The 144,179-nt window shown below is 35.7% G+C and overlaps 6 protein-coding genes across 7 annotated transcripts in view; 4 read left to right on the forward strand and 2 right to left on the reverse strand.

Annotated features, from left to right (window-relative positions):
• The window catches only part of cotl1 (coactosin-like F-actin binding protein 1), a 5,105-nt gene extending 3,229 nt beyond the window's left edge, over positions 1 to 1,876 (forward strand). The window contains exons 3-4 of the mRNA XM_026230748.1: positions 654 to 811; positions 991 to 1,876. Of these exons, the coding sequence (XP_026086533.1) occupies positions 654 to 811; positions 991 to 1,101 (269 nt within the window). The 3' untranslated portion in view covers positions 1,102 to 1,876. The remainder of the gene's footprint in view (positions 1 to 653; positions 812 to 990) is intronic.
• An 8,047-nt stretch (positions 1,877 to 9,923) lies between these two features.
• Positions 9,924 to 13,915, forward strand: meak7 (MTOR associated protein, eak-7 homolog). Of its 2 annotated transcripts, XM_026230749.1 has the most exons (8): positions 9,924 to 9,966; positions 10,152 to 10,314; positions 10,940 to 11,170; positions 11,498 to 11,642; positions 11,784 to 12,182; positions 12,256 to 12,374; positions 12,970 to 13,155; positions 13,241 to 13,915. In XM_026230749.1, the coding sequence occupies exons 2-8, from the start codon at positions 10,156 to 10,158 to the stop codon at positions 13,355 to 13,357; spliced, it is 1,356 nt and encodes a 451-aa protein (XP_026086534.1). In that variant the 5' UTR covers positions 9,924 to 9,966; positions 10,152 to 10,155; the 3' UTR covers positions 13,358 to 13,915. The 2 variants fall into 2 exon arrangements, with proteins under 2 accessions (XP_026086534.1, XP_026086535.1); XM_026230750.1 differs by lacking the exon at positions 9,924 to 9,966 and having other exon boundaries at positions 10,000 to 10,314.
• Positions 13,916 to 14,397: 482 nt separating this feature from the next.
• Positions 14,398 to 35,385, forward strand: LOC113061559 (1-phosphatidylinositol 4,5-bisphosphate phosphodiesterase gamma-2-like). Its single transcript, XM_026230752.1, has 32 exons — positions 14,398 to 15,171; positions 16,416 to 16,618; positions 19,663 to 19,815; positions 20,170 to 20,263; positions 20,376 to 20,423; positions 20,513 to 20,597; positions 20,773 to 20,856; positions 21,331 to 21,374; positions 21,487 to 21,547; positions 21,677 to 21,778; positions 21,857 to 21,975; positions 22,079 to 22,164; positions 24,508 to 24,625; positions 25,361 to 25,529; positions 25,615 to 25,710; positions 25,812 to 25,895; positions 25,984 to 26,165; positions 27,365 to 27,565; positions 27,716 to 27,835; positions 28,572 to 28,752; positions 29,458 to 29,526; positions 29,858 to 29,967; positions 30,773 to 30,863; positions 30,989 to 31,055; positions 31,144 to 31,304; positions 31,540 to 31,642; positions 32,145 to 32,348; positions 32,799 to 32,938; positions 33,602 to 33,713; positions 34,119 to 34,298; positions 34,393 to 34,481; positions 34,624 to 35,385. The coding sequence occupies exons 2-32, from the start codon at positions 16,435 to 16,437 to the stop codon at positions 34,735 to 34,737; spliced, it is 3,651 nt and encodes a 1,216-aa protein (XP_026086537.1). The 5' UTR covers positions 14,398 to 15,171; positions 16,416 to 16,434; the 3' UTR covers positions 34,738 to 35,385.
• A 1,639-nt stretch (positions 35,386 to 37,024) lies between these two features.
• Positions 37,025 to 50,216, forward strand: LOC113061561 (1-phosphatidylinositol 4,5-bisphosphate phosphodiesterase gamma-2). Its single transcript, XM_026230754.1, has 32 exons — positions 37,025 to 37,147; positions 37,254 to 37,445; positions 37,678 to 37,869; positions 39,751 to 39,844; positions 39,967 to 40,011; positions 40,175 to 40,262; positions 40,410 to 40,493; positions 40,679 to 40,719; positions 40,827 to 40,903; positions 41,242 to 41,339; positions 41,422 to 41,540; positions 41,639 to 41,724; positions 41,828 to 41,945; positions 42,043 to 42,211; positions 42,413 to 42,448; positions 43,438 to 43,518; positions 43,681 to 43,752; positions 43,838 to 43,918; positions 44,018 to 44,190; positions 44,392 to 44,598; positions 44,728 to 44,847; positions 44,945 to 45,125; positions 45,239 to 45,277; positions 45,910 to 45,976; positions 46,178 to 46,335; positions 46,506 to 46,596; positions 46,807 to 47,028; positions 47,732 to 47,856; positions 48,152 to 48,272; positions 48,349 to 48,519; positions 49,615 to 49,706; positions 49,809 to 50,216. Exons 2-32 carry the CDS (start codon positions 37,262 to 37,264, stop codon positions 49,812 to 49,814), a joined length of 3,438 nt encoding a protein of 1,145 aa, XP_026086539.1. The 5' UTR covers positions 37,025 to 37,147; positions 37,254 to 37,261; the 3' UTR covers positions 49,815 to 50,216.
• A 296-nt stretch (positions 50,217 to 50,512) lies between these two features.
• On the reverse strand, positions 50,513 to 79,764 carry cmip (c-Maf inducing protein). The gene is made up of 21 exons (XM_026230753.1): positions 78,939 to 79,764; positions 69,342 to 69,467; positions 69,205 to 69,255; positions 67,848 to 68,009; positions 66,431 to 66,472; positions 65,919 to 65,981; positions 64,963 to 65,043; positions 64,770 to 64,873; positions 64,329 to 64,433; positions 62,985 to 63,356; positions 61,245 to 61,310; positions 59,897 to 59,923; positions 58,524 to 58,572; positions 58,267 to 58,374; positions 58,048 to 58,164; positions 55,341 to 55,481; positions 55,024 to 55,071; positions 54,761 to 54,907; positions 54,464 to 54,569; positions 53,698 to 53,768; positions 50,513 to 52,854 (listed from the first exon to the last, which is right to left on the reverse strand). Exons 1-21 carry the CDS (start codon positions 79,266 to 79,268, stop codon positions 52,801 to 52,803), a joined length of 2,370 nt encoding a protein of 789 aa, XP_026086538.1. The 5' UTR covers positions 79,269 to 79,764; the 3' UTR covers positions 50,513 to 52,800.
• A 7,585-nt stretch (positions 79,765 to 87,349) lies between these two features.
• LOC113061221 (gigaxonin) lies at positions 87,350 to 92,865 on the reverse strand. Its single transcript, XM_074559869.1, is given in 8 exon segments — positions 87,350 to 88,018; positions 88,994 to 89,103; positions 89,179 to 89,313; positions 91,228 to 91,325; positions 91,327 to 91,365; positions 91,463 to 91,615; positions 91,883 to 91,995; positions 92,811 to 92,865. Coding segments are annotated over 8 exon segments (882 nt in total). The 3' UTR covers positions 87,350 to 87,839.
• Between the last annotated feature and the right edge of the window lie 51,314 nt (positions 92,866 to 144,179).

Here is a 144,179-nt window from a genome sequence, read left to right on the forward strand (position 1 = left end):
CGCTTACCAGGCACCATTGCTCCACCCCTCACTTTTCACTTCATTTTCTAGTTAATTATCCTGTTTCAATAGTAAAGGTCAGATTACGAAAGTGAAATAAGTTGTTGACTTAAAAAAAAAATGTATAAACCATTTTATTTTTATTTAATAAAGCGGATGACAGTATTTGTGACTATAGGTCAGTGATAGGATTATGTTCAATGATTCGGAAGCTAGGCAAACAATACTGACTTGATATTTTTTAAATGTATGTTATTATTGTCATTTATTTAAAATGCATTCATTTTTTAAACGATCTCTGTTTTTGTTTTGTTTTTTGGGGATTTTATTAATTGAGGAAGTAATCTTGTGGAATTTTAATTTGTGGCAAATAGGTCCCATTGTACACTTGTTATTCAGTGTAGAAAAATGCAATACGTGCGTAAATAAAAAATAATGACTTCTAAAAAGCCACTTTTCAGAATGTATCTTCAATTATTTTTTTGTCTGCCAGATTGAAGTCTGATTTATCAGCAAATGTTTTGCATAATTAATGATCTTAATCACACATCTAGCATTTAACATTTTTAATCAATTCACAGTGCTAAAAGAATCAAGCTACTATCCAGAAAATGGCACAACTTGTTAAAGAATTCTTTCTCTTTGACTCTCAGATGACAACCGTCTCTTCGGTTTTGTAAGGATCACGACGGGCGACGCCATGAGCAAGCGTGCCAAGTTCACCCTCATCACCTGGATCGGCGAAAACGTCAGCGGACTGCAAAGAGCCAAGATTAGCACTGACAAGACATTGGTAAAGGACATTGTGCAGGTGAGTTTTGCGTTCTCTAATTTCATTGCTATAACATATGCAAACTCTCCGACTTACTTCGACACACCCAGATAAGCAGATTTCGAGATCTTTTTCACTGTAAACAAATTGGTGCTTTCATGCAAACTTGCCTTTCCTTCCATCACTCATAGTGTGTTTTCCCTCATTCTATCATGCAGAACTTTGCCAAGGAGTTTATGATCAGTGATCCCAGAGAACTGGAGGAAGAATATCTCCGCAACGAGCTGAAAAAGGCCGGCGGGGCTAACTACGACGCCCAGGCTGAATAGAACTTGGGGGCGGGTGTCCATAGTGTTGGGGGAGAAGGAAGAGGAAATGTCATCTCATACACACACGCGCACACACACACACACACACACACGGACAAACATACATATACATACCTCCCCCCTCTTGCCAATTTGGCCATGGTTGATTTATCTATCTACTGTACTGTGCATCATCTCAAAGACATCTCTACTAGTGCTATGAGGTTATCTTTTTCTTCAGGGGCATTTTTGTTTCTGATGATGCTCCTTTGGTTTGGAGTTGTCATCACTGTGATGCGCTTCCATAATCAATAGAGAGCATGTAGGTCCAGCATTGTTTTCCAAGGGGTTTATTATGAGTCCATCTCCCCGCTGAATACAGACCACTGTGTTTACTGTCTCAATCTCCCATGGAGAGGAAGACATCATGGAATGTGTGCTTTTGTGTGTGTGTTAGTGTGTGTGTGTGTGTGTGTGTTTGCAGACACTGCACTGTGACTGGCTAACTTGCATGCAGGGGGTGGAGTCTTAAAGGATCTCGTAGCTCTGATTGGCTGTTTCGCTCTCTCCACCCAACCAAGAAACAGCCATTTTTCTAGCGTAGCCTATATTTTGATTTAAATTAAAATACCCAAGAATGTCATTTTCTTCTTCTTCTTTTTTAAAGAAAGTAGGTTTTATTTGCTTTAAAAATGCAATCTGTGATTCTTTGAAATAAAAATGCCTCCGAAGCCAAGACAAGAAACAAGATGGTCACAAAAGCAATCCTGTCAGAATAAAATTGTTTTTTTCAAGACGTTTTGTCCTTGTGTATTATATTTTGCTTTGTTTTTATACTCTTGATCTGGAAGCCTGTTTCTGGCACAGACAACAACAAAAAAACAATTGCAATTTTTATATTATTATAATTCTGACTTTTCTCTGAATTCTGAGTATGTATCACAGATCTGATTTTTTTTTCTGCAATGGAATAAAGCGCAACTTATACTCACAATTCTGAATTTAGATTCAAAATTTCAAGTTAACATGACACAATTCCAATTTCTGAAGACTACAAGTCAAATATGTGAGATATAAACTCAGAATTGTAGAAAAAAAAGGAAAAAGAAAGAAGTCCGAATTATTAGATAAAATGTCACAATTAGCCTACCTAATTATGTTTTCATCCTGTGGTGGAATCAACTTCCATACTTTGATACTCAATAAGTCGACTTCTCCATTGCTTAGGTAGTGCAAGCTGCTTGGTACAACACTCTTCTGCACGAATGCTAACAATCCCATTTGGCTAATGGGGGAGTCCCAGGGGTTGTCTGTTGTCAGGCTGCCTCATACCAAACTGCTCTGCTCCGAAGCCTTTCAATAAAGGCCCCCAAAAACCTTTCTCACCATCCTTTCCCCTATGTTGTAACCTCTTTTTTTTCCTCCCCCATCTCTCTTCCTTCTCTCCCTGCCTTGTGTTTAGTCCAACAGATTTGTGTCCAACTGTATAATTGCTTAATCCATAATCTATAAGCTTCTTTCAGTCTGCTTTTATGACGCTGAGTTTTGGTAGCACAAGAGAGACTTGAAGCAGAAATGTAGACACTGAAATTTTTGCCTGTGGAAGATCTTCGTGTATGTGTTTACTTAATAGTTGGTAAAATTGGATCAGTGGAGCTTAACCTTACTAGAATTAAACTTTGGCATGTACTGTAACTTGTTCTGCAGAGTTCATGCTATATACAACAGAGGAGATGGGTTTTTACTTTTTTTTAAATTATATATTTTTAATATATTTAGTCTTCTATTTGTAATTATACATGCTCATTTTCTCCTATTTTTCCATTGCACTGCTTTATACTTTTATTATGCAGACACATTAAATTGATCGAAAGTGGCAGTAAAGACATTTATAATGCTACAAGTGTTAAAAATCGTAGACATTCATTTTAAATTGTTACAAAAATAAATGCTTTTCGTTTGAACTTTCTTTTAATAATAATAATAATAAAAACGTGAATATCACAGGTACCACAAAAAGATTAAGCAGCACAATTGTTATCAACATTGATAATAATAATTAATAAAAATAACAAGAAATAAATAATATGAAAGACATCACAAAAATAAAGTATATTTTAAAATGGCTATTTCAAATTCAACTAATAATTCACAATATTAGTTTTTACTGTATTTTTGATTTAAAAAATGCAGCTTTGTAAGCATAAGAGACTTCTTGTAATGTATAAAATTTTATAATTAAAAACATAAATGAATAACACTGTTAAATGTAATCTTTATGAAATTTAATATCCATTTTTATACATACATCATAACGTTGTGGTGCCTACATTTATTTTTCACATTTAAAACGCTTATTTTAGTTTTTAGTGTATTATATTTAATGAATTTAGACAAAATAGTATAAATTTTAATGTGCTAGAATTGTCATGTCAGTGCATCCTTGCTTTTTTGAGTTTGGCCAGTAATTAACCACCCATCAAACACTTTAGCAACATGCTAAAAAACAGCATTTTAATCATGCTAGCAGCAGCACTGCGCCGGATAACTGTGTGTTTGTAACATCTTAGCAGGAATAGCTTAAGTAGCAGGTTTTTCTGAGTGACACTGGGGACTACTTTAATGAGATAAATTACATGTGAACGTTAATTAGTCTCTCCTCACACAGAGGGATGGCCTTTGTATTGATCTTGTCATCAAGAAAGTTTTGTTTAAGCCACGTAAACACACAGTCAGACAGATAGGCTGGTTCTTATCTTTATCTCCTTGCCCATTTATGAGGCTTTGAGAGGTGTACATGTTCTGACAACTGGCTTGATTGCTTTTCTACAATTCGCCGTCATACAGAATGTGTGTTTTAGAGCAAGAATGTTGTGCGTGTGTGTGTGGACATGTTTCTGAAGATTCTTTGGCGTCTAGTTCCCAAGGAAGTCACTGCCAGCTATTCTGCTCGGATCCTTCCTGCATTCCAAAGGCCTCCCAGTTCAAGCGTATTTCATACCACACACACATTACTGAAGTCATGTGGTGATTGTTTTGGAATAAATATTACAAAACAGAAATGTACACTAGCGTTTAAATGTTAAGGGTTGATAAAAGATGTCTCCATACACACCAAGACTGCATTTGTAAATCACCATTAAAACAGTAATATTGTGAAATAGTTACAATTTAAAATAACTTAAATTTACAAATACAATGCAGATTCCTAGTAAAGCTTAATTTTCAGCACCAATACACCAGTCTTCAGAGTCACATGATCCTTCAGAGATCATTTTAACATACTGTTATTTGCTGCTCAAGAAACATTTCTTATTATTATCAAAGTTGTGCTGCTTAACATTTTTGTGGTTGCTAGTAGCAAATATAACAGTAATGCATATTTATTCTAGAATAAACAGAACGTTCAAAAGAACAAGATTTATTTGAAATGGAAATCTTTTTTTTAAATAGTGTAAAAGTCTTTACTGTTTTTTAGGTAGGCTTTTTTTCTACCTAAAAAACAACAACCCTAAATTCAATATTTTATAAAAGCATTTTGTACACATAAGCATATAAGTGTATGTGTTAACAAATACTTTTGAGCCGTTAAGCTACTAAAGAAAGTGACATTTTCATAAAAAAAGTCTTATTTTCTTGACTCCAGATGACTCCAAGTAAGATTTGTACACATCTTTGCTCACCAGTCAGTTAAATCAAGTCAGTAGTGTAGGAGGAGTCTGACAAGAACAAACACTTAACCTTTCATGGCTTCCTCTTGGAAGAACCCAAGTGGAGGGCAGGGTTTACACAATGATTTGCAGTTTTGCCTTATTACAGAGTTTTCCAGTGTTTCAGAGGTGTTGGCCAAGGGAAATTTGTTTAAATACAAACATCTTAATTTACATCAGGGCTCAAGAGTACATGAAATTTAGCAAAATGACATGAAGGACAGCTGGTTAGTTTAGATAAGTCTGGCTTTGGAGGAAGAGGAAGATGGGATTTAACCGGAACAAGTAAGGGGCACCCATTGAGAGTGAGTGAATGGGTCACGTTGCAATGTTCCTGTGAACCATTCATGCTCTGGTACAGTGCTGCCATTGTCATGAGCTAACGAGAGGCACTCCAAACAGCCAAACCTGGCTCAGTTCTCCAACTGTCACTAACCTGCTGGTCAAGTTCCCATCACCAACCGTGCTCCCAGCAATCAAACCTGCTATGTTCTCATATGTTGTTGACCACAGATGTTGAAAGTTCTGGAGCTATTTAAAAACACATTTATAAAATAATATGATACACCCTTCTTTACAATAAGAGCCTCCCATCATTCACCGTCCATATGTTCAGATGTAGGTTGGAACCAGGCCCCTCTTGAATGTTCCAGAACTTAATGAAGGTTTTGCAAAAGTAGTTGGTCTGGAAAATACCTCAAATTCAGGTTAGAAATTAAAATGCCCAAAAAAAAAAAAAAAAATTCTGATGTGTTTACCAGCCAATTATGATTTTGTTTTTTTTATAGTGTCAGAAAATACTGTTTCATTAAATGTTAAGTCTTCTGTGGAATAATATAATATAATATAATATAATATAATATAATATAATATAATATAATATAATATAATATAATATAATATAATATAATATAATATGTACAGTTTAATTGAACTGATCTGAATTCACAAAACAATGAATCACACTTCTGTTCAAAAGTTTAGGGTCAGGTAGGATATTTTAAAAGGCTCACAAATGGTGTGTGTAGGCTGCCAGTCTTTGAGTTCAAAAGAAAAGAATTTACTTGAAATTTTTATTGTTTTTGAGGTTTGTGTTTGGATTATTGTACAGCTGGATGTAAACTCTTTGAATGAGAAGGTGTGTCCAAGCTCCAAACTTTTGGTCTGTATTGTATATATATATATATATATATATATATGTGTGTGTGTGTGTGTGTGTGTGTGTGTGTGTGTGTGTGTGTGTGTGTGTGTGCGTGTGTGTGTGTGTGTGTGTGTGTGTGTGCTCATGTTTGTGTGACATATCAGCAGAGGGTGACTTATGAGGACATAACCCATGTCCCCATTTTTCAAATTTTGCTTATAAATCATACAGAATGAGTTTTTTTGAGAAAGTAAAAATGCAGAAAGTTTTCTGTGAGGGTTAGGGTTAGGGTTGGTGTAGGGCCATTGAATATACAGTTTGTAGAGTATAAAAACCAATACGCCTATGGGATGTCCCCACTTTTCACAAAAACAAACGTGTGTGCGTGTGTGTGTGTGTGTGTGTGTGTGTATGTGTAACAATGTAAAATTCCTACCTGTCACTTCTTAAATTATTTCATGCTTGCTTTGGAAAATAATTTTTATAAAATTTTTGGAGCAGTAATGATCAAGGAAGGTATGTTATTGCAGCACATATAAACATTAACCAGGAACCAAGAGAATGTTTCAGTAATGAAATAGGAAGCACCCTAACCAGAAAATCTGGCTGTATCTGGCTCAAATTTCATTATTCTAAACAAATCCATCAATCTCCCTGAAGTCTTAGCCCACTAGAAATGTCTATTTAATTGGGCTATAGCTCTTTAGTATATGGGTCAATGAGCTGGATAACAAAGTTAATTTATTGATCAGGTCCAATTCTTATAATCCAATGCAGAGACAAACACAATGCAATGAAAGGTCAAGCTAAAAGATCAAAAGAAAAGGTCAGCTTTTATAGTCCCAAATATATTCAGCTGTTTTATTATGACTGTCTAATTAGAAATCTCAAGTACACCTTGTATAATAAAAACATCAGTTAAATCATTTGACCTCATATTTCATGAAGGGGTTCATTTAAATTTTAAGATAGTGTATCATAAAATATATACTGGAAAATAACTGTCAATATATTTTATACAGTATTGTACAGCTATACAAAGAAGAGAACAAAAATTAGTGTTCAAGAGTTAGAGCTTTTTTTTTTTTTTTTTTTTTTTAATACAGAGCCCTTAATATTTTTATCTAGATAAAGGTGCCAAAAGTAAGTCACACTTGAAGGCACTCTGAGAAATGGAAACACTTTTGACATAATTTGATATGCATGTGATCATATGCATAAAGGCAGGATGTATAGAAAAATAAAAGATAGGAAGAAATAAGCAAAGAGTATTTTTTATGAGTAAATTGTTAGTTTCTTATCAAATAATGTGTTCCATTGATAACAGTAGTATAGTTAAGTATAAACACAAATGAGCACCACAGAACATAGCGTGTTTGCATGAGCGTGGGGGCTAAGGTTTTCACCATTTCCTGTATACTGAGTGTGCTACAGACTGTTACCATATAGGGTTGTGACAGACAGTGGCAGATAAAGGAAGGAGAAAGAAGAAGCATTCGAAAAGAAAGAGAGAAACCTCATGCCTCAACTTGCAAACTGGAGCTGCCAAAAAAGTGACTTCGGTTACTGGCAGTGAAAGCTTTCGATTTAAAATGGTAACATTTCTCTCAGGTTGATTCTGTGCTTGTTAGAAACAAGTTTAACGAAGATACAGAGCTACAGAACATGCAAATAGTTGGGTTATGCAACATTTGGTAACGTTTAGAATATAATCATGCATCCAAAATGATTATAGGTTTAATACAATATATGAATTACAAGTAAGTACATATACAATATAATAAGCATTTTTTACATTACAAGATAAAGATTAGGCTATGGGGAATAAATGTGAAGAGATAAACAATTTTATGATAATATAAAAAAGACATATAATATGGATATACATCGGGATATGCGACCAGCCGCAGGTTAAATCACTCATACTAAAGCTAGAAAGAAGGCAAGACTGTTATAGAAATCGTGACAGGCAAGCTAGAAAAACCCACTGATACAGACAGCCGCATCATATTCAAATATTGCAGTCTATAAATAGCTCAGTACATCAACGGCACATTAGTTATGCTTCATTAAATCAATTACAATTTTTACTTCTCTCCACATGCTGTCACATTTGATTCTACTTGTTCAGTTTGCACCAAACTTCCACAGGAACAAAAACACTGAAAAAGGCCAGGCCTATGTATGTACAAACCATAAGCAGGTTGGTTTGCAACACAGTAGGTGCATTGTTGTGGTTTACACCCGCTCATTAGATACTGCACTGCACACACTGACAATTAGGCTCTAAAAACCTGTAAACTTCACATAGTCCACATGCTCTGTGAACTTTACACAATAGGCTACACATATGTAATATCGTTGATTGAGATTTCACCATGTAGCTACAACATGTCCCTGGATTTTAGGAATACATTATATGTAGGGTTAGGTTTAGGGGTAGGGATTGGGTTAAGTTTATATTTTTGGACAATAATGTTGATCCAGGATCATCAAAAGATGTTGATCCAGGAACATGTCTTACCTGCAAAATCACGGCGATCATGTAATATCAACACATTGTCTTTTTCACGATTCTCATGAAGTAAAGATTTCACCAATTAGTGGCCCTCATTAATATATTGCTTCTATGTTAATTTTGACATGATTTTAAAAATTTTCTATATGGGGGTCAGTTCCGGCTTTCAAAGAACAGCAAAAACATAATCTAAAACTTCATCGTCTACACTGTGGGGAGCAGTCATAAAAAACAAATGTTGTTTAAATGATATAAGTTAAGAAAGGTTTTGTGAGGGTTAGATTTAGAGAAGGGAAAGGAGATTGAAAACAATTATAGCTCAGTATAAAGACATAGTTAACAGAACTCTTTATGCATGATAATAAAACCAACGTGTGTATATGCATTTTACAGTTAATGATCAGCTTCCACTGACTTGAGAGAAGTAAGGAATCCTCACAGCAGGAGACAATCTCAGCCCTGAACACTAGTACCTCTTTTACTGTCTATGACTGGTACAGAGCTCAACAAGCCTCCATGCTGTGATGCGCATGCGCACTGCCCAGTGCATTCATTTGCGTTGGCGTGCGATTCATTCATTATAGTATGTATTTCTGTCTCCGATGTACCGAAGTGAATGCTATCCCTCCCAAATTATTTGACTGTTTTCTTTTCATTTTTTTTTACTATCACATTCAGTTTAAGGAAATGTCCTTAAACGGCTTCTTTTAAAACTTCTGGTTAAGACTGCTGAACGTCAGCAAGCATCACGCCCAGATCTCACATGAATCTCATGCCCTTAAAAGGCGCTTTTCATCGCCTGCTGAGAAAAAGCTTTAAAGCCCCACGGAACAGACAAAGCTGATGGTTCAAATAGCTGTGTTAGTCTGCCCTCTTCTGGACAACAAAAGGCACTATATTACACCCAGTGACTTAAAAATATCATAAAAATTCAAGCGAATTATAATATGTATTATAATCATATAATATTCATAATCGTATAAATATATAATGAATATACATATCAATGTTTTTCTTAAAAAAATAATTTAACAGTAGTGTATGCTTTGTGCTCTCTTCAAACCTCGAATGCAGATACTTTTCTATATAATCAGACACCATTTGCCATAAACAGAAAGTATTACAAAAAATACTTTCATTACCTTATTATAAATAATAATAATACATTATAATATTAATGTAAAATTAAGACTATAAAGTAGTGTCCGTAAAAAAAGTAGCTAAATTGAGATCTAACCATATGGCGTTTTTTAAATACTGGTAATTGTAGTAATAGCATCCTTCGTTTTTTATTTTTTGTAATACAATTTCCAACTAATTTGCTTCAAGGAAAACCACTCCTCTGTTGACGCAATTCTGATCCAGCCAATCACAGCGCGTTTGGAAGTTTCTGTCCATTCATTGGTCCTCTGCGCGTGATGTTGTGCAGAACTAGGAAATAGTTTTATATGTGTGTGTGTGTGTGTGTGTGTTTTTTTTTTTTTACAAGTTGACATGTCCAAGTGAAACGCTGACAGGTGTGGAAAATCTCACTTCAGTCTTTCATAATTCAAGAGTGCACTGTATTTAAAAATTTCCCATGAGCACTTTTGGTTTCAGTCAGCAGCTGAAAACAGGCATATATGTATTATGTTGTGTCATTGACACTGAATTCTATTATTTAGTTAATTGATTTATTTCATTCAGTTGTTTTTACCCCTAGGGTGATGGGGAACTCAGACAGTGTTGTAGCTCAGAAACGACTGGCTCGTTTTCGTCCGGATGAGAGACCAGTTATAAAGGGGATATTTGACAGGCTTCATGAACCTCGATCCTCTGTTTCATCTGGAAAACCGACCAAGGTTTTATCTCTAGACATGCTGAAGGTGAGCAGCCGTGACATCACAATATTGTGAACTAGATTCGTTATACTTAAAATTGTTGCAGTCTGTGTTAGCAGTTATGTTAGCAGGTTTGTTAATTACTGTCATTGTTAGAGAGAAGAATGCACCATTCTTAACGATTTTGTGACATAATTTTGAACCAGGGTTTATTATAGTTAAACAAAAAAATCTATAGACTTTAAAAAAGTTATAAACATGAAAAAACAAAAAAAATATTTAAAATCAAAATAAATTCAGAAATTCAATATTTATAAAAACTATAATAATATTTAATGATACAAAAATAGCAGTGTCTCTAACTGAATGTTTTAAAAACCACATGTATTTTTAGAAAATGCCCAATTATTTCCACATACAGTGATTACTTCCTCATCAAAGGAACAACTATAATTTTAGTTATTATAATAATTGAGTATTTTTATTGGATAAACATAAATGTTATCTGATGTTATTTGTAAAAAGGCAGAAGAGTATTACAGATTGTCTAATAACAAACATAAATGTACATGTTATGACTGGTGAACTTATAGTTTTTGGAATGCATGTATGTGCCCTCACTTAACATACATGGGTATGGCTTTCTCAGTTTTCTTTTGAATTGTTTCAGATGACAATGGGAAAGATGGCCTCAGAATCAATGATAAAGAGAGTATTCCAGGGCATGCACAGCATTGATCCAGGAGTGCCACTGGCCCGTGGTGATGGGATAATTCAGGAGCAGCTGGTGATTTTCCTGGCAGATATTCTTAGAGGAACTGCAGAGGAACGTGCACCTTTGGTCTTGGCAATGGCAGAGGGTGCAAAGGCTACTGCTACCACAACTGAGCAAATCAGAGATGTAAGAAGCAACAAAATCTAATTATAAAAAGTATTTCAGTATCAGTGTTAAGTATTATATATTATTATATTATTATATTTTTTTTTTCAGTTTTCATTTTATTTTTTGTTTGAGTAATTTTGTCATTTTTATATAGTTTTAATATATACATTTGATTTTTATTTGATTTTCACCATATTTGATTTTTATCAGATAAACCACTTGACTCATGATGCTCATTTAAACCCAGAAAACGATATTAAACAATGAAGCATCTCAGTACAATTTCTAAATCATTCTTGCTGCTATGATATCGTAATATGGATTAATAATAATAATGATTATTAGTTTATGGAAGACCTGGTTTCAGCTGCAGTGCAGACTCTAGCCCACAGGGGGCATCTGCGAGCTTGGCAACCAGATCGCATGGGTGATGGGCCTCAAGGTGTTAAGCTTCTGGCAGAACAGTTGACCTCAGAATTAAAATCTTCAGGTTTGTAACAGTAACAGAAATTAATAGTATGAATTAAAAGTTAAGTCTAAAATAAAGGGTATTTTTAAACAATGTAAAAAAACTGATTTAGTGCACCCCAAAAAGTCTATTAAATATAATTAATCCTTGTTGCTTCTATAGATCAGAATATGTGTGACATTCCTTGTCTGGAAGACTGGCTGTTCCGGATCCCAGCAATGGCCATGTTTTTGGAACTCCTGATTGGTGAGGGTCTAGGAGTTGGGTTGCCCTCCTGTCCTCCCCCAACTCTGTTGCCCCTGTGTCGGTATGCTCCCTGGAGTGACCTCTCTTGTCTCTTGAATATACCTCTTCTGATGTTCCTGTCACCTCAGATGCCAGCTGGACACAGTGCCCCCTGGAGGCTGCTGTTCTCCACAAGCATACACGGGGAAAGCTTCACCCGACTGGTGTGCAACTGCAAAAGTAAAGGTCCCACTGTCTTGTTGGTAAAGGACACTAAAGGGCATATCTTCGGTGGCTTTGTGTCTCAAAGCTTGGAGGTCAAACCTCAGTATCAGGGTGAGTTTAGAAAGAAGAAACTATAAACAGTGTTATGCATTACAATTAATGTTTCTTCTTCTTTTTGCACTAGGTGATTCCAGGTGCTTCCTCTTCTCAGTTTTTCCCTACATGAGAGTGTACACCTGCACAGGCTATAACAATCATTACATGTACTTGAACCAGGGCCAGCAGACTTTGCCGAATGGCTTGGTGAGATACATTTTAAAAGAGTAGTACACCCAATAACAAAATTTTGCTGAAAATGTACTCACCCTTAGGCCATCAAGTTGGTTTCTATTTTGGAAAAGACTTGGAGAAACTGCGCATTTGATCACTTGCTCAACAGTGGATCCTCTGCAGTGAATGGGTGCCGTCAGAATGAGAGTTCAGAGATCTGATAAGGGCTTGTAAGCATTGCTGGATCCGTTCATATTTCTCTTCCTGATTCAGATGATTTGACTTTTTCACTGGAGGAAGCTATATCACAGATAGAGCCCTAGTATTTTACCTGAATACAATGGATTGATATTTAAAAAGATCTCAGTGCGTTTTATTTTTCTAACACGCAGCTTTCCTCTTCATAAGAAAGAAAATTGATGGACTGGAGTTGTGTAAATTATTTGTGATGTTCTTATCAGCTGTTTGGACTCTCATTCTTGTGGCACCCATTCAGCGATGAAATGCTAAATTTTTCCAAATCTTTTCCAGTGAAGAAACTAAACTCTTTTTTTGTCTTTAAACAATGTTTAAGGTTTTACAACACTATGGAGCAAAGCAAAAATGTCATAGTTAACTGTCTTTTTAGGGTATGGGTGGTCAGCATGGCTATTTCGGTTTGTGGTTGGACTCCAATTTTGGACACGGCCACAGTAAGGCTCGACCGCTCTGCACCACATATGGCAGTCCTCAGCTCTCAGGAGACGAGGACTTCATACTGGACACTGTGGAGGTGTGGGGCGTTGGGCAGCCACCCGAAGAACAGGAGGAGCAGGTCTGTGGCAGTAGTGTTACTACAGTGTATTTAGTATTATTGGGTTTAGCATTATGATTCCAAAAATGTTTGTTTTGACATTCAGGATGAGAAGAAGAAAAGCATACTAGATGCAGATCCTGAAATAAAGGCCATGATGGAATTGACAGGGAAGACCCTGCACAGCCAAGGGCTCCGAGAACCTGAGGAGGATGAGCGATAGTGAGAAGAAAAAAAAATTTGAAGACAGTGTGTAGATCAATTTCAGTGTTTTTTCAGTGTTTGTTTTTTTTTTTACACTAGAATAGATACAGAAGAAACCACACTGTTCTAATGCACTTTTTGAGATGTTCATACAGTGTATTTTTTATGTTAATATGCAAAATCCAGGAGCTGGTTTCCTGCTTTCTGTGAAATATTAAAATGTGCACACAAATATATTCTGTCAAATACTGTTAAACACTGTGTATTGACATTGTGTGACTGAAGACTATATTTCTCCGGTATCTGGATGTTATATGGTTGCACTCTGTCTTGACTGATATATTTACTGTCTGTAAACTGGAAGATTCATTAATCAAATGGAAAATTAAAACATACTTGTTTGTTTATGAATCGCACCCCCCTCCCAACCTACAAAAAGCATGTGCCAAATCCATAAAAGTATTAACTTCTCATACTGAAAATGTAAAAGAAAGGTCAAAATTCAATCAGCTGTCTTAAAAAGATTCATCATGTTAATTTTACAAAACCATAATAAATAATATTGTTATTAAAAGGATAGTTTTGTGTTTTGTTTCTATCTGTTTGATTTATCAAAATAATTTCTGACATTTCTATTCAAGTTTGTGTTTTCAGAGTTAAGTCATTTTTGTTAAATTCAGAGTGGTAGGATCTTGTGTAATGAACTGTAACTCTGATCAATGCTGGAGGCCTTCGTGAGTTCCCAGCATGCATCCCAGTATCAATCAAATATGCAGATTACTGTGTTTTGTTTGCTGCTTAGGGTGTTTTAAATATTCTTATTTGAGTATTATTAATATCATGTAACCATTAACAATCACTATATCAGTCTGCTCTAAAACATTAGCAAGAGGATCGTTAATGAAACCACTTTGGTAAATAACAATTCAGCTTTTACATCAGAAAGATATATATTTTTACAGTAAGTTACCATGGTAATATTTACATGTAACCCAACTGCCTTTTCTCGTCTGTGAACTTTTCATGCTTTGATGAGTGCAAATGCACAATGCAATGCAAGTGGAAAGGTAGCGCTGGGTAACGATAGCACGGGATTTAAATACGAAATTTATTTTATAGTCTGCGGAAGCCTTTTCTTGTTCACGCGTTTAAAGACATTAACTTTTGGGGACTCGAATCATTAAAATAATTTCGGACGATCAGATTTCCTCTGCCAGCCAGCGCCCAGCTGCCAAGAACAGGTGCTTTCGTTTTCATTTCACCTCAAAACTTGATTTAAAGTATGCTTTTATTTTTAGAGTTAAAACTGCTTTTGGCTATCCAGTTTGCATTTAGAGTCAAACTACTCTGACGGAGTCATTAAAAGGTTTTGTAACAAAATCCAAAACCCTAGAGAAAAAGACGTGATGTCGTGACGACGTCGACGATGTCAACATGCGACTTTCATCAACCCTGAACCCCCGTCATTGAAATAAACGCTTTTTCTGCATCAAGATGTCGCGTTTTTGGAACATTTCACATTTGCACAAGGGTAACTACAAAAGTTTGACAGAGTAGTAGTGCACATGCGCCCTCTCTTCCCTGGGGATTTTGCATAGATAATTTTGCTTCCGGATTTTTTTTTTATTCTTATAACGTTCTCTTCACTTCCTTGTGTTTAGCGAATAGAGGAACTGACCACATTGTGACTAGACTGATCATAGATTTAATTTAATACAATTTTTTTAGATACTGCATTTGGCTATTTTTCATTGTAATTTTTTAAAATGAGAATTAGTTTAGATACAGGAATTGGTTTTCGACGTGGTCATTGATTTTCTTCTCTAAACTTGGGTAAGTGTTTTTAATTTTTGGGATGTTTACATTACGGGGTGTTACAGTAGTTTTTTATGTAGGCTATGCATACAATTGATTTAAGAGTTTACGGTTTTTTTTTTTTTATAAAAAATACAGTGATCAATTTTAAGGACTTTTATTAAACTATAGGAGTAAGTTTCCTTTTATTCATCCTTAGTGGGAAAACTGTTACATCAAAGTTACATTTGCAAAATGTTGAACAATAAATAATGTTTTAAATTGTAGTTTCATTGGACTACAAAAAAGTACATTCTGCAGTAGCAGGTGTTCCACCACAGCCTCTTGTTGTTAATGAAAACAATTACGTATTGTACTTGCAGTTAAGACAACTCGGATGTGGTAGATTTATTTTCTTATGCTGCAGAGCAACATACCTTTGCTTGTTCTTACTCGTGTTTATTTATCTCAACCTACTGACTTTTTGGTTTGTTATTGAGAGTTTATCTTGGTGCTTGTTTAAATGCCAGGAAAGAGAGTGATTTCTCTGTCTCTATCATACAGAAAGCTCAAAATGGAAGAATGTAGGGTGTGGGGGGATATACAAAGGTTTCTAAATGGAAATCACATTGAGTTTACTGGGTTACTTCCACCGTAGCCTTCTCAGCTACTCATTTGCAATGTAAATATTGGCTTATATGGGGAACCAGACATGAAACATCTATTTTGCTTGCCATGGTTCAACAGTTTGGAAAACTGACACTAAAAGGTGCAGTGTTTAGTCACAGATAACTGCTTGTCATATTCCTCTTTAGGTGGTGATCATTTCTATTATCAGAGCTGGCATGTCACATGCATGGTGGGGAAATTACAGCATTGATGTTGCCTTTTTCACAAAATAGTTTTTTTTTTTTAAACTCAAACCTTATGTAAAGAGAGAACTGATGATTCAGGCCAATTCTGATGTTCCGATTGGAACTTAAAAGGCTTCAGTAAATGCCTTTGTTGTCTTTGTTACAGTTACTGTATAATCATTAAAATAACTTCCATGCAAGGTTTGCTAGAAATGTAAATTCTGTTTTTAATTACTTAGCCTCATGTCATTCCAAACTTGTGTGACATTCATCTGTAGAACACAAAAATAAGTAATGAAAATCACTGTGGTCCAAAACATTGAATGGACAATAAAAACACAAATATAAAGTCATACATGTTTTAAAAACCGTAAGAAGATGAGTAAATAATGACTGAATTTTCATGTCTGGGTGAACTGTATTTGCCAGTGTGCGGCCAAAGGCAGCGATGGCAGGTCGCATACAGCAGGGAGACCTGACCGAATACAAGAAGAGTCTCATTAAGCGGGACTTGGAGATGGGGATAGTGATGACCGTCTACAGACAGAGGATGGAGAGGCTTACTGTGCAGGTCATCATGGAGACACGACAGGTGGCCTGGACGCGCACTGCCAACAAGACAGAAGGAGTGTGTGAGTGTCTTCCCTCGAGCTAATTTCTCACATTTACTCTTAAATGCGCATTTAAGGTGTTTGTTTTCATCTGTATGATGACCTTGGGGTTTCTAGTGTCATGCTTTAGCATTTAAGCTACATGGAGGTTAGGATTTAAGTTAACTGGGATATTAAAGACAGTGCTTTATTATTTAAAAGTGATTGTTCACTTTGGATGTTACAAATATGTAACTCAATTGGTAGAGCATTGCGTTATCAAGCGCAAGGTTGGGGGTTTGATTCCCCGGGAATACATGATAGGTAAAAAATTGATAGCCTGAGTTCACTGTAGGTCGCTTTGAATAAAAGCGTCTGCTAAATGCATACATTTACATTTAAATATGTGGCCATGCAAAGTGGCTTTGCATTATATGAAACCAAGTGGCTTTTGCATTAACATATTAATTTAGCGGGTTATTTATTCAAAGCAATAAATGAGGATCATCACAAAATTTACATTTATGCATTTAGCAGACGCTTATATCCAAAGCAACTTACAGTGCATTCAGGATATATTGTTTTTTTTTTTTTTTTACCAGTATGTGTGTTACCTGGGAATTGAACCCCTGACCTTTTGCGCTGCTAATTCAATGCTCTACCACTGAGCCACAGGAACACAAGAAAATTTCAGGTGGACTGCCATAACAATGCAAAATATTTACTGCAGGCTTCAACATGGCTGTGTTCAGATTAGAAATGTCAACAACAACAAATCGCACAGACGATTCTAGCCCGAATCTGTATCTGTATGCATGAGACTGTCTGAATACCGTCAGAATTCACATTTCTGTTGTAAAAAGAGAAACTTTGTGCAGAACTATTATTTGCTGTTATGCGTGTGTGTCCGAAGCTGCAGTTGCTGTGTGACGCGTGTTCCCAAAAAAAAAACCAAAAAAAAACAAAAACACTGGACGCAGTGACCGCGAACATTTTGTTTACTGCAGCCACAGCCATCATTACCAAGCGCGAACCGTTGACTCTGACATTGAATGAGAGTGTGAGAGATGAACCGAACGCACTGGCCACAGTGTGACATCCGTGTAAACATAGATGATGTCACGGTTTTTTTTTTAAAGACAGAACGTAGCCTTAGTTTGTATGTAGGCCTAGGCAATTTATATATTTACAATACTTACTAAAATATAATTCATATTATTTTATTGCTTTTATATTAGTTGTTTGAAGAGTAAAAAAAAATACATTTACAACCGGCAAGTCGGTCTGACTAAAAGCAAAAAAAATAAATACATTTAAGTCGGTCCTAAATTGACAGGTTTGGTCGGGTTACGGCAAACAATAATATTTTTAAGTATGGCCTTACATATAAAAGGGATAGTGAGATGAACTGACAATCAAATTTGAATTTTCAACTTGATCTGTGCAATACCAGAGAGCTTATTTCAGACAGTAGTTGTGGGCTGTCTCAAATTCAAGTGAGCTACTTTGCCGTCTTAATGTTTCCATGGGCAGCAACAATTCTAACACATAATGTACCATGATCTTGCAGGAGAACACTTCTTGGGTGTGACTGTTTAATGGTTGCCAGTAATTATGGTAGTGCAGTGCCATCACACTTATCACAACATTTTTCTCACTTTCTAAAGTGCTGCTGACAGAGTTTTTCTTTTATTTCCAACATACTTTCAAAGCAGCTTTTCTATTCTTCTCCATATAATCTTTCCAGTTTCTTTCAAACATGACTGGTGCATTTTAAATAAAATAAATACATTTATGCATTTAGCAGACGCTTTTATCCAAAGCGACTTACAGTGCATTCAGGCTATCAATTTTTACCTATCATGTGTTCCCGGGGAATCGAACCCCCAACCTTGCGCTTCATATGTGATGTGGGTTACTCGGAGATGAACAGTTCTGCTTTGTCTTTATCTTCTGGTTGGCAAAATTGAGCAAAACAGACAACATTGTGTCCAAAATAACACAATATTAACTTCTTAATGAACTCTTATATAAGATGAGTATCACATTTGCACTAGTGTGATATTGCACTTAGCCTACTTCTCGTGTGATATTTCTTAACTATGTGATGTAAATATGAGACTCAATCTCAAACAGGCGTTTTGCCCCAAATCTTGAATTTTAGGGACATTTTCTAGGCTCCATCAAGCAGAAAGTTGTTCCACCTGCCTTATATTACTCCTGTTTCATACAAACTCCTTCTGGAGTGCATATGCAGTCCGCGTGCGTTTCGTATGTGGTGCAGAAGCAGCACGGACTGGTTTCACACAGGACGCGTTTGCAGTCCGCTACTGATCCGCGGCTGTTTAGGCCACAAACACAACATTTGTTAATTATTTTGATTTCAAATCATGTAAAAAAAAAAAAAGAGAGGGAGAAAAAAAAAAAGCTTTTTCAGCATTGTGATACTCTTTTATCACAGTATAGTAACAATCTTTCATAGACATTAGTTTAAACTCAAATATAAACAACGTATTATTCATGCGCTTGACTTCTAGGTTTGTATAATAAGTTGTTCAAGCAAGCGGCAACGCTTTTAAACATAACATTTTACGTTAAAGCCTAATTTTCTTGTTAGGCTATCACAAACATTTAAAATGAAAACTCACCACTGACAGAAACAGTAGACTCTCATGCCTTTTGCACATAAATCTTTATTACAAGCAATCCCACGGGAACTTAGTTTTTCTGCCTCCATAAAAGTGCATATAGGTAGCCTATTATGTTGCCTTAATTACCTAAAGGTGCTCTCCTTCTTGATTTAAAAAAAGATCTTATATACTATTATGGTATTTATTAATGTTATGAATGAGCTATTTTCAGTTTTCATTTTAAATATAGTTGAAGTTAATCATTTTGTTAATCTTTTTTTCATATTTCAGTTCAGTTACACTTTAGTTTCAGTAATTTTAGTGCCTCAAATGGTTTTGTTGAAGCACCAAAATTATATTACTATTTTATGTCAATTAGTTGCCACTTAATTTTTTTTTTTTACTTTTTCCTCTATTTCTAATTTGTCTTTATATGTTATGCTCTAATTTTTGCAGTGGACCTTTTTGAGATCCGAGAAGTACGACCGGGAAAAAACTCCAAAGACTTTGATCGATTCAAGGACAGCAAGGATAAAAATACAGACCCGAACTCGTGCTTTACTATATTCTATGGCTCTCAGTTTGTTCTCAACACTCTCAGTCTGGGGGGTATGTGTGTCTTTTTATGCATATTACATGTTCTAACTCTAATTTAATCACTTTATTGTCATTTCCCCATATTCCCAAGTTGTAATATGCAAATATCAATATGAACAATGTAAAGAATAAACAATATATATACATTTTGTAGCCACAGGTGGCATAGCGTTCATTATGAGATATGAATATATACAATGTGTGATGTGCTTGATAGATAATTATACTGTAGCATGTGACTACTGTAAGTTAAAGACTATTCAAGAAGGCATTTCCTCTCTTTCAGTATATCTTTTAGATTAATTTGATATGAAGATACATTTTGCAGCATTGTTTTTAGCACTGATAGCATTTGCTGTTCCACAGCTGATTCAGTGGAGGATGCAGAGAAATGGCTGACAGGACTGGAGTTACTCAGACAAGAAACACTGGTGGCTCACACACCAGAGATTGTAGAGAGGTACACACACACACACACACAGACACACAACACACATAGTGTACCTTTTGTCTCCATAAACCGTAACACAAATCATTTGTTTATTTCATTCTGTGTTTTTACTCTACTGTAGTTGGCTGAGGAAGCAGATGTACTCGGTTAATTCAACAAAGAAAAACAGGTTCTCGTCTTTCTCTTTCATCTTTTTCTCAACCAGTCTCACTTTTGTCTCTGTCTCAAATCCTTATTGCTCCTTTTTGTCTCTAACAGCATCACCATGAAAGAGCTCAAGTCTCTTTTGCCACAGATGAACTTTAAAGTACCAGGTGGCCGTTTTTTGAAGGACAGAATTGGGGTATGAATGACACATTAAACACACATTATCTTGACCGAAACTTTATGGAACATTTTCTCTCCTGATGTCTTGCCGATGATGATCTGTTTATCCATAAGTTGTACATTTTCTTGTTTTGAGACATGTGCAATTAATGTTTCTAATCGCTCTGAAAGTGTCAATTTTATCATTTAAGACAGTGGGAGCAAAGAAAGAAGTTCTGGATTTCGAGCAATTTCACAAATTCTACAATCATTTGATGTTTGAAAACCAAAAGATGGTAGGTGTGCAGTTAAGTTGAATAGCTGCATAAAGTGCACTTTATTTACACTGCCATTCAAAAGTTTGGGATCAGTTAGATTACTTTAAGATGTATAGAGTCTAGTAAAAATAGTAATATTGCAAAATATTATTACAATTGAAAGTAGCCGTTTCCATTTCAATATATTTTAAAATGTATTTTATTCCTGTGATAGCAAAACTGAATTTTCATCAGCCATTACTCTAGTCTTCAGTATCGCACAATCCTTTAGTAATCATTTGAATGCTGATTGGATGCTCAGTGTACAATTTCTTGTTATTATTAAGTTGCTTAAAAGGTTTGTGGTTGCCAGTTGCTGTTTTAACTGTAATACATGCTTTTTTCAGCATTCTTTGATGAATAGGAAGTTATAGAAAGAACAGGATTGTAAAATGTAAAAGTCTTTACTTTTCTAGAAACTTCTATAATGTATGTTGTTTGCCATTTTGTTAGATTCTAGATGAGTTTAAAAAGGAGTCATGTGCTTTCATCATGGGGTAAGAAACCGTCAAACATTATTTTAAATCAAAGCAGTTCTTTAAATGTGTGTCATGAGGTCATGCTAATGTTCTCATTCTTACTGAGTGTTTGGTATGCTCTTTTCTGCAGTATCGGCGATCAGCCTATTCAACTCTCAGATTTTCAAAGATTCCTTTTATTTCATCAAAAAGTACGACTTTCTGCTAATCCGTTCATCTGATCATATACATATGTACTGTCTACACCAGTCAAAATATATCTATTTCATTCAAATACTAACAAATTCCAAACAAACACATACTGTGAATTTATTTTATAGGAGACTTGGGCCAACAATGTGAATCAAGTCCGAGAGCTTATGACCATCTTCATCGATGACACCATGAGGATGACCAACGATCCAGCCTTCACCGTTGAAGAGGTACAGGTTATAGAGATCTGTTTACTGTATCTTTACTTTAGGTGATGTGTTTCTCGAGCCTTCTTTCTGTCTTTCTAGTTCCTCAGTTTTCTCTTCTCCAAAGAGAACTCGATTTGGGATGAGAAGTTCTCAGAGATTTGCCCTCTGGACATGAACAATCCTCTGTCCCACTACTGGATCAACTCTTCTCACAACACGTCAGTGCTGCAGTTCTTCATGCTCGTAACACACATGCAGCAGCTCCTCCTCTTCCATTATGAACTTCCTGTGCTACTTCATGTGTTTTGCTTTTTTTCACAGATATTTGACTGGAGATCAACTGCGCAGTGAGTCCTCAACGGAAGCTTATGTGCGCTGCCTGAGGCTGGGCTGCCGCTGTGTTGAGTGTCAGTGAACCACACCCTTTAATAATATTTTTTAATGCTCTTTTAAACTAATGCATGTTCTTTTCTACTTAATTTTATGCATTGATATTGCAGTGATAAAATTGTTTATACGAATCCAGTCAGAGTTATATTAAAAATGGTCTTTGATCTTTCAAGCTCTTCCATTGCTCTCAGTGGGTGTTACATTGGTTCAGTCCAAAGGAAGTTCAATTAAAAGCGCCCATCCAGACAAAAAGTGTCTCACTTGACTCCGGGGGTTGAACAAAGGCAACCTGTAGCGAATTAATGTGTTTCTGTAAGTAAAGTATACATATTTTAAACTTAATAATAACTTTAAAGGTGCCATCTGTAATGTTTGGCAAAAAAAATCAAGTCATACTCCACATTCCATACCAGATGGGGGCAGTATGCCTCAATAAAGTGAATTGGTCTACTCTAGAGTAACAAACGAGAAACGGCATAGTCTCTATGCTCCGCCCCTACTTTCACAACAACACTACAGCCATAGCCGAAACCTAACTGTGCGTTCACACCGCCGGTGTCAAGAGCGTCAAAAATCGCTCTTACCGCTCTGCTCACGACGATGCAGAAAGATTTGTGAGCGCTCAGACGCTCTAACGTAGATCGAATGCTTATTTTGTATTTAAAGTGGCCGCAAAGCAAACAAGCTTGTTGATCTCGTGTAGACTAACCACAAGGAGTTATAAGTTAACCTCATTAAATATTGTTGTGGACGAAATATTAGGATCCTTTACTTAAAATGAACAATCTCAGACACCTTGGTCCATGTATCACTTTTAATTAATTTTTTATGTCCCCGTACGCAAACAGGGACACATCATAGATTAATACAAACGCTAAACAGCAATAATCAACCTGTCCTTTATTCTGCTTGGGAAATAATGTGCCAACTCTCAAGCATTCAGCGTGAGACACACGCAATTGATCTTTTCAAACGCTTTCACGCCACACATCAATTTTTTCACGCAGAGAAAAACCATGAAGCAAAGAGGACACGGAGACCAACAGACTAGACAGAGCAGGTTAGTTATGATATAATAAAATGGGTAACGTTAAGTTATAGCTAGCTAATTATCAAACGCAGCTACGGTTAGCCATCGCTAACATTAGCACGTTTATCGAACAGCCTTCGATACATTTCTGTGTTATAACTTCCCGAAAACAAATACACAAACATATAAAACAAACTTCTAGTGAAATACTAACAGCATCTAACTTACCAATCCAAAAGAAATGTTGCAAGTTTGGAGTCGAACCTCATTTCTTTCAGGTCAATCAGTTGTCTCCAGCGATTGAAAGCAGTGCCGATGTTTACTCTGGTTCGGCTCCATTTCTTATCGGATTTGAATTGTGATTCCGAGCGCGGTGGTGGTCTCTTGCCAAGGGCTTCAGTCATCCTTTCTCTCTCTTCCCTGAACTGAAATGATGTAGTGGGCTGTACTTTCCACATGATTGACATCAGGTTCAGGCACGCCGACAAGCCGTGTGAGTTATTCGTGTATTGCAGGTTGGCTGGTGGTTATGTTGCCCGCATACCGCCTCCCATGGCCGAAACTGGTATTACGACACCTGTCGGGCCGGGGCTAGTAATGCTAATGCTAATTAAGGTTTATATTTCTGCAGCACTATAACTTGACATTTTTTTAATGACATCATCGCCCTTATTTCTTCTAATTCTTTTGATGTGTTCAGGTCATGTTATGGATATTTTTACCTCAATTTTTGCATATGGCACCTTTAATCAAGCTTGCACCAACAGTTGTACACAAAAGCAGTTCTGGGAGCATGACGTATGAGGTCAGCGTTGCGTTTGTTTACAGGATCAAAGGAAGCAAAGTTTCCTTACTTTAGCAAAGGAAAAACCAGTCTCCTTTTTTGTTATATCGAAATCCTCTGGCATTCTTCTTTACAAATCCTCATTTTGTACTTCAAATTCTTGACCATTGTTTTGTTTTTGATCTCTCCACTGCATTTTCCGCATGTCACTTCTGAGTGGCGCATGCGCAAAACTGACCTCATACGTAATTCCCCCGGAAATGCTTAATTTACAACTGTGAGTGCAAGCTAGATTCAAATGATTATTACGTTTTGAATATCTGAGACATGGATGGGCGCTTTTAATTTAACTTCCTTTGGACTGAAGCAATGCAAAACCCGCTGACAGCAATGATAGAGCTTGAAAGATCAATGACAATTCTTTATATAACTCCGACTGGTTTCGTATGAAAGAAGAAAGTCATATACACCTAGGATGTCTCGGGGGTGAGTAAAACGCAGACTATTTTATTTTGGGGTTTTAATGTTTCTTTTTTTCCAATGCAGTGGACTGCTGGAATGGTCCAGATGAACCTGTCATATACCATGGAAGGACCATGACCTCCAAGATAAAGTTTAAGGATGTGGTGAAGGCCATCAATGATCATGCTTTTGCAACGTCTGAGTTAGTCATCAACAACACATTCACACATTTATTTGTGAGGTTTTGTAAAACACATTAGTTCCCTCAGTTAGACGAAAATAATTTTACAAAACCTTTCAAGAACATAGCAGGGTCATAATCCGTCCCATATTAAAATAAAAAAGCAGTTATATTTTGCATAAAAAAGAAAATTAAACCTATTTTCGGAACACACACACACACAAAAATAATTATATATATATATATATATATATATATATATATATATATATATATATATATATATATATATATATATATATATGGGTGATGGGTGATATTTGTTTTACTACCTTTAATTAATGGTAATTTAAATTTTTTCAGATTCAATAAAGTAATCTAATGAGAATGCCATTGAGAATATTTGTAATTTGCAACAAAATCTCAAAAGTAAAACATATTATGATAATAAGAATTTTGGGTTAAAATGTGCTCATTTGTAATGAGAATACTGTCATAATGCATAACAAATCTAAATGCTCCTTTAATTAGCTTTCATTGGTTTAAGCAAAATTCCATGTATTTGATTTTGAGATTATGTTTGACCTGTACGTTTATTTATTTAATTTTTTACATTTTCTTCACTTTTCGTATACTTTTTTCACATTATAATTGCATATAATTGCAAAAGTCATTTTTTAAATAAAAATGAAATTGATGCATCTTGATATGTGTAGTATTTTTGAACTATGTTTATTAACACGTCACTTTTGGCAGGTATCCTGTGGTGCTGTCCATAGAAGAGCACTGTGACGTCAAGCAACAGAAAATGATGGCTCAGGTGTTCAAAGATGTTTTCCAAGACAAGCTCCTGACCGATCTGCTGGAACCAGAAGCAGAACAACTGCCGTCACCAACCCAACTCAAGGGCAAGATCATCATCAAGGTAGAAAAGCTTCACCAGTAAATCCTGCAATGTCTTTGATTTTACAATGCAATCCAAAGCCATGCAATCTCGCTTTTTCATACAGCACAAGAAACTGAATATTGATGAGACCTTTAGTAAAAAGGACCTACGGAAAGGAGATAAGCAGGGAGAGCTCTTCATCTGGGATCCAATCGATGAGGTGCCAGAGTCCAGTGAACATTGTCACGGCTTGTTTCATCTTATTCCAGTTGCCTTACTTGATTATGACTGTAATTTCTTTGTGACTCTCTCCATGTTCAGAGATGGTACAAGCACTACTGTGTGATTGAGAATAAGACATTGTATTATGCTGAGGAGAATGAACTAGAGGAGGACACTGGAAAGGTGAATCACTGAGACTCCATTATAGAATGAGACTCATGCCAAAAATTGATGGTTTTAACTGTAATTCAAATGCATAACCTCTCCTCAGTCATCTCAGGGAGGTACAGAGCTTCATAAGTCAGAGCCCTGGTTTCACGGGCGGATGTCAGAGGGCAGACAGACAGCCGAGAGACTGCTGCAGGAATATTGTGCAGATTCGGGTGGAGTTGACGGGACATTTCTGGTGCGGGAGAGTGACACTTTCGTCAATGATTGCACCCTCTCATTCTGGTAATGTAGGCCTGCTCTTATACTCTTCAGAGAGGGAGGAGGGATGGTTTTCCATTTCGTATTTTCTCTCTGTTTTATTTATTGTCTTTAATTAGTATTTTCAACTGGAAGAAATAAGGGTCAGTGTTTCTATACAGTACATTGCCATGTCTTGTCAAACTGTGTATACGTTTTAATTTATATTGAATAATATATAATGAATCTGGCAATTGTTGTATCCTATAAGTGACATTTCTTATTTATGCAATTAGTACTGTTACTTAGTAAAAACATTTCCACAATTGAGAAAACGTGGGGGTACATTTTAAATAATTTAACTACTTTAGTTTGAGTTGCAAAAAGTTTTTTCTTAATGACACATTTTTCTTAACCACATGAGGATTGACATAATATTTGATGGGGAAAACAAAAGCAGAAACATTAATATGTTTTAGCAATGGATTACTTAAAAAAAAGAAAAAAAAAGTCCTAATTAAAAATACAGAAATCAGTATGAGAGTATAAACATTTCAAAGATAAAGAACAAATGCATATGGATATGCAAATTTAAATACTGTAAGTCATATAATTAGTAATTTCTACTCTGTTAATTTTATTTAAGCTTTTCCCTGTGGTAAACAGTTTTTTTCTTAATTTGTGTTAAGATATTATCACACAGGAAGTGACATAATATTGGGTGGGGAACACAACAATACAAACATCATTACTTTTTAGCATTTAATTTGATTAATTCTATTTTTAAATATATAAAAAAGTATAATAATATCAAGTATGATGATCAGAATTTCAAAAATTAAAATATCACAATTAACATCTTGTAAGTAAATAGAATTTAATTGAAATTGAAATACTTATAATTTACTGTAGTTTTACTATGTAGATTTTTCTACTTTAGTTTAAACAATTCCTGGTTGTATAAATTTTGTTTTTCTTTTTTCTTTTTTTAAAAAATGACATCAAGTTATTCTCAATTCCTCATTGACCAAAATGGCTGACCTCAGCTCTTTAAGTCCATCCTTGACTTTGGTTTACTTTAAAGTCATGAATAATGCGTTTACATGCCTGAGGTTGACTAACTTATATTTCTGAAAGAAATACCATTTCATAGGTTTTAGAGACTGCTTCCTAACAAGAATGATCCATATTATTAATCCCAAATGCACAGAAATTTAAATAAGTTCCCTGTGTGGTCATTACAGGCGCGGTGGACGAGTTCAACATTGTCGAATCCGTTCCTGCTTAGAAGGAGGCCACACTGTCTATTTCCTCACAGAAAACCTGCACTTCCCCAGTGTGTACGAGCTTATCCAGTATTACAGAGAAAACCCTTTACGCTGTCAGGATTTCAACCTGCGCCTCACTGATCTTGTGCCTCGACCAGACCAGCACCTGCTAGAAGGGTAAGTCAGTACTCGCCACACAGTAACAAACTTGCTGCTTACCACATCCTGGCCAGCAGGGCTGTAGAAAACCACGTGGACAGCTTCTTTTAACGCTCACGAGCATCTGCATACAGCATAGACGTGAAACTGTGGTTTTCTTGTCTTTAGGTGGTTTTACAGTAACTTGAGTCGGGGTGAGGCGGAGGACTATCTCATGAGGATCCCTCGAGACGGAGCCTTTCTTATCAGACAGAGAGAAGATTCAGACTCTTGCGCCATCACCTTCAGGTGCCACTCATTACGCAGACAAAAGTCCGGAGTAGAAACAATTTTCACACAGAAATTCCAACCCAAATCAAAAAGAAACATCAAGTATAACACTGAATTAAATGTGAAATGTTGAAGTAGAAATCTTGTAAACATTGTTTTGTTTACTGTATCTTGTATTTACAGTGTAACTTGCTAAGATTTATTTTTAAAACATAATCTATAGTAATAAACTCAAATGATTAAGTTCTCCATCACCATCATATTTAAAATCATGTGGTTTGTTGTATAAGTCTTCTATACGTTTTTAAACCTACTGTATGGTTTTCATCTGGTAGATGAAAAAACAGATGATGATGTGTATCATGGGATGGTTCCTAAAATCATGTATTATTCGGGTAAAGAGAAAAAATTTTGTGTTTATTATATGTGCTGAACCTCAAATGTGAAAGGTAACATATTATATAAACATCAACATTTGTGAAATTTATTTTAAAAGATTTTAAAGAGTTTAATTTATATATATATATTGTAACTGCATTGCACTGTCAAGGATTTGTGTATTTAAGTTGGAAATGCAATGTGTGTGTGTGTGTGTATATATATATATATATATATATATATATATATATATGCATGTATATAAATTATTTTCAAGAAGAAAACTTGCCTGAAGACCCACAGTAGCTGTTGTTTTTGTTAATTAATGTAATAATTGTAATTCATGGAGTTTTTTTTTTTCTGGGTGCTGAAACAGAGGTGAAGGGATGGTGAAGCACTGTCGAATACACAAAGATGGATCTATGTACATTCTGGGCAACTCTAGTGAATTTGAGAGCCTGGTGGAATTGGTGGACTATTTCCGAAAGAAACCACTGTATCGAAAGACTAAATTGCGCTACCCGGTGACACCAGAACTGGTGGAACGCTTCAGTTCGGTAAGTAATAAAGCAACTTAAAAAAAAAAACTATTTCAAGGCAGCACAGACAAGATAATTCTTTTCTAGAGTTCACTTAAAATATTGTCAACTGCGGCTGTACTGAACACTGTGCAATGATTGTACAAAACTTTGTGTGCAGCATCTGTACACACTCTTCAAAGTGAACAAGGGCATGTGCTTCCTTCGCTAAGGCCACAGTTTGCATGTTACACTTGCATGCTTTCATCTCTAGCAGCTCTGTTGGTTTCTTCTCCTTTTTTTCAATCAAAGTTCAGGCCAAAGTTTCTGATTTAGCAGATCTATAATATGCACGAAAGTGCCATTGTATGATTTAAATGTTTAGTAAGACATACAATACAAAAAAAAAGGCTTTTTATTTAGAATTTCTTTCACTTCCTGAGCCTATGCTAAAGTATTTTTGCCCTCTGTGGCTAGTATCCTCCCACCACAAAGCACATTTTTTAAGCAACCGAAAAGAAGTACCTTTATTGCTTAATTGTTCGAACATGATGTCTGATTAATATATGTTTCCTATTTTTTATTTCATTTTACACCACTAATTTAAAAAGATGTATCTTGTGTGAACCACGACTGCATTTGTTAAAAAAAATACAATAGCTTTTTTCTAAATGTACAGACTGTGCTCATTTTAAGTGTAATGTGCAGGGAGACAAGTCTAAGAAATGCTTTATGTCTTTTCAGATAACCATATCTGCTTCACTGTATGAATCTAAACAGTACGTGGAGGCCAACGAGATAGAGCCGTCTCTGGTAAGCACTTTGAAAGCAAACACAGCTCCTGCGAGTTAGCGTGCGCTAGAGGTCATCTCGTGTGGGCTGGGGAGGAAGTGGTGGCGCTGGCTATCTCTTTCTCTCACGTAGGAAACTGCTCGTCTTGAAAGAGGAAATGCAGCCTGGCTAAAAAGCAACGTCATGTTTAGTGCGTATGCCATGTATGCTTCATGTTTCTAGCTCGAACGTAATTCACAAAAGACAATGTATCTTTGTCTTCACACTCTTTAAACCGCCGAATGCTTGTGGGGGTTCCCTCAGTGCTGTTGCAGATTTGTAACAAGATTGAACTCATTTTGATTTGTTGCAGCCTCATAGCACGGTGAAGGCCATCTATGACTATAGGGCCATGCGGCCGGATGAACTCTCCTTTTATAAGGGCACTTTGATCCATAATGTGACCAAGGATACAAATGGATGGTGAGATTCTTTGCAAATGTGTGGATAATAAGGAATAAATGCACTATTTACCCTCGCAAAAAAATAAATAAAAAAACACTGTGGCAGTGTCATGGTCAAATGATAATACTGAAAGATAAAGTTACCTCAATATTTACATAGCACTCCAAGGTACACTACTGATCTGGAGTTTGGGGTCAGTAAGGTACATCAATCTGATGAAAAATACAGTTAAAAAAATAGTAATGTTGTGAAAATATTGTTACAATTTAAAATAACTGTCTTATTTTAATATATTTTAAATGTAATTTATTTCGGTTGGCAAAGCTGAATTTTCAGCATCATTACTCTAGTCTTCAGTGTCACATGATCTATCCGAAATCATTCCAATGTGCTGATTATATTATTATCGATGTTGAGAACAGTTGGACTGTTCAGTATTTTTGTGGGAACTGTAATACATGTAATGCATATTTTTCCCAAGTTACTTTGATGAATATATATAGTTCAAAACACCAGCTTTTATGTGAAACCGAGATCTTACGTACACATTATAAATTTGATCAATTGAATGTGTCGTTGCTGAATAAAAGTACTAACACTAAAATCTTACTGACCCTCAACTTTTGAATAGAGGTGAACACCATCATTTTACCATGACTCATGTCCATAAAACATAAATCTGTGATACACATATTCATTAACACGTGTTTGTCTGGAAATGTCATATTACACTATCAGGTGTTTCTAAAACCACAGGCTGGTTTTAATGGCTTATATTTTGATATGCTTGATAAACCAACATGTACTGTAATTTCCCCATCAGGTGGAAAGGAGACTATGGTGGAAAACTGCAGCACTATTTCCCTTCAAATTATGTAGAAGAAGTTGCCGATGCATCTGAGGCCAATTACCAAGTAAATAACAGAACAAATATGTTTATTTGACATCACAGATATGTCATTCAGTGCTAGTTAGTACCGTACTTACGTGCTTCAATACATAACACATAAAACATAGATGACTAGATGTTCTCTTTCAGGGCGTTCAGGAAAATCCATTAGGCAACTTATGTAAGGGAATAGTGGACATCTCGAAGTGTACTGTCGGTAAGATTATTTATCCTCTGAGTCATCTGAACTCCTGTACATTACATGTTCTAATAATGGTATTTTGCACTCATTTCGCCGTTTCCAGTGCGTTCAGCCAAACACGGCAGGCCTGTGGTGGTGACGTTGCAGGATAAGGAGAATAGAGAGATGCCGTTTGATTTGGCCACTGAGACCACCGAGGAGCTGTACGAGTGGTATCAGGTGGCCTGGGACATCACACAGAGAGAGGAAAACCGAGAGATTGAGGTCTGTCTCACACGCTTAGACTTTTGACTAAATAGGGCAAACTGGGGCTAGTTGTCACAACAGGGAAGTTCTCACAAGGTTTTGAGTCACTCGTCCTGTAAATATAGTTGAAGCCAGACTTCAGTGGGTGTTAAAAAGCTACAGTAGGTGTAGACCATCAACATTTTAAGTATACAGTGAAGTATTTCAAGTATAATGTTATGGGTGGTGTTTATAAATGTTTGCAATATTGCAGATAAAAGAGCAAAAGAAGGTTGAGGAAAAAGAAGTGGTGGCCAGCGAGATGTCTGAACTGGTTGTTTACTGCCAGCCTCTCAGCAAAGAAAAAGACCGCTTTGGTATGACTAATTAAATATGAATTTATACTACCATTCAAAAAAAGAAAGGGATACTTTTATTCACCAAGGATGCATTAAACTGATCAAAAGCAACAGAAAAGACATTATTATTATTTATTTTTTTGAAGAAATACTGATCTTGTGAACTTTCTTTTCAACAAAGAATCATCAAAACACTATCACAGTTTGTTAAAAAATATTAAGCAGCACAACTGTTTTCAACATTGTTGAAAAACGATGATGAGAAAGAAGTAATTTCTGCTGAAAATTCAGCTTCGCGATCATGGGAATAAATTACATTTTTAAAATGATTTAAATATATTTAATAAATATTAAAAACAATTAATTAAAATTTTTAATAATATTTTTCTTTCTGTATTTTTGACCAAATACTTGCCTCCTTGGTGAGTATAAGACATATGTCAAAATCATAAAAAAAAAATCTAATGACATACATACAAATAAACTATAAGTTAACAATGTGATTGTCCTTCCCTGTCAGATAATTATACCTACAAACAGGTTCGATCCTTCGTAGAAAATAAGATACCCTCCAGAAGCAAATCGGCTCAATTTATATTGTATAACCGCAAGGCGCTGAGCCGCGTTTACCCTAAGGGCCAGCGAGTGGATTCCTCTAACTATGATCCCTATCCTCTGTGGATGTGCGGATGCCACATGGTGGCACTCAACTTCCAAACCGCTGGTGAGTATGAAGTTGAACATCTCTGTAGTTCATGGAGAAAGCTGTTCATTAACATCCCCACTTATCTCAGTGGTGTTTGTTTAGCTAACTTATGACTGCACTGGAAGTATGGGAAGTACTAGTTGCTTATGGGTATAATAAACTACATCACACAAATCAGCCAACCTTTGACCCAAAGTATTAAACAGGGATGAGAGGAGATTTACTCAATGAAAGTTAAGGTTTTATTGAAATACAAGTTAAATTTGTAATAATTATTTGCGTAAAGGGGTAGATTATTAGAAATGTAAAATGAAAAAAGTCTACAATGATTTCAAGACAAAAATATGTAATAAAGGAAATAACGGACTCGAACTGAGTGTAAGGAAATATTACAGAGAAAAATTAGCAATTATTAAATAGCATAGCATTTATTCCATGTCTGAAAACAGTGTTTGCGTTTCTCCTCAGATAAGTACATGCAGCTGAACAGCGCCCTCTTCAGTCTGAACGCAGGAACAGGATATGTGCTGCAACCTGAGCTGATGCGCAGTGATTCATATGACCCTTATCAGGAGAAGAGGAATATCAGATTTACTATCACCATTAGGGTAAAACATGAGCTTCCTTCAGACAGAATAATGTTTATTTAGGTAGAGTTTGAGAGCTGAAAAATATCTTTTTTAAATTTTTATTTGCTAAAATAATGGAAAAGATTGATGATGTTTTTTTAGGGCTGGTAATTTAACGTGTTAATTAAATTAATTAATTATTGAGGAAAACAACACATTTGACGCACTTGCCCCGCCCCAGAGCTATGTGGATGATATGCCATTACAGTCAATTGATGACTAATATAAGGCAGGGCAACAACTTACTGCTTACAGCCATTTGAACGAATCAAATGAATGAATAAATGACTCGATGACTTATTCATTAAGACATTTACCACGACCTGCTGCCAGTTTTGGTTATTATTTAGAGTATCATTTCATTAAAGAAATGATTTCATATTTTCATAGTAATAAAAAAATAAATTATTAAAGTTATAGTCCACCCATCCTTCACTCACATGGTCCAAAAGAGTAGGCTATATGTAATACATTTTATCAAACAAACTGAACCTACCTTTTTTGACTTGAAATGATCTTTTGGGAGTAATTTCTACAAATTTGACGTGCGATTAATTCGATTAATTAAACACCACATAAAGTAATTAATAAGATTACAAATTTTAATCACTTACCAGCCCTAGTTTTTTTTCTGACACTCAGGTGATAGGAGCACGACATCTTCCCAAACCAGGACGAAGCATTGCCAGTCCCTTCGTGGAGATCGAACTCTGTGGCCAAACAGAGGACAACAAATTCAAAACTATCGTTTGCCGTAAGACGCAGTATTATTTTAGCGTAACAGATAATATTAGGCTACAGATTTTAGTAACATTTTATTTATTTTTATGTTTTAAGTTTTACAAGCTTGTGTGTATGTGTGTTTGATTTTAGTTGTAGTTAACTTAAGTAATCCTGGTTACAAGTGGGGATAGTAGGACATTTCAGACATTAAAACCTTATTTAAAATAATTTGGATATTGTTTTTAAGAGTTTTCATATTTAGTTTTTATTTCTTATTCTTATATATATGTTATCAAATTCCAATTATAAGTCATCTAACATTTTACAAAATGCATTATTATATTTGTATTATTATCTTAGGCTTCTTAAAAACAGGGAATTCACTGAAGTATGTTCTGTAGAGATTTAGTAAGTAAATAAATAAATGTGTCCTCAGATGATAATGGACTGAACCCTATGTGGCTCGTGCCGAACGGTCAGCCTTCGGAGGCATGTACTTTCAGCGTGTATGAACCAGACCTCACCTTCCTGCGCTTTGTGGTCTTTGAGGAGGACATGTTCTCTGATCCCAACTTCCTGGCCCAGGCTACGTTCCCTGTGAGAGGTGTTCGCTCAGGTAAGTCTATCAGCTTCATTCAATTATTGTTATGGGAAACATTGTGCGAACGAAAGCAGATTGAAGTACGAATACTGAGCTGCTGCTTTCACAGGCTACAGATCAGTCCCTTTAAAGAATGGCTTTAGTGAAAACCTGGAGCTGGCGTCTCTACTGGTGCATGTTGATATACAGCAGGTGGAGGTAAGAAACAGCTCTAAAAACAGCCTTTTTGTCAACAATGTAATAATTTATTTTAAGAAAAGAATATCTCATTTTGTTGTATTGAGAATGTGATGTTAGTGTAATGGAAATCCCCTGTGATATCTGACTTGTCTTTTTTCAGAAAGCGGAGGAGGAACTTTACTCCTCCTCGAAACAGTTACAAAAGAAGCAGGCGGAGTTAAGCAACGATTTCTGTCTCTACGACTCTCACCCCAACCTGCAGCGCAAAAAATAAACAGGAAATCAACAGCAAAAACATCGACGACAGCAAAATCTACTCATGAGGAAAACTAGCAAGTCTAGTTCCCTTCCGGTCTGGTTCTAATGCTCTTATGGGTCTCTTACTCTCGGTTCTGCAGCTCTGTTACTAACAGGCCCCCAAGACAGGAAGTTGCAGCCATCTCTTGTGGCCACACAGGAATAAATCGCAGAGAGAGTTTGCGCAATACCCGCGGGTGAATTCTCTGTGGAAGGTGTAGCTACAGTCCAGAAGTTGTAACACTCTTTAAACTGAGGGCATGAAAGCTGCATGAAAGGTTTTTTTTTTTTAGGTTTTTTTTTTTACTGTGAAACTGTTCATCTGCTGTCTTCATCTGATTGTAACATTTCATTTGCGGCTGTATTAAACTTTTCCTTATCGTCTTAAAAACTCAAATAGCAAACGAGACATGTTATTTATTTGGTTTCTTTCTTGTTTTGAACATGCATAGGAAGTTTTATCAGGTTTGTTTGGATATGTAAGCGATAATGCACAGTCTGACAGTTATTATCTCAAAGTAAATTACTTGTTTGTTAGGTTTTTGGGTATAATGGCCATCTGTTTGTATATTATCTTGAATTTTACACCGCTACTTACCAAATAAATAAATATGTGGACACGAAATGTTGAATGATGTTTTTACACTTCTATTTGTATATTTTCCTAAAATATAGTAAGAAAACTGTATAATACACAATTTAGTTTTTTGCCTATTAACAAGATAAACACTGCAATAGCATTATAATAATAATAATAATAATAACTGTCATTTCATCTCTTTCTTACTATCACTTTTCAATAAAAAAAGCCAGTATAGGAATCAGTAAATATCTAGAATCAGTGGTTCATATAAAATAGAATAAAAACAGGCAGTTAAGGTGCACAGAGATGTAAGAAGCCTGTCTGACCTTGTTGATTTTAACGATGTATTTTAGCAATCATGCTGTTGTCTGCGACTTCAGACTGGGACTTCGAAAACGAAGTGCTTGGCTTATATCTTACTTCAGCTCTTGTGATGACATTTCAAAATCTCTCATGTAAGCATTTGGTTCTGCAACTGGGCAAAAGATTTGACCAAGACTCACATTAAGCAATCTCAGACAGCTTTCTGCAGTCTCTACTGGTTTTTGATAGTCTGGCCAGATCCCACTGAAATGAAGCTTCTGTTTCCCATTGAACCTGAACATTACAGTATGGAAAACAGTGATTGTCTATAGAGGATGAGGGGTTTAATGTAACATAAAAGAGAAGCTGTAACAAGATTCATCAGCAAATATCTGGAACAATTATCAAAAACCCTTGGTGACAAAGTTATGGTTATGAAACCCACTACAGTTGCCAAACTATGGAAGAGAGAAGAAAAAGAGTGGATCAAGATCACACCAGCCCAGTCTAAAAACTAGTGATGTCCTGCGGCTGCAGATGTGCTGAAGTCATTCAAAGCAAGGCCCTTTACACTTCGTACTAATTTCTGACAGCTGTAACCCTGCACATTTTTTTGTTGTAATCTTTTGTGCAACAGTGGTTATTTTTCTTATTTTGATCGCTGTGTTTTACACAAAATTATTATTTTTTTGTTGATATGCTTTGGTTATTTTGTAAAACATGTTAGTATAATCTTATACCCTTTGAGCAATAAAGATTAACAATATTTCAGAAAAAAACATGTAATAAGAATAACATTTATAAACACACACACACACACAATACATTTAATAGTATCAAAATGAAACACTATATACAGTACATATTATTTTGTGAATTTTTTAATTGCTTTTTAGGACACTATAAGGAAGATTATTAGGGTTTATAAGTTGTACCTTAAAAGATCATGTTTTATCTTCTATATGGTGCAGTGAAAATATTTAGTTTTTCAGTATGGTGATTTCAAAAGCTATAAACCAAAAAACCTAGAAAGCATATTTTGTGCCAACTGTTAATTTCAGGAAATTACACATCAGACATATCTCTCACTCGATCTTTCTCTTTCCAGTAAAATCCACTTCATTTCACAAATACTTTATGTTTTTCTCCACCCCCTTGTTTTAAAAGCAAAATATCTGTGCCACTGTTTGTCTTCTGAAATGTTCAATTTGAGCTTGAGAGCATTTTTATGGACAGAATTTGGAAGTTAGATCTTTCCAAATATTGGTTTAGAGGCCTTTGGAATTTCAGATACAGGTATTTACTGTATCAATTCACATCTAACTTTCATGAAGATGATTTGGGAAGATGATTTTATGTCCTCTCTTGGAAATGCTTGCTTTTCATCATAGGAAATAAGAAAGCTGATTATGCCACAGGATGTGAGGTTTCTCAAGACAAGGTTTTGATAATAACCAACAGACGCCATTTCTCAGTTTGCTTTGAGCACCGAATCAGGAAGGTAAGTACTTCTTAATATACATCTTTTAACTGTTAACAGTTGTTGTTTTTATAAACATAAAAGTGTGACGCAATCTGATGCAAGAATGCTCTCCCTCGTGTGTCAGATGCAGTGATGGTGGGCGGCAGTGAGTGGCATGAGCTGATAGAGGATGAGAGGAGACGGGTTACGGAGCATCTACAGATGGGGACTGAAATGATGGTGTATCAGCAGAGGGCTGAAAGACTCACTGTCCAGGTCATTATGGAGAGCATGCAGGTGGCATTGATACGCTCTGACGACAAGATAGCCAGATTGTGTAAGTTGCTTCCTTGAAAGTAGACTTAAATCAAATACTTTAATGCTTTTTAAAATAGCAGTTATATTATTTTACACTAATGTCTAAGAAAGTGGTCCTACTTTTGCACTAATTCGGGCCTTAATTTTCAGAAGATTTGCTTAGGCAAGCACTTGTATTATTCAAAGGAATACTGATGATATACTGGAGTTGATCAATTCTGTATAGAAAATCTGTGTTTATTTATTTGCAGTGGACATTTTTGAGTTCAAGGAGGTTCGCCAGTGGGAGACATTTAAAGATTTCCAGAGATTTAATGAGAGCAGGGGCAGCAAATTTCGACGAATTTTTGGCCAATCTGAAAAAGAGCTCCAGCAGGACAGCAGAACCTGTTTCACCATCTTCTATGGATCTGAGTTTATTTTAAAATCCTTAAGTCTAAAAGGTATGTGACAGGTTCCTCACACATTTTAAGTTCACAATCAGGCAACAACACGCTTTTTTAGCAGCATATACAACTGCTATAGCTAGCATTCAAAGGTTTGGGGTCTGTAAGATTCTTTATTTACAGGTGCATCTCAATAAATTAGATTGTTGTGGAAAAGTTCATTAATTTCATTAATTCAACTCAAATTGTGAAACTTGTGTTTTAAATAAATTCAATGCACACAGACTGAAGCAGTTTAAGTCTTTGGTTATTTTCATTGTGATGATTTTGGCTCACATCTAACAAAAACCCACCAATTCTCTATCTCAACAAATTAGAATACTTCATAAGTCCAATAAAAAAAACATTTTTCGTGAATTGTAGGCCTTCTGGAAAGTATGTTCATTTACTGTACATATACTAAATACTTGGTAGGGACTCCTTTTGCTTTAATTACTGCCTCAATTCAGCGTGGCATGGAGGGGATCAGTTTGTGGCACTGCTGAGGTGGTCTGGAAGCCCAGGTTTCTTTGACCGCAGCCTTCAGCTCATCTGCACTGTTTGGTCTCTTGTTTCTCATTTTCCTCTTGACAATACCCCATAGATTCTCAATGGGGTTCAGGTCTGGTGAGTTTGCTGGCCAGTCAAGCACACCAACACCATGGTCATTCAACCAACTTTTAGTGCTTTTGGCAGTGTGGGCAGGTGCCAAATCCTGCTGGAAAATGAAATCAGCATCTTCAGAAAGCTGGTCAGCAAAAGAAACCATGAAGTGCTCCAAAACTTCTTTGTAAACGGGTTCAGTGACTTTGTTTTTTGTTTTAAACACAATGGACCAACACCAGCAGATGACATTGAACCCAAAATCATCACAGACTGTGGAAACTTAACACTGGACTTCAAGCAACTTGGGCTATGAGTTTCTCCACCCTTCCTCCAGACTCTAGGACCTTGGTTTCCAAATGAAATACAAAACTTGCTCTCATCTGAAAAGAGGACTTTGGACCAATGGGCAACAGTCCAGTTCTTATTTTCCTTAGCCCAGGTAAGACACCTCTGTCATCTGTGGTTCAGCAAATTCCTTGACACGTCTGTGTGTGGTGGCTCTTGATGCCTTGACCCCAGCCTCAGTGCATTCCTTGTGAAGTTCACTCAAATTCTTGAATCAATTTTGCTTGACAATCCTCATAAGGCTGCGGTTCTCTCGGTTGGTTGTGTTTCTTTTTCTTCCACACTTTTTCCTTCCATTCAACTTTCTGTTAACATGCTTTGATACAGCACTCTGTGAACAGCCAGCTTCTTTGGCAATGCATGTTTGTGGCTTGCCCTCCTTGTGAAGGGTGTCAATGTTTGTCTACTGGACAACTGTCTGATCAGCAGCCTTCCCCATGATTGTGTAGCCTTTTCCACAACATTCTATTTTATTAAGATACACCTGAATTTATTTCAAAATAAATTTGTCAAGCATGGATGCATTAAATGGTGAGCATTAGAGACCTCTTTAAAAAAAAACATTAAACAATCTTGAAGCCCAAACTTTTGAGCCATAATAACAGTGCTGTCAAATCTAGTTTGTGCTAGTTTATGCTAGTTGGTATTACAACATATGCATATTTTCCAGCAGCAAAACTTAACTAATTAAGCTGGTCTTTTTGGTTGACCAAATAAGCCTTTCTGGTTAAGCTATAGCTATAAAGGGACAGCAGTACAGTATCATCACCAACATCTAAAATATAACGTATGCTGGTAAACAGCAATGCTAGCAATAGTACTTACCAGAATGGTCCCAATGGAGCACCCTGAGGTTTCAAGTCTCAGTTTGGTGGACAATCATGATCATCTCACCACTTAATTTTGTCAATCTGTGCTTATTCTGTAAAAGCCTTTGCTGTTCTACAGCTGATTCAGTGGAGGATGCAGAGAAATGGCTGACAGGACTGGAGTTACTCAGGCAAAAAACACTGGTGGCTCACACACCAGAGATTATAGAGTGGTAAACACACACACACACACACACACACAGACATATGGATTATGGATATGGAAACTTGTGTATCCATAAACCATAATACAATTCAACAAACATTTCATTCTCTGTTTTGCCCTCTACTGTAGTTGGCTGATGAAGCAGATGTACTCGGTCGATCAATCAAAGAAAACAGGTTCTCCTTTATCTCTTTGACCTTTTTTTCAACCAGTCTCACTTTTGGTTCTATCTCACCTCGTTATTTTCAAAGAAAAACAGGTTCTCCTTTATCTCTTTGACCTTTTTTTCAACCAGTCTCACTTTTGGTTCTATCTCACCTCGTTATTTTTTCTCTCTCAGCATCACCCTGAAAGAGCTCAAGTCTCTTTTGCCACAGATGAACTTCACTGTACCAGGTGGACGTTTTCTGGAGGACAGATTTGTGGTACAAATAATAGTGAAACTGAATTCTCCATTTACATTTATGCATTTACAGATGCTTTTATCTGAAGCGAGTTGGGATTTGGATTTTACACTTTCTAATATTTAAGTTAGCTTTTTTTAAACACATTTAACACAAGTTTATGTCCAGGAGGTGGAAGCAAAAGATTATTCCCTGGATATTCAGCAGTTTCACAAATTCTACAATTTTTTAATGTTTGAAAACCAGAAGATGGTGAGTGTACAGTTTATTTATTTTTAATTTTTTGTGTTTTCATTGCATTTCATTGTTATTTGAGTATCAGTTCCATTATTTATTAATGTTATTTGTAGTATTGAATGGAACATTTACATATTTACAATTTATAAATAAAAATATTTACAATTATTCATTAATTTCTTTTTATTATTTGTTATTAGTTGCTAGAAGAGTTTGAAAAAGGGCCTCCAGCTTTCATAAGGTAAAAAAAAAAATTAAAGAAGCCAAATCATGAGAATTTTAATTGTTTAAAAAAATATATATGTGTAATATGCAAACTTTATTTGTTTTATATGTATTTCTCTGCAGTAATACTGATAGTCCTGAATTTACTGTAGTTCTCCTCGATGATTTCCAAAACTTTCTTTTATATCGACAGAAGGTAAGACCAATCTATTGTTTTATCGTATCTTTTCTCCATCTAGCCTACTGTTTTTAAATGCATTCGAATGAAGAATCTGATGCTCACCAAAGCAAATAATATTCTGAAACTGATTACAATTTAAAATTACTGTTTTCTATTTTTATATATGTTCAAAGGTAATTTATTCCTTTTTATGGCAAAGCAGCCATTATTCCAATCTTCAGTGTGACATGATCCTTCAGAAATCATTCTAATATACTGATTTGCTATTCAAGAAACATTTATTTTTGACTATGAATGTTGAAAAGAAATATTCAATTTGAAAATGAACTGTATATTTGTTTTCTGACTGTAGGAGGCCCTGGGCCAAAGATTTAAGTCAGGTTCAGGAGTTGATGACCATTTTCATCGAAGACACCATGAGGAAGACCAGCTATCCAATGCTTACTATCGGAGAGGTACAAATTATAGAGATCTCTTTAGTTTGTGAAATGAATCTATAAAACTGAAAATCTGTACAAAATGATTCTGTCTTTCTAGTTCCTCAGTTTTCTCTTCTCCAAAGAGAACTCGATTTGGGATGAGAAGTTCTCCGAGATTTGCCCTCTGGACATGAACAATCCTCTGTCCCACTACTGGATCAACTCTTCTCACAACACGTCAGTGCTGCAGTTCTTCATGCTCGTAACACACATGCAGCAGCTCCTCCTCTTCCATTATGAACTTCCTGCTTCATGTGTTTTGCTTTTTTTCACAGATATTTGACTGGAGATCAACTGCGCAGTGAGTCCTCAACGGAAGCTTATGTGCGCAGCCTGAGGCTGGGCTGCCGCTGTGTTGAGTGTCAGTGAACAACGTACCAGTTTTGCTTGGAAAACTTTTAAATTGTATGGATATAATTCATATTGGCCCTATGTTATTATGTATTCGGTTTTGTGTAATTCAGTGGACTGCTGGAATGGTCCAGATGAACCTGTCATATACCATGGACGGACCATGACCTCCAAGATCAAGTTTAAGGATGTGGTGAAGGCCATCAATGATCATGCTTTTGCAACGTCTGAGTTAGTCATCAACAACACACACACATTGAATTATCATTATGCAAGCTAAATGCAACATTCAACAATGATTCAACTTATTTTTAATCTCTGTTGGCAGGTATCCTGTGGTGCTGTCCATAGAAGAGCACTGTGACATCAAGCAACAGAAAATAATGGCTCAGATTTTACGTGATGTTTTCCAAGACAAGCTCCTGACCGAGCCGCTGGAACCAGAAGCAGATGATCTGCCCTCACCAAACCAGCTGAAAGGCAAGATCATCATCAAGGTGGGGAAAAAAGTCCAATTTGTCATCTCATGTGGTTGAACTAAATAGAGCAGGAAAAACTGCAGAGATCCTTCAGTTGCTTGAGTCTCTAATGTAACATGACTCATGAAGATTTCAGTGTAATTGTGTAGCAGACTAAGAATATATATTTTGTTGTATCATCGTTAAAGTGCATGATTTCCTGTTTATTCTCTCCAACAGCACCAGAAAATAAATGAGAGTAATGACACCAATAAGGTATCCACAAAACACGCCTTATCTCACTCACATAACAAACAAACTCTGTTTATGTCTAATATGGAAAATTTATTATTTAGACTTTGTTTAGACTACATGCAATTCAGATTTTTTTTTTAACCCGATATATATGAACATGGTGACAACACAGTATTTTTGTGTTAACACTGAAGCACATTGCATTTGTATGTGAGTGTGAACATAAAATGACGTATCTCTTCAAATTTACTGAAAATGTACTCACTCTCTGGCCATCAAAGATGTAGATCATTTTTTTCCTCATCAGAACAGATTTGTAGAAATTAACGTTAACATCACTTGCTCACCAATGGATCCTCTGCAGTGAATGGGTGCCGTCGATATGAGAGTTCAAAAAGCTGAAAAAAAAAAACAATAATCCACAAGTAATTGTTAAGCAAAAAGCTGTTTGTATGAAACATGCATTTTAACTTTAAACCATTGCATCTGGGGTCCATAACCCACATAAAATGCTAAATCCAGAGAAAAAGTCCATATCCATGACCTCTTGTCCTTTCACATTAAAATCCATTGACATATTTGTTTAGAAACATTTTGGACTGTTTTTTTTTTTTTATTCGTAAACAGTGCTAGATCTGTGCATATTTCTCTCCTGATTCAGACAAGATGACTTTTTCACTTGAGAAAGCAGGATAGAGGTATTTTAGCCAGAAGGAATGGTTTGCAGTGGAAAAGGTCTTAATGATGAATTTGTTTATATAAATCATATGGATTCATTGTGGATTATTGTGATGTTTTTTATCAGTTGTTTGGATTCTGAAGGCACCCATTCACTACAGAGGATCAATCAATAAGCAAAAGTTCTCTAAATCTATTGCAACATCTTGACAGGTCTGAGGATGAGTAAATTTTCAGTACATTTTTGAGTGACTCATTCTTTTAACATCTGAGTTTGTATGCATTCGTTTTTTTGATGTATCATATGTTAATTTTCTATTTGCTCTTAACAGCTGGAGGAAGAAAAAGGAAACACAACTGTGAAAATAAAATTAGACAGCTTCAAGAAAATTGGAAACACTTACAGGGAGAAGGTGCACTTTTTACACATTTTTCTGTGATATATTTGTATTCTCCATGAAACTAATTTTCTCCATTAGAAAATTTAAAATCTGTTTGCCAACGGTATCACGATCTGATTGAAGTTTTAGGAGGCAGCTTTAGGTTATTTCATAATTTCTCATATTTTAAAGCAGATAAGAAAAGCTAAAGAAAACCGTGTAGTGGAGAAGGAAGGAGAGCTTTGCATCTGGGATCCAATAGATAAGGTGTTTTACATTTATTTAGTCAGTCATTCATAGTCATAATAATAATGCCTTCATAGATGATAATAATATATCTTTTTCAATCTAGAGGTTTTACAGGCATGATTGTGTGATCTCAGATAATAAGCTATACTATTCCGAAGAGAAGTTGGAGGAAGACAGTCCTGAGGTAAGTGACTCATTGTCTTTATTAAAAAGTCAGTTCAGGTCATGGGAAGACAAACCACTTTCAGAAGTTTTTTATGCACTTTCTTTCTGAAACGTTCAGGACGGCTCACAGCTGCACCTGTCAGAGCCCTGGTTTCATGGACAGTTGGCCGAAGGCAGAATAGCCGCTGAAAAACTCTTGTGTGATTTCTGCAAAGGGAGGGATGGAAAAGATGGAACCTTCCTGGTGCGAGAGAGTGAGAGGTTCATCAGAAACTACAATATTTCCCTCTGGTACTTAATCTGCCAGCCTTTCACTATTCTCTTTTTTTCCAAATTATTTCACAAAAAAGGTTTTAAGCTTGTGCCTGAATTAATTTTCATTAATTACATTGCATTGGACCAGTGTTTAGCACCAGGCTTATATTCACAAAGACAAATATAAAAAAAAAAAAGGTTGATAATAATACACATATTAATATGTGCTCTCTGTAGGACGAGCGGGAGAATTCAGCACTACAGAATTTTCTGTTCCTCAGAAAATGGTCAATGGTTCTTCTACTTGACAATCAAGCAACGTTTTCCTAGTATGTGTGCCCTGATCAAGTATTACACACAAAATCCGATCAATTATGATCGATTAAATCTGCACCTCAACGGTTTTCTGCCTCGGCTCAATTTTGTGCCTTTCCACCAAATGGGGTAAGAAGAAAAGATGAATTTCAAATTGAAGCACTTACTCATATACATACGTACACATTCCAATGCCGGATCATATTTCAGTCACTGAAACTAAAGATATCTGGACACAAACTTGTGTTGTCTATTCAGGTGGTTTTACAGTAACCTGAGTCAAGCCGAAGCAGAAGACTATCTTCTGAGGATCCCTCGAGATGGAGCCTTCCTCATCAGACAAAGAGAAGAGCCTGACAGCTTTACCCTTTCCATCAGGTTCCTCAATATTTTCCTTTTCACTTCTTTACTGTATTCCTCGAAGACACGTACTTTCCTCTCAGTACGTATTTTTATTTGTTTATGTGTTACTCAGAGTTGAAGGGGATGTCGAACATTATCTGATTTACCAACACAACAGCAAGTATGTGTTGGCAGACGCCTATGAGTTCGGTAGCCTTGAGGACCTGGTTAGCTGTTTCCGTGACAAGCTTTTCTACGGCAAGACAAAACTACGCTACCCCGTAACACCACAGTTAGTGGAGCGCTTCTGTATGGTGAGAGAAGAGAGAACAGATAAGAGAAGCAAATTAGCCACAGAAACTAAAAGAGATACAAAAATTGTGGCCATCTGCAAACTGTAGTTTTGTATCATATTGTCTTTTTGCAGGTGGATATATCCACATGTGACAGCGAACAGTACAGTGAGGTAAGTATGATGGGGCAAATATTAGTTTTACACATACAATGCCCCTAAAAGTATTGGGAGTGTAAGTTTATAATATTCTACTACAATGTTCTACAAAAACACTTAAAATATATGAGTTTCATTGTATTAGATTACAAAGTGGCATCATTTCTCAGCCATTTTTTTCTATTTGTAAAAAAGTTATAATTTTAATAGATGCATGGTCTATATCTAATATTTAAAATATTAAATGTTAATATTAATATAAAACTAATATGAAATATTAAACAAATTTCAAATTAAAGTAATTGTGTTTACTGTATGTGTAATATATATATATATATATATATATATATATATATATATATATATATATATATATATATATATATTTACACATACAATCATACAGTAAAATATTTTTTTTTTATATTAAGGACTTCTGACTTCATGCATGAACTAATTCATACAAATTTTATTAATTTATTAATAATTCATTTAAATAATTGAATTAAAGTCATTGCATATATTTAATAAAAACCATTATGTACCGAATATGAATTCATGTAATTGTATTAAATATATACTTATGTATACAAAAAAAAAAGTAGATATGTATGTATAAACTGATTTGAGCTCAAGTTTTCTTTCAGGTTGCTAAAGACAATCCTTTAGGCGACCAGTGTAAAGGTGTGGTGGACATCTCAAAGTGTACTGTTGGTAAGATTGTTTTGCCGCTTGTGTGAATATGTTTTAAGCTATGCTGTAACATGCATATAATCACAATCTCACAGCAACTGCAAGAAAGATTGTTCTCATTATTTTCAATGATCAATGCTTTATGAAAAAAGCTCTTCTCGGTTTACAAATGATAAAACTTTAATACTCTTTTCTTTGTTGATCTGAATGGGTTCTCCTCAGCATGCAAAGCCAAGCATGCCAGGCCCCTTGTGGTGACCCTTTTGAATAGGGAGAATCTGAAGCTAATTGAGTTCACATGTGAGATCGTGGAGCAGGTGGACGAATGGTACCAAGTGCTTCTGAGCATCATCCAAAATGAGCAGAGCTTGGGGAAAGCGGTTTGTTTTCTGCTTGTCTTTCTTGCCTCTACTGTAAACTCACATTCAATATCTGTTATTGTGCTTGATTATCAATAGTGTATCTTTCTCTTTATATTTCTCCATGTTTCATTACCAGTAGTTCTTGTGAATATCTATGCACTGACAATCTCCCTTACTTCTCGAAATAGAGAAGAGCAGAAATGGAGTCAAAAACCAACATAGCTGTTGAGATGTCAGACATGGTGGTATACTGCCAGTCTATCAAGAAAAAAACTTTTGGTATGTAACTTACCAAAAATTACCCAAATGAAAACAAAAAAGTGTGGAACTAACTTAAAATGAAAAGCAGCTGTACTTTATCATACACATCAGCATTAAGCAAAACAAATTCAAGGCCATGTTCAACACATTCCCGAAATGTTTTGAGGTGAGCGAACCAGACATTTCATTTCATTTATTATTCCATTCTGCACTTTTATGACCTCTCAGAAAATTACAACTACAAAGAGGTGCGTTCCGTTCCGGATAACATGGTTCCAAAAGAGGAGAATGAAACCGCTGTGGAGAAGTCGGACAGCATTCTGGAGTACAACCGCAAAGCGCTGACCCGTGTGTATCCCTGCAGTGGGCGAGTTGATTCCTCTAACTTTGACCCTTGTCCTTCATGGAAACTAGGATGCCAAATGGTGGCTCTCAACTTCCAAACTCCTGGTAAGCGAGAGAGAAGTGTTACATGCCTTTATTTGAAATAGAAATCATTTGTAACATTATGAATGTTTTTAATGTCACTTTTGGTGAATATGTGTATTTGCTGAATAATTGTATAATGAATAATAATTACATAATAAAATTAAAAATCTTACTGAGCCTTGTTGCGGTGGTAAAACCTCAGCACTCAAGGGGACGATAGAAGGCTATTTTAAAATGTTCTGTTTGGAAGGAATTTAGTTTCCATATCAGGCCTGAATAAGCAAATGCATCATTTACTCGTTTCAAGGAATAGTACACTAAAAAATACAAATTAGTAAAAAAATTCATCCAAGATCAAGAAGAGATTGAGACTGTTTTTTTTTTCTCAATAGCCTGAAAGTTAGCATGTTTTTTTTATTTTTGGTCAACTATTCCTTTAATGACCAGATACTGCAGCTATCCAATCAGAAAAAATAGAGATATCTTCAAATCCTTGTTCCATTAACCCACATCTGCTATTTTTGTTCATTATTTACGTGAGTTAGCTATAAACATCTCAACTTTGACTAACTTTCTCAGCAAGCCTCTCTTAAAACTATTGCTTCACCATGATTGTACTTGATCTTAGAAGAAGAGTTTACTCTAACGCCTGCAGTAGCGTCCCAGAACTGCTCTCAAATAAACGTGTCTATTAAATCTTAACCTCAATGTCATCTCTCTTCAGATAAATTCATGCAGCTAAACAGTGCTCTCTTCAGTCTGAATGGAGGCAAGGGTTACGTGCTTAAACCAGAGTGGATGCGAGATCCAACCAAGAAGAAGCCTGCTAAAAAAAACATCAGAATCAGAGTAAATAACTTCTTTTTGCTTGAAACTGCAGTTCTAGAAGTTCTCGAGTTCTAGAATATCAAAGTAATAGGAATTCAATGTAAATTAAAGTAAAAAGTAATTGTTTGCTCACCTTGATGTTAATCCAACCTATTGACTTGATTTTTAGACTAAATATTAAGTTGTCATTTGGATTTTCCTTTGGGTTTTACATGTTTTGAATGACATGGCAAATGATCATTTTTGGGAGAACTACTCACATTGGTGTGCTGCAGTTTTGTCAAAACTATTAGTAATTTTCTCGGGTTTCCTCCAGGTGATGGCAGCCAGGCATCTGCCCAGTCCAGACCACATCGTCAGTCCTTTTGTGCAAGTTGAGCTGTGGCCGTACACAGGAGGTCAAGCAGACGACAACAGTTTCAAGACTACTCTTTTCAGTAAGGATACGGGAAGAGAGATAGGGAGAGAGGAATTCGAATTTAGATTCCAGCAGTGATGTTGGTTTTTTTGCAGAGGACAACGGACTGAATCCAGTGTGGCTGGGCCAAACGAATCCAACCAGATACTTTAAAGTAGATGAGCCAGATCTGGCCTTCCTTCGCTTTGTGGTTTTTGAGGAGGACACATTCTCTGACGCTAAGTTTCTTGCACAGGCCACTTTTCCTGTTAGAGGTATTCGTCAAGGTAAATCCATCCAACAGATCTGAGCCCTAAAATGTATATTATGACTTGTAAATATTTAATTCTTATTTTAGTGAACTTTCTTCACTTAAATAAGGGTGGTGAGGGGGGGGGGGGGGGCTATCTTAGGCTACATTTACACGACAATGATGTAGTCAAAAATGGAAATGTTTTTCCCTTGAGTTTTTTTTTAAAGTTTCACGTGTACACAAATTCGCATCTATGGTTTTTATACAATTCAGTGAAAAACGGCCAAAAATGCTGTATTACGTATGCCAGGCCAGTAGTTGGAGCTGTCACCTTGTTCGTAAAGAATACCTGTAGGGAAGTGACGATTATATGTTGTATATGATGCAAATCCACACTTTACTGAAGAAGCGTTGGCAAACACTTGAGCAGCAAAAACAGTTTTCTACAAAGTCCCTCCTTCCAACAAGCGCAGACTGCTCTGATTGGCCAATTGACCCAGTGCATTGTGATTGGCTAAACACCACAAGCACTCATTGGAAATGTAACGCGCCTTTCCGTAATCGCGACTCGCAAGCTTCATCTTTCAAAATAAATTTGCTTTGGCCTAGATACACACAGCATCTCCCTGACATGACTGCTTCAACACTAACCACAGTTACTGAAACCTTGCCTTCTTTCTTTGCTTGAACATTTGGGTGGCATTACGCAAATATTTCCACATAGTGACGTAGACATGTGGGGGCATGTTTGAACGAGCCATTTTAGGGGAGAGTGGCAGAGTCTTAACTTTTATAAAGAATATCTCTTTGGATTTGAGACTTTAGTCTTTGCAACTTTACAGATCTTCTTCATGTACTAAGAGCTTGTAACACTCCAAAAAGAAAGGGAAAAATTGAAATTGCATCATATGACCCCTTAAGGTTAGTGAGGCTTTTATTATTTACATTTTGATTTTTATGATTTAACTTCGCTTTTCAAAACCCCAAAGCCCCTGTAGTTCCCTAACAAACCCCAGAACCGGAGATTAGTTTTTAATTGCTTTCATAATATTGTTTCAAAGAAAATCGGTTCCTCTGTATTAAAATTTAAAGGGCCTCTGAGCTGTTGCATTTCTCTTCTGGTCATTAGGGTATCGGTCCGTCCCGCTGAAGAATGGGTTTGGTGAAAACCTGGAGCTTTCATCTCTTCTGGTGCATGTGCATCAGGCGGAGGTGAGGAAGGTGAGTTTTTTTTTTTTTTTTTATTAATATACATTAACCTTGAGACCGTTGATTTTTACCGTTGAGACAGTATTTCCTCATTCCTCAAATCTTTGTTTACAGGTGTAAATTAAACAGCCATAACCAAAAGGAACTAGCAGACGTTTCAATGTGAATATGGTGAAAAGCATGTGGTTTGGTCTTGTTGTTTGGAAGATAAATTTTACATTCTGGATCAATGTGGAAAAGAAATTGTAAGGACTGCAGGGCAGTTGCCGCGAGACTGAAAGAGATCTAAATAAACTTTGTATATTTGTATTACATATAAATGTGTATATTTGTTCACATGCTGATGTTTTGGGTTCATAATAAGAGAATTTCCTTTTCTCTCTACTGTATCATTGTTATCAAAATAATATAAACAGTGTATTTCCAAATATGAAAAACCATTTTTTGAAGCAAATGACTAAACTGTGGAAAGCACGGGTAAAACACGTCAATAAAAAAGCTTTGAAAGCTTTCTATTTGAAACATATTCACAGACAGTTTATTCTGATTGAAACTGGTTCACATATTAGGCTTGTTTTCCTGTTCTCATTACAACAGCCACAGAGCAGCAGCAGCAGCAGCAGCAACTCAGCTGTAGATAGAAGCAGAAAAACACAGAAGAAATAAGGGCAGCAGTTGTATCTGCAAAAAACTCCAGGAGTCATGGGAAACGTAGTTCATTCTATATGTACACGACTGTGACCCCACCCACATCATATTAAGACTCAGTCTCAATACAACATTGAAAAAAAAGCGCTTTTCAACAAAAATAAAAAAGCTGAAAAAAATGAGGCATAATATGATGAGACACTGGAAACTCAAATAGCACAGCGAGTTCCACAGGATGTTACAAATTGATCAGGAAACAGTAAACTTAAGTATAAACTGGATTTCAACTTCAACAAATTAACCATCGTTTCTAAGAGCTGGCTTTTTTAATCATTTCTGAACAAAATGAAGGCTGGGGGAAACCCAGCCCCCTCGTATCCTTCCTTCCACAGAGAAAAATGGTCTGCTTTTAGGACTGAAGACCATTACAATGTATCAGTCACCTGACCATGGCTTGAGTTTCACCAGTGAGTACAGAATGGCACAGTTTCTAGTCCGCTCACGAACGCACCTTCAGAACACACTCCCAATATATTCCATCCGTTCACATCGGACACGCACACTAACTCTGTCCATCTTTCACTTTTAAAAAACATGTACTGATCCATATGGTAAGTGGTTGAAGGGGCCTAGTGATTTTACCCTTTATTTTGAATCTATATGAAATTGCAAACATGCAAAAAAAGAAACAAAACAGGCAACAAAAATGGATTAAACTTATCATACAGTCAAAAACACAATGACAGTGCACTTGGTCTGGAGGCAGGAAAGGGAACAAAAATAGGTGACTGTATGCACACATCTAAAAAAAAATAAAGGCAACAAAGAGTCTCCCAAAAACTTGAGAGAAAGAGAAATGGGAAATTATATACACTCATATATACATTATACAGTATGTAACTATGCAAGATGGCAGAACTCGAGTTGGTGCCATTATGGCACCTAGTTCTGAACGCCCCCCACCTCTGGACGGCATCTATATCTGTGTGAAATCAAACACACACACAACATCTGGAACTACTGAAAACTGCTACTGTCAAGACCGGCCACATGGACGGGACAGCAACTCTGTCTGGATTTAGTTCAAAGTGGGAGTAGAGGCAGACACGCTTTGTAAACAAAGAAAACTCAATTTAAGTTAAGACGGCAAATTGATCGTTTTATTTTAGACCGTCTTTTTTCCCCCCAACAAGATGCCCTACTGGTCAAGATATTTACTGTAACTAATTACAGTGGTCATGAACTATATGTCTGGAGAGACGCTGATCACAAAAGCCGGAAAAGATGAAATATAAAAAAGTTAAACTGAATAAAAAGCCTTAATAAACAGCACAAATCTTGGCTGGATTTGATATAAATATGCGGAACATTGTCAACCGTTGTGGCAGGAAAATTATGGTGGACTCCTATCGACCACTAGAGGCGAAGTTTACAGAGAATAATAAAGCCTGTTAATCGGTTTAAAAGTTCATCATGTATCTATGTACAACTTAGCTGATGTTGCTAGGTGATGCAATCTTTACAGAAAAAGTCTTAGGCACCATCTTGGTTCAGTATGCTTGACAAAAGTACTTAAGACCAGAAAGGGGGGCTCATAAATACACAGTAGTCCCAGACTACTTTCTGGACGATGTTCTCTTAAATACGGTGTGAAATAAAAATTATACTGTACAATGTGGCTAAAAAAAAAAGAATAGAGAAGAGGAAGGGAAAGAAAATGAACTTTTTTTTGTTGTTGAGGAAAGCCCCTGAAAAGTCCGCATTAAAAGGGAGATATGTTGATTTTCTTTACAAACACACACTTATATGAAAGCAGTGTATGGAAAAATATGCTTATTCAAGTTGATAAAAAAAAAAGATTTTCAGAGCGATAGAGATGAACGTGAATATTGTTAACAGACACATTTTACACCAGAAATCCCCGTGAGGATGCAAAACTGATGGACTCTGAACCGAGAGGACCAAGCACACATGTAACATAAAACGAAAACGAAAAAAAAATAACGATGTGGAAATTGGCTTTCCACAAAGGAAGTGATATCAAAACTGTACTGGAATGTGGCTCTGAATATTCAGGCCTTGAGCAGACGCTGGTAGCACAGGGGAAAATTATCCAGGTGGTCTGATGTCTTCAGGGGGACAAAAAGGGACGCCAGTTATGGATTAAGACGAGGGACACGGTTCCTCTGGGGGGGGGGGTCTGAGATAAAGGTCAGAACGAGACAGAGGAAAAAGTCCCCTGGTGATGTCTTTAGAAAGGTTCCTGTGCTGTTTGATGATGTCACGGGACATACTCTTGCATTTTGATGCCGCTGCGAAGAGCATCCTCGGATGAGACACTAGATGATTCTTGAGTGTTTATGATATTATCAGAAGGTCCTTGTCATTTGAATGATGTTCCTATAAACATAGTCCTTGCTTCTTGATTATGTTGTGTTCGGATGATGTGTCATCGTGTTCACCATGCCTCTGTGTAGCGAACGTCCACTTCCTTTAAATTGGGTAGTTTGGCCTGTGGATAGGACCAGAGAAGGACACATTTAGATAATGAAATGTTTAATGTAACAAGTTCCTGGTTTAACATCCTTTTTTGTTCCTGGAACAACATTCCTATCAGACCTATGATTCGTATTGTTTCATGGCTACGATTGATTGACTGAACCAGGAACATGTCCTAACTTGTGTAAATAACATAAAAAATGATAAGATGATACATTTTAAAGGTGAAGAGTGTAATTTCTGCACCATTAGAGTCACCAAACTGCATTGGAAAAGCAGAGACTGTATATACTGGTTTCCTGACAACTCTCTCATCTGCTATTGGCTAGTCAAACAAGATAACAACGCCCCTAAACTCAAGCCATTGGTCAAGTCACTCTGGATGTTTTGTGTTGTTTGTAATGTTTACATTCGTTTGTATGCCCCACTGAATAGCAGTATTTACATTTATGAACAACTTGTAAAACAACAACAATGTTGTGAAATACAAATACAATTTTTTAATTGTTTTCTATTTTCATATATTTCAGAAAGTAATTTAATTTTTTTTTTTTTTGTAATATCTCAGTACTCATTTATTTGTATTGTAAATGTTAAAAACAGCCATGCTGGTTAATATTGTTGTGGAAGCTGTAATAATCTTTTTCAGGATTATTTGATTAATATAAAAGTTAAAAAGAACAGCATTTAATTAATTCGATTTTTTGGTACCAATTTTAAAATTAAACAAAGAAATCTTACTGACCCCAAACTTGAGAAATAGTGTACATTTAGAAGGCTTTTGCATATTAAATTGAGATATGAGATTTAACCCTTTTTTTCCATTCATTATTTTTTAATGAGGGTCTCCTCTTACCTTCAGGTCTTCATATGTGTCCGCCGTGAGTTTAGTACTGTTCATATTCAGGCTGCACAGGCTTTTCATTGCTGCAAGGTAAAATTGCAATATTAATTACAATTATCCTACATGTTATTTAAAATAAACCATAAATGTGTCTGGACAAACACTGGAAATAAACCACTTTTTTGTTAAATGGAAAGTTAAAAACACTTAACTTTTAAAATGAAAAATTGTGCCATAATTCTATAGCCAAACAACGAGTAGATGGTTGTTTATATGGCTAATATCCAAAAAGAGCACCATTACAGGTCTGACATCACTAATGGCAAAAAACACTAGATCTTGCATGCTGCGACCGATTGTGATGTGGTAAATTTAATAACACGTTCACGAATGACATTTGAGATCTAGAGTGGAGAGAAAGATTATTTCTGCACAATGTCTATGGCTTCAAAAGACTTGGAAATAGCGCATGAGTCATATTTTATGATTTTTTTAAAAGCTTGACAGTATAAATCACCATCCACTTTTTTCACGGTATATGAAAAACAGAAGCTCTGACATTGTGTTCTCCATTTGAGCTCCACATAAGAAAGATTTTTCATTTTTGAATCAACTATCCTTTTACGAAACCTCAAGCTTCACAAATGAATTATTACTAGCTACGTTATAGGCTAGAAAACAAATCGAATCATGTTAAATTCAGAAACAGCTGTTTTTTCATTTTAACGGTTCAGAATGAATGCAGCTGGGTATATGATTTATATAAATGTGTTCTTACAGCTGAGGGAGAGCAGGCCTGCATCAGTGACTGGAGTCTCACACAAGTTCAAAACCTGCAGACAGGCCAGATGCTCCGATAGCAAACGGAGCCCAGCATCTCCAAACTAAAACACAGCGAAAACATAAATCAAGTCAATAAAACAGGTTTTTATTAAAGAAATTAAAACTTTCTATTCAGCAAGGATGCATTCAGTTGGTCAAAAGTGTACCAGCATATAGCATATGTATATCAGCACATAGTGGAGATTCTCTGTGACTATGGGACTGAGAATAGGTCGAGCAGAGGAAAACAGACCTGGGTGGACCACAGGTTGAGCTGTTTGAGGGATGGCAGCTTGATGAGCTGTTCAGCACAGGCACTGGTGACGTTGGTGAACGCCAAGCTGAGGTTCTCCAGATTGCCGAAGGAACCAGAGCTCAGCAGACGAGCCAAGTCGGCATCCTAGAGTAAAAGAAATGTGAGGAAAAGCCTTGAGGAAGGATTTTGGTAGCGTTTTACTAGGAAAACAACAGCATGGATGCAGGCAAATACATAGTAATTTATGCAAACACACTCACCGTCGATTTAGATGGCAGAGTGAGTCGAGTAGGGCCTCCTTTTCTTTGCTAAACAGAGAGAAAGGATATTACTTGTTCTGCAGTTATTGGTTTAAACAACAGGGGGCACTTGAGAGTCGGCACCGTATACGTAGGAAGCCTGTAAATGGGTCACTTCTGTCTTTTTGTGTTAATGGGAGCACTGCGTTAAACTAAAAGTCAGAGCTCAGCCTATGACGGTATGCAGCGATAACTGCATACTGACCGTATTATCAAAGCCTGCGTGTGGCAGTGAAAACGCCTCTGTGTTGATTTGTGAAATTGGTTTGTGCACTCACCAGTTCTTTAAGCTCTCTCTGTCTGTCGCACAGCTGCTCGTACATGCGCAGGCCGACCTGGGTGCTCTCCAGGGTGGAGATGATCTGTAGCTGAGTGTCCTTGTTCTCTATGATGTTGTACTCCAGCATCAAACACAGGATCTGCACGGCAGACACACAGGCATCACTGCTATATTCTGGTTTCTTGAACTCTCCACAGATAATGTAGTGAGCTGCCTTGCTGTCTATTAAAGCAGCATCCATTAAGACATGGAAAGTGAATTGAAACTGCCCAAAACAAATTGGCAAAAAAAAAAAAAAAAACTAAAAATGCTATATGCAACCATACTCATAGTTGATTCCAATAGAATTTGATATTAGCATGTTGCTAAGCTAACAAGTGGATACTATAAAGAACACAAAACCCAGTGCATACGAATATCGGATTGAATACAATCCTAAATTTAAATCAACAAAGGATACATGGATACATTGTAGTCTAGAACATTTTTTAACTTAGATTTGAAAATCAACTTAAAGTGATCAAGCTTTTATTTAGTTTTTTACGTGACCGTTAGAGGCGAGTTTAACTGAAAATGATTATAATCACCTTGATTAACTTCAAATTCAAGGACCTTTCAAGGACTTTCCAGGTCCAAGGACTTAATGTGGGGACACATTTCAAGTGAGAGTGAGGTTACATTGTGTTATCTTTTAAGATACATTGTTACAGTTTCTATGTGTCAAACACAACTATGCAAAAAAACATTTTTTAATTGATTTTTGGCCATATGACAGAGATCTGATATTCTATTTGTTGTATTTCTGTTGTGCATAAACCTGAAGAATATTCGATACATCCTACACTGTATTCTAAAATGATCTGATATTAACTTTTGCATGGATTTTATTGAAAAGAGTCTAGGCTCATGTAACCAGAAGTTTTTAGATTATTTGAATATGCTTTTAAGTTTTTCTTGCCTCATGGGTTTATATTATCTTAACAAGCAAAGCAACTCAACATAAATTTTCAGCTGTGTCTGTGAAACACAGTTGGTACCATCCTAGTAGTTTTGTGCATGCATGTAGGGTGACCCTATTTTATTTTTCCAAAAAGAGGACAGTGGGAGTTGGCAGGGGTCTGGGGTGTGATTGGTTGGTGGTTAAAGTACTGCAATGACCATATCCCAAATATCACAACTGAAAATGTCATTTCCATACCTAAAATACATATTTTACAGTCACTGTTATGTATACTGATTATAAACACAGCTAAAAAGCTTCCTACCAGTGGCCCTCCTTCACAAAACTTAACATCTATCAAAGTTTTATCATATGCAGAATACAAAATGTTTCAATACAAGCATTTTAGTCAAATGTTATTAAGCAATATTTCAAACCTTTAACCCACGGGGAAAATCAACCCATTAACAGTTTAAAAGTAGCCATAAAAAAATAAAATAAAAATAAAAAACAACAAACAAAAAATATGCGGACCTGGCAATCCTGCATTCAACACGAGCTGCAGGAGTCCGATTTGACTGTTCACGGGTTGAGGAGAGAGAGAGAGAGAGATTGAAATACTCTGCGTATTGATAGCGGATTCCTGATGCGTGAAAAATTACAAAAAAGCCGATTTCCAACATTTTGGTCGATTCCGAAATCTCGGCCAGACGCATTTTTTTTTAGGTCCAAAAAGAAGACATGTCCAGGAAAAAGAGGAAATATGGTCACTCTAACGTGATGGCAACATACAACACTAAGTACCTCATGCGAGAAACTAATGAAAAATGAATAAATCTTCTATGCATAGGCCACGAATTGTTGGCGAAATAACACATCAGCAGACTAGAGGGAAAATATGGAATTTTTTTCTCCAGAAGACTTCCTGCACAAAATAAATTCAAGCACTTCAAATTTTTTTCAGATTCACAAACTTTCAAGGATTTCAAAGACCAGTGTGAACCCCTTATAATACAACAACAGATAGCGGTGGAAAAAACTAAACAATAACAATTTCTACAGATGATTTTAAAGAAAACAGAAGCAAATTCACCAAACAACATTAAATAGGACCACACCCTAATACCTAATAGGTTGATTTCAAAATATAGGATAACATTTTAATTAAATTGTAATAATTACAATACATTCTAGGGTTGCCAGATCCACAAAGAATACAGACAGTCAGTCTATTGGTCTATCCACTTTGCAGTTTATTCTAGTCTAGAACTGCCAACTTATTGAAAGTGATCACCCACCAGTTTTTCGGTTTTGTGTGTCATTTAGGGGCAAAAGCAACACTTTCTGTGGATGGTTTTAGAGAAAATGGATAGAAATTGGCAGAAAATGTGCTTAGAATTTCTGTCTGTACAAAAATACAGAGGATTTAAAACAGAATATGCAATTATTCTTGTGGATATTTCAGTTTTCTTAGTCTAGTCGTTAGATTTTCCTCAAAAGCATTCATTAGTACCTTGTAAACACAACTTGGTTTCACTGGAAGTTGAATAATGCTTGCCAATCAGATAAAAACTGCTAATTTTCAGTCTGCTCTTAGCATTATGTGTGCATTATTCATCATACGGTCAGTGAACAGACTATGGCCGTTCTGTAGACATGCCCTCAAAGGCTGAGACTAGCAAAACTAAGACTTTTGGAAAAGGTTAAACCATCCATGATAGCTAAAAATGTTACAAAATGAAAAGCAACAGTCAGTCATATGTACCTCCACCATGGTCTGGTTCCCCCGCAGGGCCAAGAGCATGCAGGGTCCCAGTTTATTTTCAGCCAGCGACAGGAGAAATTTCTTCGTCTTGTAGCAGGAGCCCATGAGGATGTGGACCTATGAGAACAAACAACATCAGACCATAAAAGTAGATATAGTGGCAGGACAAATGACTAAACTAAATGAGACATCTCGTAGTTCATACAAATACTTTCATACCATGCTAGCAAACAGTTCTCCGTCATCGTCGCAAGCTACGCCTCCTGGACTGTAGAGCTGGAACCACCCGTCTTTTCCAGAGCGCACGCTGAGCAAACAGGAGTGGACCTGTGAGAGACACGCACATGCACATACATTTACAAAGGCTGAAGCTCAATAAAGCACTGTTTACTAAGTCTACAGTGGCAATATTAAGCAAGCACTCGATTGATACTGTAAGCCAAGCAACACCCTTTCTGCACACTTCCCTGTCTCACCTCTTGTCTGGGATCTTCAGCAAACCTCTGAATTACATACTTCAGCTCTCTGTTAGAAAAACGAAACAACAGTGACCTGTTAGATTACATGAAATATAAAAAATTCACCACCCCATTTGGTCATCATTTACTCTTTCATGTTGTTCCAACTACAGTATAATAAAAATGGGATAAAATGACTCCTGGCTTTACTTTATATCTTAAGTTATATGATAGCATTGTGTGATACCATTGGCTGAAATTTAATTCACTATTGACTGGTTATCTTAACCGAGACGGTATCGATTTCATTTGGGAATTAATAATTCAGACCATTTTTATGCACTGGATGAACTAATTCACTAAAAAGATTCATTTTATGCAGACGAAACATGATTCATTTCATGAATTAATGCCAAGGAGAGCTAGGGTGAATGTCAAAATTTTCAGTGAATAATCACAAAGTATGTTCTTCCAAAGCTATAGTATGTCTTCAAAACAGTTCTGCAAAACATGTCTGTAAAACATAAGCACCCTCAAGTTATTTCATACAAGTTTGAAAAAAACATAAGGGTGAGAAAATGATGACCGAATTTGAATTTTGTACAAACTGTCACAAAGAGTTTCACAATGACTCACAACACTTTCAAAATTTTACAACAACTCTTCATTCTGTCATCATTTATTCAACCTTATGTCGTTCCAAACCTGGAAGACTTACTTTCTTTTGTGGAACATTAAAAAATGATATTCTGAAAAATATTTTAAACAATTTTTTTTCTGTACAATGGATGTCAATGAGCTCCTGTGTTTGGTTTTTCAAAACATTGTATGTTCCACAAAAGAAAGTCAGTCATACAGATTTGGAATGATATGTAGGTCATGAAATTTTTTTTTTTATCTTGTTTAACTATACCTTTAACCTTCAACACCAGCAAATTAAATTGTTAGTAACTGATTTTTTAAAAGTTTACCGTATTTTTCGGACTATAAGTCACACCTGAGTATAAGTCGCATCAGTCCAAAATATGTCATGATGAGGAAAAAAAAAACACATAAGTCACATTGTACTATAAGTCTCATTCATTTAGAACCAAGAGAAAACATTACCGTCTACAGTCGCGAGAGGGCGCTCTATGTTTTCAGTGTAGACTACAGGAGAACTGAGCAGCATAGAGCGCCCTCTGGTGGCTGTAGACGGTAATGTTTTCTCTTGGTTCATTTCTCTTGGTTCATGTCAAATTAATTTTGATAAATAAGTCGCACCTGACTATAAGTCGCAGGACCAGCCAAACTATGAAAAAAAGTGTGACTTATAGTCTGTAAAATACGGTATTTAAAATGTCTCTTTAAATGGTTCAGTATACATTAGGGGCAAAACCGATGTCACTTACTTTGTGAATTTGGCATGTGCAAGGGCCCTAGAGAGGAGAAAGCAAACAGAAAAACACCGACTTGACTCAGGCATGCAAAAAAAGACAGTGTTGTCATTCCACATAATTACACAAGTTGCTTTCTAAGTCTCTATGTAGGCGTGCTTGCCTTGACACGCATGATGATACAATTTCAAGTCATCTAAAGTCTGGGAGGACTTCATCAAATGTTTTGCATGTGTGTCATGGGTGCTCTTGCTGTTGTTAATTTTTTTTTCTAATGAAGAGTGGAAGCTTGGCGTAGCGTACAAAGGCAGGTGAGCCCTCCACCTGTGGCAACCGCAGGGCTATGCAGAAGGCCTGTAATGATGTGCTCTGTCCTGCAGGGACAATTAAAGGAGCCACAGAGGACCCAAGATGCCTCACCCAATACCCACAATCCCGCTGCAAAGCCCTGCTGGGGCTTGCCCACGTCAGTTTTCTACCCTGTACGCAGTCCCTCGAGACCAGCCCACCACACATACTCGGAGGGCCCCTGGTATCGTTATATAGGCTGCACATCCAAAACATAAATTCATATTTCACATACCCTACCACTCAAAAGTTTAGGATAGGTGTGATTTTTTTTTTTTTTATTAAAAGTCTCTTATGCTTACCAAGGACACATTTATTTGATAAGAAAAACAGTAAAAACTACAATATTTAAATAACTACACTTTAAAATAACTAATAATATTAATTTTCTATTATATAATTTATTCCTGTAAGTGCAAAGCTGTATTTTTAGCAGCCATTACTCCAGTCTTCATTGTCACATGATCCACTAAACAAAATATTCATTCTAATATGCTGATCTGGTGCTCAAGAGGCATTTCTTTTTATTATCAATGTTGAAAACTTGTTGTCTGGAAATCGGGATACTTTTTCCTGACTATTTAATGAACAGGAAGTTCAAAATATCAGCGTTTATTCAACATAGAAATCTTTTGTAACTATATATTGAGTATAGATAGCGCTCTGTGACATCTAGTGACTATCTACCAATGATGCTTTCCACTTTTGTTCATTTTAACATCTTTGATTAAACTCAAAACAGTTATCTGTTCTGAATCATCTGGCCAAAACGGTCTCATTAGAACCAGCTGAATAATTTAAATCACATGTGCAACTGCAATTAACACACTGTAGATTGAGAACTTAACACACAATGGTAGATTAACTGATTGCTGTATCTGACACTTCACAATGGAGTTAATTGCAGCAACAGAAATCATACTATTACTAATCATAATGGATTCAATAGTTGAAACAGGTGGCAAGTACATTTTTAGAAAGAAAGTAACAGTGAGGAGGATGAGAGTTCCCTTACTCTTTCGGGAAGGGGATTGGTTGAAGCAGGCTGGCCAGTGCTGGTCTCCAGTCATCGTAGTCTGATCTGTGGAGGGAAAAGGCCAGAGGAGAAATTAGAGATTCAGAGGCAGGGAGAGCGAGAACTGGAGAAAATAAGAACCTTATGTAAGATTGGCCAGTGAAAGCTGAAACCTCAGAAACTCTGCTGTGATCAGCAACCGGATGGTTCACAATAGGATCAGGTGAAGGGGGTAAAACCTAAAAACAGATTCGGTTCAATGAATCTGTTATAAATATGCAAACTAGTTTAAGGTCGCTTCTCTGTGCGATTATGGCTGAATAGCTTTTTTTTCCCCCAAACTGATATTTTATACACAATGTGGGAGAATAACTAGAATACATTTTTCAGCAGCTCAAATTAGCATTTTTCATTAAAAAAAAAATATTCCACAATGCAGCGGTGTTCCACGACAAAATGCTGTATTGCACAGCCTTACAATGTACAAACAAACTCACCCTCCTACAACCCACTTTCATTCTCAAAGAGCGCTGTATTGTTCAATCCACTTAACGAAACAGGTGGTTCCGATCAGTTTTTTATCAATCAGTTTGTACATGTAACGCATCACTTAATAGGGATGTAATGATTCACTCAACTCACGATTCACAATTTACAAAATGAAATTTAAGACAAAATATAAATTAAATGTGTCCTTTTATTTTTGTTTGACAGATTGGTGCACATTTCTTTGTGAAACTGAAATATAACACTACAATAATAATAATAATAATATAGCACTTGCATATTGCACAAGCCTCTGCTAAATGAAAAATTTGTAATATAATTTTAATAACAAAACTAAATAGAAATTTTAAAACAAGCCCTTAATCAAATAAATAAGTAAAACTAATCAAATGAATCTCTTCATATAAACAAAATAAGGCTTTGTTCTGTGCTTTTTCCATTTAAAATCAGAGGCAACCACTGCATTTTAATCATGATCCAAACAAAGATGCTGCATACATGCAACATGGGCAGTTTTTAATCTAAATTAGACTCTATAATTTTGAAATCTGAAGCAAAAACAGAATGGTTTGACTCCAGTTTAGTAAAACTATACATAAAAATATCTGCATGAAACAGCAGATGAGCTGAATGAAGCGCAGATTTACTCTCTGCCAGCAGGTGGCGCTTAAAGGGTTTCCTTGGTTTCCACTGTAAACAAAGCAGCACTGCACTTATGAACTTTAATATGCATTATACAGAGGCAAGATGGAAAGAACAAATAACAAGTAAACTGATAATAACAAACACTGACGTGATGGAGCCATATTTATCTCCTTAACTGAGAGAAATCCTTTTTTTTTTTTCAGATACGTGTATGTTTGTGTATAATTAATATACATATACATAAATACAAACATACGTGTATCTTAAAAAAAAAAAAAAAGTATTTCAGTAAATTTTTTTCTTTTTAATATGATTTAATTGAATTATCTAAAAGTGAAGCTTCGCGTAGCTACTTGTTTACTTGTTGGTAACTTGTAGTGTAGCTGACTACTTTTTTTTAAAATGTACTTTGGCAAGCTAAACAATTAAAATAAAATTAATTTAGCATTATTTATTTAAGGTCCTTTATTTACCTCCACCATGTGGGCAGGTCTGGCAGCCATTACTGCCAAATGAACTTCTTAAAAAGGGACGGCGGTGTAATTTGTGTGGAAAAGTAATAGAAAGATCCAGTGGTGCAATACTCACAGCATTTTAAGGATGAGGGCGAAACATCCTAGCACTCTGTCAGCGTGAGCAGGCAGCTGAATGGACAGGGCATTGAGCGCGGGGCTGACCAGTAGACAGTCGATCAGGTTGGGCTCGCTGTCGCCTTCTGGGGGGGCCTTGTGCAGTGTGTTAGTGGTGTTGTTGTTGCGCTCCAGCTCTACCAGGATCTCGCTGGAATTGATGATGGAAGGTGGTGGTGAGAGGGGCAGGGCCGGGGGCGGGGACAGGGTGGTAGTCGGGGGTGGCGTGGGCGGCTCGGGCCGCAGCAGGCGCAAAGGCATGGGCGGCTTCCTCTCACTTTGCTGCTGACAACCGTTTCGGATTTCCTTGAGACTGGGAGAGTTGTCCCGACTAAAAGATAAAAGAATGAGATAAGACATATGCCACTTTCCACAAAATTCAAGGTGTCCTTTTATGGTGTGTATTTTTTTTTTAAGAATACAGGATTAAAGGATTTTTTTTAGTTGGGGGAACTATTAGATATATACATCATTCAAGAGTTTTTTTTTATTTATTTGGTTGGTGAGAATTTTTTAGCTTGTTTGCTTTTAAAAGTAGTCTCTTACACTCGCCAAGGCAGTATGTATTCGATTGAAAATACAGTAAAAGCTGTAAAATTGTGAGATTTGGATAATGCGTCTGCTAAATGCATTCACTGTCAATTTGTCGAGAAAGAAAAAATACACTAACATTGCATTCAGAGAGTTTCAGACACATTCCATGGAAATTTCCATATTTGCATGCAGTCATATACAAAACACCAGCTGTTTAATTTGCTACATGGCCACAGTGTTTGAAAGATCTTATTTGACTAACAAGTAACTATAGGACATCTGATCTGGTAGGATGACAGATGGAACATGGGATGAAAATATGTAAATGTGCACCTTTAAAATATCCAACTGTAGTTACGGAAATTTGTCAAAAGGCCATTGGAGAGTGTATGAGAGAACAGATAGGGGGGAAAAAAAACAGAGAGGGAGCAGTGCAAGAAAGTCTAGGGAGTAAGCTTTGACACTTCTCACTCTCTTGAGTCTTTGCGAATCATGCAAACTTTTTAAAACAGTTCCTTATTCCTCTCAGGTCAGGTGAGGACAGGTGAGACTAAAAACGTCACTACAGCCAAGTCACTGTTATTTTTCACAAAAAATACTGACCGATTAAAGCAGGTGGCAGAGAAAGCATGCATATTTAAAGACTATTTTGATAAAAAAGGACATGGAGTAATGAAGTCGGCAAAAATGATTCAGAGAAATGTTTTGAACTCCGGTCTCAAGGGTAAATCGCATCTCATGGGTCGGAAAACCAGTGAATTGGACGCACCTGTTGATGAATTCTTCGTAGCAAGAGTAGATGGCAGCTAGGCAGACCGCCACGAGATTGGGGAGAACCCGAGGATGAGGGCACTGTCCGGTGGGACCGTGCATGCTGAAATCATAATGTGAAAAAAGGTCAGGTTAGTATAGCTCCTGCGTCCAAACCCAGTGACAGTGAAAAGAAAACAAAGCTGGAACAGGAAGTAAGCGCAGGGCTTGGTCTTAAACGGACCATTAAAATGACACGGTCTGATAGATAAAAGGATGTTATAGTTTGTGTATAATTGAAGGCCAGGTTTGTACAGAAACTACAAAATGAAATTCCTGGACTTTCAAGGACCTTTCAAGCACTACTTCTTTGGTAACATTGTGTCCTAACCAGGTGTGATGCAATGAGATTCCAAGCTTTTATCGCTTGCCACATTGTGAGGAGGACAGTGTCACTCACCTGTGAATGAACTTCTTGACCACTTCCATGCCAGCGTTAAGCTCATTCAGAGCCAAAATATACTCTTGAGTAAAGAGACGGAGTCTGGGGCACTTCCCAAAGTCCTGGAATGAGAAGAAATGACATCTTATGAGGTTGAGGTTGTAGTGATGTGTGAATTCAAGAGCACGTCTTGTGTAGTGCGCAGACCCACCATGTTGTGTTTGAGGATTCTCTGAACCACAGGAGTGAACACTTCAATCACCACCATCGACCGAGGACGCTCCCTACAGTGCTGGGTAGAGGAACACAAAAACAGATACTGATTAATACATATATTAATCATCAGAAACATTATAGCTAATCCCAGTTTTTTTTAAGTACTTGGCAAAGTAATGATATCAGACATAAATAATGCACAATTATCATGGTACACAATACTCTACTGTTCAAAAGTTTTTTTTGTATGTCTTCTCTTAAGCTCACCTGCATTTGGCCGATTAAATATACAGGAAAAACAGTAATGTTGTGAAATATTATTATAACTTAAATAACTCTTTTCTATTTTAATGTTTTAAAAATGTAATATTTTCTTTTGATGGCAAAACTGAATTTTATACTCGTGTCTTCAGCGTCACACGATCCTTCATTCTCATATGCTGATTCAGTGCTCAAGAAATATATATATCTTATAATCAATGTTGAAAACAGTTGTGCTGATTATTTTTTGAGGAAACTGATAGCTTTTTCATAATTCTCAGATGAATACAAAGTTTAAAAGAATGGCATTTATTTAAAATAGAAATGTTTTGTAATATTATAAATGTATTTACTGTCACTTCTGATCAATTTAATGTGTAATTTCTTAAAAAAAAAAAAAAAAGTCAACTCAATTTTTGAACATTGAGCTGTTTTTGTAGAAACTGTAAAATTGGTTTATATATTAAATAACCATGTGATGATTTATATCTTTTAAATCCTAATGAATTAATACCATAGTTGACCTTTTTTACTTTAATAAGTTATTTCAGAAACACAAGCCAAAAGATTTTAAACAATCAAAAAATTAAAGATTAAAATAAAATTCTGAATAAAATAAAAAAATAAAATAAAATTACGATACTGAACTCAATTGTTCCCTTGAAGAAAAGCCAAAATTGTCAAATTTACCTTGCAGAAGAACTCACACAAGTCAGGGGGAGGGTGGTTGTTCTCCAGCAAGGGTGCAATGGCCTACAGACAGATTCGAACCATTAGTCACTTCCCCACAGACATGTAGAGACTTGTTGCTTTTCATCCACATTTTATGGAAGTGCACATCCTTCAAAGAGCACATCTGTGTGTGCATTTCCTGTTTCAATGGCAGTCCACTACATTTTCAAGTCAGTTTTCGTCTAGAGTGTGTTCCACTGAGCCTTAAGACACAGTATGTAACTGCCTTTATTACACGGCTCTGTGGAATACTTGATTCTGATTGGTCAGTCACAACATTCTGAGGTACAATTATTTAATTATGTCATCCTGATATCTGCTTTGCATCGGGGTCCTGATCACCCAAGCAGGGAGAGAACAACCGACTGGATGTACATAATCCCTTACTTGTTAGCAATAGAGTTTAAAGTGAAGGCAATATGCATCTTTATATATTTTTTGTATATATAAAAAAAAGCAGCCCCACTTACCACAATTATGTTCTCGTGATCCTGAGCGCTGAGGTTAGTGTTCTAGGAAGGAAATGACACAAAAGCATTATTGAGAATTAATTTGCCAGTGGTGCCACAGCTAAGTGACTCAACAACCGGCAAGCCCTACTTTTAAAATGTTAATGGCCTTCTTGGGAAATCTTGTGCACAGATACAGCCTTTTGACCAAAGGCCAGTGAGAGGTCTGTTTTTAGACATTTTAAAACCCTCTTTGAATTCAAATGCTTGGTCTATGTGGTATTCAAAGACACAATCTACATTTGGAAATCAAAGTATGGATGCAACCAATCTTTTCCTGTGTGCAAACAAGGAGATTTTCGTTGTGTATTGATGCCACGTAAAAAAAAGTCTCACTAAACCACAGCTACACAGGCAACCACAGGTAACTCTTAACCTGAACCCAGACTCGAAATGAGACGTAACACACCTCAATTCACAAAAGACACTCATAACCAGAAATGAAAGCAGAATGCTGCTCAAGTTCTAACATAAAAGTTGCCAGCTATACTTCAATACATCGAAAAACAATACATCGGATCAATTTGACATGATTAATGCACAAAATAAAAATACATTTCTTGTAGGGTTTTAGGTTCTAAATTAAGAGCGAAGTTTATATGATATTCTATTCCCTACATGATGTTAGAAGAACTCTGTCAAAAAAAAATTTTTTCTTGTCTATCAGGGTAGATTTTTTAAGAAATCTTTTATAACTTTAGAAACGTCTTTGCTTTCTCACTGAACAAAATTCATAAATAAACCTTTGGAAGGGTAGTGTAACTGATCTGTAAGAGAATTTTGAGTCAAATTGTTTATATATTAAATAACCACATGACAACATCTACTTTTTGAAAATCCTAATAAATTAAATTCTGTAAAAATGAAAGTTATTCTTCTTATTTGATTTTTTTTGTAATCTTAATTTCATGCATACAACAGCTAAAATCGGAAGATTAAAAACAGCAATAAAATAAAGTAAAAATCGTATATTCTACTTTAGGAAAAACAAGTGTACATTCGACATATCTGATGTCCTCTTAAATTAAAAAACAATAAATAAATGCAGATTACCCTAAAGTAAGAGCCCACTGCAAAGTTTATGACATTTTGTTCCCTAGATATGTCCTCTGTCAATATAAATGTTTGTTGACTGTTTATTTTTGTCTATCAGGCGTACATTTTTAAGTACAATCACTCAGAAATGTAACAGCTCACTTATCCTCAATGTGCTGCATGATTTGACGTTATCATCGCACGTGCTACATGCTAACGTTTTGGGTATGAGCAATAATAAAAGCGATGCATGCCTTAGCAAATGCTATTAAAGAGCTTAACACTCTTGTCAAATTAAATAATTAATAACTAGTCTTCTCATCAATTAGATGATGTGACGTACCTCAGCAAGCAGGGTGGAGATGATGTGCAGCGGGGCCTGATGGATGGATTCGTCCTGCAGGGGTGAGATGAGGGCCATATCCACCAGGGCCCTGATCTCCTTCAGAACCACGTCCCAGCGGCTCGGGTTATTCAGAACCTTGCGGTATTTGTAGATCTTTTTCTGCAGATGAGTCAGAAAACCCAGAATGCACACACCTTTAACCGATGCAAGCAGCAGTTATGAAACCGGCACATATTTTACAACCATAATGCAGCAGTGGTCATATCTGATAACAGCTTTTGAACTACATTACGGTGTGAGTTACCTCAGCGAACTTACCCAGAGAAGAGCAGTGGTGACAAGGCTTGGTGATTTTGGTTTAAAGTTCTTTTTTTGTTCCATTTTATTGCACTCATGCATGGGTATTTTTTCAACCACAGGCACTTTTCTTAAAACAAAAAACTCTTTTCATGCCCTCACTAGTTAAATCTGTCTACTACCAGTTGATATATAATTTTTTTTTATTTTTTTTTAAACGTCATAAACATTTCCACTGCATCTCAAAATACGGAAACTTACTGACTGGAAACTTGATGCACAAAAACTGATGCTCAGAAATGATATTTACCGTTTCCTCTATACACACACACACACGCTCTTCACTGACACAGCTGTGTCTTTGGCAGCCAAGTATTAACTTTTTAGACATATCCATTGGTTTATAATGGAAATTATGTCACATGTGAAGTTACAAATTGTGTAAAAAATTATTAGAGTAATAATTCCTCACAATAATACTCTAATGGTTTATAACTTTTCCATTCTTTCTTTCAAAATTGTTTCAATGTGGAAATAATGACGGTGGCTTCTTTGTCTTGCTAAGACCAATTTGACAATATTATAACTTGACTGGATATGACGCACAAAAAATCTAAAACTCTACTTGCAAGTGTTATTTATTGTTTCCTCCACACATCACGACTCATATTTCAAAGCAAGCATGATCCTCAGGGACATTGCTCTCTTTTTGGCAACTAAGAATTAACTTTATATATAACTTTACTGATTCAAAATTAATCTAAGTAATGATGCCACAACTGAGGTAGTGAAGAAAATGGTATAAAACATTTCACACAATAACAATTAAGTGATTTAAGACTGTTTGAATTTTCCATCCTACAAAGTTTAAATGTGAATGTCACATACATTTTTTTTTGTATTAATAGAAATCAACTCTTGGAATACCAAAGTGCCTGTAGTTGAAGAACCAGCCACATACGTACACTTATAAAATGATACTCTCACTAAAACCATGCAAAATGTCACTGCACCGATGCTTTTTGCAAGTCTAGCCTTCCTAAATGTGTGACCTTACCTTCCACTGCAAAGAGTGAAACCACTGGTCCCGCAGATAGCTGTTAGCAGCCTGCGAGTGCACACAAACATTTGCAAAATGAGTCAAAGTGTTCTCTCAACATGAGTGTTGTGAAACCGTGAGGGAGCTGGAAGTACCTGCAGGAGGACTGTCCCTCCAGGGATGCTTAGCTGGACACAGTATTTGGGGGCGTTGTCCCAGGACAGCAACTGTAGGTCCTCGATAGTGCTGTAAGACAGAGGGGCCTCCATGTATCCTGTAGGCTACAGAGACAATAAGAAACACGTTCATATTTGCAAAAAACAGTATGGGCATTCACACGTGTCAGGATGAGCGTCACATACTGCACTGACAACCTTAACAAAAGCTCTGCAGCGTCATGGAAGGTATTGGGAAAAAATGACATTGCGATATTTTGTTTTTCTGCGATATATATTGCGATATGAAATCTAATCTAATTTTTTCTTACAAACAAAAATGGGGTGAGCACACGTACATTCTCATTTTAAACAATTTAAACATCAGAGTATTATTTAAATTAGAGTAAATTATTTGCTTGTAACGTTAGGATATGGTTTGAATTGTTAACATATTAACTAACATGAACTTACCATGAGCAATACTTTTGTTACTATATTTATTCATCTTCGTTGATCTTAGTTTATAAAAACACAGCTGTTCATTGTTTGGTAATGTTACTTCACAGTGCATTAACTATGTTAACAAATACTGTACAACTTTTGATTTCAACAATGAAGGCTATAGTCTAAATGTTGAAATTAACAATGTTGTAGAAGTGCAGTTTAGTAACAGTAAATGTTAAATAATGTAGTTAAATAGTTTAATAAATAGAACATTATTGTAAAGTGTTACAGACTTTTTTTTAATACACCAATTCAGACGTCTCGTGAGTTCAGTGTTGGACAGTTCAGTTGTTTAAACTATTCATTCAATTGAATTGCTTCAAAGGAATCATTAGTTCGCGAATCAGACATGTACGATTGATTGTGTAATTATCTCTGCAGTTTAGGATATCGCACAAGATTTGACATCACAGAAAACATTTAATCACCAAATAGTTTTTTGTTGTTGTTGTTCGACACCATCGTGTCAATTGATTTTGATTAATATGCGCGAGGGAGAGAGACCAAGACAGCGCTCGTGTTGTTTGAAGACGGTGAAGGTAAGTGTGCGGCCAGGGCTCGCGCTTGCTCTCTCTCTCTCTCTCTTTCTCAGTAGCAAACAAGGTTGAAGGTGCAATGGTTGCTGGACACAACATACAGCCTACATTATGGATTTAAGCATGACAGGACCAGAACTATCCATTTTCTATTATACTTCTTTTATTTTTATTATAATTGATGATAAAAAAAAAAGATTTTACACTTATTTTTACACAAAACACACTTGAAAAAATAAAAACGCTCCACAGTCCACACACGCTCTCCAAAGATGATTTTTACATCCCGCATACCATAGCGGTCACTATCGGACTTGCGGACGCAGAAAGTATAACACAGGAAAGTATAACGCTGAACTTGTTTAAACTTGGCATTTAGCTGTTTAGAGATGGATGTATTGGTAGGTTTTTCCACCAGTTAGCATGATACTATGAATAAATTTCATATGATGTGGCGTCATCTTTCATAAGGTGACGTCAGTGGTCAAAGATTGTGGAAAATGGTTTATGAATAAATAATTTGAAGTCCAGAGGATCATAGTTCTGAAAGTGATTCAGTGTCGTTATCATAGTTGTAATTAAGGGTGTTTTCAAGCTCGTTTCCCCCCTTGGTTCAAATCTTTTGGGCAGGTATGAATACAGCAATCACACTCGGATGCGACCCAGCTGTAGAGGTGGTCTCAGACTAGTTTAAAATGAACTCTGGTACACTTGATAATTTCGGTCCAATGAACGGATGGCCTTAGCACACGTGTGGTTTTGTTTATAATTTCTGATTCACTTACAAAAAGGTCAGTGTGAAAGTGAACCACACCACAAAAAAAAAAAAATCAACATTTCATCCGGACCAGCAAGTGAACTAGCAGTTCCACTCTTGACTGAAGTGCTGGTGGTCACATGACCTAAAATGTCAACAGGCTGTTCCCTGATCTTCTTCCCTCTACATTAGCACACTGTGGCTGTTCCTTTATTAGCTGCCCTCCCTCCTCTGCAGCCCGCATCAGGCTCTTCCTTTATTAGCTCCGCCCTCCCTCTACTTCTTTGCACAAACAGGCTATTGCTTTATTTGTGCTGCTCTCCTTCTAGACTCAAACCAAACCACAGTTCCTGTATTTGTGTCAGCCACCCAGTTCAGCAGAGCAAACAAGCTGTTCCTTGCTTTGACTCATTCTCTTTGCGTCTCTCACGCTCGCTCAAACAAACACTCAGCTCGTCCCCGTATAACTGAATAAAACAGGCCTGTCTTTTATTTACATCCCCCATTCTTAGGTGAAAGACCAACAGGCTGTTCTGCAACGGAGGTCCTGCCCCCTCTGTTGCAGATTCGAGATGGCTGATTTGTCTTTCTTTTAAAGAGTCCGTGTGATCAGTATCTTTCAAATCAAGTCTCATTTTCAAGTAATCAAGCACGAGTCTGCTAGCAAGCTTGTGTACTTTGAGACACGTGCTGCATGTGAAGCAAAACAAGGGGCCTGATGTGTCAGAAACCCAGAGTGACATGTGAAGCTTGCACATCTGCTTATCTTTGTGTCACTCGCTGTCATTTCATCTATCTCTCTCACTATATGTCCTCCTTTCCACTTCTCTTTTCCAAGAAGTCCTCCGTTTTTTTCTTCCTTCATCTCATTCAGCCTGTTTTTCATGGTGCAATTCTTCCTTAAGGAGGAGTTGAATAGCTCTCCTCTCACCATTGTTATGTTGCCATGGAAACAAAGAGATGAAATAGAGACATATGTGTTTTTTTTTGTGTGTTTTTTGTTACCAGGGAGATCCAGATGGAAAACGATCAGAGAAAAACATCAGTGTGTTCAGGTGGCATCTCTAGAACTGACAAACTGATCACGGAGAGCTACCTACTAAACTGTTAGGAATCCCAGTAAATGCACAGATTTCTTAGCTTCTCATTGCAACGTATAAAGAGTGGCAAATATAAGACATGTATGTATACTAGGGACAGACAGCTAAATCAATATTGGGCCATGTGAGATGCTCGTATCAGCCAATAGCTGTTCTTAATGGCCGATTAAAAATGCTGTAGTAAATTCTCCCTTTTAACACATGGTCAACAATTGACCAGAACTGTTGTCAATGTATAATGTAAAATTTCTGTTTTCAAAAATTACTGAATATAAATGAAGCATTTTTAAAGTCAATATTTAATATAATTTTAAAACATTTAATCTCTATGTCTTCTATTAAACTTCATTAGCCTATAATTGCATTTATTTTAGACATAAGTCCATTCTCTCTCTAGTTACTGAGATCAATTTCAGACAGTTAAAAACCTATAAGGGTTGACCACTAATGTATATTCAAGCAACACATGAGATGCCATGCTTTGTTATGACTACAATTGCTGCAAAATGTGTTGCTAGGCACAATGCACCGTCTGCATTATGGATTTCAGCATGCTGGACCAGAACTGTCTGTTTTACATTATTATTTTTTAATTTTTATTAATAAATTGCTATTATTTTGATCCTAGCAAATGATAAATTCTGCAGAAATTAAAATTTTATACTTTTTATATTTTGTAAAAACACAACCATTTGAAGATTTGAGGTCAGGAAGATTTTGAAAGAAGTCTTTTATTCTTACCAAGGATGCATTTATATGAGCAAAAACAGAAACTGTAATCCTGTAAAATATTATTACAATTTAAAATAACTCTTTTCCTTTATAATATATTTTTAAATGTAATTTATTTCTATGATGCCAAAGCTGAATTTTCAGCAGCCATTATTTCAGTGCCGCATGAGCCTTCAAGAAATGTGCTAATTTGGTGCTCAATAACCATTTCTTATCATCATCATCATCAATGTTGAAAACAGTTATGCTGGATATTTTTTTTCAGCATTCTTTGATGAGCAATGTTTATTTAAATAAGAAATCTTTTGTATCAAAGTCTTTTGTGACACTTTCTATCAATTTGATCATCCTTGCCGAATAAAGGTGTTTTTTTTATTTTCTTACTCATCCCAAACTTCTTAACAGTAATGATCTGATCACCATAATGGGAGAAATCATAACCTAACTGATACATCATTCTGTTACAAATAATGCAATAATTACAAATAATAAACATGGATGGGCAATGTCCAAGTCATAAAATCTTGACATTTCACATGCTTTTGCGTAAAAGCCCATGCAAACTGTGTATAAATGGAGCAAGGATTTACTGCACGGGCATGTAAAAACTGTAACAATGTGCTTTCTACCAAAGTAAACATGGCTTCTTCCAGTTAAACTCCTCACACATGATATATTAACAGCAATCCATGGCAGGCCAGGAGGAGGAAGCCAATGCAAGCCAGCAGAAAAAAAAAAAAAAAGTCTCCAACCAATAGAGCCAAATGTAAACTAGAGTTTTTGCTTACTTGATGATCTAGTTTCTGTGCATTAACACCAAACATGATAAAAAGCCAAAAGCAATAGAGAAACTCAGTTACTGTACAGACAGGTATGACTGCATGCCTATGGGCCCTATACACCACTAAATTTCCAAAGACAGCTGGCTTTAATTAATGCCATATATCTGTTCATATTACATGAACAGCAGATAGTCATGCAAATCCAATGCAAATTTGCATCCAGATACGTAGTCTGCATATGTTGCGCTTGCATGCAGTTAAAAACAAACATATTTCTTGTGAAATCTAGTCCAAAAAAATTCCCAATATGATGCAAATGACTATTGCATGCAAAGTTTAACAAAGCCAAAATAAACCTTAAGTGTAATATCTGTTCTACAACTGTTTAAGTATACTGACGCTGGAACTAGCAACCTTCAGATGATGTGGCTATTCGTCATATGCTTGTAATTCAGCCATACGGCTATCTAGGGACAGAACTAGTTTTTCGCTTAGAGGGCTGAATAAGCTGAATTTCAAGCTACTGTCATCCATTCATGCGTCAGCCTAACCACAAATTTGATGATCTAAGATGGCTTATGTGACAAAAGGAAATTTGTCGGCGAGTGTGTTCATTACGGATGTGGCAACGTCAGTTCCGTTTCAAAACCTCAACAGCCAGCAGCCGAGCAGATTAAAAAGCTCACACATAATCGGAGCAACTGATATCATATGGTACAGCTGTCATTTTAAATACATGCAACATGAGTTATGGATATGCACCTATATACGCAATGGTGTCGGAGTGAAATCTCCATTTTAAAACATGTAAAAAAAAAAAAAAAAAAAGTAAAAAGTATTTAAAAAAAAATATTTTATGCCCTAGGATTTATACATACACGCACATATATATATATATATATATATATATATATATATATATATATATATATATATATATATATATATATATATATATGTTTGTTTATAAGAAATTTATATTTTTTTTTTGGCAAGGTCACGTTCAATCACTTACAAAATATATTATGAATAATAATTTTTCAAACATTTTAAGCAGCAAAACTTTTTAATAATTAGGAATGCACCAAAATGAAAATCCTGGGCCAAAACCAAAACTTCTGGATGCACTTGGTCGAAGCTGAAACCAAAAAAGCTTTTTAATAACTATTTATTACTAATGCAAATTTTGGCTGCTCAATTATCAGCCATAAATGGCATTTTTGGTATTTGGCCTAAAAAAAAAAATCCAAAAATGTGAGCTGAAAATATTCAAATCTTACAAAACCCAAACTTATGAATGATATTGCAGATGAAGCAAACTTTATCAAAGTGGTTCATCAAGTATTCACTATTACCTAAAAAAAACAAGAGTCAAAAATTCTGGAAACCTCATTCCAAAGCAGATCATGTGGACAGAGCGCTATACATTACATCTGGCCCTCTCAAATAAAAATCCGTGAAATATTGAATCAATATGGCTGCACTGTGTTCCACCTGAATATGCATTCCTAACATTTTACATTAGGTTCTAATTCATCTTTAAGAAATGTCAACCAGTTCCACAGTTCCATCAGTTCACAGCACCAATAATGAAAAATTGCTTCAATATCAAGACACAAGCAACCCAGTACATGCAAAACAATTAATCTGAAACCTTGCCAGTGTTTGAAAATGTCCTCCTAATGGCTTTTCTGTGCAACAAAAACAAAGCCAGCTCCTACATCTCAATTACAGAGCTTATTTGGATGGTAGCCGAAGGGATCTCAAGGAGCCAAAATAGTTTATGTGCCTAGTCATGACTGTAGCACTGTTTGTTTACAGCAGAAAGCCCAACAGTACCGTTAAAATGGTTTGTTCCTGTTTTTTTTTGCCCCTGACCTGGTCATATTTAGCTGAACACGTCACAACCAGACTTATTCAGCTCTAGTCATCAGCATTGCTCAAAATGCGATGACTCTTCAGATGTGAAGAGTACAGTACAGAGCTGCGTTTGTTAACATGTCCTCAAGCTCACAACCGGAATATCATTTCATTTGTACCCAGGTGTTCAGCACCTAACCCAATCACAAAATAGCAAAACACACCACCTAAAAACAGTCGTGCAGCTCTCACCTTTCTGTGCTGTGTTTATACGGAGGACATGTTATGATCTATATGGGCTGTTGTCTCATCTGGTACTTCATCTAATTACCAGGACCTGACGTGAAAAGAAACTATAGTCTGCATCACAAACAAAATGGTGCGCTTGAGGGCATCGGCATAAATGTGCCTTTAGAGGCAGGGCTTCTGATGTCTTTTTAACGAAAGAGTGACAGGAAGCATTTATAATGGCTTGGTGTTATGCAAATATGATTTAGACTCTGAGAGCTTAGAGACGAGGGTGAGTCACATCTTTCATATCTTCTAGTGAGATCATTTTCCAGAGAGCTGACTACGCTTATCGAAAACGCGCTATCAAAATGCCAAATGTTTTGTCTTTACTCAGAACACAAGTTCTTGAGAAAATTGTGGGGGAAAAAAGCTGGAATCTTCAGGAAAAAAGAAGGCATTTATCATCAGACATGCGTCATGAGCTACATCCACAAAGCAAACGAGGTCAAATAGTTTAAGAACATGTGAGCGAGATAATGTCATTTCAACCCAAATGACACCCTTGCAGGGTTTGTGCTGGGAAAAACACCAGGTGAGGAAACCAAAGCATCCAAATCGAACTATTTATATGCTTCAAATCAACAATAAGGCCTTTCTGTTGATATACTGACCCCTTTCTGAAGCACAATGGTTCGATGCACAGTAGAATCACAAACAGGCCAAAAGAGACCATTAGCCACAGACAACTACCTCCATTAGCTATGGTCAACTGAGCATGGGTCACTAACTAAACATCTATCAGAGACCTTGCTAACTGTAGAAGAAAGCCAATAGGGAATGACAGGACTGTCAAAGTACTAAAACTACCCTAACCTTTTTTATTTGTTTTAATTTGTAAACACTTTTGAACGACATAAACCTCTGCAAAACGACTGCATATAGCTACACACATAAACATACGCTCTGTGTTTGGCTTGGGTTAATCTCAGCTAGCCTCCGAAATCCCGAGGGCCTCTCAGTGTCAGCGGCTGAGCTTCATCCGACAAGCAGACCGTTGTTAAACAAGCAATCTAATTCATTCTGAAGCATTCATTTGAGGAAGAAGTCAACGGCTAATTCGATCATATCAGAATGATGAAATACAGCTGTAAAATTTAAACCTTTAATTTAATCAGCCATTTGATGATGGCATCCTGTGAGGATGTCCTGAACGGAGACACTCTACAAGACTCCATTGGCACATCAGAGATGGGATTTACTCAGCCGAAACAGGCAGAGGGTAAAATATGACTGTCCTCTTCACATGCAAACCAAACGGCAATGAATAACTGGTGGCTTCCTGTGCAGTTTCATGTTTTTGCTTTTTAAAAGTAACCGCCATTGAGTGGATTCCCAGAAATCTCCCAGGTGGGTGAATCCACTGTGACCATGACCATACTTTTCCATAGATAAGCCTCTTGAGCAGCAATTAAGATGTATGCACAAGTGATGTTTTTGAATATCTGAGCATCAGACGCAGCTTAAAATCTACAGGGATGTGAATAAACATCAGCGAGGAAAATGATGTAAACAAACAATAATTCAATTCTGACACTGTATCTAGGTATCAGCATTTTGAGGTGTGGGTTCCTGGATTTTTACTGGTTGTTACCCCCTGTGAACATTTAAATGACTTTTATTTATGATTCATTCTCCAATACACTGGACTCTGATCAAGGTATTTAGAAATGAAAACTCAATTTAATGATGCATTATTAAAACGATATATATGTTTGCAACAGGGTGAACAGAGTGCTTTTATTTTGTACCTCGGGAACATATGTAAACAGTGGCTTTAAAAAAGAATAGCTGACACCAGCTTTCCCTGTTTGTTTTTATAGCCAACACCTTCTCCTTAACATTTGCAAACACGCACATTTAGATCGAAATGGAAATAAATTAGAGAATTTTGTATGTAGTCTCTCTAAATATTTTTAGATATTGGTTGACATTACTTCATTTAAATAATTTTAAAGACAGCAAGTTATGCTTCAACCATGTTATGAACTCCCTTATATTAAAATAATGTGAAATTCAAAAACAAATTTCATCATCTTTTCATTGCGTCAACTCCCTAAGGTCATCTCTCATTTCTTTATATGATTTTGTACAGTAAACAACAGATTATTAAAAACTTGATATCTATATAGATAAAAATATCAATATTAAATTATTTCTAAATAGCACTAAAGTGACCTTATGTGGCTTTAAGTTAACTGTTAATTCTATATATATATATATATATATATATATATATATATATATATATATATATATTTGAGTGTGTGTTTGTATATGTATGTATGCATGTATTACATTTTGAGATTAAGCTTGAGGTGGTGCAACGCAGATTCTTTAACTGTAAAGACTTGTTTTTATTTTTTTATGAAAAATAAATTTTTTGAATGACCCCATCAAATGGCAAATCAAAAGACATAAACCCGGAAAACGGGAAATAATGTAGAGGAAGCTGTTAAGTTATTATTATGACGTCACCGTGTGTTTTCAGACCTGTTTCGAAATGCATCCGCTCAATATGATTGCCAAAACATTTTCTACGATGTGTTTCATTTTCTCGAGTCAGATGTTGCCTAAATGATTTACATTTCAGAAACCAAGTTGTTTTGAGGATGCTGGTGGACAGTAAGCCAGAATTATTTGTAAATGTAATATTGTTTCCGGATAAATGTCATTCTTAAATAAAAATGTTAGAAAAATAGAACGTATTCATCTTTTTAAAAGAGTTCTACCATTCCTAAATCTAGGAACGGCAAACAATCCATCAAACCGATTAGAATTAATCAAGATTTTAATATGACCGTAATGTTACTTGTTACACAAAACTCAATGTTTTGTGCTGTTGCAGGATACTGAAGCGTACTAAAACTCTGTATTTGACTAACTTGCCAATGAAATGTTTGTTGCGTTCCTTACTTTAACTATATACAGACTGAACAGAATACATTCTGAATACTGAACACAATATGACACGATTTTAAATATGGCCATTCAAAAGCCACACGTAAAAGCGACCCCTGCAGAGCGGATCTTACCGTGGCAGACACCAGGCTGCTGTCCGTCAAGGTGAGGTGGTGGGGCTCCCACCTCCGTAAATATTTGGAGGTGAAAATCTTACTAAGGAAGGTCCGCGGGTGTTTGACCACGCACACCTGGATGTCCCCCTCCTGGAGCAGTTTGTATCTCATGCCACTGCTGCTGTGTAGAAGGCTCCTCTTGCTGCAGGGCCCCGCTTTGTGATTATTATTCCCCTCCGGCGGCGGCTGCTGCGTGGATATGTCCCCCAGCAGAGGCTTACTCTCTTCGGACGGATAAAACTGATTGTTGTGCAGCTCATTTCCACCGCCGCTCCCGTTAAAATCCATGATTCCCCTCAGCGAAAATCGACGGCGTTGAATCAGATCAGGTGGCTGTCTTTTGATTTCGAGGCCGAATAATGCTCGTTCCGGTGTTTGGCATATAGATGCTCACGCGATCCACCGTGATTCGACCTCAACGGTGCTACGCAAAAGACAAGGGTCGGTGACTGCGAGGATTGAAGCCATTAAATAAGCCCGTCGAGATGAGGAAGGTTCGATGAAGTATAATGTCTTTCCTTTGAGCGTCGCGAGCTATTCAATATGTTCGAGCCATTGCCGTCTCCGTTCCGCCTCTCTCCACTGCATATTATTCCAGTGTTCCCGCTCCGAATACGAAACAATAACAAGGTACAATATCCACACTGTGTTCAGTTTTATTTGTTCTTCAGATGCTCGGAATCATGGTTCCCTTTTCTGTCTTTTTTCCTCCCTATCTCGGTGGAGGAACCGAGAGCTTCGATAGGGCTGCGTGTGGATTGGTCCTTACTCGTTCATGTGATACCGGAGTGACGTCAATGGGGAGGCGAACGGATGCGCGTCTCTGTTTGATAGGGAGCGCGCACTTCCCTTCTCTCGAGCAAAATGGTGAAAAGAAAGAAGGCATATGGCAAACCGTTTTAACATTTGTTGATAATTTACATTGCAAATACTTTTTTTTTGTTGTTGTCCAATTGGTATACATTTTAAATTTCAGACTAGCAACTATATAGCCTACTAAAATAGAGGTTAAAATCTATTCAGTTAATTTATGTTAGTTCTTATTCCTTTGTTACTACTGACTATACCTGTAGTGTCAATTTTTGAAGTCAGTTTTCAGTACAGAAGACAAAAATGTAATTACATATGTAATAAGTAATTTCAACATTTATCTAACAATTCAGAGTTTACATCTCGTAATTCTGTTGTTGTCGTTTGATTTTTCTTTTTTTATCATAATTGTGAGTTTATGAAAGTGAAAGTGAAGTGACATTCAGCCAAGTATGGTGACCCATACTCAGAATTTGTGCTCTGCATTTAACCCATCCGAAATGCACACACACAGGGGGGGGGGCGGCGGGGGGGGGTTATATCAGAATGAATAAATGAGCTTTATTGCCAGGTATGTTTACACATACAAGGAATTTGTTTTCATGACAGGAGCGCCGCAGTGCAACAGAATGATGGCGACAGAACAAAAACACATGTTAAAAGAATAAAAAATACAAATAATTAGTTAAGGAATGACAATACAAATTGACAATTGTATGTGCAGGTAAAAAATGCACAATTATATAAAAATATCTCAGAATTTGGACTTTTCTTAGAATTGAAAGTACTTTATATATCTCACAATTTTTTTAAATCATAATTGCAAGTAAAGTCTTAATTATAAGTTCTGACAAATTGAAATAACCCTATATTATTATTATTATTATTATTATTATTATTATTATTATTATTATTATTATTTTAGCTTCCATAGACAATAAACTGTACTATTGGTGCTGGCAAGCAAATTTGATTTTTTTAAACCTTTAATTTTATGGGAATTTTCTGATATAAATAATACAAATATTAAATATACTAATATTAAAATATACAAGTCACTATTGGATACTTACTAGTCATTTTTAAAATACTTGTTTAATATTAAAATTGCTTGCCATAGTGGATACAGAGTTGTCATACTGGCATTTTTCTGTAAACATTCATTCTAAGGCTTCTTTGTTGCTAAAGATGAGCCATCTGTCCTGTGGTTTACAAGCTTTTCTAATATATAACCATGTCACCTAAAAGTATTATAAATAGTATTATAAAAAGTATTTTTTTGTATTATAAATAGGCCTACATAAATTTTTCAGAGTGTGAATATTATTCAAAATCACTTTCTACAAAAGAGCTATTGAACATTTCCACCAATACTGCAAAGAAAAAAATACTGCTTACTAAATGCACATTGGCCTTTTGTGACTAATTGCTTCTATAGTGGGGTAAGTTGTCACAATGGGAACCAGCTGTGTGTTGACCCTGATTCATGATTTTTATTTGATTTGACTGGAAAATAAAATACTAAGGTAAAAAAAGCCATGTTTAACATCAGCTTAGTATTTAGTATGTTACTAGTTTTTTAATGGCTTTTCAGCAGTCCTGTCTAATATGAAATAAAACAGCATAAATAGAAAAGGAAACAAAAAGTTCAAAGCATTGTTGTATATGTATAAACTGTATACATACAAAACGTGTGATAACTTGCCTTGACCTGACTAAAAACACGGTCAGAACTTTTACTTTTTGTACTAAACAGATACTACGTAACTATAATTAATTGAGTTTGACTCCAACATACAAGCATTTATATGTTCATGAATGTATGCAAAATTAAGTTTGAAGCTCTCCTCATGTTGCAGTTCACAGCGCTCCATCCAACTTTTGTTTGGTTTAAACAGCAAAGTCTGAAAATAAATAGGCCCACATTTGGTCATTTGAGTTAGATATTTATTCAACTGGGATGCTTCTTCTGACCACTTGGTCTCATTCCGCATGAAGTGCACAAGATTTCTTAGGAGGCCGATGCAAGCAGGGCCACCCACACTCTAAACAAAGCCTCAGTCACAAAAATGAACACTATCCCGCCTCTGACAACAATGTTATTGTGCTTGTAATCTTTCCAAATGCATCACTGAAAACATATTTGATCAGAATGAGCCATGGTGGTGCAGAGCAGATGACCAAAACCAACAGAGATAATGTTTGTTCATACACTTCCAGATTTCCAAGTGTCAAAATCCTTCACTGAAATCCACCAGTGCTCAGCTGCTAAATGACTTATGAAAGGTTCTTTGTATCAGCAAGTTAAAAGGAAGTGAGATTCTTATCTGCTCTTTCGTTCTATCATTGACTATTACACCAGTGGAATTCATTTGTTTTACTTGAAGAAATATTTTGCAAAATGAACAATATTTCATCATTCACCGGCATGTCAATCCAAATCTGTATGACTTTCTGTTTTAAGAATATCCTAGTACCTCTTTTGCAAATATTTAATTTCACACTTTTTTATTTTCAATAATATAATCAGTCTTTTTAAAACAGACTCTTTTCCATATAATAAAATTCCAAATAAGAAAATGTATCAAAATCAGTAATAATTCTTCAGAATATCCTACTCATCTTTTCCATATAGGAAAATATCACACTTTCTTTATATTTGAAATTAAGTGGGCCGAACAGTCTTTTTTAAAAATACGTTTTTTTTCCTTAAGGATATGATACTTCCACTTTTCCATATAATTAAATTTTACACTTATTATTTATTATATCCAATAATATAATTTCTCCAAGTCTGTTTGTCCTTCTTTCTTATAAATATCCTAGTCACTCTTTTCCATATTCTTTAAGTCAGTCATTTACATAATAAAATTTCATACATGTTCTATAATATTATCGACCTGTATGACTTTCTTTTCCATATGGTAAAATTTCACACTTTTATTATTTTCAATAATACAATCTGTCCAAACCTGTATGACTTTATTTTTGAAGAATATCCTAGTCCTTCTTTTCCACAAAATATCACACTTGAATTATATTCGAAAATAAGCGACCTGACCATTCTTCAGAAATACACTTTTCACAGAAAACAGTCAAGTGGGTTTGTTTTGGCATGAAGGTGAATAATTAATGGTAACTTTCATATTTAGATGATCTGTTTGTACCACAAAGTTATCTGATGTGTTTAGTTTCCTTGCCGTATGCAGTGTCTCATTATAATGTATTAAATTATTACACAACCATTCCAGATGACATACTTGAGGATGGGACTGACGTATCTTACACTGTGAATTCTGCTGATGATATACTGTATGAAGTGTGTTTGGTGTGGAGTCAGTACAGACAATGAGATCACCGCCTCAAGGACTGATACCAGTCTGATTAATCTCAGAGGAAAGATCTAAACATTCACACACTCTTCTGCCTTTTTGCTGACGGCTTGTTCCACGCATTGGTTCCTGGGATGAAGGCATCACATCCCTGCTGGGAATACCGTGGTAATGTTGTGCTGTGTATGCAACCAAAATGGTGAGTAAGAAAAGCAAACTACATCACTTGACTTCCCCAGTCGAATGATTTGCATGCCTCCTGACCAGTCCCTTGACAAGGAAGTGAATCAGGCTGTACAAAGTCATTCACAAATCAAATCAAATGGAAAGTCTTTTGTTTACATTGTGCGTGAACATGGTGGGTTTGAAATAACTTAAAGTACATTCAAATGAAGTTTGCATGCACTCCAACTGGGAAAAATTATTTTCATGCTCTGGTCTTTTCCCATTATACTTGCATTACTTAGTCTGACCAACGGATTATAAACAGTCTATTGTTTGGACCATATATGCTACACTTTATCACAAACTGCAAATAGAGTCACATGCTGTAAACTTAAGCTGAAAGTGAAACAGCTGTCTGTGGTTGCTTGGTTCTTTGATGATAGGGCCTTTACAGGAAACCCTCTTGTAAGCAAGTAACTTAACTCAAAGATGCATAGTGGGTTCATTTAAAAACTGTCATTTTTTCTTTATGTGGAGTCTATTTTAGGACCATTAAGACTTTTGAATTATGACATTATTTTCATGAAAATGAAGCACATTTTCCCCAATTTACGTCTGCTGTTTTATGTTTTCTATCCTCGAAGTTCTCAATTGCAAATCTCATTTTGTTGTAACACAGTAAAAAACCTTATAATGAAAATAGTTATTTAAATTTGATCAGCAAATATTAAAGGTAGTATAAATACTACCACAATATAAATACTTTTAATTGCCCTAAGTAATAAATATATTTTTTTTTTATATAGAAATAAAAACTATATGTATGTGTGTGTATATATATTTGTATTAAAGTATTTATGGGACATAAAGAATTGGGGGAGATTTAATTGTCATGAGAATACTGTCATAATGCAAAAAATATGATCCAGAATAAGCTTTGTTTTCATTTCATTAAAATGAAATAATACAATAATAATAAAAATAAAAATAAATTTTTTTTAGTAAAGTTTTTGAACATGCTCTTCAGTTTTCATGATTTTTATCAATTGCTGTAGCACAAAATAATTATTGAAATTAAAACTATTACAATATTTTTTATTCATTTAAATAAAATGAAATGAAAATCTCAATAAAAAAATAATTGTTTTTTTTAAATGTTTATAAGTTGAAGCACTGATAAACCTAAAACTAAAAATGAAAACTGAAATATATACATATATATATATATATATATATATATATATATATATATATATATATATATATATATACATCTGATCAGCACTAGCTACCCATCACTGTCCCAAGTCACAAGATCTCTGGTTAAATGTAAGTCCTGTCATGTGAGCATCACAGTTTACCCCATCCTTCTTATATTCAGTAATCCTGTTAATCCCATGCCTGTCCTGCACTGTTTAATCATACACACACAAGACCCAACATATTCATAGACACAACTTTTGATGAGACACCCGCTACGCAACAGAAAACCCAAACTTTGTTAACATTCCAGAGTTATGCAACAATCAAGACTTGCTTACGAGAGACTAAATTCCCCGGCATATTTCAGTTTTACAAGATGTTACTATGACTTGTGTACTGAGTGAACGGATGCTGTATTCACTAGAATACTCACTGTCCCCTTCCTGATGGAATGCCTCTCACTAATTATTAATCTCTATTAACTGAGAGGAATCAATACTGGTGTGAAAATACTGCATTGCATTTAAGCCATAAAGAATGCTTTCACAGAAATATTTAAACTCAAAATCAAGAGAGAGAGAGAGAGAGAGGAAACTATAATAAACAAATTATTTTTCTCTTATTTTTCATTTTAACTCGAAATCAATGAAAAAAAAAAAGTCTATTATCAAATTATTGTTAAAAATTTATTTTTTATGCTTAATTTTACAATGCAAAATATAACATGTATTGGCATTGTGATATTATTTTCATGACAAATTAAGCAAATTTGTTTTATTCTTAGGAACGATTATTCTTATTTCTCACTGTAATACTATATATATATAATATATATATATACACACACGTATATATACATATATATATATGTATATTTATATATATATATATATATATATATATATATATATATATATATATATATATATACGTATATATATATATATATATATATATATATATATATATATATATATATATATATATATTTACACACACTGCTATATTTCATTTTAGATTTTTAAATTCAAATAACTGAAATCCTGAATAATTGATTATACATGTATATATATGTAAATAATATAACAATGCATATGATTAGATTTTATTCCATTAACTGACGTGACGGTATACTCATGATAATTAAAACACTGAATCAAAAAATATTAATGGTAAAATTTAGTTTTGAATGAAACCGTTTTAAATTTTCCTTTCGTTTTATGCATGTTTTAACAACCACATAAAAGACACACAACCAACTTCTGCATGAGATTTTATTACAAGGCAGGTTTCAACATTACCTCAGAGGCAAATCAAAGCCTGACTTGCACTCCAAAACAACACAAACAAGGAATGAGAATTCCACAGTGAAAATGTGCTTTTAGTACCAGAACACCACTTTGCATAATATAAACATTTTTTTAATCACAAAATTCTGGCAGACACCAAGCGTTTTAGTGTTGTGCGCAAATGGAGTCATGACAATGTTTATAGTAAAAGAATGTGTTGATAATTTTCATGTGCATGTATGAAATCTTGGCGAGGAATACACATTACATTCACTCGGTGTTCTGATTTTGTTGTGCAAATTTTGTTGTGCTATAGAAATGACAACTTCCACAAACATTGGTCAGTGCACATCTTTAATTTAGTAACCAGTGCATTGTTGCAAACCATAGATTGTTGGTACAAACACCACAAATGGGTCCTGTCATTTTTTTGGGGTTGCATTCTCATACCTCGAGATCCATTTTTTTGACAAAATGTTAGTGTGTGAAAGTGTGGCATTTATTCCTGCTATTGGTCTGCATTTCAATAGTGGTGAATATGAAATGTTCATCCCTTCAGTTAGAACAGACAGCAGCAGCTGAATCATGCACAGAACAAATGGGGTCACCAGATGCCAAAACTGTCCACACTGAAAGGAAAGCCAGTTCAGAGGTCATTCACAAAATATATCTCACCACATAAGGGTGAGACCAGCAACTTGCATCTATTTCTGACATGCTGTGGTGTTTTGAGTCCCTGGATACAAGACCAACAGTAAAATGTGATCAGTTAACATGAAAGACATGATAGATGAACATGATAGACAAATGAAATATGCAAGTATCAGTTTCAACTTTGACAACACAATGCATATGGATTAGTTAAAACTCGTGTTATTCTTGCTAATGTACTTCTGATCAGAAAACATAAGGTTACTAAGGTTAACTGCTGGGACTAATTAAATGTTTAATGGCATTTGTTAAACAAATTTAATATTAAAAATGCTTAATTCCATAAGGTTCATTTTCAAAACAAGAGCACAGGTATTCAAATTCAATACAAACAATCCCACAGCTGGGCTTTTAATGGCATTTTTTTTTTTCTATATAAATGAAACACAGATGGGACTTAACAAAATAATAATATCCAAATATGGTAAGACAGAATGTATTTATTGGCAATGTTCAACAAGGCTGAAATTTCCCCCAGGCATTGTTAATAAGGCCTTAAGAGGATGCTGCACACTCATATGATTGTAAAGTAATTTGGGGGTACAACAATACACATTAAAGCGTTATATAAATGTATCATTCATTCATTTAAAAAATAAAAAAGGCATCTAGTCAATTTATGCACTTAAAATAATTAATAAATAAATACACACACACACAAATAAAAATATTTTATTGTGTGTATATTATATACACCTATTATTTTATTACAATTATATATATATATATATATATATATATATATATATATATATATATATATATATATATATAAATAACAACAAACTTTAAATTCAAGATTAATTATCAGCAAAAGTGCAATGAGATTTTGAATCATTTCAATAAGCTAACATGTCATTTCAACTTTGACTGTACAGTAGCTAGACAGACACTTGCATTAGCAACAGAACTGTGCTTGATATGAACATACTACTAAATCATAGTTCTTGATTTGTTCCCTTACTTACTGAACCCACATTTAAGACTTAACTACAGTATAAAATAAGCAATTTTGACTTCCTTCACCGATGTTCAAAAGTGTTACAGCTACTCTAGGTACATTCTATTGTAAACTATTCATATAAAGCATGAAAACAGTCAGCAGGTCGCATCTAATGTAACAGCATTTCCTGTGACTGGGAATCATGTAAAAAGGAACCAAAGATTATGTAAAATTCATCCTCTAAGAAAAGACAACATAAAAAAAAACAGGACAATTCATTCAAGCTTTCCCACATTATAACCAAACTCTGCTGTTGCCAGTGTGATCTCACAATCCTCTGCATCCTCCTCCAAACCAGCAGACGACGGAGGAGTGATATAAAGCCAGAGGTGAGGATGTGAGTTGTTTATGTGGATTGAACCCGGATCTGGAACTGTCCCTGATGGAGCTGCAGGCGGAACAGCTTACAGTTAGCAATGCGTAGGGTGGCACAGCTCGTCCTGCTCAGATCAGAGGCCATGAGGGGTCTGGTGGTACCTGTGCTTCTGCGGAACTCCCGCACATTATTCCAAAATGGCCATGTGGCTCATTTTAGCAAATCTGTTCAATTTAAACCACTTGTATCAATAAAAAGGTCACAAAAAAAACCTCATCATTCAGTAGTATTTCCAGAAACCTTTTAGTGGCATTTTTGTAGTGGATTTCTTAAATACTTCTAATAATAACAACTGTTTTTGATTCATTAATGGTTTACATTTAAAAGTGTTTCATATGCAGTAATTAGTTGTATACTCGTAAAAGTGCTGTATTTAAACACCCTAATTGAGTTTATCATCGGTTTTGATAAAGATAAATACTGGCCCGATTGTACTGATACATAATTAAAAAGTAGTGCTATTTTAATGTCATTGTATTAATTGAGCTTTTATTACTATTTTGAACTAGATTTTCCTTTTCCCATTTAATTTAAACTAGGTTTAGTAATTTTGTTGTGCATTCTTCTAATTCATAAAAAATGTCTAAAAAAGTTTGGTAATATTTGTTTGTTTTAGTACATGAGGTTTCCTTAGAAACTATCTGAAATAAAATATTTTTCTTAATATTTTTCTTTATTTTTTTCATTTTTTTTTTCATTTTTTTTAAGTAATCACTTTCAAAATGTTTTATTATATATATATATTTTTTTGACTATAATATATGCCATATAATATATATTATATTATATTATATTATACCTTATATTATATAAAATATATCTTAAAATATATACCTTCTTAACTTTAATGTAGTTTTGTCGTTAATATAGTTAACGACTTAATAAAAATGGTAGCTTGATGTTAACTACTAATTCATTAGTAGCTTGTAACATTTCGAAGTAGCTGATGCTTTGGTCTTCAAAATGTTAAAAAAGTTAAAATATGCACTAGTTGTATCTTAAATGTATAAGTTATCATAGCACATTTTTTTTGACCTTCTCATGGACAGAATTTGAAGGTATACATATAAAAGGACGTCCCTATACAGAGGATAAAGTATGATTATAAGACCTTATCAGCTTACCAGTGTCAAGCTCTCCAACAACATATATACTGGCACCAATGGGAACAGCTCCATAAACAAAAGACGATGTGGACTGTATGTAGAGGTTCTGGTCATCTAAAAGCACCCATCTGAGAGAAAAAAAATACATGCATGAACATACACATCACTATTGCTCTGTACGAGTGTTGCTTTGAAGAGCTGACCTTTTTAGCTCATCGTGAAAGAACTCAGACTTGCAGATGGTCACCTGACTGGACTCTGGGTTGTCAGCGTCTCTGTTCCTCACACCACCAAATACATAGAGCTCTTGTCCAATCCCACATGCTACTGTGCCAAACCTGAGGAAAACAACTCAGCCGCATTCACATCAAGGAATAGTGCACAAATAGTGGACAGCACAGAATACTTGTCAATTTAGACTTCAGACACAGAAATACATATATTTCTCTAACATTGTAAATCTCTCTCTGAACAATCTAATGAACGCACTGTACTTCTCTTCCTCACATTAAAAATGGCACTACCTTGACTAAAGGTGATGATACACAGAGTCTTCTGGGTATTCTGATACTTTAGATTGGTCGTGGGCCCTGTGTCTCACCTGGTTGCCTGCTGACAGCAACACTGTCCAGCAACATTGCTCAAAAAGTTGCCCCATGTATCATCACCTTAAGGTCTTGAACCAGATGTGAGGAGTCAAGTCTTCTGTGGAAAGTGCTATTTCTGTTGCACCAGCAGTTAGCAATGATGCAGATTGCCCCAAATCAGTTTTAGGAGGTTTTGTGGCAGTTAGGATGAAGGCAGAAGGCAGCTAGGCAGCTCATTAGATTGTGTAACAGAGCTATGGAGAAAATGATACTCTAAACAAGACAGGAACACTAAGAAAAAGTACTATTTATTTCCCTCCAGATGGTGATCAACTGTTTCCAGTTACATGGGTTAGACTGATAGGTCCCTTGACTACTATTGTTCAAAAGACACATCTGTAAGCCATCACACATCACAGGGTGCGTCCCAGTTCTCATAGCCGTTAGAGCCTTATGAAGATGTGCCGTCTTTGTCTTAAAATACAATCTGTTTAACTTTTGACATTTCTCTGCGTCATAGGCAGGATGTGAAAAAGCATTCTCTAAATTCACATCTACAAAGAGCATTGCGCTTTGAGCATCCAGTATTTGTGGTTTGGATGCATGGGGCCAAGTTATGCTGAATGACGTTTCCGCTGTTCCCATTATCAAATAACAATATAACCTCTTTCACACCTATTCAGTGAAAACCTGGTTACCTAAATGTAATAAAATTACATCACCATCTTTTAAAGATAAAGTGTTATGAAACAAATTGCAAGGGCACACTGACACATTTTTCTTATGTTATATATAAATACAGACCCTTACACAATGTCGGTCATACGGTAAAACATCATCCCAAGTAATCCATTTGAACTTCGGTCCATCAGTATTGTGAAGTGAAGAGCTGCGTGTTTGTAAGACGCAAATCCATCATTAAGGTGTTCTATCTTTAAACAGTGATTAATCTGTGTATATTTCTGTCCGGGTTCAGACAGGACCACTTTTTCACCGGAGAAAGCAATATTATGGATGGAGGATATTTTATCCTGGGGCAATAGTTTGACATTAAAAATGTCTTAATGAAGGATTTGTTTATTACAAACACGCAGCGTGCACATTTCCTACATTACTTGTGAATTATTGTAATGTTTTAATAAGCTGTTTGTACTCTCATTCTGATGGCACCCATTCACTGCAGAGGATCCATTGGTGAGAAAGTGATGTAAAGCTAAATTTATCCAAATCTGTTGTCCGATTGAAGAAACAAACTCATCAACAGTGCATCTTAGTTGGCCTGATGGTCAGTAAGTTTTCAACAAATCTTCACTTTTGGGTGAACTAGTAATTTAACTTATTAAATGAATATACGTCTATTTGAAATGAATATACGTCTAACCCTGAATCTACAAACAGAACTAACAATTATTGCTAAATGTGTGACTGAATTGTATAATAACTTAATTAATAATATTGATAGTTCATCGTCTAGCTGACTACGTCTTTTATTATTATTATTTTTATTTTTTCTAAAATCCTGTCAAATGTGCACAAACTACTAGCTACTACTAAATATTGTAGAAACATAATTTTCTGTAAAGTTGCTTTGTAACGATTTGTCTTGTAAAAAGCGGTATAAAAAAAAACTTGAATTGAATTGAATTGAATATTTACTTACTTTACCTCCTTTCCTTAAGAGGGCAGACTGTAGTCCACTGTTGGGTTTTGGGGTCATAGCTCTCCACAGAGTCATAAATCTTTCCATAAGATCCTCCACCCAATAACATACAGTCTCTTTTTCATGGTGGCACAGCAACTGAACTGAAGAATAGAAACACAAAGTGTGAAAAGCATGAGTGTACTGCGGTACAACTTTGCAGATTTGTAAAAATATTAAAAAAAATAGCCTAAACCTCACTTTGCGCACTGTGGTCATTTTTGGTTGTGTTCTTCAAACACTGCAATGGGGGTCAAACACCTCCATTGTGAGGAGGACCTCAGTATCCTCGTTCTCTCCACCTAAAACATAGACCATCCCATCCAACTCTGCAATGGCGAAGTGCTGTCTGGCCTGGAAAGATACAAGATATAGATACAATATAACAATACTGACACCTGGTGGTTAATATAAAAACTACACTATAAAGATTAAATTATACAATATCTACCACTTTCAACCAATTAAAATTAATAAACAAGTTCCTTTATACCAAACTGGTTACTAGCAAATTTGCCTCTAAATATCTCTAATAAACTATGATGGTTAATTTAGTTCATGTTATTCCAACAGTTGCATTCCCATTCAAATGTCCCGATTCACATACACATTTTGGAATACCTGCATCATCGGTGGGATTTGAGTCCAGGTGTTGGTCACTGGGTCATATTTCTCTCCACTGCTAAAGACTGTTTTATTCTCATTCATTCCTCCTATTGCAAACAGGTACCCCTCTGATTGGACAGACAGATTAATTACAGTTCAGTCATTATGTGTGAAGACATGCCTCACCATATATCAATGACACCATAATACCAGTGTTTTCTGTTTGCTGTTGCTTATTGTGAGAATTTGAATATTAAGCACAAAAGAGATTTGAAAACTGTGGAAGCATTGAGTTATGCAGTGAATGTTTGTGAATAACAGTTGAGACCCCAGATACATGAATCAGTGAACTGAATTTCAAAAGCGATTCACTGATTTGAATGAGTATTTTTCTTTGAAAAGATTTGCTTTTAAGGAATAGTCCATGAATCAATTTTTTTTTTAAATCTCACCATTCATAGAAGTGTTTTTCTTAATATTTTGAATTAGATTTTATTTTTTATATTTAGTAATTTTGTTATGTGTATTATCATTGTATTTTTTTAAATGTTTTTTTTATGTCTATTTTTTTTATTAAGTTTTAGTTATTTAAGTACTTTTTTATTTCAGTTCATGTTTATTTTATGTTAAGTAATGACATTTTTAAGTCCTTTAAATTTATTTTTTATTAATAGAATATCAGAGCATCCATAAACTCGCAGTCGGTTTGGTTTTCTTTTTCTTTTCTTTTTTTTTATAGAGCAGGTCACATGAAGGTGTGTTAATAACTGTCCTATTTCCTATTTTTTTAGGTGACCCAAGCAACAGGCAAGGTAGGGCTGTTTGGCACACCCATTTGACACATTGCTCAAGGGTCCGCTACATGTCTTGGCAAACATAACAGTTCTACTGATCTGATCTCGTTTCATGCACAAGTATCCCATTTTCAAGCTTATTCTCATACCTGATGTATGAACTAGCAGCAGCCAGAATGTTTTTCTGAACAGGAATCTGTTCATTTTCCAAAACCAGCACTGCATCTTGAAAACAATCATCTTGTTTTAAAGACTGAATGACCCTTAGGAGCTTTTGGGAGTGTTGAGGGTCTGACACCACTGATCCAGCTCTTTTAGGGTTTGACATGCTGTTAGAACAACAGAGATATGATCAGACAAAACAACAACAACGTGATTCATGCTTGTCTTATATAAACAGAACTACAGGTTTAAATCATTAAAACTCATTCCAGTGTACTTGAAATACATTTGTTCTTGATGCTCTCTGTAACTTCAGATTCTCATAATCAGCTGACTGTGTCAGGGCAGCTCACAATGCAGAAAAACAATTAGGAAGATTAGTGACTTTATGTGATGTCACCATGAAGAGCCTTTCGTTTTTCATAATAAAAGTTCACCCCCCACTTCACGCCCAAAATAAAACATGCAGGTGTACAGTACGTAGAAATGTTCAAGAAATTATCGTAGAAAATATGGGAATAAAATTATTGCATAAACATTACAGTGAATTATTTGTATTTATAGTTTATTTTAATAAGAGATTTTAGGAAACATTTAATACTATAATCTATTTTCATAACATTCAAATACATTTTAAATGCTGTTTTTTAATCGTTTCTTTAATAATAATCATTATGAAAAATATATTTTTTTAAATAAGCTTAAGAAAAATTGCGTGCACACATATTTCATCATGTCTTCTTCAAATTATGATAATGATAATGCTGATTTGTTTATATTTCAACGAATAATTTATCAAAACGTATTTTATTTGTTCATGATAGTTGTTAGTAGTCTCTAATGATACGATTTCTTGAGTTTGTTATCATTGGGTTATATTTTTAAAATATATCAAAGCCCCTTAACTATTATTTCCCCCTTTACTCATATTTTAATATTCATTACTCTAAAATGTTTGTTGTAGGTCAGTGTTTTATTGGTTGTTTTCTCACCTTTTCTCAAAAGAATAATTTCTTGTAAATGTAGCAGAGAAATTGTGAATATACTAAGTTAATATAGTGAGATTAATAAGCTATTATTTGACAAGCAATATAGAGCTATCTATAAATCCTTACTACAGCATTAACATACTACTAAATGAGGATAAAAAGTATTGCAGATTTATATGTATACTCATGGGATTTCCCTTTAGGTAAATGTCATATGTTGATTAATTTCAGAGCTTAGATTCATTTCTTTGAAACAGCCACTCTTGCACGGATGTAATGCATTTTAATAAAACATTTATAGGACAGTAAATCCCGCTGTTGCTTAGTCATTATGTGTCATTAATCACAGGTTCCTGTCAGGACATTATGGGAAAAGAGCTTTGTCAGAAGGAAGTCTACAGTGGACCAATCTATCCTTTATGCATGTAAAGAAAGATAATTAAGCTGACACATTGATGGTCCAGAAAAAAAAAAATGAGGAGAGGTTTTAATTTATGTGGACTGGTGACCTCAAAGTTGTGAATGAGTGAGACAAGGAAGAGGATTGAATTAATCTTTCATTAAGAGAGTGCTATATGGTGATTTAACACCCGTTTGTGACACTGATCAGCTGTGCCAATTATCGTAAAGAGAGCTATTTCCTTTAATTCTGGTGATTCATGCTCATTTCACTGGAATATAAAGAGGAGATTTTAATTAGAGTCTGTAGGATATACCCTTCACCAAGTATACAACCTTTTATAGTGTATTAAATTGGCCCAGACCTTCTGTGACTTGGCATGTCCTTTGGCACGTAAATTAAAGAGCCGCCCACCATTAGATGGTGCTCACAGAACATAGATTTCAGATTTCAGCCATGGTTAACAAACCTTAGTCCATCGGATAAAAATAAATAAATAAATAAATAAAAAATGTATCCATCCAGCATTTTATCCATCTTTAAAAAGCTTTTGTATCTGTTTAACCATCTTTTAAAGCAGGGGTGCCTGGTAGTTTCAAGAATGGTTTAGATGTGTTTGATTGGGGTTGGAGCTAAACTGCACAAGACAGTGGCCCGCGGGAGCAGGAATGGACCATTCTGATTTAAAACATGCCCAATTCTGCATTTATAGGCCCTCTCACAAGTATCTTCTCTGTCCCTGATTATTTTGTCTCTTTCAAGCTTTAACCACATATTCCACAATATCAGTCTCGTTTATATTCACTCTTTAATGTATTGGGCACCTTAAATCTTGAATACAGGAACATTTAGGACGTTGAAACCAGAGGAAAAATGCAAAGCAAGTGCTCATGATGTGTAAGAGCTGTTGGCTTACAGGAACCCAGACTGAGCCTGATTCATGTCTTATTCCCACTCTTTCCCTCATGTTTCTATCAACAGGCATATGAATAAAAGGTTTAAAAGGCCATAAAAAGGTTGTAATGCAACATCTTTCCTCTTGTCTTTTCACATTCTACAGTAAACAAACATTGTGAATTCTTAGAAAACTGTAGCACCCACGTCAGTAGGCACACAGTGTACTTTCCATGCCTGCATGCCTGTGGCTCTCAAAACCAGTTCTGTGTACTAGGATCTCTTCCACTCATTGGCCTATTAATTCCAGTCTTTCCGGGTAAAACATTTATAGTACAAGAAACTCTATGGTTCGACTCTATTTTTTTCTCTCCCAAGTTTAAACAGGGCTAGGTCTATCAAGTAAAAAACAACAACAACAACAACAACAACAACAAAAAAGGCCAATATTTTCAGTATTTTTGTATTGAAAATACCAAAAAAGTTGGAAAAGGTCAAAAATCAGATGAAGAGGAAGCTATACACGTGGTGGCTGTGTCTAAAAATCGCATACCCTTTCGAGTAGATCATTATTTTAAATAAGTAATTCATGACTGCTAAAAAAGTATGTTCCATATAGTTTGAATGTGTGTAGTATGGATGTACAACATTCACCATGTTGTCATTATCACATGACCTACCAGCATCAGTAGCTTCACTTCCCTGTCATTCACAAACCCTCTCCCACTGCCTCATGGGACAGTAAAGTGTCCATCGTATGTACTTTGAATTCGGACATATTTTTTTTTGTCACAAACTGCTTTTCTTCTGCTATATAGTATGCGAATTTGGAGGCAGCCAGTAAGTTTGCAATCAAATTTAAACAATTAATAATTGACTATTTCATTAATTCATTAATCTTTGACTAATACTTTATTATGCTTTGCTTGCAAACACAGTTACCAGCAATGAGAATAACAATTTAATTGACTTAATTCAGTGTGGACAGTATGAATGATAACAAATATAAAACATAAATTCAATAGAGAAACAGAAACACATGCATGAAAGAGTAATACAATGTGTGTGTGAGTATATATATATATATATATATATATATATATATATATATACACATATGTATGTAAGTGTCAGAGATTAATAAAACTAAGGGAGAAATTGTCTAATGAAATTAAACAAAACAAAAGAATCCATATAACTTAGATGATATCTTAGTAAGCTCAATACAATTACAGAACTTACGTTTTAATAATGGAAATCAGACTATCATGTATCCTATTCTAGTGGAGAATGGTTGAAGTCTTTGCTTCATTAATAAAGGCAGTGGATCACTACAATCAAACAATATCTATATAAAATAGAACGGTCATTGCTATTGTGACAGGGAACTATTTCATTTATTTAAAGCGATTTAATGGTACAATATGTTTGTTTTAGTTTGTGCTATAGATGTCATGTTACAGTAAAAAAGCATTTGTTTTATGTCACTGGTGTTATTAACCTTGCTTTATTCATAAAAACAATAATTTATGATTTGTAATAATGTCAAGAGGTTAACATATGTCTATCCATCCACTTTTATGGAAGGGAACTGAATTCTGCTGAAGTTAACATAGTTTTTCAGAGTGATGTTTTCAGTTCAGTGAGTGTTATGTAGGAGTAGAGGAGAACGTTTTGATGAAACTGCGTCATTTGCTTGTTTCTCAATAAATTCAGCACCAGGCCATTTATCTCAAGTTGATATTCAGCACCTCACAGCTGTCCTTAGCAGTCATTTCTTTAGATTGGGCTTAGAGTTAATAGAGTCACTTCATATGGAACCTGATTAGCATCTTTGAGAGTGCCTAATTATTTCTCAAGTGCTATTGTCTGTCTGTATCACTTCCATTTTGAAACAAAACAAATTAATGGAAAGCAAAGTGAAGGCAAGGTCACAATGTCTTTGAAGGTGGTGTGTGTATGTCGTGTGAACTGATTCCTCTTTTGTTCAGCCTAAAAGACAGAATACATGTTTGATAATTAGCTGAACATGCACTGTCCAGAGTTTTCTAAGCACTGGACCATCTGACAGAATAGGAGCAACCCGAAGACAGAGTCACTGTAAGTATTAGTCTGTCAACCTTTCTTTCTCATCTGTAACAATCATTCTTGATGAAAGCATGAGCAAAGGTGAGCCTTCAAGTTCTAGATCTGTCTAAGAGGAACAGCAAATTTAGATTCTCACATTAGTCGCCTTTCATATCTTACCTAGTTTTTCCACTTCCCCTCTTATTAGGCATTAATGGGTTTTCAATGGAGTTCAATATCCTCAACCCCTTCTTTGACTCGTCAGGCTCCACCGCTCATAACCAGGAGAATTAATTACAATTGATTAAACTCATCTTTGTGGGAACCCATTCCACATCTAAAAATAATTCACTATTTCCTTTTGTTCTTTAATCAGGCGGGGAAGTTTTCAACATCCCTAGGGAAATTGCCTGACAAAAGAGGGATGTGTTTTGTGATTGGGTGGTCAGGAGACACTGGGTGGTTGGATTGCTCTTTTATATCTCTTCTCAATGTGCAGAAACTCAAAAGTAAACTACTGAGCTATTTCGAAGCCAGAAGTATAATTGTAAAATTATATATATATATATATATATATAATATATATATACCAATTCACTTCAGTTAAAGATTTAAACTGAACTCACCTTTTTGAATAGTTTAGTAGGCCTATAATGAGTAATGTTTTTGTGAATCTCTCGCTGTATGTTAAGAAATAGATGAGAGGGGAAAAAATATATATTTCAATGCTTTTGTGTTCCATCAAGTTCGGAATAACATAAGGCAAGTGGGAGATATACCTATTTTATTTGCTGTGTTTGTTAGAGAACGCAAAGTTTCTTGGTGAATGCTTTTTGCTAGAAAAACAAAAGCACTGAAATATATTTTTACTCCCATATTATTTTCTATTACCATAAGTGGCACCCTTTGAATCGGACTAACGTAATGGTGTTTTAATGTTAATTTTTTTTATTTCCTCATACATGGTCTTTTAACTGGATCACATTCAACACAGACAGCATAACTCGCATTCAACTCAGGTAAAATATCATTTATTTTGTCTTGCCACTTGGGAATGATGCGCTGCTGTAGAGAGGTGCAGGAAATAGACATTCGTCCCATTTGTTTCTTTTAGAATTTTTAGGAGACATCTGTGACAAAGAAGTTGATATGAAACATGACTAAGAACACCATTGAGTCAAATGAGCTAAAAAAACAAGCAAAGAAACAGGGAAGCAAACATTTAGTTGATCTAGCCTATATTTTGCCTCTTAAAAATCTGCCATAAATAATTAATTCAAATGTGGGATTTGTTTGGACCTACATTGAGTTTGGGTTCATTTTCATTTACTTGCTATATCAGTGACCTGTAAGATAACCGTACCAAGTTGTTTCCTCTCCTTTCACACGTTTTCCCCTCTAAAGAGCATCGAAGTCAGCGTCATCTCCAGAGAAGGAGTCTCCAGGGGTGAAAGCATTTATCATGACTGCGCGAACGATCTCTATTTTTCCCTCTTACCTGCACCTTTCCCCAGAGAAAAATTGAATTTAGAGCAGCAACATGCTATAACGCATTATTATACCTTGCCAGGCGTGCTTCATGAGAAATGTTTCCATCCTCACAAAATATTTCCCAAATTCCACAAAAGTGTTCCTGTGGCTCAAGTGGTAGAGCATTGCGTTAGCAGCACAAGGTTGTGGGTTTGATTCCCAGGGAACACGTTAGGTAAAAAACGTTAGCCTGAATGCACTGTAAGTTGCTTTGGATAAATGCATTAATTTAATTTAAATTCAAATCTATGAAAAAGCAACCTCAACCCCTCTGTAGGGAGGCCGACCAGTTGGAGTGGAAAAGGGAAATGACGTGCTGTACAAAAAGTTGATGCAAATCCAAAAACGTTGTTTTATTGGAAGGTGCAAAAATATTTTCAGTGCAAAAGAGAAAACAAAAATAAACAAAAACTGTACAAAAAGAAAAGAAAACAGCAACAATGTGCTAATTTTGGCTAAACCAAACGGCCCAAGTTTGCAACACTGCTCAGCATTAGAGTCCACAATCAGAACTGAACTTCTTTCAGTCATACAGCCTATTTATAGGCTGAAGCCCCGCCTATAGAGCATACCAACTACGTACAAATGTTTTAGTCTTTGAGTGATCAAATTAAATAATATAAACACCCAACACAACAATCAAACCTTGCAAACAGGTAAAACAACAACCATTAACAGAGACAGAGCTGAACAACTAATCAAATGGCAAAAGAAGATTTTCCTAAATACCATCCCCTCTGACATCACACCAAAATGGTATCTTCCACAGGAAGTGATGTGGCTATTGCTTTAAAAAGACAGATTGACCTGGATTATGGGTTTGGTCGTACAGAGGGTGAACCTGGAAGTTTAACTGCAAAAAGGTTTGTGGAAAATATGTGAAAAATAAAGGTAATTATCCTATGAATTATTAAGTGTCCTGGCATTCTGTTATTTTTAGAAAAATGATAGCAAACTTTAAGGAAAACTATCAAGATTTGAAAACTATGACTAACACAGATGCAACAAACTTTAGATTAAATAAAACAACAACTCCATAAAACTTTCCTGAGGTGTACACAGATGTTAATGATGCCGGCAATGCACAGTTTCAGTGAAATGGGTATATGTTTTAAAGTCCAAGTTTATATAGTCACCAGGCTAACCTGTGACATTTCCCCCCCTTTCCTCAGACACCTGAGGTGCCCTAGAGAGGTAATCTGCAGCACAATTTTGTGACCCAGCTTTGTACAAAATTTCAAAATCAAATGGTTGGATGGCTAAAAACCATCTGGTGATACGAGCATTTGTGTCTCTCATACGGCATAACCAGGAAAGCAGGACCTGTTTCTTGGTCACTGGCCGTTCAGCATTCTTGATGGCCTCCACTTTGCCCACCTGGGGACGTATTACTCCATGACCTAGCACATACCCTAAGTATTGTGTTTCAGCCCTGGCTAGGGTGCATTTGTCTGGCCGGATGGTTAAACCAGCATTCTTAATTCTCAGTAGTACGTCCTTCAGATGACACATATGTTCCTGCCAAGTTTGACTATAGATGATTATGTCATCTAAGTATGCAGCAGCAAACCTCTCAGTCCCCCTAAGGATCTGGTCCATCATCCTTTGGAAAGTAGCTGGAGCTCCATGAAGGCCAAAGGGTAGGACACAGAACTGAAAATGTCCAAAGGGTGTTTTAAATGCGGTCACCTCCTTGCTCTCTGGACTTAGTGGAACCTGCCAATATCCTTTGCATAGGTCGAGTGTGGTGAGATACTTTGCTCTGCCAAGACTCTCTACTACCTCATCCACTCTTGGCATGGGATACGGGTCAAATTTGCTCACACTATTGAGTTTGCGAAAATCCAGACAGAATCTAAGAGTGCCATCCTTCTTGGGCACTAGGACAATGGGATTGCTCCATTCACTGGATGAAGGTTCAATCACACCAAGGCTTTGCATGGTCTCCAACTCCTCCTTCATAACTGGCAGAAGTCTTTCTGGGACCCGATATACTGGCTGACAAATGGGTTTGGGATCCTTGAGAGTTATGTGGTGGTGGATAACACTTGTTCTGCCAGGTGTTTCCATAAAAAGTTGGGCTGGAATACATTGTAGAAGTTCCTGTCTTTTACCATCTTCCAGGTGCTCAAAATTCAGCTGACTGTTCCCCTGACGACCAGGCAGGTATTGTTCCTCGATTTCCTCCTCTCCCTCAATGGATCTCACGAACAAAGCAGTTGCGGTTCCCACTTCTTCCTCAGACATAGGTTCTAATTGTGTTGAACGAGAATACCACTTCTTCAACATGTTAACATGGAGGATTTGCAAGGGCTGGGTCCTGGAGGGGATCTCTATCTCATATGTCACAGGACCCACCTTCCGCTTTATTTGGTAGGGGCCCTGCCACCTAGCCAGCAGTTTATGCTCACTCGTTGGTAACAACAACAATACCTTTTCACCTGGTTCAAATGCACGGGATCTGGCTGATCTGTCGTACCACTCTTTTTGCCGTTTTTGGGACTGCAGGAGATTTTCTCGTGCAAGGGTTGTTGTCTTTTGCAGATGCTCTCTCATCTTTAGCACATAGGAGATAATATTTTTCTTGTCTGGTTTATCATTAGCCTCCCAACTCTCCCTCAGTACATCCAGAGGCCCTCTGACATCGTGAGCATACAACAGTTCAAATGGCGAGAACCCTGTGGAGGCATGAGGCACCTCTCGATATGCAAACAGGAGGAATGGAAGCCACTTGTCCCAGTCTTTGCCCGTGTCAGACACATATTTTCTCAGCATTGTTTTCAAGGTCTGGTTAAAACGTTCAACAAGACCATCAGTCTGTGGATGGTAGGGGGTGGTCCGTACTCTTTTTATGCCTAGCAATTGATATACCTTTTGTAGGGTGTGGCTCATGAAGTTTGGGCCCTGATCTGTGAGCACTTCCTGAGGTATGCCTACCTGCGAGAAAAAACGTAGGAGTACAGTGGCTATTTGCTTAGCTGTGACCTCTCTTAGTGGGTATGCCTCAGGGTATCTGGTAGCATAATCGCAAATAACCAAAATAAATCGGTTCCCTCTCTGACTCTTTTCCACAGGCCCAACTATGTCCACCCCTATTCGCTTAAAAGGAGTGTCAACTACAGGAAGTGGTATAAGGGGTGCGTAGGCAGGAGTACAGCCCGTAGTGAGCTGGCATTCTGGACAAGATTTACAGAACTCCTTAACCTCACTGTACATCTTTGGCCAGTAAAATCTTTTTGCAATTCGCATTAATGTCTTCATAAAAGCCAAATGACCTGCCCAGGGAATAGAATGCCCAAGTTCTAATACCTCCTTCCTGTATGCTTTAGGTACTATTAGCTGCAGTCCCTCTTCCTTACTCTGTCGGTACAAAAGACTATTTTGTACAACAAAAGTCTCACCAAGCAAAGACAGAACACCATCATTTTCCTCAGCCTGTTTAAAACATTCAGTCAAGGTTAAGTCCTTACGCTGAAGTTGGGCTAGATTACCAGGGAAAACTAAGTCTGCTTCAGTGAGTTCGGGTTCTTCTACCCCTTCCTCAGCTTGCTCTGAAGTTTCCAACAACCCTTCAACCCATTCCCTGCGTTTCTGCAGTCTTTCCTGCTCTGTAGGCCGTGACTCACCAAAGCTAGTCTCAGAGCTGAAGGGCATTTCATGCAGAATGTCTGGTGTTATTTCTTGGGGCTGTGGAATCTGACTAAGCTGCTTGGCTTGGGCCCTTGTGACAACGCCACACCATACAGTCTCTTGCAGCAATTCAGCTAATACAGGGAAGTCAGTACCTAACAGTACAGGATAGGGCAGCTTGCTTGCAACACCCACATTCATCAGATAGGACTGATTACAGACCTCAATATAAACCTCAGCAGTAGGCAACTCAGTGCTATCCCCATGCACACAGCAAACTGTCACTGCGTCTCCTTCACTCCAGGAATCTCTGGGTATATATTGGGCCTGGACCAGTGTATGGGAACAACCTGTGTCCACCAACGCAGAAAGGGGTTTACCATTTAACAGTACAGTGATGACTGGCTCTCGATCGGGCTGTGTTCTTAACTGTTCTGGCCGGGGCATATAACAAAGACTAGCTGTCTTGGGCTTCTTGAGTGGGCAAAGGGGCCTAGTGTGACCTGGCTCACCACAGTTATAACATATGACAATCTCTCCCTTAACTGTTGTCTGGGGCATTGTGGCCAATGTTGGGGGTTTAAAATGACTGGGCTTAAATATTTTAGGGCCTCTTTGAGAGTGTGAACCTCCCCCCAACCCATCAGACTTACCCTGCAAAGGGTGCAAGATGGCAGCATATCGAGTAGTTCCAGGTCCCTTCCGGGCAGCAATGTAGGCCTCAACCAATGTTGCAGCCTCTGCAGCGGTGTCGGGATCTCTTTCCTTTACCCAAGTCCTCACCTCAGGGTACAACACTCGCAGGTACTGCTCCAGCACCAGGGACTCCATAATATCCATCTTATTACTTTGCTCATAGTGTACCCATTTGGAGAACAAGTCCTTCAGTCGGATGTAGAGTTCCGTAGGGGTTTCATCGGCAGGGGTACTAAGGGACCGAAATCTCAACCGGTATGTCTCTGCACCAATTTCATATTTTTTTAGAATTGCAGCTTTCACTTGGTCATAGTCTCTGGTTTGTAAGGGGTTCATAGCCACAAAAGCACTTCGGGCCTTGCCAGTTAATAAGGGAATAAGACGAACCGCCCAGTCATCCCTTGGCCACTGATACACCTCTGCAAGTCTTTCAAAAGTTGTAAGGTAGTGTTCAATATCATCACTGTCCTCCAGCTTGGCTATTCGAGGTTCATGGTCTATCACCCGATTAGCAGCTCCTGCCGAAGCTCCAGTTCTTGTCCGCTCCATGTCTAGCTGCATTTGGGTGACCTGGTGGCTGAGGACCTTGTAATTTTGTTCACGGCGAGAAGTCTCCCTCTCCTGCCTTTCATCCCGGTCCTTTTGATACTGCATGAATGACTGAAACAATTTTGCCAGCGCTGTGATGGCAGCATCTCCCCCAGTGATTGGGATTTCTGCAGGCAACAATCTCTCCTCATCAGCACCTCCAGCAGCAGCTTGATCCATTACTGCATCTGTGCCCTCTACAGGCTGACCCCTCGTTTTAGGTGGCATGTCAGCAGGGCATTACCTTATGTAAGCACGTCACTCACTGGTGGGAGGATCCCACTTCTGACACCATATGTAGGGAGGCCGACCAGTTGGAGTGGAAAAGGGAAATGACGTGCTGTACAAAAAGTTGATGCAAATCCAAAAACGTTGTTTTATTGGAAGGTGCAAAAATATTTTCAGTGCAAAAGAGAAAACAAAAATAAACAAAAACTGTACAAAAAGAAAAGAAAACAGCAACAATGTGCTAATTTTGGCTAAACCAAACGGCCCAAGTTTGCAACACTGCTCAGCATTAGAGTCCACAATCAGAACTGAACTTCTTTCAGTCATACAGCCTATTTATAGGCTGAAGCCCCGCCTATAGAGCATACCAACTACGTACAAATGTTTTAGTCTTTGAGTGATCAAATTAAATAATATAAACACCCAACACAACAATCAAACCTTGCAAACAGGTAAAACAACAACCATTAACAGAGACAGAGCTGAACAACTAATCAAATGGCAAAAGAAGATTTTCCTAAATACCATCCCCCTCTGACATCACACCAAAATGGTATCTTCCACAGGAAGTGATGTGGCTATTGCTTTAAAAAGACAGATTGACCTGGATTATGGGTTTGGTCGTACAGAGGGTGAACCTGGAAGTTTAACTGCCAAAAGGTTTGTGGAAAATATGTGAAAAATAAAGGTAATTATCCTATGAATTATTAAGTGTCCTGGCATTCTGTTATTTTTAGAAAAATGATAGCAAACTTTAAGGAAAACTATCAAGATTTGAAAACTATGACTAACACAGATGCAACAAACTTTAGATTAAATAAAACAACAACTCCATAAAACTTTCCTGAGGTGTACACAGATGTTAATGATGCCGGCAATGCACAGTTTCAGTGAAATGGGTATATGTTTTAAAGTCCAAGTTTATATAGTCACCAGGCTAACCTGTGACACCCTCCTTTTCAACCATCATACATTCATACCGACATGGTATTATGATAGAACTGCCAGTGACAATGCAGACCTCATTCAGTCCAATGTTCACTGGCAATCCAGTGCATTAATAGCAATGAAAATACAATACCGTTTCATTCATGTTCCATCCCACAGATGTCCTTTCTTTTCCTGTGCATCAGTTAAATAGCTGTACACTGATTTATACCACACAGTTAGTTTTTTGTGGATTTGAATCAGAGGAAGTAGTAAAGAGCTGGTTAATTTACATGCATACAGTTCATGTTACAGCTATGTTCAGGTTAGATTTTTTTTAATGTTTCCAGATGACAAGCTTCATTAGCTCCCTACTCTGGGCCAAGAAAATGCATATGAAACTGAGGAAAAAATACTGCAGCACTTTTAAAAAGCACCTTGGGGGTTTAGTGTCTCATAAGTGCATGCAAAACATGTTCTTTTCATAACTCCCTCTGTTCTTTCACTGGTCCACATTTTGATCGAATATGTGCATGAACTTATTCACTTAGTTATTCATTTATGCACACTCAAGGAACGTGGTGACATTATTCTACACTCATCAGAACAGCTCTCTTATTGTTGCTTGGGAAATACAAGTGTGACAAATATGTATGATCCCCTGTAAAATTAAAATTCTGCAAATGTGCTTGGCATGCTGTGAAAAAAAAAAAAAAACGTGATGTGCTTTGGGTGGATTTGTGTGGGTTGAGTGTACATGTGTGTTCTGAATGTAATGGGCCAATCAGTGCAGAATAAGGAATGATAAAGGAAGTCGGATGGAAAGAGAGACAGATTGATTGATTGTGCTTTTTATCTGGTCCTCCTTCATCTGTTGATTTTCCAGATCAGTCATGCTCTTGCGGTTTCCAATAGTGCACAACAGTAAGCTTCTGGAATTAAAAATCCCTTTCATTTTCTCCAAAGAGATATAGATTTTTGGAGATAACATATAAACCTTTCAAGACACATATTCCATGAGCTTTGATATAATAAATGATACAAGCCTGCTCTAGTGTGATTTCAGCTTCCTTTAAAAAAATAAAATAAAAATCAATTTATAGTCAAATTCCCAGGGGCTAGTGATCACATACTCCTATATTTCCCATATGAAGCACTGTGTATATGTGAATAACACAAGTTATCGAGCCAATTTATGTATGTGCATAAACTTACTTATTAACTTTATTATTTATTTATGCACAATAAAGAAACATATCAAAATTTGATATATACAGTACAATTTTTATTACATTATTTGTTTTCAACAGATTGTTTTCTTACAGTGTATTGAATATTTTAAACTATATATATATATATATATATATATATATATATATATATATATATATATTACAAATAATTCATAATATTTGTTTAAATGTTAAACGTTTTAAGGTGCAGTAGGAGATCTTGGGAAACGCTAACTTTAGAGAGGCATTAAGTCAGCTGCCTAAGTTTTTGGATGCAGCCTGTAATAGGCTAGATCAGTGGTTCCCATTTTTCAGTCCATGTTCCTAACTGAAGTAAACTTCAACGGATTCCCCTGCTTAGGGAGGAGGGAGCAATAAATACTCATTGCCTTGTCCAAATACCCAAACTTGCGGTCTTTGCACTTGACTACTTGACTACTTGTATGACATACTGTATATCCTGTATCAACCCGTTCACAAGTGTGTGTAAAACTTTTCATTACCTGATGGGGGACACTTATAGTATGCAAGTGTTTACATAGCTTTATTTTAATTTTAAATCAACTTCTAAATGTCTGTTCAGTCCATGACCTCTTGCGATCTTGGCAGAAAGTCTTGCGATGGGATACACTAAGCCTTGAATACTGCTCTGGAGCGGTATTCGAGATAGTGTGGAATATCTACAGTAAATAATCAGATATTACATATAATTTGGTAATAAAACAAAGTGCTACACGTTTTATTGGTGCAAAGGTCAGTATATATATTTTGTACATAATCTGCAACTGCTTTTTATCACTTAATTAGAAGCACCAGCAATTAAATTGTGTCATCTGTTAGCCTATAGGGACAAATGAACAGACATTTATAAGTTCATTTTAAAATGCAAAGTGTTGAAAAAGAAATTTTTACTTTGTAAACACTTGCGTTTTTTTTTTTTACAACACTATAAGTGTGTCTCATCAGGTAATGAAAAGCTGTACACACACTTGTGATCTTTATCCTCACTTGAACACTTACAAATTCAGGGAAATACATCATATAAGTAGTCGTACCGAGCGTTTTGATTGGACGAACATTTCTTTGTCCTATGCCTTCCAAAGAATATATAAATACAGATAAATACATTTAGACCACTTAATGACTGCTGTGAAGAGACTTTCAACCAGCATGACAAAATTTTTTTTCTGAAGACAATCACCTATTATTGCACCTTTAATATTTAATTCATTTTTTTATATATATATTTTATATATATATTTTATATATATATAGACTTTTAAAGCTTAGCTCAGTAGGAAAACTTATAGTCACTGTAAACGTTTCCATGGCGTTTTGTTAATTCCCTGATATTTTCAGATTTTCAATGACAGTTGGAACCTTTTTACAACACTTTATGGGTTAAGTAAATAATTTAGTGAATAATTTAAATATACAATTATTTATTTAAGTAATATATAATTGAAATAATAATAATAATAAAAAATTCTGGTCCAGTGATCATCTACTGTTCTAGATGGTCCATGTTGCTGAGGCCATTGATATTGATGATGACCTACAGAGGGCAGCAGTGCTCCACAGTCCAAAACATGCAGTCTGCATCGGAACGATTTTAAATGCATTGTAAGATTGGATCCATCCTTTCTTCTGTTTTCTTTCTTCTTGTGGGCAGATATACTTAATGGATCACTATTTACATCCCATCTTTTTGCCCCTATCTCCCCATTCCTTCACCTGACAGAGGCAAGTGTGCAGATTGACAGATTGGCTATTTCTGTATATCAGCTTGTAATTAAAGCTCATTTAGGCTGCTGATGGCATTTTCCGCCCCCTCCATCTGCTGCAATTAAAGACAGCATTTGGTTCCAAACATCGGGGATAAGTTAGGCTTATTAAAAGGGGAACCCTAAAGGTCTAGGGCAACAATGTAGCCTGGGTAAGCTTCCGCAAAGTCGTGCCAGTCTGCTGCCATCTTGGCAACGCCTCCGGGCAGCTATTTCAGAATAACAAGACCAGCTCCTATCTAAATGAATGGGCATAGAGTCAGAACTGCACTTTCACTGGCCACCGGGACATAAAAACTACATGTATAGAAATAGCAGTAAATATAATAAAAATAGCTGAAAAATGTTGATGAATTTGCCCCAAAAAATAAGGTTTGAAACGCCTTTTTCCCCACAGGTTATACCTTTACTACGCATGCGCAAGGGTTCCTCAACTGTGCGCGTACGTCAGTGGAACCAGACGATAGGTTTAAATGTTTCCCGGCTTGTCTGTTAAAAGCAGATGATTGGTTTTCCAGCGGGAGGGGCGGGACATGTGCACACAACCGCCATCTTTACTGTTGCGGGTTTTCCTTATATAGTTGTATTGAGGATTGAGGAAGTGGCATATCTCTTATAAATTTTCACTGGCTTCCGCAGGTAGCCAGGGAGTTATGTTATAAAGTATGATGGGCGAGCGCTTGGTATTGATCAGATTAAAAGTTCAAGTTCAAGAAAAATAAAGTGAGCAGGGCTTTCAACCAGATGTGTATGAACTCAACATTATTGTACATACACAGCGCAGCTAGTGAAGTCTGCGACTAGTGATTCTCAAGTGAATGACTATTATGAACTGGTTTTCTATTATCAATTTATTTTCCTCCAAATAAATTCTAATATGTTTTGAATCTCTTTCCCTTTAAGTATTTAGAGTAATATCATGAATAATTCATTACTTACATTCAGCCCAAGATCAAACCCATTTCAAGTATATCAGTGTTCCTGTGTAGACCTGCTCTCGTAAACTCAGCTATGGATAATGGCAGTTACACTTCTTTATTGGACTCCAGGTGGACTTTAAAGTCTTTTTAAAGATTTATGAATTTCAGAAAGCATCTTAGGCAAACACACTATCCCCCAGGCTTTTTTCTCTGGCTCTACTCAAAAACACTTTGTCATGGTAAACACTTATTTCAGCATGCAATCAAATGCTTTTGCCAAGCATGTCTTCTGTCCCAGGAAACAGCATGGTGCCCATGAGTTACATGAAGATGCTCCCCATCAGCTGGTTAGGTGAGGAAATGAAGAAAGCAGCAAACCTTTAGTATATTTCTTGGTCTCAATTTTCTTCACTTATTGAATTTTCAGTTTAAATGCATCTCCTCTTAAATATATTTATTCTGTAATAATCATCCATTGCTTTTTTGGTGGACATGCCATTTTTCTGGCTTTTTTTTTTTTTTTTGCCACCATGCTTCACCTCTTTTTGAACGTCACAGATGCAGCGATCCTTCTAAAAGAGTTTATTTCTCTTCCTGTCCTGCCGAGAGAGACTTTCATATAAATGCTAATCTATTTCCAGCCATTCAGGCTTTTAGTAATTCACTGCCAGTGTCTAATGCAACACTTGAATGGTGAAAATGGGAAAGAAACAAAAAGTTGTTGTGACACAGCATGGTGATCGAAAAACCGTTTCTGTTAATGAAGATATTAGAGTAGGGAAACATCCAAAATCATATTTTTGCTAAAATATTTGTGTTTTGGAATGGAAGCATGATTCCACCTGCAGGGTACAAAACAATAAATAGGTAACTGTGAGTTTATATCTCATAGATGCAATGTTGTTTATTTTTTATAATTGTGACTTTATTCCTTGTTATTGTAATTTTATATTTCACAATGCAACTATTAATTACATTTTCTATAACTACAGTGTATTTTTAAAATTGACATTTTTAGTTTATTGCACAGTTACATTCATGTAAAAAAAGTACTTTTCAGATTTTTTTTTCAAAGAATTAATACTTTTATTCAACTTTAATTCAAGGGCTCAAAAGCAACAGCAAAGATGTTAGAAAAAAATCTACTTCAAATAAATGCTATTGTTTTGAACTACCTATTCATCAAAAATCCTGAGAAAAATGTATTGGTTCACAAAAATATTAATTCTTCAACATTGATGATAATAAGAAAATGTTTTTTGAGCACAAAATCAGCATGAATGAAGAATCATGTGACACAAAAGACTGAAGTAATGGCTATTGATAATATGGCTTTGCATAACAGGAATAAATTACATTTTAAAATATCAACAAAGAATTATAGTTTTGTAAATGTTTCACAATATCATGTTTTTTTACATGTTTTTTTTTTTTTTTTTAGTTTTTTTGTCAGTTTAACTGCAGGAAATGATTGTGCTACTTCTAAAATTCAGTGTTCCAGAAATGAAGCACTTGAAAATAAAAGCTAATTATATGTTGCCGTCTCCCAATACCAGAATGCATCACTGATGACTGTTTACTTTCTGCTCTTAGCTTTAATCTGACACATTGATCACAGGGAAAGAGGCTTTTACCAATAATGAAAGTCAAGAGGAGAGGACAGCAAGTAAGATGTTCTGCCATGTCAAGAAAGAATGCAGAGTGACAGAATTTATGGATGAACAATAAGAGTTATATATGGGCATATAAGGTGTGAGAGTGTGTAAGAGTGTGTCTGAGTCTGGGGTGGGCTACTGGATCAATGAAAACAGCATTAAATGGATGGGCTGATCTGTGATATGAAGTCAAATGCAAGGCATTTGGTGGGGTGTGATAACAAGACTGCTGTTGGAAAGTGAGGGATGTTGGTTCCTCTTTGATGGGCCACCAATCAGCATCTGTCAGAAGTGAGTGGGCATATTCGCTATACTCAAAAAGCATCTAGGAGTGATCGAATATGCTTTAATCCAGAACCTCGAGGCAGACGTTTGCCTGCGACACTTAGATGTTCTTTAATGTGTTCTAACTTCCTTCTGTTCTCCTTCCAGGTGTGACTCACACTCACTAACACTAATTATCAAGGTTGTGTAATATCAAGTCAGCAGGGAACTCACCTTTCATGTAAACAAGAGTCTTTGAGATCTGCTTTGAAGATGCACATTACCTCCAGACAGGTAAGAAATATTCAATGCAGTGTTTGTTTAACAACCTCATTCTGGTTGATTTATAAAATTCAGCATTTTGTCTATGATTGAGCATATATATATATATATCTATATATATATATATATATATATATATATATATATATATATATATATATATATATATATATATATATATATTTTTAGATTTGTTTTTATTTAATTTGAATACATTTTAATTGATTTATTTGTTTAAATGAAAAACAGGTGTTTGCTACCTGTCTAAATTTAAATGAGCTTCTGCTTTTTAATTTTGAGATTTCTTTTTTTTTTTTTTACATTTATTTTAAGACTTTTATGCATTTTGTTATTTTTATTTTATTTTATTTAAATGCATATTATACATATTTTTTATGTAATTAATTATTTTTCTTATTTTTAATTAATTCATTTGTATTTTTTTAACCAATAAATAAGAATTGTATTAATTAAATACAATATCAAATAATGGTTGTATTTTTTTATTTGAATGTTTTGTTATTATATCTCACATGTGTCTATTTGTTGTCAATTATTTCTTGCTATTATTCTATTTTATTTATTCTAATTGTGACTTTGAATGTGACTTGACCTCTAATCTAATACATTAAGTTATTTAAAAAGCTTTTATAATCTACACTGCAAACAAAGATTTAAGGAAGCCTTTGTTCTCACATTGCTAGACCAATCACTGCTGATAAAGTGTAAATGCATTATTGCATTCTTGGGCCCCCAGAAATGGACCTTTGGCAGTGGAATCTGGCAGTTTGTGATATGCAGCTTAACAACTTTTCAAATACATGGAGGTCTGTATCTTAAAGTGTCTTCTGCCGACCCCGGTAACAATCTTGGGGAGTTGAGCTTCTGTTGAATAATTGTACTGTGTGTCTACTAGACCTTGTGCTTGCTGTGCATGTAATCATCTTACACAACCAGTATTCTGCAGATAAAACCTAGATGTGAGATCTGGAAGATGTAGCAGACTGAAACCTTGAGTGTTCAGCCTTGGGAAAACTGAGCTGCAAGGTTACATCACTATATTATTTTTACAGTTTCTGCAGAACATAGAATATATACTTTAAATAATATGCACATTTTTAAGTATGCATGAAATGACATTTGACAGACACACTGTCCTGTTGACAGATTCCCAAAGTGCTTAACTTGACTTTAATTTTCACTTTTACAAATAACCCAGAAATAATGCAATATTCATAAGTGGATAAGCATATACACATAAAACATGTAATTTTAATTATTTAATTCTGGATACCTTTCAGTGAATTACAAGGGCATTGACATTCTTTCACTTTTCTGACTCTTTGAAAGCATATTTTTTTCACTGTTTATTGCAGCGTATTTATTTTCTTTATTTTTATATACATTTTCTATATTTTACCGTATATATATATATATATATATATATATACATACATATATAATTTTCCACTTTCTTAACTGTTTTTTTAAAGATCTGTATCTACATGTATATAGATAAATATATGTATGTATGCATATGTGTGTGTGTGTGTGTGTGTGTATACAGGCATATATATATATATGTGTGTGTGTGTGTGTATACTTAACATATTTTGCAGAGCGTGCCAGTGTAGTGATGTGTCAGATGATTAACATTTAACATGCTTGCTCCCAACAGTACTTCCTGAAGTCCTTCACTCTTCCTGTGCTTTAGTGCACTTACATCAAGTTGAGATTATGCTCGCATTATACATCGCATTCACGTCAGATCTACATGAAACAAAATGCCCAAGAGTTGCATCGCACTCCCTTATCATTTCATTATTTTACTGCTGAATGTAAAAGATAGTGCCTGTCACACTGTATTCTGTTCTATCTTCTCTCTATCCTCTTTTTCCTCTACTTAGCTCTAGCTCTGTCCTTTTCAAGCCAGACTTTGACGATACACTCGCACACAAATGCACGGAAACGCACTTACTGCTAATGCATTCAATTTGAATGGATTTTCAGGTAATATTATCTGTGCGTGTTAGCTATGGATCACACAGGAAATGACTAAAGATTAGAGCCACCCCGCAGAGGGTAATGCACTAACTCTGTTATTTGCTAACTCTGCTATTATTCTTATACTTTCTTATTCACTCATGCAGACAGACATAAACACACTTATTGCCGAATGAATCTACTCTTTTAAAGGAATAGTTCACACAAAAATGAGATTTGGCTGAAAATATACTCACAGGCCATCAAGATGTAGATGAGTTTGCTTCTTCATCTGAACAGATTTAGAGGAATTTAGCATTACATCACTTGCTTGTGATTTAATGTGATGCTTTTATCAGCTGTTTGGACTCTCATTCTGATGGCACCCATTCACTGCAGAGGATCCATTGGTGAGCAAGTGATTTGATGCTAAATTTATCCAAATCTGTTCCCATGAAAAACAAACCTGAATGTCCTGAGGGTGAATACATATTCAGCAGATTTTCATTTTTGTGAGAACTATTCCTTTAAGGCTTTTACCTGTTTGGCCTACAGGAAAGGCCAAGAAAGTGCAGATGATGTTAAGTCTTTCTTGACCCTTTCAATCATACTCCCACATAACTGTATCTTACATCACATGATTGTGTCTAACTATGTATGAGAAAATGACTTAAAACCTCTTGTGCTCCTCCGGAGAGGGTTGAGGTAATTACAGTGAGTGCTGGCAAGGCATGGTCAAGTGATTTGCGTGTGCGTGTATTTGGGAGCGAATCTATAATCACATCTGAATGCATACTGCTGCCGTTATATTACATCAACACTTCTTACATTGAGTGTTCATTTTCTCCATTGATCTTCAGAACTGCCCATAATCTTGGGCTTTGTATCCAACGAAGGACAACGTTTCATTTTTCCATCTTGTCTTTGGTTATGCATCATCACCATGTTGATAAAAAGCAAACATGACGCGGGTATACGAGATGAATAAAATCCTTGTCTTTTCTGTGCATCACTTATGTCAATAGAGATGGGGGAAGTCAGGCGCTAAATTACCCATTACACTGTCCATGCATGAAATGTTTCATTTGCATATTTAATCATGATATGTGTTGGATGTGCCATGGGTTCTTGGTTTCCCCATTGGACCCTCTGTACTCGTTCAAAATATGAAATAGAACAGGCAAAGTGTGGACTGCAGTCTGGGCCTGGACCTCGGCTTTTTTCCAACTGGACTGTGAGACACAATGGCAACGGCAGCACCATTTTACCATGTCTTGATAAAATGAGCAGAGTTTCAAAACAACAGAGAAGTTAACACTACAAGTAATCAGGATGTAATGATCTTTCAGCATTATATCCTCTAATACAGGTATATTACATTAAAGTTCCAAGGTCTGGTCTATTTCCAGAATTGTGTGCGTGTGTGTGTGTGTGTATGAATTGTTACACATTTTCACCTGGGCACCAGTAATAAAATGTACAAAAAAAATAAAATAAACATTATTATATATATATATATATATATATATATATATATATATATATATATATATATATATATATATATATATATATATATATATATATATATATATATATATATATATATATATATATATATATATATATATATATATATATATATATATATATAAGAAATCCAAGATATTGGGTCCTCATAGCCAAAGCCAGTGGCTTCTGAGAATTTTGCTTTGAAAAAAAATACAGGCTTCACTCAAGCCCTTTCCATGTGCTTTGCTTCTCTGTAAAGACACTACAGTGCCATTAAGTGCTGTTGATGATGCGGTTATTTTAAAAACAGAAGCAGAATCACTGTGAGCAGAAAAATAGATCGATACTTTTGCTAAAACACTGCAGAAAACAACATGCTGCAAATATAGTTATTTTACCTATCAAACTCTGACAGTTCCAACCAGGTTTGAGACATACATTTTTGTTTCCATCATTTTCCACTAGTAATCACTATGATAAGAGCATTTTAAAAATAAACATATAATTGCTAAAATTTTTTAGAAAATTATTTGTCGATGGCAAGGAAAGTCAACATAATCTCTTAAATTAGTTAGGTAATTTTTTTCTGCTCATGACGAGAGAGTGTTTTGATTATGTGTGTGCATTATCTTTCTATTACATGGCTTTCTGCCTTACATATTTATCTAAATGTAAAAAAAACAACAACAAAAGCTTGATGAAACATCTGATCTTATCTTTGAATAGTCATATCAAATTGGGCTCAACAGATAATTTGTATTTTTAAATAGAAAAGAATCTCAGAAGCCGCTGGCCCTGAGAACTCAATATCCATATTATATTTATGACCAAAGCACAACTTTATTTACTGTTGCTTTCACTAACAGTACTCAATACTACTAGAGTTATTATAGTTTTGCAACTTTATGGTTATTTTTGTTTTGCTTTGTGCATTTTTAGAATTCAGTTTTCTAGGTCATTCTATTTATGTAATGTTTTATTTTTATTTGATTTGATTTAATTTATAGATTTCAGTTGTTTTTGATTCAGTTAAAATATTTCAGAAAATGTTTCATATATTTTTAGTTTTCAAAAATGATTGTAACACTGAATGGTGTATTTTTCACATTACACCCAGAAATAGATGATATGGGTCATATATATAATTATGTAGTTGAGCATCTTGTTATTAGTCATTTTATTGCTATTGCTAATCTGTTACATAGGCACTAATTATGAAAAAGGGTTAATCAGTGGATAGAAATCATAAATGTTTGTATTAAATAATTGTGATGATTGCTGTTAGATCTGGGTTATCAGAAGACAACACAGAGATATAAACGCAAGCATGTGCTATATAATAAACCTTTCAGTAATGTTACTAAATCACATGCGCAGCACTGCAAGAAACATATGGAGAGCTGAGGTGTGCTTTAGATAGTGGTACTGATTGGTTAAAGCTAGAAATTTAGGTGGGCCTGAATGCCATCTTACAGAACGTGGGTCCTCATCAATTAATCATGAATACATGGTGGAAAATCAAGCTTAAGTTGTCTCATTAAGTAAGTCTCATGAGGGTCTATACATTGAGTTCAATTATATCTTTTTTCATCAGTGACTTTGCTTCATAAGCAGAGTTGCTAATGAATCAAGGGATTTACCTTGATGTGTGTGATCAGATATAAAGTGTGTGAATAGTCAATCACAGACACACACAGCAGTTATGTTTACTTCCTGTGAAGTTGGCTGCTAAAATGCCTTTAATGTTCTAGAAAACAAGAAGGCTTTTTAAAGGCTAGAAATAAATAAATAAATAAAAATAAGTATTTTTTATACAGTATTTTTTAAAGATTGTGAAAAATTTTGCTTACCAAGGCTGCATTTATTTAATTGAAAATATAGTGAAAACTGTAATATTGTGAAATATTATTAAAATTTAAATACATTTATTTAAATTTGATCTTCAATCAAATTTTAACCCCTTGACCTTGTATCATCCTGTTCTGACTCTATTCCACTCCAAGTTAAAGTTGTTCTTCTCATTCCATTTAATTCCATTCAGTAACATTCCAATCAAAACATTTTCATTAGAAAACAATTCAAACATTTTCATTAGAATGTTTGATCTACTGTAATTGTGGATAAATGTAATAACACACCTGCCTAGTCTGCCTACATATTTATTTTCATATATTTCTGTCATATCCATCAAGCTCTGCATAAACATTTTACGACTGGCTAGAGAGACAAACTAATCTAATCATGCTGAAACTATCTAATTGTGCTGAAACGAACACACTTTGCTTAATAAACAAAAGCAGTGATATAGAACCAATCTGATTTACTCTTAACTAAGGAGAAACACTCACAATGGAGATATGCACATCTAATTTCCACTCCCACTCTGCACTGGCAAGAAAAGACATTTCATCTCACAGCTACACCTAAGATGGCCTATGACAATTATCTCTAGAAAGTCAATGATGTTTTGTCACCAAGATATGTCATCTGTCAAATGCCTCTTGTGTTTTCTGACACTGCATCACCATGTAAAGAATCTCATGTTGTCATTTTGGTACAGATCCATGGCGCACCTATGATTTCCAGATAAACCAGAGAGTTTTCCACTGTTTGCTCTGTCAGTCTAAATTAAGTCCAACAGTTTATTTAACATTCCTGAGGGGCACTATAGCTTGTGTGCCAAGCATTGGTTGTTTACACAACTGAATGTTCTGTCCTTATGGTTGTTCACTTTAGCTTTGCTGCAGACTTTCTAATCCCAGGCCATTCTTACTGAATACACGGTTAAATCTCTTGCATTGTTGCACACAGATGCAGTTGGTTCTTTCCGGATCAGTGACTATGGCAAGAATATCTCATTCAAGGGCATGCAACCACAGCTTAGCCTTACTTAACTTCTCAGGCCATGGCTAAGGGGCAAATATGTTCCTGTGGGCTATGGTTCAGTTATGGAATGATGATTTAAACAGCATTTTAAATATTGTTTTAAAGAGAAAATATAAGAAAAGTATCGAAGTTGAAAGGAAGCTGTCAGAACTGGAATGTTGTGGTGGTTAATTGTTCACTAATTCATTCAATCAATCAATCAAACAATCAAACAATCAATCAATCAATCAATCAATCAATCAACCAATCAATCAATCAATCAATCAATCAATCAATCAATCAATCAATCATAGACTATACATTTTAATTAAAATTGAAATATTGTCATGTCATTTTTGCACATTCCTAAATTGGCACCATTCTCCCACCCCCTTTTCTGTCATTTTAAACCAGATTTACTCTGATGCCAAATTGGACAAATGACCTACCCCCTTGGAATCACTGTCAGATCTTCATTCCTTATTTTGCAACATGTCACAAACTCAAAAAAAGAAAAAAGAAAAGAAGTTATGTTTAGAACATTATCATTCAGAAGCATTGATTTAAACAGCAGTGGTTCTTTATGTTAGAGTTCATGGATCTTTATTCCTGCCTTTTTGTTTTTCTTAAGTCTGTAACATCTACTTTCAAAGCCATTATGGGTGTTGTGGAGCTCAGCCAATCAACTGCACATAATTTCAACACACTCTCAACAGGTACTTGATATCCTTCTTAAAATGTCTATACATTTTAACTTTCAAAATTTTAAATGGTTTCAGATTGTGCTAATCATGTCTAATTCAGTTTAGGAAACATCTAATTCATTTAAGGATGCATCTCTTCTCTTTTTCACTAAGCAAGTAAGTGACATAAATAATGTAATGTATTTATGATCCATATTGTTAGAGTATTCAATTATTACTTGAGTTAAAATGGCCCATAATTTCTAATGCTATTTTATGAAGTTTTATCAATTTTTATTTTCTTACATCATCAAGAGCTCAAATACTATCCATTCATACTTTTGGTCTTCAAAACCATAGATTGTTTGAAATATTGTATTTTAAGTATCTACAACAAATAACAATAACAAAAAGCTTTTTGCGTTTTGACAATATACAGCACAATATAACAGCATTAGCAATACCAATATTATTATGGGCAGGCAGTCGTAGTGTTGAGTTTCTGTCGCGCAGACCTCAATCAAATCTCATCTGGGAGCTGCATGAGAGACATTAACCTCACCGTGTTGTTTTGTGCCATGCTCCTAATGGAGGGTAACGAAGCAAGGCCATTAGACTTTGTGTATACCATTCAGAGTGCCGAAACAGATAAATAGATAATTAAATCACATCCTTAATTGCGTAATGGTGCTGGGAGTGTGGTCAGTGCGACTGACGCCTGGGATTCGATCTGGGTGTAACAGAATTCATTCTCAGTCCCTTGTATCCTCTAGAGGCTCCACAATTCTTGGTGGAAAATGTAACTGATAGGTGTATAGGCCTTTCAGCAAAACCTTGCCTTCACTATCAGAGCTTGGATTATAGCCGACCACCTGCCTTCTTTATCTTGAATCAAACTCCTTTATGGGCACAAAGCAAATGTAATTGAAAATTTTCTTGCGGAATAGCCTTTTATACTTCAAAAAACGAAATCCATCTATCTTCAGATCAGTCAGAGTTTTGTAACCTGCCACTCTGCATGGCTTCCGTGGCTCACAGTAGTAGTTTTTTCTTCCACTCTATATAATTATTCTTCAGATTTATTCAAAAAGGGTCTTTCATCATTCCCAAGAACAGCTATGCATCAGACATAAATTTGATTTCACAACCAATCGCTGACATCGTTTTTGCACAGAAATTACTTTAGCTAATCATGATCATGAAGTGAATGTTGTTTTCCGGTGCGATCTTATTAGTTATATTTTAGACAACATATAAAGCATAAACCCTTTTGCGTGTCTACAATATGAAAGGGTTTAATTTATTATAAACAATACAATCACAATCCTTGTGCAAAAGCATGAAAAAAAAACATTTTACATGGAGTTGTGAATGGTATTTTGCAGTTTAACTCAACTGTCATGATTTTTAATGTAAGCGTATATAAAGACTTGTGAAATGATGAATAAAATGGTCTTGCATTTGATTTGAACAAGCTGAACGTGAAAGCAACATTCATGAACTAAATTAAATGAATCTAATAAGTTATTTTAAATGGATCAGAACCAAACATTACTAACAGTGTATTCTGATTCCCAAACAAATTACATTTTGAAGGAATAGTGCAAAAAGACATGTTAGTCATTGAATTACGTCATTATTTTCTGTCACAATCACCAGCTGGAGTGCCTTTGATTACCACCAGAGGGCACTCCTTCTCACACACCCGTCACTCATCCGTCTTGGACTTCATTTACCATAATTCTTTGCCTGGACACATTGTCTCATTTCTGCTCTCATCCTATAACCCTAAACCTACAGTGCATTCCAAACTGGATATATTGACCACCCAAGAGCACTTCAGAGTAAAAACAATAAAGGGGGCCATTTTGAAGGAGGGCTAAAAACTGGACACTTCAAAGGGCTCTTCGGAATGAAGGATTTTGAAGGTTACAACTGATGGACACTTTGGGCCTCCATGATCCTTTGCACAAGGAAGTTGTTTGGCATCACAGAGTTCGACTTCACCATTACATGTATGTATAGTATTTTTCTATGCTACTGTAATATTTATATGAGTTAGATTCGGTACACTATTATGGTCAAAATGGCATTGTACTAAATTTACACTTTACAGCTACCTTTATGAGTCCATTCAAATGTTTCAAATACAAAGACAATATACATTACAAACACAGAAGCGTTCCTTCGAAGCCCTCACTCGGAGGGTAAACCCTTTGAAGGAGTTAGGGCATAGGGATGAGCCCTTCCGAATGGAACACAGGGTGTATTTCCTGGTTCTCCCATGTCTTAGTTCCTGGTTTTTATTTGTTTTCCCTGCCTGTTTTTGGATTAACCCGAGGGTAACTTTGTGACATATAACTACTAAAAAATTCGCTATCAAAAAATATATTGTACGAATGTTTTGATAATGTTCACATTAAGCTTTGAAAGCATTATTTCTGAATATTTTTTTTTAAAACAATGATGTGAATGTTAAGGGAACACTGCATTTTATAACTTGGCAAACATTATGGGAATGCTCTTGTTGAATGTTCTCTAAACATTCTGATAGTAGTAACATTTTTAAAACATCAGGTCCAGATGAATTGCCAACTAAAACGTTTCATAAATAAAATATGCAATGGATTTGTTTCTAATTTTCTGACAACATGATTAAAGACGAGAAAACGAAATGAATGTCCTGTTAACATTAATGGAAGAACCAGTATGTAAATAATCTTGTTATCACTGTTAGCTGTGAAACTATCACTGGGGCGATATCCTACTAAAAAGTACACTATATGCTTTTAAAGTACTGATATGTGCCTTTAAGTTACTAACAGGTGCCATTTAGGGGTAAATAAGGTACAAAGATGTGCCTTATGGTCCCATTCCCACAGACCTCCCAGTGACAGCTTGGTACCTGAGAATCTGGTTATTCCAAAAGAACATCCAAACATCTGGTGTTTATTGAAAGTGAGTGTACTTTCACACACTGTATGTCACCTAGTGCACAGATGCCATTACAGATGTGAAAGATTACCTAGCACCAGGCTTGGTGTTCCTTTCATATGGTATTACATGTGTCCAGCGAGGACCTGACTCCACTATTTCTACACGATGCTCGGCCAAATACAGCCGTCTCCTAATTTGACAAGAGCACATAATGGCGTTTATAATTAGCCCTGAGGTCATGGAAGTTGTGCTCTGCAGTTCCTGCACTGTCAGGTTAATAGATATGCCTGTGGGTGATGAGAACTAGAGGATGAAGAGATAGAGCGGCAAAAGGCTATGGTGCACGGCCTGCAGTGTTTCGTGCGGTTTGACAGCCACATCTATGAAAGCGAGCCAGCCTGATAAAACGCCTTGTACTAATCACATAAAACTGATAAACTGCAATTAGTGTGAATTCGTAATAATATGTGCTTGAGTGCAATTAATTAATAGGCTACTCTTATGAAATGGGAAGCGGAGGAAGATTGCATTGCGGGGAAAATTATAATAACTAGACAAAACTGTCTGATTTCACAAGCTACATATAAAACTGAAGAATAAAAAGAGAAAGGAAATAAACAGTCACAGAAATACCTTATTATATGTGTGTAGGTGTTTGTTAAAATAATAAAGGAATAGTTGTTCCAAAAAAAAAAACATTTACTCATCCTCAGGCCACCCAAGATGTAGATGAGTTTGTTTCTTAACTGCAACATATTTTGAGAAATGTATCATCACTTGCTCACCATTGGTTGGCTGTACTGAATGGGTGCCATCAGAATAAAAGTTCAAATAGCTGACAAAAACATTACAAATCCACGTGACTCTGGTCCATAAGTTAATGTCTTGTGAAGCAAAAGATGTTATTAAATTCAAACTGTTGAAAAATTGTGCAAAAACAGTTCTAAAGAAATATTTTGATGTATTGTTGAACTCTTAGTCTGATGGCACTCATTTTCTGTAGTGAATCCACTTGTGATTAAGTGATGTAATGCTGAATTTCTCCAAATCTGTTTTGATGAAGAAATAAATCATCAATATCTTGGATGGCTTGAGGGTGATTCAATTATGAGCAATCCCTTAAACAGCAATAGGAATAGGCTATTTATCACATTGTCTAAGCAAACCTTTAAAATTCTTTTGAGATTTTTTAAAGTTTTGAGACTATTTCTCTATGAAATTAATGGTACGATCCATAAATCTTATTTTTTTTTCAGTTCAAAGGTATTGAGTCAATCCTGTTTGTTCATTTTAGTTCTAAATGCTGCTGATCGATCAACTGCCATTTTGCGAACACTAGCAAATTTGTTTTCACCAGGCTCACAAAGACTCTTTATATATGCAGAAAAAAAAGTAATTTTACAAAGAACAATACTCTTGAAATGAGGAGAGCAAAGCACGGATCTAAACCAAGTGCATTCTATTTATTTTCTTTCTCTAGCCATGAATAGCAGTTATACAGTATGATATTCAGAGACCATTCTGGCTGATATTGTTTATTATCAAGAGATCCATGTTTTTAGGGAAATGAACCATGGGCAGTCTATAATTCAGCACATCCATTACAGTGTAATTTACAATCAGCTTACCGAAAGAAGAATGAAAGCACTGTCATTATTCCAGATGTAAGGACTTTTCAGAGCTGAGATCAAAACAATGGTCTTTAAAATGAAGAGTCAAGGAATCACTTACGCGTAGCCCCTCCATGGCAATAATATTGCATCCTTCAAAATCAAAGAACATGATGGCTATAAGACTATCTCAGTGCCACTGCTGTTATAGCCAGGGTATTTTAATCTGTGAATGAACGTTTGAAATATTCTTGTTTGTCATTTTTACTGTTTTCCCTATCGCGCTCAGACTGGATTATATTGACTATTAACTTTGCGACTGCTTTGACATGATGTTCGATGGTATTTCAGGTCACTGTTTACACTGTTTGACTGATAATATGATTCCTAACCTATTAAAATCAGGGTCTGATGATATTAATATTATGATAACTTGATAATAGGGCTTTGCAGACCACATTCTTCACAGGCTCCTGGTTCGGGCCCTTCTGTCTGTGTGTTCAGGGGCCACTTTTGTTTGCCTTCATGAAGCCTCAAATTGGCTTCTGACGGAATTGCCTTTTTTTTAGTTGACTACTCTCTCTTTGAATGTAATTACAGTCTTTCTTGCTGTTGCATTTTGCTTGTATACACACATGCCATTGATCTATTTCCTTCTCAGCCTCTAAGATGTGTTGCTCTTCAGACAGCTACTGCTTTTATAGTGATGGCACAGTGGGAGCTCAGAGGCAGAAAAGATGAGTGGGATGAAAAAAAAAAACATAGTTTGAAGGGAGTCATTAAAAATAGACTCTAAACATACAGAAAATGTTCATGTCTAGAGTGCAAAAGATTCCATAGTTTCTAAATTTCAAATATGCTCATATATTCAGCTCATATACTCAGTTTGGGGTTTTGAAGGCAAGCCACTCCAAACCTTTTTGTCGTAGTGCTATATATGTCCCAAAAATATTTGGGCACTTAATATATCTGAATGTTATTGTATTAAACAACAAAATATCAAACATATTGTTTTTTAAGTAATGTGTAAATTCTGCTAAACTGCGTTTAAGATTTTTTTTTTTTTTTTTTACTTATGACTAACAATTTTCTTATATAATAGTGAATCTTTCTGCAGGTTTCTTCGTTACAATAGTGGCGACAGCCTTTATGAGTGAATCACTGAACAAATAATTGAACCGATTCTTTCAGGATCAAACAAGTGACTGTTTTTATGAGTGACTCACTGAATCATTCACTAAACTGATTAGTTTAAAAACACAAATTAATTTAGAAAGAAACAAGTGAGGTCTCTAAGAGTGGCAAGGAATTGATCAATCTGTAAGTCAGTCATTAAATAATTCAAGGATTCTTATAGCTACATAAATGTATAGTTAAATAAAGATACACAGCGGTAGTGATAATATTATTATTAATATTTTGTAAAAAATAATAAACAAAATAATAAAGTGTGTCAATACTATTATATGTTAAAATAAAAAGGGAGCATTAAATAAAATACAATTATTTTATGGTAAACCTTTACTTTTCTATTTCTAATATGATTTTTTTTTTTTACAATTTTCAAACTTAAAGTCAGCAAGCTTTTATTTTGGCGGGTTGCCGGCAAGTAAGTATATGTGCTGCCAATTGTGTTATGCTTTTTAAATAATAATAATAATAATAATTTTATTTATTTATTAATTGTTTTGTGTTTTCGGATTCAACACAAAATTGATTTGACATTTCAGAAAATGGAAAGGATTCACAAAACACACTGTCAATAAATTATTTATGTATTTGTAATTGATTAATTTGAAGATAAGCTGTTGTTGATAGATACTGTTTATGTATTTAAATGTATTCACAGATCATAATTAAGCACAGGTTGGAATTATGGTTGTATTTGATCCAGAACTACAAATGAGTCAATGCACCAATTAAAAATGAGTGAGATGTGATAAAATGAATGAAAAGGGCAGATGATTTCAGCTTAGATTTGTGGATGCAGATCATTCCCAGTCCTGGTGATAAAGATGAAGGGAACAGTGTCAGACAGAAACTTTTTGCGGCCAGTATTAATGTGTGGAAGATGGACAGTCTGTGAGCGAAAGATAAAAACATTTCAGTGCTACTGCACTGTCTTGAGATGTGTTTACTGGGCTCAACTATAATCGGAAGTTTTTGTATGGAGAGGGGTTGTGGCAGGGTCATTGACTAAAAGCTTTGGTGTTGGATCTGATGGGAATAAGCATTTGTGTGTTGGTTGGTGGGTTTTGATTGCAGTGTTTTTGCAGATTGGAGATGGAACTTCCAGCTCTTACACTGGAGAGGTCGGGGCATCTAATCCTCTGTGATTTTCAAATGGCATTTACTAGCAGAGGTCACTGTCTGTCTGACCCGCTTCCCCATTTACTTACCTGTACATTTCTCTCATCCTCTTTACTATAGCTGGACTTACCATTGGGCTTGATTGGGCTACAGCCCTGGCTTACCCATTTATGCTTGTTTGATTTGTTCAGTTATATGCCAGTCAGAAACTGTTAGCCGCATTTCCACTGCGCACAGAAGGGCTAAACAGGACAGCTGGGGATAACAGCTTCCAACTACATCCTTCAAACAGCATAAACTGGTATTTATGATTATTTCACATAGAAGAAGGACACACGTATAAAATCTTGCATGCGATGATTAATTTGATTACGTCAGGCTGCAAATACAGTCATTTTCTGAGTTCAATGCATAGCTTCTTAAACAAATCGGTTGATTTATGGATTCAACTCAAACATTAAGATTCATATAAGCTGTAGTTTCATATTTAAAAAAAAGTATCTTATCTTATCATTTCATTTTTGCAATAATTTAATATTTCTACAATTAAGTGTTGTATTCAAACTTAATTTACGCAAAATTAATCTATGGATTTTGATGATTTCATTTGATTGTTTATAGCCAACACGTCTTTTTATTCAGACTGAATTTACTTATTACATTTAAGAATCTGACATAAGAGGACACAGATATGACAAGTTTTTATAATATTAATACATCTCTGGCTTTTTGATCAGTGTCATTTTAGGGTTTTGATCTCTCAACTGAGAGGGCATAGTGTTTATTTTATTATAATGATTCTTTAATATTATATCTAAATATTGCATATTAATTATATATGTACCTCAAAGCATATTTTAATTTGTGTGTAATTTGTTTTACTCCATAATGTTGTTCCAGTTGAGTGCATTTGTAGTGTATAGGTATAGGGCCCAAACATAACCCCAAGCCCAAGAGACCCTGGTGCCCTGAGTCCAGCCCTGCTGTTTAGTCTACTCCATCTGAGATTGGATGTGGGCAGTATTGGCCACTGTAAATGTCACAGCACTCTCATCCAGTGTAAATGAGAGAGTGCTGCCTGGCTAACTGCACCTTTCCCTCCCTGCTTAAATTAAGTCACTCTACAACTATAAGTATGTGTGTTTCCTTGGCCGCTGTCATGCAGCATTTCAAAGATTATAAAAAAATTACTTTTTTCCTCTCTGTTGATGAAGTCCCTCCCGGTTTTCATCAAAAATATCTTAAATTCTGTTCCGAAGACGGACTAAGCTTTTATGGGTTTGGAACGACATGGGGGTAAGTGATTAATGACAACATTTTCATTTTGGGGTGGAGTATCCCTTTAAAGGGGTCATATGATGCTTTTTTAAAAATCCTTTTTTTTTTGTCTTTTGGTGTAACAGAATATGTTCAAAAACACTAGGGGTGCTCTGATCACGATCGGCCGATCGTTATGCGCATCTCATCAGTTGTTACTACACAGAGACGTTGTTAACTGAGAAGATGCGTCAAAAAACGCTGAAAATGAAGTGGATTTGTTTGCATATTCTCTATTAACAATCGCTCTGTGTAGTAACAGCTGCTCTATGTGAAATCACGCACCTGATGGAATTAACTGCTGATTAGAGAACCGGCTTTACTGATGAGATGCGCATTAACGATCGGCCGATCGTGATCGGAGCACCCCTAAAAAACACATTATTTTAAAAATTCTATACATTATTGTAGGTCCTCTATGCCCCACCTTTCTCAAACATGTTGTTTTCTACAAAGTCCCTTTTTCCAACAAGCACAGTCTGCTCTGATTGGCCAACTGCCCCAGTGCACTGTGATTGGCTAAGACATCTGACTCCACTGTGTGACCATCTTTCTCTCTCTCTCTGTCTCTCTCTCGCATATGTGTGATCGCACACGATGTGCAAACTCAATAGCAAATTCGAACATTCAATAGCAAATACTTAAACTAAAAACGAAACATACTTACAGTAGCTTATTCAGAAGCGCCAGATTGTTGTTTCAAAGTCAGAATTACCTCCTCTCCTAGGCTCACGATACGGTCATCCATAAAATTTGCTGTTCTTTTGTAAGTAATCTTAAAGATTCCTAAATGCATCTACTTTCGGAAGGCCAAATAAAGTGCTTTTGCTTTCACCTGGATACACACAGCATCTCCCTGACATGGCTGCTTCAACACTAACTGCGGTTACTGAAACCACACCTTCTTTCTTTGCGTGAACATTTGGGTGGCATTATGCAAATTTTCCACATAGTGACGTAGGCATGGGGGTGGTGTTAGAACAAGCTGTTTTAGTGGGGCATGATAGAGTCTTAACTTTGACAAAGAATATCTCTTTGGATTTGAGACTTTATTCTTTGCAAATTTTCAGATCTTCTTCATTGCACCAAGAGTTTGTAAAACTCCAAAGAGAAAGGAAAAAACTGAAACCGCATCATATGACCCCTTTAACTCTGGTCAGTTTTTAGTTTGTCAACTGAAAGATCTTTTGAGTTTGATTGTTTCAAAGTGGACTTATGAAAGGATACTTATAAAGCTGATCTTTTCTGTCTGGCAGTTGAATGTGGGTAGAACATCATGTAACCTGTAGACAAAAGGCATGGTTTGTAGTTTTTGCACACCCTTTTGAAAAAGAGAAATGCTGTTTCAGTATAATTTTATGCCTTTTGTTCTTTTTGCCTTGATATCTTTATGCAGAAGCAGCAATATGAGATTTTACATGAACTCAAAACTAATTTTTGAATTATATTTATTTATACAATAAATATTAATTTGTAGTATTTATAATATTAAATCCCTCCCAAATTTAGTATCTTGCCTAGGGCACCAAGTAAGCCAGGGAAGCTGTAAAAAAGGTATGCTAAAGCTGTTGTTGTCAGAGTTGTCATTATAAAATGATGAGGGTGAAGAGGCACTACAGGCTTCAGTTATTTTTTTCTTGAGGGGACAGCCAGAGAAAAAGAAAGAAATAAAGAATGAAATGACAGACAGAGGCATGGCTGTTTAGTAGTCATCTGAAGTGCTGGATGTAATTAGAGCGAGGTCATGCATTCCCTCCTCAGACTGCAGCAGAATACAGCGAAGAAGAGATTGTTTCATCTAGCCTTGTCTTATGCTGGCATTCTCCTGGCAGTCTTTAAAACTACTTGTCTCCATGGAGTTCATATCAAGCTCCTGCTCTGCACATGCATGGACATCAAACAAATCAAACTGAAGCAGGCAGAAAGAGAAATGGGAAGAATGAGCATGACACATACAGAAGTAAAAATCAGAAGTTAGGACTGAATGATAAGACCAAATGACATTTCTTTCTTTTCCTGACACCTATTCACACGGTGGTATTGTTATAGAGATGAGCATTTGTCATGCAGGTTATTCTGAACTGGTTGGATGGAACAAATAGACATGCACTTGGCAGGGCAAGATCCAACGATACATCAGTCTAAAATACGTGTGAGAGTTTGAATCATTGCATTTGTATGCAGGATGTGATGCATCCAAGGCAAAAGTCAAGCTACTGTCTTTAATATTAAATTAGTTAAATGTGACAAACATAAATATTTTATTTATGAATGAATCAGTCCCTGCATCTTAATATGCCTTTTTCCCTTCTATACAGTATGCAAAAAACATACCGAATTCATAGTATTCATAAAAAGTACCCCATTTACTACTGATGGGATTATGAAGCACGTATTCAATGGACTCTTTATTATCCCATGAGGCCACAGGAGAGGACTGATATGGTATGCCACATGACAGTGGCAACGTAAGTCTGAATTTCATTTATACTACACGCATTCATACTATTTAAAACATGCTTTTTTAACAGCACAAAGCAAGTTTCAAACCAAATGTAGTGTTTACTATCGATTTAAGATGCAGCATTTGACTTTGATCATTGATTGATTGAACAGGTTCATTTGAGACAATGATTTGTTCAGGAACAAAATAATTGATAGTCTTTATGAGTGAGACACTGAACCATTAAATCAACCAGTTTGTTCAAAACTAAATCTTGGTGACTTTGCATCTTTTGTAAATGAGTCATTGAATAATTTCAGGGATACTGGATGCATAAATATCCAGTTAAAATACTAATACTAATACTAATACTAATACTAATACTAATACTAATACTATTAATATAATGTTTCCTTGATTCATAAATTAATAGAAAATGTATAATCATATAAAATTTATATTAAAAATTACACTAGATATTTTTGTCAGTGCACACAATGACATCATAGATCCATAGATCAAACTTTGTAGGGAATAGAGACAAACAGGTTGTGATTTTGGTTGTCATTTTATGTTAAAAAGAGCCCCCCCCCCAAATAGATTAAAATCTTAACTGATATAGAGTAGAAGGATTGGTAGTTTAAACCATGTATTCTTCTGTTAAATTTGTATTCTCTGCCTTGGGCACTTCTAATTAAATTGTCAGGAAGGTATAATTAAAATCCAAAAATAAATAAATAAATAAATGGATATTTATTTGTCTCAGTGGACTGTAAAAACGGTACTAAACAGCTTAATTAAAATCAATGGTGTGAGATTTTAGGTTGAAAAGTGTTCATTTTGACCTTTTGTATTTCCCCCATGTACCTAATTCAGTTCTATGGCACTGACAGAAGAAATAAGAATATGTATGCATGCTGCAGCTTGGTTCTTGTCAGCATCTCCTTGACTAGGCTGACCTGGCCTTGCTAATATATCCATAGACCTTACTTGATAATTTAATTGCTCAATAACCTATAATTCATCACTAATTGGCAGCAAATAAGCTGTGCTTAAATATGAACTTGAACTAAATTTGCTTATTAATTGCTGATGTGATTCAAGTTGTCAAAACTGTCAAGCTTGATAACACCGGTTCGTCTTAACAGCATACCTCTCTCATTTTAGGTCCAGTTCGTTAACTTCACCTCCTTTTTTATGTGTCATCACAGTGTGTCACGAGTTGTGTCTGGATGTCTGTTTATAGCTGCGTGGTGTCTGGGCAAAATAACTCTGAAATCACTTTGTAAGACTAAATCCTCCCTGTTTATCCCCATTGCAGCTGATAAGAAAGCGCACGGAAAAGGTGATGCAATGCTCCCATCTTTTAGAATCGCAATCAGGATCACAATTACTTTTATCTATATCATGTGGGATACTAAACTCGTGTCAGAACAGCTCTACACACAAATCATTTTCCTTTGATGCATGGTGCTAATTGTTTTAATGGCTTAAGAAGGCACAAAGTTTAAAGTATTACAAAGAAAATATGCAAATATGGCGGACAAGGCCAGCCAATTACAAACTGAAAGAACATGTGTACAAACATCTATCAGACAGTTTTTTTGTGTTCCCATTCATAGGGTCAAGGTTATGCTGGGCACATGTACATATTTTTATGGTAATCATTTATTTATATTTAAAAAATTGTTTTTATATAAGTTATGATATACAGTATATTAAATAAGGTTCATTAGTTAACATTAGTTTAACTAGTTTAGATAAAAACTGCAATGAACAATACTTCTACAGCATTTAATAATCTTAGCTAACGTTAATTTCAACATTTACTAATGCATTAATAAAATCAAAAGTTGTGCTAGTTAACATTAGTTAATACACTGTGAATTAACATGAACAATGTACAACTGCATTTTCATCAACTAACATAAACAAAGAAGAATAAATACTTTAATAATTGTATGTCTCATCATTATTTGTTCATGTTAGTTAATGCATTAACTAATATCAACTAATGGAAACTATTTCTAAAGTGTTACCTATAAATGAAATATACTTATTTATTTATGTGTTTATTTAGTAATTTATCATGGTATAGCAGGTTAAAGATCCATGGAGGTAAAAGGGAGACCAAAGCAAATATATATAAAAAAAAAAACAACAAAAAAAAAAACACTTCAAATACATCAAGTAACTGTCTATTCGTTCTTCACTTGGCACATTAATTCAGAGAAGGAGAGATCAATACTACAATAGAGAGTGAGAGTGAAAGGGCAATGGAGGTACATTTCCAAGTTATTGACTACAAAGGAGGGAAATACTTGTACAAATACAAATGCAGTGGATACCTTCAAAGGACAGTTAAAAATACAAAACTAAAGATGAGCCAGCATTGGTTAGAAGAAAAGGTTTGTATCACTGGTGCAATGTCTCACTGGTGTTGAGAACACACAACAAACCAAAGAGAGGTACAATTCAATAACAAAACCCTGGTGATTTTCTGAAATATGTGCTTCAATGTGTTCAATGCCTCTCTCTCTCGCAGAGGTGTTGAAATATAATGGAAAAAAATACTTCAGTGCTTTTTTCTGCATCTCTGTTAATTCACCCTCAATGCTTTATAATTTCGTATCTATACTAGATTGTTAGTCTGAAGGACATATAGACCATTGTTTGAACGGAGGAGGACTCATGGGGAGGTAGGGGTCCTGGACCACCTTATGAGCATAACAATTATTGCTCTCATCATTGTGATTTTATTTCCCTTTATCCAACTTTTCTTTAGTGATTTCAAATGGTTTTTCACTAATATTTTGTAAGGTGTTTACAGAATGGCACAGACACTATGAATTGTCATTTTCACATTTACAAATACGTTAACTTTAGCACAATATCTGTATTTTTTTCTTGATTTATTAAAACAGGATAAATTCCTATGCTGTTTTTAATTCCTGATAGCAATTTAGAATGTGTAATGTTTAAATGTGCAAATATGAAAATTATGACTAATATGTAAATTGAATTCATGTGAACTCACCATTATTAATAGTATTAATAACTATTATTTTTTTAGGAAAGAGACAACAAAGGTACAATATGATGTGATGATATCGCCGAAGGTAGTCATTAATTCTTGGCTCCTTTATCACTAAAAGACAAGATACAGCAGAGACAGGATTCATCAGCAGTCGATCCAAATGTTTATTTTTCTTACTGACAAAGCTTGACACTGCAGGGCCATACTGTCACATGAACACAATTAATGCCGCTGTTCTTGTGCAGCAAACAGGAACTCGGTTAGGAAACCATAATTAAAACTTGGAAAATAAATGAATATTTTTGCCTCAGTGATCTGTAAAAAATAGGGAGTGTAAAGTTAATTAAAATCAATGGTGTGAGATTTCAAGTTTGGGCAGATGGAGAAAAAAAGCATGTTAGCATTGGCAGTTTCAGGGATTATAGGACAAAGGACATATATTGTCCCAATATCTCAACACGTCGGATGTTATGATATATAAAATATCCTTGAAATGGAAGAGTGATCATTTGAGTGTGTTGGGTTGGGGATGGCAAATTACAACAAATTCTTCTTCTTCTTATACTTGTCTTGAAAATGTCATCTTAACACATCCTCCAATTAGAAAGCTGCTGAACACTTGAAGAGGGTGTAATTACAGAGGCAGTTAAGAGCTGATGGAACAAGAAAAAGGACATGAGCGTTTTGACTGTTGAGCACCCAGCTGAACAAAAGGCCCATGGGTAGATTAAACACGTAACAGCTATAACCTTCACAATAACTATTCATAGCCGCAGCTTGGAGATTCTGACACATCTGCATATTCCTCATGTAATGTATAATATATATATCAGACAGATATGTGAATGGTCTCTTTTTACATTTCTTGGAATGTGAAAGAAAACGCTGTTAATGCATTTATTTATCCATTTAGCATGGTATAGCAGGGTAAGGGGAGACCATATCAAATATAATTATTGCGTTCCCATATGGTCATACATCAAATGAGAAAAGTCACTATTGTATTTCCATGACATTCCAAACCTGTATTAACTGTCACCCTGTCCCGTATATGGGACGCCTACATTTACTTCACTATATTACAATTAAATCTAATCTATATATATATATATAAAACTATATATCGTTGGAAAGGTCTCAAATATATATTTTACCAATGTTTTTTGGTTAAAAATTATGTAGGAAAAGTAATAGATTAATTGTTGACAAGAGTGCACCCTCAAAAATCTACATTATGACAGGAGTTCTGACCTTTGTTAAAAAAAAGACTCATTTGTTGCCCTTTTCTCTATCACATTTTAGAAATCATCAGAAATTATATATCAACTGAAAACTTAAAATCTCAAAATTCATCCTTTAAAACCCATTTTAAAATTAGACATTGCATTACCATGTAAATGATAAATCAATATCATGTTACAAAATGTGTTCATTCATGAATTATACAAATTTAAGTTTGGATCGTGCACTATAAAATCTATGTTCAAAAATGTGAGTGACAGTTAAGGGGTTAAAAACCCTCTAAGAGCAGTTGTTGACAAGTATTTTTTTTTCTTTTGTAAATTAATATGGAAATATAAAAATAACTGATAACTGAATAACTGAGATGGCTGTCACGTGAGAGCCTCCAGCTGTCATGGATGCCACGCCACAGTCTTCAGTCTTCACGAATGCTACTCCCGTGTTCCGAGTCTTTTTGAACATTGAATTTGAAAACGTGCAGACATTTCAAAGGCCTTTGGGGCTGATCTCCAGTTTGGTGGACCAACTGCTGGTTTCGACCAGAGCAGCTGGCATCACAAGGGCCTTAGCACTGGCTGTCATAGAGGCTGTTCCTCTATCCTCAGAGCTCCCTGTAATGGACAAATCTTGTGTGTTTGGGCTACACACTGCCCCGTTACTCCTCCTGAGCTTGTTCCAGTCTGTGAATCCACTCCTGATCTCTCACCAATCCATGCATCCACTCCGGAGCCATTCAGATCCTTGAATTCTCTCCAGAGCCTTCTCCAGCTCTTTTTGTTCTAGCTCCAGAGCCAATTCCAGTCCACAAATTCACTCCAGAGCTCACTCGAGCCTCAGAGCTCAGTTCAGTGTAGGTGTCATCCTGTTAGTTCTCTGCCTGTTCTGTCTTAACCACAGAAGTCGTTCAAGAACTACCTTTCTGCTTTGATGCAACCAAAGAGGGTGTTTATGAACTTTTTGCCAGCCCTGAGATATCCCCTAAGTTCAGCCTGGAACACTCTGTTAGCCCTGTCACGGCCATGGAGGATATCTGCACTCTTTGTCTGTCCTGCAATGGCAATGAAGGACATCCCTGAATTCATTGTCTGCCCTGTTGTGGCCAAGAAGGCTGTCCCTGAATCTCTTGTCTACCTGTCACGACCAAGGAGGCCATTCTTGAGCTCCTCGCCTGCCCTACCATGGCCAAAGATGACATCTCGGAACTGTCTGCCTGTTTTGTTACAGCCACAGAGGCTGTTGTCAACCCCTTTGTGCTCTCTTTATCAACTCCACCCTAGTGGTCTTCAGCTCTGCTGCTCCGCCCTGGACTCCATTTCCCACAGTTCTTTGCCTGGTCTCATCTGCTGTTTGCCCCTCAGCCTTGTTTGTCATGTTTTCCCTTTAGTTAGTTAGTTCCCATGGTTTTTAATTAGCTCCTCCCCCATTGTTAACCTGTTAGTCTCTCCCTATTTATTCCCTGTGTGTTTCCCTGTGCCCCTGCATTTCTGATCGCTCCATTATTTATCTGTTCCATGGTTTTGACCTTTGTCTTTTTTACTGTATTTCCCTGTTTGCCTGTTCTCTGGATTTCCCTGTTTTCCTGAGTTTCCTACCTGGTGTTTTATTTTGGACTCTTTACCCTGTGTTTATGCCTCAGATCAGTTCGTAACACAAAGTGTTACACAGAGTGTCTTTTATTTTATTTTATTTAGTTTTTTTTTGTTGTTGTTGCATAAATGATCAATGCAAATTTATCAATAAATTATTATTTTCAACCTTTAACACAGATTTGATGCACATACTGAATGAGAACAGTGCTTCATTAGAAATTCTGAGCATGTTGTACTGGGATTACTTTTAAAAGTTGTCAAGTTCCACAGCAAAACACTCAAATTGCCACATACACCTGCCACACTGAAGCAATAAATGAAAATCTCTGTATGAAATTATAATACACTGCAGAAGCAAGATGTATCTCAACCCCCTGACAACCTTTATGCATTCTGGAACTGTGAGATATAACATAACCAAAAACATCTACCTGTTCAGCATAACAAATTAGTGTATGCGTTTTTTTATTTATTTATTTGTTAGTGAAGTTGTTACAACTCTCATGGGGTTTAGAAGGGCAACCAGCAGCTGATGTTTGATGGAAAACTGCAGCTATTTTCTCACCTCTGCCGTACCTCTTTGGCACAGTCATGCAAAATACTTCATTATGCATCATCAGACAGTCTCCTAGTGGATTCTCTCTTTGATATTCTGTATAAATTAGTGCTGCCTTTTTAGCATTAAAGCCCTGGAAGCATGCTGGCCTCCAAATGTAATATTTGCTTGCAGTCCGGATTTACAGTATATGTACTTCAGCCAGCATTTGTGTTGAAAGGCAACCTTTTATGATAATTTATTAAAGCCAAATATTCTGTCTCATAAGGATGAATGAATCCTCTTCAAGTCCTTTAACCTGTGGGTGCATTCACTGAAGTTGAAGTGTCATTTGTTACATTCAAATATTAGGGCCTGTTCATACCAATAACGATAAATATATTAGCGTCCACACCAGCAGACAATAACATTATGTTTATTATATGGAGTTTTTTGCAACTTTAAATGATTGAGTTCTTTAAAGCAGGATGGATTCTTTATTTTTCATTAGCTATAAAAAAAATCATTTTGAAAGTGATTCCAGCAATATTGTTCATTTGTGTTGTTATCATTATAGTTGTGGTGTGGACTCTGCAATAATTTTTTATGTGAACAGGCCTTAAGGCTTTTCCAAAGATAGCTTATTTTGACTCCCAGTCTTGGTTAATAAAAATAAGAAAGGCCCATAATAGTGTTTGATTTGAGACAAATAAATTTTAATTCAATCTTAAACAATAAAATAAATAAAATAAACAAGTTGTCAATTAATCATCTAACTACTTGTTTTCTGTGGTAGACAGAGGTGGGCAAAAGCAGGATTTTTTAGGGAAACCTTTTTGGAAACAGTCATTAATTTTGAACTGTGTTGCTGTCACTTTGCTGGCTCAAAAATTTAACTTTTCATATTTAAGTAAAAACGATATTTGTCCACGTAGCAATGCGACCACTAATTGCAATTGTTCGCACTGTCTGTTTCATGTTTGAATTGATAGCATGTCGATCTTTTCATGATTAAATCATGAGTTGAAAAGCTGCAAATTAGTGCCAAGGGTTCCTTTGGCTCTCAGCATGATCTGCAGACTTGATGTAGATTCATACATTTATATATAGATTGAGGATTGTTATCTAGACATTGCAGATTAATGATTCAAGAGGCCAGTTGTAAGGCAAATGTATCCTTATTATGGTAGTTGTTTTTCAGAGTAACTGAAACAGGGACAGAATATGTGACTAGGTACTTATATTAAAAGTTTTAAAAGTATTTTTATTAACATTTAGCCAACTACTGAGTCTATGAATCCTCAGTCTAGTCCATTTAGGTTGTTTGATTGTTCATGATTGAATGGTTGGTGAAAGGGAAATTCATAACAAACAAAAACATGATCCAGCTATGTATTTTCTCTTTTCTATTACACTATTTGTCGTTCCTTCTCTTGTAATTTCCATTGGCTGCATTTCTTCCCATACTGTACTTGTTTTTGTCTCTTCCACTGTCTGCCCTCACTGTATTGCACCATCACTTCCTGGTTTGGGTTTTTGTCTATTCCACCATTGTTGTCGTTAGGTAAATTACTCAAACAGAATCAATGCAGCATCTCCAGACTTTCACTTCCTGTTGCTTTGGCTTTGTAAGCAGGATATTGTGAACTGTTGTGCACACTGAAAAGAATTCACAGGCCCGTGACTCATTTAATGCACCTTGAATTATAATAGGAAAATGTGCTATGTATAAGAGGGTCATCAATCTTTCCTGATTTTCCCTGAAGTTGTTTTCCATTTGGTACTGTGTTAAAAGAGGTATGGAGTTCAGACAGATCCTGCCACCAGTGCTTTGTTTCCCGCCGCAAACTTGATACCTGAGAAAGTTGGCAAAAAATTACCCCTTCAGAAATTTATTCTAAATATATTTGATCTGACAGGTTCTGACTCCCAATCTAATGGCAGTTAAGCACATAGTACAAATCTTTATATAATACTAGTATTATTATCATTTCCCATAGCCAAATTATGATTAACTGCAACTATTTTAACAGTAAAATCAAAAACAACAAAAAAATTCAAGTACATTTTCTAATAAACATTGTTAATCTTTTTAATTGTTAATGTTCTTGTGGCTCAAGTGGTAGAGCATTGTGTTAGCAGCGCAAGTTTGTGGATTCGATTCCCAGGGAGCACGTCAAAAAACTGTTAGCCTGAATGCACTGTAAGTCGCTTTGGATAAAAGCATCTGCTAAATGCATACATTTATTTTTAAATTTAATCTTGATAGAGATCTTAAAGAGTAAATATTCCCAAATAATATTTTACCAATTTGCCTTATGACCTATTTAGCAATTATTTTATTTTTGTTGCCTTAATAATATCACACTTTATATTTTTTGTACACACACACTGTAAAATCCAATAGTTTACCTTACTTAGATTTAATTAGTAATCTTTACTTAGCTGTTCTACTTACTAGGTTTTATTAAAGTACTGCTACTTTCAAGGCAAATAAAATAATTTACTTACTGTTTTGAGAGACACTTACTTCAAATAGTCAAAATAGCCACAAAGGAACCAATGAAATGAATAAACCAGTGAACAGAAGTGAACTAATATGACACGTCTACAGTTATCTTTCACTAGTTGCATTCACTAGTTTCTCAAGTTATAATAAGTTTCAATACAACTGAATTATTTCAGTGATCATCACATAAGCTTACTTCATAAATTAATGTTGATTTTCCTAAAATGATTTTTTTACTCACCATTATAGTGATTAGTGTTCCCTTTGCTTGGGCACTTGCACTTCTTTTACACTATTATAGCTTTTTCCTGGTAAAACACCAATGCAATATAAAATCTGAGTAATTTGGTCTTAAGGGAAGAAAAGTAACAAATAGTTTGCTTATAGAAGGTGACACACACAGACATAAACATTCAGCATGTGAATCACAACAATGGTAACAATTAAATTTCATTTATCTGTATTAATTGTAAAAATAACCATTTTATTTACTCTTTTTGTTGTGCTACTACTGATACAAGACAGCAAATAAAATCGGCAAATAAAAACAGCATCTGTAAAACAAAGCAAATGCATAATTTATTTAACTGCAATGCACTCTGGGAGTCAGAGAGTAGCTATAAGTCATGAGTAAACCTAAACCCCCTACAGTTCTGTTTTAGTTAGTAGAACTCTTGTCTAACTAAACTAGACTAACTAAGCATTTGTCAGTACAACATACTATTCTTTTTTAACTTTACTTAGTTTTTTTTCAAGGCAATTGGTTTGCATGCTTTTTTAAGTAAGCCCAACTAATTAGATTTTACAGTGAAGTATAAAGTATTTTTTTTTATTTTTTTTTACTTTAAATAAAACTTTAACTTTTATTGTGGGCTTATTCTTTCATTGACAAGTGAACTAAACATGTAGGCTTTTTCACTCCACCAGCTGCTGCAAGCATCATGTGACAAGCTTGTTGTGCCACAATAAAATGTGAATTGTGATACATCATTGAATGCTAGACACTTTTAAAAAACCCATGCTGAGGGAATCAGTCAAAACATTGTGAACTTGTGTGTTAAAAGGTTAATAAAATATATCTGGCAACATTGTAGCTAGTGCACCTGGTTCCTCTGGCTGTCATGCTGTGATGCACAAAAACCAAATGTCAAAAAGCAAGGGACTGAAAGCCAAGTCAGTCTTTTACTTGTTATTCACATCTTTAAAATGTCAAATGTATAAATGTAGAGTTGAAATGTCTTTGAACTTACAACATAATATTCTGATTTGTTCTAAAAAATGTGGGGACCTGATTTAACTCGAGAAACAGATCTGATTATCTACAGCATAGTGTGCAATATGTGATATGCCACTGAAAACCTTTAGACAGCAACATTTTGACAGACGTCAAGAAGTGCTCTACCTCTGTCCTTGCAGAATGTCTGAAATATTCTCATCAGTTCCACTTTACTTGTTCCTGAAAGGTTCACTTGAACGGGCTCACTTTGTTTAAAATCTCCCTGTCCCTGTTAACGTTTCTCTTTAGTTCCACTGAGCTTTCAGTTTTACTTTGTTCCCTTTCAATATGCTCTCCTCATTCTGAGTGTCATGAATGCCGCTAAATGCTCATTATCTCACATAATATCCTCTGTAATTGGCACTTTTTATCATTTGTTGTGTGTAAATTTTCTAGACCTCCTCACAATTTCAGGGCTTTGCTTATTTGAGAACAGAGAGGGTCTGCTCCGCCCCTTTCCAACCACACATATTCTTTATGTTTGACATGAAATACTGTTTAATGCAAAGTATATACTATATGTAACCAACAAATGTATAAAAATAATATGTTTAACAGAAAATGTTACACAGACACATATTTTTGCATGATATAGTTATTTTATTTTCGTTGTCTTTATATCATACAATATAGTTTTTGTAAATAGTATCAAGGGGGTTTTAATACCATAGTTATTATTGCCAACTAAAACTAAAACCACAGAACATGTTTTCTTACTTGAAATAAACTTTAACTGAAATAAAATGAAATTGTAAACGTACACATATTTTATTTCAACAAGCTGCCAATGCAACAATTATAATATTTATTTGGTTTATATTGATGTACCAAGATAGCTAAAAATTAAATACAATTAATAAAACTAAATAGACATATAAAACAACTATAAAAAATACAAAAACAAATTAAAATGATAAGAGAACATATATAAATAGAAACTAAGACAAAATGTAAGTGAAAACCATAAAAGATTCAGAAAACCTGAAATCTGATATGATACTAAAATATTCTCATTATTTTTTTTTGTAGGATATTTAGTGAACTATTAATTATTTATTTAATAGTTATATATATAACTGTTTATTTATTTATTTATGTTATTTATGTTATCATTTTAACTTTTAGTATTTTTGCTATGTGCTTTTTTTCGTACTTTTTAATTATTACTATTTAGATGTTTTTTATTTTTATTACAGTTTTAGTTTTCATTAATTTCCAGTTAGTCATTTTCCAGTTAGTTCCAATTAATAACAATTTCTGGTTTCCTTTTTTCCCCCATCTAATATTTATATGATAGCTGTATTTAATCCTGTATTCTGCACATTTTGATAATTGATAAGTAGATATTTTATGCATAGAATATTTGCATACGGTGCATAATTTACTGCACACCATTGAACTGTAGTATGGTAATATGCTATTCCAAATAAAGGCCTTTATCCTGTCATCATCTGTAACATGAGTACAATGCTGCATCTGAGGTCACCTTAAGGATTTCAGTTTGATAGAGAGAGAGAAAGAGAGAAAGAGACAAATGAGAGCCCATGTAGGTGGAAAACTGGCGTTCGTATTCATATGTCTGACAAACGCACAACAGGGTCCTTTTTATATTCATTATGACTGACTGACTGCCAGTTATGTTCCCATTCCATAGACAAGCTGGAGAGTACGATATACTTTTTCATGATTACAGAAGAGTGTAATACATCCATTTCCACACACTGCGCCATGTTGCTGAAAATTACAGCAACTCCTGTTCATAACTATTGTAATGCGTTTTTGGGCCTATAAACCTGCTGTTACTATGCAATTGTATTTATGCACAGGCAAACTCAAACCTGAGTTGCCTACAGAGGGAGTATTTTAAGGCATCATATACACAAAGACTGTTCCAAAATGCAGGGGGTTTAAATATGCTGCCTTCTAATATAGATAATTTTACAACTATTTTTACGAAGCACCTGTGAGTGGAGAATGCTGTTCCAGAATGTTCTGCAACAAGCTCAGTAAACGAAAGATAGCAGGATGAGCTGAGAAAATTCTAAATAGTTTAATTTAATTAAATGTTAACCAATATTTGAGCTATAAATGTTATTAAATGTTAAATACTTTCTGTTTATATTATAGGGTATATAAAGCCATTGTGATGCCACTTGTTAATGTGTTCTCTAAAAAGAAAACAGTAATTAAGCTTCTCTATTACAGAAGCTACATTTTATTTTGCTAAATGAATATAAATGATCCTCCACGCTCATGCAGTTCTTAATTGATCAGACAAATTAGAGCTCATCTAATAACCCGACTGCACGAATATGGAAGGAGACAGATAAGGATCGTAAAAAGACAAAATGCAAGAATCTTAAAAGAAGCAAGCCAGATCCATTAAATGTATGACTCAAACAGACTGCAAGCTATCTGAACGTTTATGAAGAAGAAAGAGACAGACGTTGTTTTGAGACACTAAAGCTCCATCTGGTCTGAGCAACTGTTACAACAAGCCTCCTCCACAGTCTGAGTTAGCAAACATTTCTCTCTCTTTCCTTCTCTCCGGCTCCAGTGTGTCTGTGCTATCTAATTTTGCTGAATGTTATGACCCTCTGTTTCTCCAGTATAAATGGAAGACAAAAATAAGACCATCTTATTAAGACTCCTCGTAGAGCCATTGTCACCAAATGACACAATTAGCCTTAATGACCGTGGTCGCGTCTTCATCTGAAATCGAATGAGAGGAAGTTCTGCGGGCTCCAGAGGGATCACGTTTAAGAAACGGGTCTAGACTCAATGGTTCGCAAGAATCAAACTGTCTTGCTGCTGTGGAAATAGTATAGTTCTACCGAAACTTGATTAAATTAGACTAAATTAGTTGGGTTTTGACCAAATTTGAAATGGAAAGCCACCCAAAACTCTCCGTCATGTCATTTCGTTTGTTTTGGAGAACACGAAAGAAGATTGTTTGACGAATGTTTCAACTGTTATACAACAACTTTCTATTCCCTAGGCCCAGAATATACAGTCTTAAAAATAAAGGTTCCAAATAAGTTTTTATGGATGCTTTAAAAAGCGGTTATTAACATTTTTTAGCCAGTACCCGCCATTCTACTGGACATTTGGAATATCATAATTATTGTAATCATTTCATAATGAATTTTAACTAAATGCCATGGTTGGAAATTTGACATTCAAACTCTAATTAAGTAGATTATTTCTAACAGCAGGAAATCAGCAAACAAAAAGCATTCTTATTAATCATTCCGATGGCAAAACTTTATCTTTAACTTTATGATTTGTCTTTAATGCCTGGTCTGTTTACTTAATAATATAACATTTTCTGAGTAGTTCAGCAGGTGCTCTAGAAAGCTGACAGAAAAACTGAAGTAAAGCTTCATTCATTGCTATGAAAATGAAACACAATCTTGTTTAATTGCATTGGTGTGAGCTGGAAGGTATTAAATCCAGTTTATACCGGACATGAGCATCAAAACCACATCAGTTATTCCATCTACACTGGATGTGCACTGAGTGCAAAGGCAAAGTTCCAAGGATGTTAAAGTTTCTTCATGAAACCATAGATGCCAATAAAGAACACTTATTTTTTAACAGTGTATAGGGCTCCATTTTTACTTTGACTTGCTTGCAAAGACAAGCCCCTTAATCCAATAGCAAGTAACAGTGGGAATAAACCTTTGAACAGCAGAATATTTTCATTTTTAGGCAGATATTTGAGAATTATGCCTTTTTCCCCTCTCTGTATTGAAAGATTGCATCTTTACGAGGAATGCAGTTTTCACCCGTCTCTCCACAGTTGAAATAATGCATTAGAGGCCTGATGAAGTTATCCGCTCAGGGTGAAAAGCACTGCCATTATTCAAGCATTGAAACATCATAATGAATATGAAACACAGGGAGGAGGTCGTGAGGCAAAAGAGAACACCCCATTTTTCAGCTACCAGCTTTGATTCCTAATTAATAATAGATAACTGTGGAATTATTACTTTGTCAGCAGGCATTTTTCTGTTTGTTTGTGTTCATGTAGGCTGTGGTAGTCAGGGATTTACACTTTTGTAATGCGATGTAATGTTACTGAACACATTTATACATAGTATAGTGAGCAGTTCCTCCTTCAACACACTTTCATCTCTATTTGCACTTCCTTGTGGTGTCACAGCATTTGAGATGCCCAGATAGAGATGTTGTTTTATGATTTTTATTTTTTTTTTACATCTAAACTGGAAAAATGGTAATGAGTTTGCAGATTTGCAAGGTTGAGCCTTCGTCTTTGTTTGAGGTTATTGCTCTTTTACCCCACTGACACTTCAAACAACTTTAGTTTTGTTTTGGTCTGAATGTCACTGATTGTGGGGAGGGTTTGGCTTCCTGTATTGAAATTTTTTGTTAACATCTAAATCTGCTGCCAGGCTGTCAAAATTACTTTCTCCATGAGCTGTTGCTTTCCCTCAATACCTGCCTGAACAGACTGTGTGAAAATTGCAGCAAACAGTTTGATTTATATGAAAACTTTGACAACGATATATTGGCATCAGAACTGTTAGAATGCTTAAGATAACACATCTATTGCTTATCTATTTAATGCATTCGGTACGGTTGGGCAACTGCATACGTGAATGAAATTTTGATGCATGAATATGCCTACCATCTGGGAAAAAATATTGACATTGAAGTACCCTATTTTCTATTAGTGGGAGTTTCTAAATTTACAAAATGAGAACACATCCTGTGGAACTCATCCAATCTGTAAAACAAACAGTCAGTGGTGATGAAAAAGAGGAATGCAAGAGAGAGGGGAAATAACCATGTGTAGTGTAGTTTATTTCACAAAAACAAATAGCTCACCAACCCAAAAAATAAAATAAAATAAATAAATTCAATATGTAACTGCTTACCCTCATGCCATTCCAAAGTAGTTTTTGCTCTTACTTCAATGGAACACTTTTTTTTTTGTAACTGGAAATAGATTTTTTTATTAATAATTTTTTCTATATACTGTTTCTGGCAAGCAAACCATCATCATCTTCAGTCAACATCACAATTAATCATCAACAGTCACCATTATCATCATCACTATTATCTTCTTCTGTCAGCACTATTATTGTTTGTCAACATGTTGATGATCCAGATGATGACAGATTATCGTCACCTTCACCATCGTCTTTATGGAAATCATGATCATTGTCATCATCGTTCACCATTATCATCATTATCTCTATCACCATTTTCTTCATCAGTCAACATTGTCATCATCATCTTCATCATCATGATCATCACCATGATCATCATCAACATCATCATCACCTTCATCATCATGAGTGATGATTTCACTGCATTTCACTGCATCTCACATTTCACTGCTGGTTATATATGCTCTATATAATCGTGTATGTGACGAATACACCTCCGCCATCAT

This window comes from Carassius auratus, chromosome 43 (assembly GCF_003368295.1).
Source record: "Carassius auratus strain Wakin chromosome 43, ASM336829v1, whole genome shotgun sequence".
In the NCBI taxonomy this organism is placed as follows: Eukaryota; Metazoa; Chordata; class Actinopteri; order Cypriniformes; family Cyprinidae; genus Carassius; species Carassius auratus.

Excerpts from the sequence above, each read along its gene's own strand:
- meak7 (XM_026230749.1), top strand. The coding sequence starts at position 10,156 with ATGGGGAACTCAGACAGTGTTGTAGCTCAGAAACGACTGGCTCGTTTT. Across the intron at positions 11,643-11,783 it reads CTCAGAATTAAAATCTTCAG|ATCAGAATATGTGTGACATT; the intron begins GTTTGTAACAGT and ends TTGCTTCTATAG. Across the intron at positions 12,183-12,255 it reads GGTCAAACCTCAGTATCAGG|GTGATTCCAGGTGCTTCCTC; the intron begins GTGAGTTTAGAA and ends TTTTTGCACTAG.
- cmip (XM_026230753.1), bottom strand. The coding sequence starts at position 79,268 with ATGGATTTTAACGGGAGCGGCGGTGGAAATGAGCTGCACAACAATCAG. Across the intron at positions 64,434-64,769 it reads GTCAAGAAGTTCATTCACAG|CATGCACGGTCCCACCGGAC; the intron begins GTGAGTGACACT and ends TTATGATTTCAG. Across the intron at positions 63,357-64,328 it reads TACGAAGAATTCATCAACAG|TCGGGACAACTCTCCCAGTC; the intron begins GTGCGTCCAATT and ends TTTATCTTTTAG.
- LOC113061561 (XM_026230754.1), top strand. The coding sequence starts at position 37,262 with ATGGTGGGCGGCAGTGAGTGGCATGAGCTGATAGAGGATGAGAGGAGA. Across the intron at positions 40,720-40,826 it reads GGGCCTCCAGCTTTCATAAG|TAATACTGATAGTCCTGAAT; the intron begins GTAAAAAAAAAA and ends ATTTCTCTGCAG. Across the intron at positions 46,597-46,806 it reads TATCAAGAAAAAAACTTTTG|AAAATTACAACTACAAAGAG; the intron begins GTATGTAACTTA and ends ATGACCTCTCAG.
- LOC113061559 (XM_026230752.1), top strand. The coding sequence starts at position 16,435 with ATGGCAGGTCGCATACAGCAGGGAGACCTGACCGAATACAAGAAGAGT. Across the intron at positions 20,857-21,330 it reads TGTTTGAAAACCAAAAGATG|ATTCTAGATGAGTTTAAAAA; the intron begins GTAGGTGTGCAG and ends CCATTTTGTTAG. Across the intron at positions 24,626-25,360 it reads CATGCTTTTGCAACGTCTGA|GTATCCTGTGGTGCTGTCCA; the intron begins GTTAGTCATCAA and ends CACTTTTGGCAG.